The following is a 144179-nucleotide window of genomic DNA, read 5'->3' as shown; positions in this document are numbered from 1 at the left end:
ATATACCCTTTGTTGGCAATGACACAGGTCAAACGTTTTCTGTAAGTCTTCACAAGGTTTTCACACACTGTTGCTGGTATTTTGGCCCATTCCTCCATGCAGATCTCCTCTAGAGCAGTGATGTTTTGGGGCTGTCGCTGGGCAACACGGACTTTCAACTCCCTCCAAAGATTTTCTATGGCGTTGAGATCTGGAGACTGGCTAGGCCACTCCAGGACCTTGAAATGCTTCTTACGAAGCCACTCCTTCGTTGCCCGGGCGGTGTGTTTGGGATCATTGTCATGCTGAAAGACCCAGCCACGTTTCATCTTCAATGCCCTTGCTGATGGAAGGAGGTTTTCACTCAAAATCTCACGATACATGGCCCCATTCATTCTTTCCTTTACACAGATCAGTCGTCCTGGTCCCTTTGCAGAAAAACAGCCCCAAAGCATGATGTTTCCACCCCCATGCTTCACAGTAGGTATGGTGTTCTTTGGATGCAACTCAGCATAATTTGTCCTCCAAACACGACGAGTTGAGTTTTTACCAAAAATTTATATTTTGGTTTCATCTGACCATATGACACTCTCCCTATCCACTTCTGGATCATCCAAATGCACTCTAGCAAACTTCAGACGGGCCTGGACATGTACTGGCTTAAGCAGGGGGACACGTCTTGCACTGCAGGATTTGAGTCCCTGGCGGCGTAGTGTGTTACTGATGGTAGGCTTTGTTACTTTGGGGTCCCAGCTCTCTGCAGGTCATTCACTAGGTCCCCCCGTGTGGTTCTGGGATTTTTGCTCACCGTTCTTGTGATCATTTTGACCCCACGGGGTGAGATCTTGTGTGGAGCCCCAGATCGAGGGAGATTATCAGTGGTCTTGTATGTCTTCCATTTCCTAATAATTGCTCCCACAGTTGATTTCTTCAAACCAAGCTGCTTACCTATTGCAGATTCAGTCTTCCCAGCCTGGTGCAGGTCTACAATTTTGTTTCTGGTGTCCTTTGACAGCTCTTTGGTCTTGGCCATAGTGGAGTATGGAGTGTGACTGTCTGAGGTTGTGGACAGGTGTCTTTTATACTTATAACAAGTTAAAACAGGTGCCATTAATACAGGTAACGAGTGGAGGACAGATGAGCCTCTTAAAGAAGAAGTTACATGTCTGTGAGAGCCAGAAATCTTGCTTGTTTGTAGGTGACCAAATACTTATTTTCCACCATAATTTGCAAATAAATTCATTAAAATCCTACAATGTGATTTTCTGGATTCTTTTTCCTCAATTTTTCTGTCATAGTTGACGTGTACCTATGATGAGAATTACAGGCCTCTCTCATCTTTTTAAGTGGGAGAACTTGCACAATTGGTGGCTGACTAAATACTTTTTTCCCCACTGTACATCCCCTGCCGGCCATTCCCTCCCCTACCCTAGACGACGCTGGGCCAATTGTGCGCCGCCCCATGGGTCTCCCGGTCGCGGCCGGCTACGACAGAGCCTGGATTCGAACCAGGATCTCTAGTGGCCACTGCGCCACTCGGGAGACATAGATAGAAACTGTCTCTGAGTCTGTTGGCATCAGAACGCATGCCTCTGATACCGTCTGTCCGACGGTAAGGGAGTGAACAGTTCAAGGCTGGGGTGTGTGGGGTCCTTGATGATGCTCCGGGCCTTCCTCAGGCACCCTTTTGAGTAGATGTTCTGGATGGGTGGGAACACGGTCCCAGTGATGTACTGGGTCATCTTCATCATCTGCTGGAGGGCCTTGCGGTTGTGGAAGGAGCAATTCCCATACCAGACCATCAGGCAGCCGGTCAGGATGCTCTGGATGGTGCAGCGGTAGGATTTGGAGAGGACCCGGGGTGGAATGCCGAATTGCTTCAGCCGTCTTAGGAAGTAGAGACGCTGTTGCGCCCTCTTGACAAGAGTGGTGGAGTTGTTGGTCCATGACAAGTCCTCAGTAATGTGGGCGCCGAGGAACTTAAAACTGCTGACACTCTCTACTGCAGTTCCGTTGATGTGGATCGGGGCACGTTCCCTCCTCTGCTTCCTGAAGTCAACAATCAACTCCTTTGTTTTGCTGACATTGAGGGGGAGGTTGTTGTCCTGGTACTACAATGCCATTTCACTTACCTCCTCCCTATAGGCTGACTCGTTGTTGATGGTTATCAGGCCTACAACCGTGGTGTCGTCAGCAAACATGATGATGGAGTTGGTGTTGTGCAAAGTCCCGCAGTTGTGGGTGAACAGGGAGTACTGTAGTCAATGAACATCATTCTCACATAGGTGTTCCTCTTCTCCAGATGTGTTACAGCCGTGTGAATAGCGATGGAAATGGCATCTTCCGTGGATCTGTTGGAGCGTTAGGCAAATTGGAGGGGATCCAGTGTGCCTGGAATGCTGGCCTTGGTGTGAGCCATGACCAGCCTCTTGAAGCACTTCATGATGACCAGGTGAGTGTGACGGGGCGACAGTCATTTTGACAATGTTTTTGGCACTGGGACGATGGTCTCCTTGAAGCAGGTGGGGACTACAGCCTGGGTCAGGGACAAGTTGAAGATGTCCGAGAAGACGCCAGCCAGCTGGTCAGAACACAGTCTGAGAACGCGGCCAGGGCTGCCACCTGGCCCGGCAGCTATGTGAGTATTCATTCTTGAGAGTATTCGTCACATCATCCTCGGAGAGCGAAAGCACCTGGTTGTCCGGCCCAGCGAGAGTCTTCCTGGATGGTTCGGTATTGTCTGCCTCGAAGCTAGCATAGAATTTTTTTAACTCGTCTGGGAGGGAGGCTTCGGTGGGCACCACACAGATGGATTTGCCTTTGTAGTCTTTGATAGTCTTCAGTCCTTGCCACATGCGTCGCGAGTCTAAGTTGTCGAACACCAATTAAAGTTTGAGTCTGTATTGTCTTTTTGCATCCCAAATGGATTTTCAGAGCTCGTACCTGCTTGCCTTGTATGCCTCGCGGCCCACCAAGTCATCTGGGTTTGTTCTGCTGACCTTGAATTCTGCAGTACGGGCTCTAAGCATGGTACGGATATCTTCGTTCATCCAGGGTTTTTGGTTGGGGTATGTCTGGATTGTTATTGTGTGTAAAACATCATCAACACATTTCCTGATGAAGCCTGTGACTGACGGTGTATATTCCTCAATGTGGATGGATGAGTCCTGGGTGGATGAATCATTTAACATATTCCAATCAGTATTATCAAGCGATGAGGGAGGGAGAGGCCACGAGGCATGCTTCAATCAGGAAAAAGTCTGCTCATCTTGGCAGATAAATGTAACATGAAGGCTAGACAGAAGGGTAAAGGGGTCATTTATAATCGAAGTTGGCCCGTAAAGTGGCAGGACACATATATATGTAGAAGACTCATACACTAAGTGCTGCATTTGTCATCCCAATGTTTTGCTAACCTTATTGAGGCTGCTTGTTGTGAAGTAGGGGCCATGTGATTGTGGTAGCGTTGTAGCGTTGGTAGGTGAGATTCAGCGAGGAGACAAGAGGAGTTATCAGTAAACAGGACAAAGAACAAGGAAGCATGTTCTGCTGCAGCCTCTATTCTATGTCATGCTCTAAGGGGGAGACATGCACCGTTATGATGCCAAAGTGGAGCACAACTTTGCATACAATTAAGAAACTACAAAAGCCACAGATGCCAACCACAAACCATCTTAGCCAAATTGTTTTATTAAAATAGCTTGTTGTCTGGATCCATTGTGGCTGACTGCAATACTGCATCTGCAATATCTTCTAGAAGATAATACTGTGAGTGAGTAAGGGTGCATCCCAAATGGTACCCTATTCCTGCTCTGGTCAAAAGTAGTGCACTATATAGGGAATAGGGTGCCATTTGGGACAACTCCTAAGACTGCATGGCAACAGTTCAAGGTGCATGAAGCTAGCAGGGAATTAGCCATGTTGTATGTCCTCAGGATCAGCATTTATTAACACAACACAAAGCAGCTGGCTGGCTGTAATCACCTTGTCCTGGCCTTATTTATGACAGACTCAGTCACTAGCTGGAGGGGAAGGCTTACTCTCTGCTTCTCTGTCTGTGTCTGAAATGGCACCCGATTTTGACCAGAGCACAATGGGACCTGGTCAAAAGTAGTGCACTACATAGGGAATAGGGTGCTATTTCGAATGCAGACTGAGGAGTTACTTGCCACAGCGATAAAGTGAGGAAGTAAGGGTCCCTGGTTAGCTCTGAGATGGGAGGCGTTTAAACGTGTGGTGAACCCAAGACCAGTCATGTTATATTAGTGCCATACCACATGGCTATAGCCCCTCAATACCTTAGTTGTTTTCCTGACAGCACTGTGGTTCTCTCTTCAACAGAATGCACGTAAAATGTGCCCTACAGCTCTCGGCTCTGCTGGATGAATAGCATTATTGAGCGAAAGGGATGTTGGGTAATATAACACGGCTGGTTATGTTCCTCTAATGTAGGGCTGGGCAACCCTTTGGTCTAAATTGAATACTCTTATTGCCATTATTTGAATCAGGTGTGTTAGTGCTGGGCTGGAATAAATACCTGCACCCTGGGCTGACTGAGCTTAGTTTACATATTACATGAATGTAACACGCTTCACCTGGTGTTACTGACCTAAAGATACACATAGTGACATTACCTAACTACTATCTAACCACATTCCTAGGACTAGTGGTTCAGAATTATTCATCTTTGTTGCATCATGTCGGAGGTGGAACTGCATTAGAACTGTCAAATCCACAATGGCTCCCGGCGTTATACCTAAAGCGGACATTGCCATTGGTTGCACAGAGTCAAATTGAGAGAAGTCCCATGCAGCCTTGTTTACAAGTTTGAACACTGGAATGTGAGATATAATCCACACCTTGATTAGGCTGATAGAAATCCTCATTATTTCATTTAATTATTTTTTTATTTGAGAATCATTATTTCTACATAGCATACACTTTCTCGTTCTGAACTTCTGGGACGGTGTGGCTTCGTGACAATGATCACAAGAGCTGTTCACCGATTTGACATCTCCAACGCAGTTCCACCTCCGACACCGCCAAAACATCAGCTATGCGGGTGTCGGCTTTCGCCAGTTAACGCTTGATATGATTGAATCTAGGCCAAGATAAGAAGCTGTATGGCTATGGCTTATAGCCTGCATTCATGGACTGATTATCCATGTGTTTACTCTGGCATTGTGTAAAATGAAATGTGAGCTCATGCGTTACCAAAATGTTTTTCATTGACCTTCCCTGCTTAGCTGTGCCAAATGAATGGCCAAATAAATCAGGCCACTGGTTCACCCGGTGGCACAGCCGTTTAGAGGGACCAAGAGCTCAGCTCACTCCCTTACCTCATAGTTAATTTCCCTGTGTGACCTGGTCACGACACCTCAATAGATTTCTCTGGGTTTTTCTTCAACGTGATTAACTTTGCTCTTGATATGAATAGATGAATTTGCTCCCCCACCACATTAGCGAGGTTGTAAGAAGAATGAAAGAGAGCAGACAAGTCTGGTCTTGTGAGGTGGTGGATTGCTGAACTGGTGTCACTTCAAATGGAGACAAATGATTAGCTCTGCTAAAAGAGCACAGGGAGCTTTACCTCCAAGATGGTAAATTTACCACTCTAGAAATTCTGTATTCCAAAGTGTGTTCTGTGTGCCATTGTGCCTTGTCTAATCTGTGTTACATAGACATGTGTCCTACCACTGTCATCTGCAAGGTCATGTTACATCTCAACAGTGGACAAACACTAGGTGCAAGAGGATGTGGTCTTGTCTGTCAGTGGAAGGCACAGCACGGCTATACTGTAGAATAAGGATAGAGAGAGATTTCATGTTTCTAACACTGGCTCTGCAAAAATCAACATTGAGTCCTCAAAGATTATAAGGAGATTGGACAGTAGGAGAAGAATGAGTAATCTGTGCTACTTGCTTTACATTTTGACGAGATCACAGGGCTTATGTCTGCACAGAAAGCCCAGTGGAGACAGTGTGGAGACAGGGTATCAACCTTCAAGCTTTGTCCTTTTCCTTTTTTATTATATATATGTCACGCCTTGGCCTTGAGAGGCCGGTCATCTTTAGTTGGTTTGGTCAGGGCGTGAGAATCTATGCTAGAAATTCTATGTTTATGTTCTAGGTATTGTATTTCTATGTTTGGCCGGGTGTGATTCCCAATCAGAGACAGCTGTCGCTCGTTGTCTCTGATTGGGGATCATATTTAAGTAGCCTGTTTGCCTACCTTAGTTGTGGGATCTTGTTCCGTGTTAGGCTTGTATGTGTTTAGCTTGAGGACTTCACGTTACGTTGTTTATTGTTTTGTTGTATGTTTATTTGAGTTAAACAAACATGTACGCTTTTCACGCTGCACCTTGGTCTGACCCGTCTCTCAACGTCCGTGACAATATATGATATCTATTTGTTCCTTTTTTAATGTATTTTTTCAAACCAGTTACAAACATACACATACTAACAACAACTTGTAGACGCACACAAACAATGACTACATCTCATCGGCCCAGACACACATTCTCACACCCCCATCCCTAGTGCCTGCATTATTGTTTGCCATATGGCTTTAAATTGTACCAATTTGTTTTTCCTCGGTCACCCATGCTATTTCAATATTTCAATAATAAATCATTAGATTTTTCCATTGTGTTAATGATGGTGGATTGATTGATTTCCAGGTTTTTAGTATATGTTTTTTCAAGTTGAGTGATCAGAAGAGAATCGTGTATGTTTACATTGTAATACTTCTGACAGACAACTTTCTAGCTCTGCCCATAACCTTTTGAATTTATAGTATTCCCAGAATGCATGAATTATTGAGTCACTGTTAGTTTTACACTTAAGACATGACTGCCATTGTGCTGCAGAATTTGTGAATTTTGTCTCTTGTATAATACATTCTATACAATAGTTTATACAGGATTAAGCGTACATTTTCATTAACTGTAATTTTGATAGTTATGCTCCAACTTTCCTCCATCTTGTGCCAACATCGGTTCTTTTTTAATTCTTGATTCAAATAGCTATGTTTTTTTCGAAGAGATTTTCAGTTGGATATGCTCTCTGCAAGGTTTTGTATATCTTACCTATCATATGAACATCCTTTTCTGACTCAAATATGATTCCCTCAAGGTTCCTCTGATGTCCAAAAGCTTTCAAAGATGTTACTGAGTTCAAATCAAATCAAATCATATTGTATTTGTCACATGCGCCGAGTACAACAGGTATAGAACTTACAGTGAAGTGCTTACTTACAAGCCCTTAACCAAAAATGCAGTAAAAAAATAAAAAAGTGTTAAGAAAATATTTACTAAATAAACTGAAGTAAAAAATTAAAATGAAAAAAATAAGAAAATAGAAAAATAACTAATAATTGAAGAGCAACAATAAAATAACAGTAACGAGGCTATATACAGGGGGTACCGGTACAGAGCCATTGTGCGGGGGCACAGGTTAGTCAAGGTAAATTAGGTAATATGTACATGTAGGTAGAGGTAAAGTGACTATGCATGGATTAGATAATAAAAAGAGTCAATGCAAATAGCCACTTGATTAGCTGTTCAGGAGTCTTTGTGAATGTTGACCTGTTTAAAGTTCTTACTCACATCAGCTACGGAGAGCGTGATCACACAGTCGTCCGGAACAGCTGGTGCTCTCATGCATGCTTCAGTGTTGCTTGCCTCGAAGCTCGTCTGGTAGGCTTGTGTCACTGGGCAGCTCACGGCTGTGCTTCCCTTTGTAGTCCATAATAGTTTGCAAGCCCTGCGACATCCGACGAGCATCGAAGCCGGTGTAGTAGGATTCAATCTTTGTCCTGTATTGACGCTTTTCCTGCTTGATGGTTCGTCGGAGGGCATAGCGGGATTTCTTATAAGCGTCCGGGTTAGAGTCCCGCTCCTTGAAAGCGGCAGCTCTACCCGTTTTTAATGTCACATTGGTAGGATAGTCTTGATTGGAGCTAATCCAGTTCGTTATCCAATGAATGCACGTTGGCTAATAGGACTGACGGTAGAGGCGGGTTACCCACTCACTGTCGGAATCTTACAAGGCACCTGACCTACGACCCCTATATCTCAGTCTCTTCTTCATGCGAATGACGGGGATTTGGGCCTTGTCTGGTGTCTGAAGTAAATCCTTCGCGTCCGACTAGTTAAAGAAAAAATCTTCGTCCAGTACGAGGTGAGTAATCGCTGTTCTGATATCCAGAAGCTCTTTTTGGTCATAAGAGACGGTGGCAGAAACATTATGTACAAAATAAGTTACAAATAACTAGAAAATACACACACAATAGCACAATTGGTTAGGAGCCCATAAATTGGCAGCCATCTATTCCGGCGTCATTTTCAAGTTACAGTTCATATAAGGAAATCAGTCAATTGAAATAAATTCATTAGGCCCTAATCTATGGATTTCACAGTACAGATATGCATCTGTTGGTCACAGATACCTTTTAAAAAAGGTAGGGGCATGGATCAGAAAAGCAGTCATTATTTGGTGTTGCCACCATTTGCCTCATGCAGCGCGACACATCTCCTTCGCATAGACTTGATCAGGCTGTTGAGTGTGGCATGTGGGATGTTGTACCTCTTCTCCTCAATGGCTGTGCGAAGTTGCTGGATATTGGCGGGAACTGGAACATGTTGTTTTACACATCACTCCAGAGCATCCAAAACATGCTCAATGGGTGACATGTCTGGTGAGTATGCAGGCCATGGAAGAACTGGGACATTTTATTGGCAAAGGAGAAATGCTCACTAACAGGGATGTACACACATTTGTGCACAAAATCTGAGAGAAATAAACTTTTTGTGCAAATGAAAAATGTATGGGATCTTTTATTTCAGCCTCGAAACATGGGACCAACACTTTACTTGTTGCGTTTATATTTTTGTTCAGTGTATTTGAAACTATCTACATTGGTCAGTCCAAAATTGCTTTTGAACTATGCCTTTAGTTTTCCATGTAGACCAATTTATAGGTGAATTCTGAAAAGCTATCCATGGGTTGTGTTTTTAGGGAGTGATATTGGTTCTTGTAGAATACGTTTCATTTTCTTCCATATTGTTATAGTGTTCTTAACTATGAAGTTGTTAATGTTCTTAGCTTTATCCTTTGAAAATATACACATAAAAAATATTCTGGGGATGAGCATTGTTTTTTTCCACCAACAACACATCCCCAAAATTACGGCATATCTCATAGTCATCAACGTGACAGATAGAGTTGCAAGCATAGAGTGTCCTGTACAGACTTCAACTCATTCAGATGCATTCAACTTTCCAGCGTGATCCTTGATCAAAGCAGACAAAGGCTATTGCTGCCTCGAGGGTCTCTTATGCCCAGAGCATAAGAGGGAGAAGTGACCCTGAGCTGGCATACATGAGTGCCTCCATTCAATGGGATGAAATGGTCTGTGTGATCAGTGGTAAATGTCTAAACCAGCCCTAATGGTCGTGCTGTGAACCTGCTGGAACCCTGACGTTGATGTGCTGCATATTCGTGCGGATCTGCCTCCCACCATACGGACATATTAGCTCAGGCCGCTAATCCTCAACTCTATGCCTGATCTTTCAGGTTCACTGGAGCCCAGCTCGCATCAACAAGACATCAAAATGAATCTATATGTTAAGAAACTGCATGGCCCTGGGTAATTAATTAATTGCTAAGCAGCTTGAAGCTGTCAGTGAGTATGTTTGGTGTCATCAGGTTACTTAGTTATCCACTTTCCTCTAAGGATTACAGTAGGGACAACTGCTATAAATATTTTAAACTGATTCTAATTAAACTTGGGTGCATAGAGCGCTTGTGAGGACAATTGGATGAAATTGAATGCCCCACGTCGATTGATTCTGGGTCTCTGCATCAGTGGAGGCTGCCGAGGGGAGGACGGCTCATAATAATATCTGGAATGGAGCCAATGGAGTGATATCAACCACATGGAAACCACGTCTTTGATGTGTTTGATACCATTCCATTGACTCCATTCCAGACATTATTATGAGCCGTCCTCCCCTCAGCAGCCTCCACTGCTCTGCATGTACGGTCGTGGTCAAAAGTTTTGAGAGTGACACAAATATTAATTTTCACAAAGTCTGCTGCCTCAGTTTTTATGATGGCAATTTGCATATACTCCAGAATGTTATGAAGAGTGATCAGATGAATTGCAATGAATTGCAAAGTCCCTCTTTGTATATATGTATGTACAGTGAGGGAAAAAAGTATTTGAACCCCTGCTGATTTTGTAAGTTTGCCCACTGACAAAGAAATGATCAGTCTATAATTTTAATGGTAGGTTTATTTGAACAGTGAGAGACAGAATAACAACAAAATAATCCAGAAAAACGCATGTCAAAAATGTTATAAATTGATTTGCATATTAATGAGGGAAATAAGTATTTGAACCCCTCTCAATCAGAAAGATTTCTGGCTCCCAGGTGTCTTTTATACAGGTAACAAGCTGAGATTAGGAGCACACTCTTAAAGGGAGTGCTCCTAATCTCAGTTTGTTACCTATATAAAAGACACCTGTCCACAGAAGCAATCAATCAATCAGAATCCAAATTCTCCACCATGGCCAAGACCAAAGAGCTCTCCAAGGATGTCAGGGACAAGATTGTAGACCTACACAAGGCTGGAATGGGCTACAAGACCATCGCCAAACAGCTTGGTGAGAAGGTGACAACAGTTGGTGCGATTATTCGCAAATGGAAGAAACACAAAATAACTGTCAATCTCCCTCGGCCTGGGGCTCCATGCAAGATCTCACATCGTGGAGTTGCAATGATCATGAGAACGGTGAGGAATCAGCCCAGAACTACACGGGAGGATCTTGTCAATGATCTCAAGGCAGGTGGGACCATAGTCACCAAAAAAACAATTGGTAACACACTACGCCGTGAAGTACTGAAATCCTGCAGCGCCCGCAAGGTCCCCCTTCTCAAGAAAGCACATATACAGGGCCGTCTGAAGTTTGCCAATGAACATCTGAATGATTCAGAGGAGAACTGGGTGAAAGTGTTGTGGTCAGATGAGACCAAAATCGAGCTCTTTGGCATCAACTCAACTCGCCGTGTTTGGAGGAGGAGGAATGCTGCCTATGACCCAAGAACACCATCCCCACCATCAAACATGGAGGTGGAAACATTATGCTTTGGGGGAGTTTTTCTGCTAAGGGGACAGGACAACTTCACCGCATCAAAGGGACGATAGACAGGGCCATGTACCGTCAAATCTTGGGTGAGAACCTCCTTCCCTCAGCCAGGGCATTGAAAATGGGTCGTGGATGGGTATTCCAGCATGACAATGACCCAAAACACATGGCCAAGGCAACAAAGGAGTGGCTCAAGAAGAAGCACATTAAGACCTGGAGTGGCTTAGCCAGTCTCCAGACCTTAATCCCATAGAAAATATTTGGAGGGAGCTGAAGGTTCAAGTTGCCAAACGTCAGTCTCGAAACCTTAATGACTTGGAGAAGATCTGCAAAGAGGAGTGGAACACAATCCCTTCTGAGATGTGTGCAAACCTGGTGGCCAACTACAAGAAACGTCTGACCTCTGTGATTGCCAACAAGGGTTTTGCCACCAAGTTCTAAGTCATGTTTTGCAGAGGGGTCAAATACTTATTTCCCTCATTAAAATGAAAATCAATTTATAACATTTTTGACATGCGTTTTTCTGGATTTTTTTGTTGTTATTCTGTCTCTCACTGTTCAAATAAACATACCATTAAAATTATAGACTGATCATGTCTTTGTCAGTGGGCAAACGTACAAAATCAGCAGGGGATCAAATACTTTTTTCCCTCACTGTATTACATTGATGGAAGTTACAATCTATCTGAAATATTAAAGCTGATCTACCCCCTAAGAAAAAAAAAGAAAAAGTCCCTTTTTGCCATGAAAATGAACTTAATCCCCAAAAAACCATTTCCACTGCATTTCAGCCCTGCACAGTGAGGCGAAGACTTTTGGAGGATGGCCTGGTGTCAAGAAGGGCAGCGAGGAAGCCACTTCTCTCCAGGAAAAACATCAGGGACAGACTGATATTCTGCAAAACGTACAGGGATTGGACTGCTGAGGACTGGGGTAAAGTCATTTTCTCAGATGAATCCCCTTTCCGATTGTTTGGGGCATCCGGAAAAAAAGCTTGTCCGGAGAAGACAAGGTGAGCGCTACCATCAGTCCTGTGTCATGCTAACAGTAAAGCATCCTGAGACCATTCATGTGTGGGGTTGCTTCTCAGCCAAGGGAGTGGGCTCACTCACAATTTTGCCTAAGAACACAGCCATGAATAAAGAATGGTACCAACACATCCTCCGAGAGCAACTTCTCCCAACCATCCAAGAACAGTTTGGTGACGAACAATGCCTTTTCCAGCATGATGGAGCACCTTGCCATAAGGCAAAAGTGATAACTAAGTGGCTCGGGGAACAAAACATTGACATTTTGGGTCCATGGCCAGGAAACTCCCCAGACCTTAATCACATTGAAAACTTGTGGTCAATCGTCAAGAGGTGGGTGGACAAACAAAAACCCACAAATTCTGACAAACTCCAAGCATTGATTATGCAAGAATGGGCTGCCATCAGTCAGGATGTGTCCCAGATGATAATTGACAGCATGCCAGGGCGGATTGCAGAGGTCTTGAAAAAGAAGGGTCAACACTGCAAATATTGACTCTTTGCATAAACTTAATGTAATTGTCAATAAAATCCTTTCACACATATGGAATGCTTGTAATTATACTTCAGTATACCATAGTAACTTTTGACAAAAATATCTAAAAACACTGAAGCAGCAAACTTTGTGAAGACCAATACTTGTGTCATTCTCAAAACTTTTGACCACGACTGTATATTTATTTTACATTACATATTTCACTTAAATCAGATTTACTAAGTCATATACTGAAGTGTGGATTATTGGCCAAAAAAGTATAACTGCCATGAGCATACTGTTGGTCTGCAATAAACAGCATGCTGTTCTGATATAAACATGCAGCTGAGTTAATGAAGTAGAATCAATATGTCACCCTTAGACTCTCCTCACATTTACAACAATCACAGCTTCATGTGAGGATAAATCCCTGTATTTACCTTTAGGTTGGACAGACATTTAAAAAAGCCAAACCTATTACAAGAGAAAGCTGATCTTTCATTAATGTTGTTTCTTTATGTGCTATATTGGAGCACAATGACTCATGGCAGAGATTGTAATGGCATATCCTCTCACCTTCAAGAGAATAAAACCATTAAAAACGTGATGATAGGGAAGCAGCTGCTCCATGCAGTTCACCTTAATGTGCAGTTACAGTGCTGCCTCGGACAGGCATATCAAATAAGGCAACTCAGACACACCTGTGCTTACTTTCTAAGGGCCATCCACACCAGGGAAGATAACTGTAACAATAACTATAACGATAAATTATATATACCTATAAACATTGGCGAGCATCCACACCAGTAGACCTATTAAAAAGGTGGTAACACAGATCATTCAGTGCTTCAGGGTGTGTTCATTGTCATAGTGACAACCCAAATAATACTTCAATGTACATGTAGGCCTAATGAAAAATAATATAGAAACTCATATTTAAATGTAGCAATTCAACAACAAACGCTGTTTATCCTGCCATCTTTTACATTATGTCATTGACTCATGGCTCAAGTGGTTTGCAAGTGATTTCCATTTTTCTAATGATTGTCAATTCCTTTGGATCTCCTTTTTTTCGCTCTGCTCATCTCTGTCTGTCCTGTGCAACCCTTCGCAATGCATCAGTGCAACCCTTTGTTCATTTGGCCTAGGCCTATTTTACATTAAGCAAATTAGCAAGAGCAAGCCTGCTTCTTTCCACGAAAAAGCTATTAGGCCTAGTATTAAAAAAGGCACACAAAAAAAAAGGAAATATAGCTTTTGTAGCCTAGAGGAATAGTGGAGAGCAATGTTCCCAAGCTGCGCGCAGCTGCACCTCCTCCAGGACTGCTGTGCAGAAGAAATGCCAGGCTGGTCAGAGACGCAAGAGATTGAACTTCACTGAGTTTGCCCCATTAGTTTGCATTATATAGATCAACGTTTTTTCTGTGATTGAATCAACATTATATCAGCCCCTTTTCAGTGCAAAAAAAAACAAAACAAATCTAACTTTGCAAGACTGAGTCTGTGATTGTGTTGTAGGCAGAGCCAGAGCGCAAGAGAAGTAGAATTCTATTGGCGGGTTAGCCCACGAGCGGTCTTTCAATCACTCGCGAGTGAATGCGCTTTTCAGATCAGTTCAGATCAGAGCGCAGACGCGCGTGTGCACATTTGTTGATATTCTTTGCTAGTTAGCGAGGTATTAGACAAGTTATAGATAAGTATAGGTCAGCAATGGGCAGTGGTGTAAAGTACTTAAGTATACATACTTTAAATTACTACTTATGTCATTTTTTGGGGTATCTGCACTTTACTTTACTATTTATATTTTTGACTACTTTTACTTCACTACATTCGTTAAGAAAATATTGTACTTTTTACTCCATACATTTCCCTTGACACCCAAAAGTACTCCTTACATTTTGAATGCTAAGCAGGACAGGAAAATTGTCAAATTCACGCACTTATCAACCGAACATCCCTGGTTATCCCTACTGCCTAAGCACACATGCTTCATTTGTAAATTATGTCTGAATGTTGGAGTGTTCCCCTGGCTATCCATAAATAAATAAAAAACAAGAAAATGGTGCCATTTGATATAAGGAATTTGAAATGATTTATACTTTTACTTTTGATACATAAGTACACTATACTCTCCCGAATATTCTAGCTGTGCCACTAAACGCCAGGGTTGTGGGTTCGATTCCCACGGGGGGCCAGTATAAAAAATAAAATCAAAAAAATTATAATGTATGCACTCACTAACTGTAAGTCGCTCTGGATAAGAGCATCTGCTAAATGACTAAAATGTAAAACAGTTGCCAGGTTAATACTGTAATTTTGCTTCACAGAAGATATGCTGTAATGTTTTACAGTACTATTTTCCTTACTGTAAAGACATATTACAGCATCCTTGCTGTAAATTTACAGGGATGCTGTAAAGTTTTACGGTAAGGAAAATAATACTGTAAAGCAAAATTACAGTATTAAGCTGGCAACTGTGGTGCCAGGATAATGCAGTAAATTTAAAGTGAAATTCTACCAGAAATCTAAATGTAAGAAAAACAATACATGTGTTCATAAAATACATTTATTCAAATTGGTAACAACATTAAAAACGAATTAACAACATAATTGACAATAGAAGTAACAGGAAGTTAACACATAACCAAATAAGATAATCATTACAACACGAGTGTAAAAATTATATTGTGTGCCTGTGTGTGTGGGCTGTGGGGGAGAGAGAGACAAAGAGGGAGACGGTTACAATTGGGATTGGGTACAGTCCTAGATCTTCAGATTCAGAGCTTCGAGCTCCAACATGCAGGACTAATGAAATAAAACAATGAGAACGGTAATAAGAAAAATAGAAATAGTCCTATATACATAATAAAAACTGTAGCAGTGATTAATGAATAAATGTCCATTGGAGTGGACATTGACCATAGGGGGAGCAGCAGTGAGACTAAATGACCATTGAGTGGGTGTGGGGACCAAGTGAAATAAAACAATAAGGTAGTGGTGGCTATTCAACAGCCTGATGGCCAGGAGGTAGAAGTTATTGGCCAGTCTTCCAGTTTTCGCCATTAGTAAACGGGGAGAACAGACCATGGCTGAGGTCCCTGATGATCTTCTTGGCCTTCCTGCGACACCTGGTGTTGTAGGTGTCCTGGAGGGCAGGCAGTGTGCACCCAATGGTGCGTTCGGCTGCACGTATCACCCTATGAAGCGCCTTGCGGTCTGCGGCGGTGGAGTTGCCGTACCAGGCTGTGATGCAGCACGATCTATGAACAGGGGCAACTCTGTTTGGGGTAAGGGGGTCCAGAGGCGGTGAAACACACAACAGGACAGTTTGGGCTGGAGAACATCCAGGAGAGAGAAGTCAGCGCAGCATCAGGTGTTCCTCATGGGGCTCCATAACAAACATCCTCAATTCTGATTTGTCAGCTCTTCTCCCCCCTAGGACAAGCATATAAAAAGAAAGAATAGAATAAGAGATAGAAAGAGACAGAAAGCACCAGGGCTGTTACTCTGTGGGTAAAAAAACAAGAGACATAACAAGCTGGTGGCGTGTGTGTATGTGTACTTACCTCACTAGAGGTCTTCATTCAAACTCAGTGAGCTCTTGGAAGAATGGGGCAAGGTAGGGATTGAGAACAAACAGCTGGCTTCCTCTGGGCCACCTTTTCATGCACTTTGTTCCATCTTCAGGATTTATCATCTTGGGTTGATTCGAACCTACAGCAGATATCCAATATAGTTTATGAAATCAATTGAGGCATTGAACAAATACAAATAAGACAGCTAGATACACCTACTTCAAACGCTAGCAAACTACATCGCTATAGCCTACACAATATCACATATTATTTTACCTCACAACATTTTCCTTTCTAGCTGTGCCACCAAATGTTTGCATACTACTGGTAAAGTGAACAGGTTTAGCTAATACTGTAACATTATGGAACAATGTTTTTTAAATTAAACAAATGGTTAGCGGGAGAGGCTATATGGACACTCCTGGCCTACAAAACAATGATTTATGCCGCACAGATGAGATCCAAGTGAACCGAGTCACACAGGGTTGTGACAGCTAAGGAAGACACTCTGTCCCGGTGTTTTTTCCATTCATGCTCTCCCCATTGAGTAGAATATATCACGGTGACATCTAGATGGCTACCAATATTAGTTATTTTTTGCATAGGCTGCTATTATACTTTAAATACTGTATAATCCTAGGAGGGGAAAAAATGTGCCACGTTACTAGTTTCTGCCGCTGACACTGTGTTAGGCTACAGCTGACCAGTGGCACTGCACCTTAGATCGGCAGGCACCTCGATACAACATGATGCACTGGTCATTCGCATCAGCTTTAGCGGCTCACGAGTACGGCCCACAACGTGGTTTGTGTGTCAAATGTGGCCCGACAATCCGAAAACATTTGGGTCATCTTTTGAACTGCTAGAAACAAGCCATTTTCTCTGTAGTAATGGTGGAAACGTAGCGGTCACAAATCTGCGATCAGTGTATTCTCTATGGCACTCAGAGGCTGCGATACAGCCTATAATCACAATATTCTCTGGGTGATGTTTTTCTAGGTAGCACAGCTAGATATTTACGAGCAATTTAGAGCAGACCTATAATGGGTTTTGTTAAATTTGAGCTAGCTACCTAGTTATCAAACGTTAGCCAGCTATCTAATTAGGTTAGCTAAGGAAACATGCATTAATTCAACATTGGCTAGCAATAAATATAGTTATAAACAACGCAAGGTAGCTGCTGAAAATATTATTCCACTTCACAGCTGCTTCAAGAAGATATGTGCTAAAATAGTCTGAGCTTCATGTGTCTCACCCGACAGCATAACGTTGGCACCTGAAACAGGTCATTTGAATGTACAGTCGTGGTCAAACGTTTTGAGAATGACACAAGTATTGGTCTTCACAAAGTTCGCTGCTTCAGTGTTATGAGATTTTTTTGTCAGATGTTACTATGGTATACTGAAGTATAATTACAAGCATTCCATAAGTGTCAAAAGCTTTTATTGACAATTACATTATGCAAAGAGTCAATATTTGCAGTGTTGACCCTTCTTTTTCCAAGACCTCTGCAATCCGCCCTGGCATGCTGTCAATTAACTTCTGGGCCATATCCTGCCTGATGGCAGCCCATTCTTGCATAATCAATGCTTGGCGTTTGTCAGAATTTGTGGGGTTTTGATTGTCCACCCGCCTCTTGAGGATCGACCACAGGTTCTCTGTCAAGGGGTGCTGAAGGTGGGTGTGGTGCATGAATCAAGCGCAGGACGCAGAAGCTCAGTCCAAAAGACTTTAGTGCAATATTCACGTAGAAAATAAGCACAATAAGCCCGAAGGCGAAATAACGGCGCACACAGGCGTCAAACAAACGGCGCACTAACATGTGCGAAAAACCTCTCCAAAACACTGGAGGGAAGTACGTAGCTCCAACACAAAACAGAAGAGCAATCACACACAAAGACAAACACACACAACGAGAACTAAATAGGACACTAACGAGGACTAACAAGACACAGGTGTACAAAATCAAGACAAAACCAAACGAACATGAAACATAGATCGGTGGCAGCTAGTACTCCGGGGACGACGACTGCCGAAGCCTGCCCGAACCAGGAGGAGGAGTAGCCTCGGCCGAAACCGTGACAGTACCCCCCCCTTGACGCGCGGCTCCAGCCGTGCGCCGACCCCGGCCTCGGGGACGACCAGGAGGACGCGGAGCAGGGCGCGCGGGATGGTCCCGGTGGAACTCCGGCAGGAGAGATGGGTCTAGGATGTCCCTCCGCGGCACCCAGCACCACTCCTCCGGGCCGTACCCATCCCACTCCACGAGATACTGGAGACCCCCCATCCGGCGTCTTGAGTCCAAGATGGACCGAACGGTGTACGCCGGAGCCCCCTCGATGTCCAGTGGGGGCGGAGGAGTCTCCCCTATCTCATTGTCCTGGAGTGGACCAGCTACCACCGGCCTGAGAAGAGACACATGGAACGAGGGGTTAATATTCTTATACTCAACAGGTAGATGTAACCTATAACACACCTCGTTCAATCTTCTCAGGACTTTAAAGGGCCCGACAAACCACCGACCCAGCTTCCGGCAGGGCAGGCGGAGGGGTAGGTTTCTGGTAGAGAGCCAGACTCGATCTCCGGGTGCGTACACCGGCCCCTCACTGCGGTGGAGATCGGCGCTCGCCTTGTGACGAAGGACGGCCCGCTGCAGGTGGACGTGGGCAGCGTTCCACGTCTCTTCCGAGCGCCTCATCCAATCATCCACCGCAGGGGCCTCGATCTGGCTCTGCTGCCAAGGTGCCAGAACCGGCTGGTAACCTAACACACATTGGAAGGGGGTTAGGTTGGTAGAGGAGTGGCGGAGAGAGTTCTGGGCCATCTCGGCCCAGGGAATGTATCGTGCCCACTCCTCCGGCCGGCCCTGGCAATACGACCTCAGAAACCTACCCACATCCTGGTTGACACGTTCTACCTGCCCGTTACTCTCCGGGTGGTACCCTGAGGTAAGGCTAACCGAGACCCCCAACCGCTCTATGAACGCTCTCCAAACACGGGAGGTAAACTGGGGGCCTCGATCAGACACTATATCCTCGGGTACCCCGTAATGCCGGAAGACGTGGGTAAATAGGGCCTCAGCGGTCTGTAGGGCAGTAGGAAGACCCGACATAGGGAGAAGACGACAGGCCTTAGAGAACCGGTCCACAACGACCAGGATGGTGGTATTCCCCTGAGAAAGGGGAAGGTCTGTCACAAAATCCACGAGAGGTGGGACCATGGTCGTTGTGGAACGGGCAGGGGTTGTAACTTACCCCTGGGCAGATGTCGGTGCGCCTTACACTGGGCGCACACCGAGCAGGAGGAGACATAAACCCTCACATCCCTAGCCAAAGTGGGCCACCAGTATTTAGTGCTAAGGCAATGCACTGTCCGGCCAATACCCGGATGTCCAGAGGAGGGTGACGTGTGAGCCCAGTAAATGAGTCGATCCCGAATCTCGAGTGGAACGTACTTCCGACCCTCAGGACACTGTGGAGGGCTGGGGTCGGTACGCAACGCTCGCTCGATTTCGGCATCGACCTCCCACACCACCGGTGCCAAAAGGCAAGACTCCGGTAGTATGGGAGTAGGCTCAACGGACCTCTCCTCCGTGTCATACCGCCGGGACAGCGCATCTGCCTTACCATTCTGGGACCCAGGGATGTACGTGATTTTAAATACGAACCTGGTGAGAAACATACTCCATCGAGCCTGGCGGGGGTTCAGTCTCCTCGCTGCCCGGATGTACTCCAGGTTCCGATGGTCAGTCAAAATGAGGAAAGGGTGTTGAGCCCCCTCAAGCCAATGCCTCCACACCTTAAGGGCTTGAACTACAGCTAACAGCTCCCTGTCCCCAATGTCATAGTTACGCTCCGCCGGGCTGAGCTTTTTTGAGTAAAAAGCACAGGGGCGGAGTTTAGGTGGCGTGCCGGACCGTTGAGAGAGAACGGCCCCTATACCAGCCTCAGACGCGTCTACCTCAACCTGAAAGGGTAATGCGGGATCCGGATGCGCCAGCACCGGAGCCGACGTAAACAGGTCCTTCAGTCTCCTAAAGGCCCTGTCCGCATCAGCTGACCACTGCAGGCGCACCGGACCCCCTTTCAGAAGGGACGTGATGGGAGCTGCCACCTGTCCAAAACCCCGGATAAACCTCCGGTAGTAATTCGCAAAGCCCAAGAACTGCTGCACCTCTTTTACAGTGGTTGGAGTTTGCCAATTACGCACAGCGGACACACGATCCACCTCCATTCTCACCCCTGACGCGGACAACCGATAACCCAAAAAGGAGACCGACTCCTGGAAAAACAGACATTTCTCTGCCTTGACATATAGGTCGTGCTCCAACAGCCTCCTCAATACACGACGCACCAGGGTTATATGCTCGGCTCGGGTAGACGAGTACACCAGAATGTCATCAATGTACACGACCACCCCTTGTCCCTGCATATCCCGGAAAATGTCATCTACGAAGGATTGGAAGACTGATGGAGCATTCATCAACCCATATGGCATGACGAGATATTCGAAATGACCTGACGTGGTACTAAACGCTGTCTTCCATTCGTCGCCCTCCCTAATGCGCACCAAGTTATACGCGCTCCTGAGATCCAATTTTGTGAAAAACCGCGCTCCATGCAATGACTCTGTCATGGTCGCAATCAGAGGGAGTGGATAACTGTATTTCACAGTAATCTGATTGAGACCACGGTAATCAATGCACGGGCGCAACCCTCCATCTTTCTTCTTCACAAAAAAGAAGCTCGAGGAGGCGGGAGAAGTGGAGGGCCGAATGTATCCCTGTCTCAAAGATTCGGCTATGTAAGTCTCCATAGCTTTTCTCTCCTCTTGAGACAAAGGATACACGTGGCTCCGTGGGAGCGCTGCTCCTGCCTGGAGATCAATCGCACAATCCCCCTGTCTATGAGGAGGCAACTGTGTCGCCCTAGTTTTACTAAACACGAGAGCTAAATCCCCAAATTCAGGCGGAATGTGCAGTGCGGGCACTTGGTTTGGACTTTCCACCGAAGTCGCCCCCACGGAAACACCCAGACATCGCCCCTCGCACTGAGCAGACCACCCATCGAGAGCCCTCTGTTGCCACGAAATAGCAGGGTTATGGGTGCTTAACCAGGGAAATCCCAGCACCACTGGGTACGCAGGAGAGTCGATCAGATACAGCTGTATAGTCTCTTCATGACCCCCCTGCGCACACATCCTAAGTGGTGCTGTGATCTCCCTAATCAACCCCGACCCCAACGGGCGGCTATCTAAGGCATGAACGGGAAAAGGTTTGTCAACAGGTAGGAGAGGGATCCCTAAATCTAAACAAAACTTCCGATCAACAAAATTCCCAGCTGTGCCTGAATCTACTAGCGCCTTATGCTGGGAATGAGGTGCAACCAGTGGAAAACACACAGGTATACAAAAGTGCGCAACAGAAAGCTCTGGGTAAGTGGGACGTCTACTCACCTGGGAGCCCCCCCCAGTGCGTGGCCTGTTGTCTTCTCCCCCGGAGAACCCTCCCCAGCACCTGGCCGCAGTGTGCCCTCCACGACCGCACTTGGTGCAGGAGACAGGCCACCTCGGGCTCCTCCTCCTCCTTTCTCTAGCGCCGGCAACCCCGAGCTCCATAGGGCTCGGCTCGGAGGTGCCGGAGGGCGGAATGGACGGACCCCCCTTGGGACGTCCACGGGTGGCCAGCAGGGTGTCCAGACGGATGGACATATCGACCAACTGGTCGAAGGTGAGATGGGTATCCCTGCAGGCCAACTCACGTTGAACGTCCTCCCGTAGGCTACATCGAAAATGGTCGATGAGGGCCCGTTCATTCCACCCTGCGTCCGCCGCTAGAGTCCGGAACTCTAGAGCAAACGCCTGTGCGCTCCTCCTCCCCTGTCTCAGGTGGACTAGACGCTCCCCCGCCGCTTTGCCCTCAGGTGGATGGTCGAACACGGCCTTGAAGCGGCGGGAGAACTTGGCGTAGGAGATGGTGTTGGCGTCCATCTTCCTCCACTCGGCGTTAGCCAACTCCAACGCCTTGCCCGTGAGACAGGAGATGAGGGCAGAAACGCTCTCGTGTCCCGAGGGCACCGGGTGTACAGTGGCCAGGTAGAGCTCCACCTGCAGGAGGAACCCCTGACACCCGGCAGCTGTTCCGTCATACGCCCTCGGGAGCGAGAGCCGAATCCCCCTGGGTTCCGGACCTGGGACTGGTGGACCGGCCGATGGGGTTGGCAGGGTAGGTGGAGGTGTGGGTACCCCACTGGCCTCCCATCGGTGCAGGGTGTTGATGACGTCCTGTAGAGCGGTCCCCAGTTGTCGTATCTGGTCATCTTGGCCGCGAACATGCTCCTCGAGCGACTCAGGCGTAACTGCAGATCCTGCTGATTCCATTTTTGTGTGTGATTCTGTCAAGGGGTGCTGAAGGTGGGTGTGGTGCATGAATCAAGCGCAGGACGCAGAAGCTCAGTCCAAAAGACTTTAGTGCAATATTCACGTAGAAAATAAGCACAATAAGCCCGAAGGCGAAATAACGGCGCACACATGCGTCAAACAAACGGCGCACTAACATGTGCGAAAAACCTCTCCAAAACACTGGAGGGAAGTACGTAGCTCCAACACAAAACAGAAGAGCAATCACACACAAAGACAAACACACACAACGAGAACTAAATAGGACACTAACGAGGACTAACAAGACACAGGTGTACAACATCAAGACAAAACCAAACGAACATGAAACATAGATCGGTGGCAGCTAGTACTCCGGGGACGACGACCGCCGAAGCCTGCCCGAACCAGGAGGAGGAGCAGCCTCGGCCGAAACCGTGACATTCTCAATGGGATTAAGGTCTGGGGAATTTCCTGGCCATGGACCCAAAATGTTGATGTTTTGTTCCCCGAGCCACGTAGTTATCACTTTTGCCTTATGGCAAGGTGCTCCATCATGCTGGAAAAGGCATTGGTCATCACCAAACTGTTCTTGGATGGTTGGGAGAAGAAGCTCTCGGAGGATGTGTTGGTACCATTCTTTATTCATGGCTGTGTTCTTAGGCAAAATTGTGAGTGAGCCCACTCCCTTGGCTGAGAAGCAACCCCACACATGAATGGTCTCAGGATGCTTTACTGTTAGCATGACACAGGACTGATGGTAGCGCTCACTTTGTCTTCTCCGGACAAGGTGTTTTCCGGATGCCCCAAACATTCGGAAAGGGGATTCATCAGAGAAAATACCCCAGTCCTCAGCAGTCCAATCCCTGTACCTTTTGCAGAATATCAGCCTGTCCCTGATGTTTTTCCTGGAGAGAAGTGGCTTCTTTCCTGCACTTCTTGACACTAGGCCATCCTCCAAAAGTATTTGCCTCACCGTGCGTGCAGATGCACTCACACCTGCCTGCTGCCATTCCTGAGCAAGCTCTGCACTGGTGGTGCCCCGATCCCGCAGCTGAATCAACTTTAGGAGAAGGTCCTGGCGCTTGCTGGACTTTCTTGGGCGCCCTGACGCCTTCTTCACAACAATTGAACCTTGAAGTTCTTGATGATTCGATAAATGGTTGATTTTGGTGCAATCTTACTAGCAGCAATATCCTTGCCTGTGAAGTCCTTTTTGTGCAAAGCAATGATGACGGCATGTGTTTCCTTGCAGGTAACCATGGTTAACAGTGGAAGAACAATGATTTCAAGCACCACCCTCCTTTTAAAGCTTCCAGTCTGTTATTCTAATTCAATCAGCATGACAGAGTGATCTCCAGCCTTGTCCTCATCAACACTCTCACCTGTGTTAACGAGAGAATCACTGACATGTTGACACCTGTCCACAGAAGCAATCAATCAGATTCCAAACTCTCCACCATGGCCAAGACCAAAGAGCTCTCCAAGGATGTCAGGGAAAAGATTGTAGACCTACACAAGGCTGGAATGGGCTACAAGACCATCGCCAAGCAGCTTGGTGAGAAGGTGACAACAGTTGGTTCGATTATTCGCAAATGGAAGAAACACAAAATAACTGTCAATCTCCCTCGGCCTGGGGCTCCATGCAAGATCTCACCTCGTGGAGTTGCAATGATCATGAGAACGGTGAGGAATCAGCCCAGAACTACACGGGAGGATCTTGTCAATGATCTCAAGGCAGCTGGGACCCTAGTCACCAAGAAAACAATTGGTAACACACTACGCCGTGAAGGACTGAAATTCTGCAGCGCCCGCAAGGTCCCCCTGCTCAAAAAAGCACATATACAGGCCAGTCTGAAGTTTGCCAATGAACATCTGAATGATTCAGAGGAGAACTGGGTGAAAGTGTTGTGGTCAGATGAGACCAAAATGAAGCTCTTTGGCATCAACTCAACTCGCCGTGTTTGGAGGAGGAGGAATGCTGCCTATGACCCCAAGAACACCATCCCCACCGTCAAACATGGAGGTGGAAACATTATGCTTTGGGGGTGTTTTTCTGCTAAGGGGACAAGACAGCTACACCGCATCAAAGGGACGATGGACGGGGCCATGTACCGTCAAATCTTGGGTGAGAACCTCCTTCCCTCAGCCAGGGCATTGAAAATGGGTCATGGATGGGTATTCCTGCATGACAATGACCCAAAACACACGGCCAAGGCGACAAAGGAGTGGCTCAAGAAGAAGCACATTAAGGTCCTGGAGTGGCCTAGCCAGTCTCCAGACCTTAATCCCATAGAAAATCTGTGGAGGGAGCTGAAGGTTCGAGTTGCCAAGCGTCAGCCTCAAAACCTTAATGACGTGGAGAAGATCTGCAAAGAGGAGTGGGACAAAATCCCTCCTGAGATGTGTGCAAACCTGGTGGCCAACTACAAGAAACGTCTGACCTCTGTGATTGCCAACAAGGGTTTTGCCACAAGTACTAAGTCATGTTTTGCAGAGGGGTCAAATACTTATTTCCCTTATCAAAATGCAAATCAATTCATAACATGCGTTTTTCTGGATATTTTTGATGTTATTCTGTCTCTCACTGTTCAAATAAACCTACCATTAAAATTAGAGACTGATCATGTCTTTGTCAGTGGGCAAATGTACAAAATAAGCAGGGGATCAAATACTTTTTTCCCCTCACTGTAGCTACTATGTGTGCTGTTTTCCTAAGGGTCAAAACAGCAGAGAAAAAAGAAACCTTTAATTACTGATTGATGCCATTTTGTTGATGTGTTAAGGTTTACTTATCTTTTTGCTTGTTGAGTTATTATACATTGTGTGGTGGTCATCTGCATATTTATATATACATTTCTCATACTGGCCTCCCGTGGGAAACGAACCCACAACCCTGGCGTTGCTGTTATGATAATTAAAAAACTATTTCAGTGTCTCTGTGCGTAGTCAGAGATGTTTATTTATTGAGAATTCTGCCATCACAATTTCAGAGTCCATCTTTTATACTCCCACGTCATACAAAAATCCCTCCCCTCTTTAGGGGGGCTGTAGTTTTCCACTTTAAAACTGCTCTCCTGACCATCAGTTCACACACACACATACACATACACACACACACACACACACACACATGCATTCCTTAGTTATCGCTGTCCTCACAATATCCTGCACCATATTTCATACTCCTTAAAAAGCCTAACAGTTTCTCTCCTCCCTAAATTGGAAGGCCTCTTTATCTTGATTTCTCAGTTGTCTGTAGACAGTTCTCCTTGTCCTTTGTTGTCTGGTCTAACTCTTACTCACATTGCTAAATAGTAGCTCAATGTCATAGTCTTTACTGGTCCTACACTCACACATTCTAACACATTTCACACAGTTTCAGGGTGTAATAATTAGTCATTAATAATTATTCTATCAGTTGCAAGTGCCATGCTCTACCAACTGAGCTACAGGAGGCCATATATATATATATATATATATATATATATATATATGTAACACAATGCAATACATCTTTTTTTTTGTAAAGATCTCCAGTCTAGGCTGTAAACTGCAGTGAATAACCGCTAAAAAGCCCTTCCTTTTGAATGAATGTTTCATTACGAAATAATAATAGGCCTAATGTAGCCTAGGTCTGATTAGGCAACCATTTGGATCAGTAATGGGTATTTTCTCGACAGTTGACAAGGTCCAGAAAGGCACATGAGCAGGCCATTCATAGTGTGTATTTTGCCAGGATATGGGCGTTAAGAGATAGGCCTACCATCGGAGAATATTCTCTGTTTGTCGTGGAACATAATTCATGTGGCCACAAATATGCTCACACATGCCCAGTGTTACCTTTCCTGCCTCGCCTCCAGACCGTAGTCGGGACGGCTCAGGGGAGCCTTCACTTGCTAGCTCCAGGGCCAGAGCAATTTACGGATGCTCTGGGATAATTCCCACATTTGGGGATCTTATCCGCTGCTAATGACGAGTTAGTCTGGAATTTCACTGAAGTAGTTGACATTTATTAAACGTCTACACCATGTGAGGTAGTCTGTATGACAAAATAAAATAGTGAGCTAACGGAGCAAAAAGAGTGTGGCTCACAGTTCGGCTACCTCTCAGTCACGCAACAATTCCATCAAAATGAAAGTTAACTTACTAAGTTACCCATAATGCACTTTAGTGTTTTAAAGCTATACCCCTACTTTACCAACACTACCCCCACTACTCCCACTCTGGACGGTGATTAGACCTAACACCACTCCAACACTCATACAAAGGCACAACAACCAATGGTTTTCATTTCAGTTACATGGACATTAGACATGTAACCCCATTGGTCTCTTGAAAGTTTATTTATTTATTTCTTTTCAGTCCACAAAGTCCTCTGAACTTGGCCTGTTCAGAAATAACTGCACTTGACGGAGCAAATAGTCTATACAGTCCATAAACACAGTCAATATTCCCTAATTGCCCAAAAGCAAGTTGGTTTAAGAGGAGGCTACCTAGAGAAAGGAAGGCAAGCCAGTGGTTCCAGTGCCTAGCAGTACATTATGGAGCTTGCACATGTGAATGCAGGACCCCAATTTATCTCTTCTGAAAAAGGAAAAAGTTTAACACTTGCAACTTACAACAGCTGTTCTTTTTCAAGAATGTTACTTTCTGTTTACAAAAATACCTGGCTTTCTTCCCATACAAAATAACACAGTTTCCAAAACATAAAATGTCCCACATCTCAATGCACAGAATATAAAACGGTCACAATTTACAGTCCCACATACTTCAGTGTGTTTTGTTCTCTTGTTCTAGTTTTTACATATATATTATTAACAACAATAATGCAGCAATAAAGAAATGCATTATTTTTTTATATATATTTTTTATGTCCCAGAACAGTTTGTATGTTACAGTTCAGTTCAACATCTCAGTTCAAAATCAACACCCAATCACCTAATCTGTTAGGTGGTCTTTTGTTCCTCTTTGGCCTCCCTGTGGGTGTATGACCCAAGGCAAGGTGAGTAACAGTACATGCTTGGCCTTGTTGCATTATGCTACCCCCACTAGACTGAACTCCATCTGGTGTTGCAGACCCACGCACAAAAGAAGTGGTATCAGAAGCAAGCTCTGCGTTCTTCTCACTGCCATTGTCACTGTTTTGATCGTCCATGAACAGGTTGGGTAGATCCAGATCAGAGTCGTGGAGGCCTGCATCCAGATCAGGCAACAAGACGTCTGCAGGTTGCCACGCTTCGGCGTGTGTGAACACCCAGCTGTTGTCTAGAGTTGTGCGGGAGTTGTACGGCTTGAGTTTGTCTTGATGCACAACCTTCACCTTTGTTCTCCGACTCTTTTGGAACCGGTAAACCAAGTCGTCCAGCTGTCCCATTATGAAGTAAGGACTCTCATAGGATGGTAGGAACTTCCTAACTTTGTCCCGCACCCGCTTTGTTCCTTTAATTAAGTACCATACTGTGTCACCAACGTTGTAATGTGTCCCCACAACATTCTTGTCATACTGTTTTTTGGCACGCTCCACAGACTGACCCAGAGCTTCCCTTGCAATCTGGTGAGCAAGTTCCAATCTGTCTCATAGCTGTGGAGGGGTCTTGGCGTGATCAGGTGGCAAGCCAGCCACCAGATCGATGAGTTCTGTTACTTCTCTTCCAAGGAGCATCATGTTCGGAGTGAACCCTGTTGAGCTGTGCGTTGTTGCTCTATAGGCCATCACGGTGCATGGAATCATGAGATCCCAGTCCCAATGACAACGTTCTGTGGTGGTGGCTAAGATCTTCTGTAGAGTGGCATTAAATCTTTCGACTTGCCCGTCAGATTGCGGACTGAAAGGGGTTGTGCGAGGCATTTTGATTCCTAACAGTTCACACATTCTTTGGAAGACTTCAGACTTGAAGTTGGAGCCTTGGTCGCTGTGGAGTGTCTGTGGGGCTCCATAGCGAAACACCCATTCAGCTGTCAGTACTTCAGCCACTGTCATGGCTTAATCGTTGGGCAGAGGGTAGGTTCCACCCACTTTGTGAAATAGTCTTTAACCACGAATATGTAGTGATTGTAGCGTTCTCTCCTTCATGGGGCCCATGAGATCAATGGTGATCCCTCCATAGGTACTCCCATGCGGACAGTACCCATAGGTGCTTGGGGCTTCCTTGGAGGTCTGGCTTTAGCGGCACAGCTGGTACATGTACGACACCATAGGGTGACATCCATCTCATTCGGAACCAGTAGTATCTTGTCTGCAGCTGGGCAAGTTTGCGTTCCAGCCTTTTCGTGGTGGCGTCCTGGACGATGTATGACCTTGAAGTTATACTCCCCAAGCTTCTCAAGCCACCTCGTCAGTTGACCTTCTGGTTCCTTCAACCTTATGAGCCAGGCTGCTGTGGTCGGTGTGCACCATGAAGGGTCTTCCGAGCAGGTATTGACGGAAGTGTGTAGTGAACTCCACTACAGCCAGTAGCTTCCTCCGTGTGGTACAATAGTTTTGCTCATTGGAGGACAGCTGCCGGCTCCCATACGCTAGTACGCGTTCCTCACCATCCTGCATTTGGGAAAAGATGGCTCCAATGCCGAAGTTTCTGGGTTCTGTATCGAGGATGAGGTCGCCGCTGTCAAGTGGATAGCCCAAGATGGGCGTGGTGGTGAGTAGCTTCTTTAATTCTTTGAATGCCTCCTGGCACTCTGGCGTCCACTGGAAATGAGCATGCTTCTTTGTAAGCTCATGAAGGGACTTGGCTACAGCAGCAAAATCTTTGACAAATCGTCGGTAGTACAAAGCCAGGCCGACGAACTTCTGAAACGCAGGTAGGCTGGGGCCATTCTTGGACTTTCAGAACTTTCTGGTGATCTGTGGCGATGCCGTGTTCAGAAACGATGTGTCCAAGGTAGGTTAGCTGTCAGCGGAAGAGACAGCACTTGGAGGGTTTCAATTTCAGGTTGGCTTGGCGTAGCCGATCGAACACTTGGGCCAGGCGTTGGAGCATCTCAGTGGATGATGATGTCATCTAGATAAACTAGGCAGGTCTCCCATTGCATTCCATCCAGGACGTGGTCCGTTAGACGTTAAAACGTCGCTGGTGCATTGCAGAGCCCAACAGGCATCACATTCCACTCAAAGAGACCCTTCCTGCTGCAGAAATCGTCCGCCTTACGGGCCCTGGGAGTAAGCTCTACCTGCCAGTAGCCTGACGCTAAGTCCAAAGTGCTAAACCATTTGGCCGTCGACAGGGTATCTAGAGTGTCTTGGATACGAGGAAGAGGATATGCATCCTTAACAGTATGCTCATTTAGAGCCCTGTAGTCCACACATAGAAGGCATGTCTGGTCCTTTTTGCATACCATGACTATCGGTGATGCCCAGCTGCCGTGGCTTGGAGAGGCTTCTCCAGTTTCCATACTTTGCTGGATATGCTGGTCTGCTTTGAGCTGCTTTTCGAATGCCATCTGCCGCGGTTGCTGCTTCACAGGGGGCCCAGACAACGTCTGAATGTCATGCTGTACAAGACTAGTGCGACCAAGATCAGTGGGTCCAGTAGAGAAGACATCCCCATAGGCACTAAGGAGTTGAGCCAGCCCACAACGTTTGTCTGCACTTAGCGCAGTAGAGCTTTCCGTATACACCGACTGTAAGTGAACAGGAACCGCTGGGTAGATGAGACTAGTTTGTGGTGACATGGAAGAAATATCAGTGGGCTGAACAACATCTGCTGCCTGGAGGAAAGTTAACACTCACTGTGTGGGTACCAACCTGAATGGGCAGATGAACTTCTCCAAAGACTTTGACATTTACAGGACCAATGCCCTGCAAAGACTGCACAGTCGATAGCTGGAGTGGAGATTTAACGTCTGGGTGAATGGTGTCGTAACAGAGCCAAGGCAGCACATTTCTCCATGCCCCACTGTCCAAAAGAGCACATACCTCCATGTCGTACATTAGTAGGTGGATACACATTTCGGGACCTGTGCCCTTGACACTGAGAACAGCAGGTGTGCTTTGACTTTTGGTGGAATTGGGCGAGTCGGGGACTGCCCGCGGCTTAGCTGGCGTCCTTGGTGATGGACAGCTCCGTTTCATGTGTCCAAAGCCTTGGCAGTTGTGGCATCTGATTTCATTCCAATTTGTATTTTTGCACTCACCAGTCTTTGGTTTGTGTGGCTTGAAGCTGGACTTTTGAGGTTTCTGACTCCGCTCTACAGGTGGTGTCGTCCAACTCTCGCCTTCATCTTCGCTGTGGTCGATGCATTCCCGTAAGGTAGCTGCTCTGGCTCTCCGCTCTGTAGTTCGCACACCAGACTGCATTAGTTGAGTAACACTGTTAGCTGCTCGCTTGGTGGTTTCATACCTGTGGGCGACCTCGTAGGCTCGTGCCAATGTGCGTGGACGCTTCTCCAGTAGCTTCTGCACAATGCCGGTGTCTCACATGGCATTAGTGAAGACCTCCACACTGATGGAGTCCTGTTCTCCCTCAGAGCGATCTGCATACACAATGGACACTTTCTCATAAACGTCATCTCTCAATACATGCAGTGATTCACTTGGTTTGTGAACTCTCTGCCTCAACTCAATTGCAATGGCAGCTGCTTGCTCTGATGCTGGCCCGTATGCCAGGTCCACCTCCCCTACTATGCGTGAGTAGTCCCAATGGGAAGACCTAGGGTTCTTGTGGACCCCAGTCCTGCAGCGCCCACTAAACAGAATCTCAGCAGGACTGACATTGTCCTTTCTGACCAGTGATTAGCTCTAGCACAGCTCTCAAAGTGTTGTAAGAACTCTTTCAATGAGCCCGAACCATCAAACTGACCTGGTTGTAGTGTGAGGATCCTCTCCTTCTGAGTAGCGTATTCATCCTCACTGTCAGATGAGATATCATAATGTACACGCCAGGGCTGCCTGCTATGTGAACTGGGGCGAGACTGTTCGTTTTCATAACAGTACATTTCATTACCTTCAGTGGGCAGAGCATCACGCCGGATACATCCATGGCTGTCCTGCGACTGTGATTCGATTCCACTGTCACCCACATTTCAGTTTTTCACGAGACTTGAATGGATTCGTTTCTCTCCTTGGCCGTTGAGGAGACGTCTTTGACTCACGGCATGAGTCAGCCATATTAGCTGTGGCTGGCTGCATATTAGCTACATCTGAACTTGGCATAAATGGATTGTAGTTAGCATTTGCAACATCAAATTCGTTCATCCAGTTGGCAAATGAGATTTGTGATTGCATTTCTTCATTCACTGTATTTAGCGACATTAATGGGTTTGAGTAGCACATCGAATCCTCAGGCAAATTCTTTCTAGTAATAACAGATTTCCTGTGTGTAGCCGCTATTTCACAACTTTAGCTAGAATGTCAGCCACTACTCAGACAATGATGATTACATTTGTTAGCCGTTACCTCGTGAAAGGCCATTTCAATTTATTTGTATTTTTTTGTATTTCTCTTTAATATTCCGGTAGAATGTGAATAATTTACCGATGCGGCAGGATAAATCCCGGATGAGCCCCCAGTGTTACCTTTCCTGCTTCGCCTCCAGACCGTAGTCGGAACGGCTCAGGGGAGCCTTCACTTGCTAGCTCCAGGGCCAGAGCAATTTACGGATACTCTGGGGTAATTCCCACATTTGGGGATCTTATCCGCTGCTAATGACGAGTTAGTCTGGAATTTCACTGAAGTAGTTGACATTTATTAAACTTGTACACCATGTGAGGTAGTCTGTATGACAAAATAATAGTGGGTTAACGGAGCAAAAATTGCGTGGCTCACATTTCGGCTACCTCTCCGTCACAAAACAATTCCAAAAGTTAACTTACTACGTTACCCATAATGCACCTCAGTGTTTTAAAGCTATACCCCTACTTTACCAACACCAGTTAGTATTTCAGGTAAGCTTACCTTGCTTCAAAATAAAGCGTTTTTTGATTGGTTGTCAATGTTTTATCATCTGAGGGACAGGGAAAAAATTGCTCTGAAAGTGATCCAAACGATACATCCCATTATCATTCTTCACTCTTTTTGTAGTCATCGTTCTAGTGTGAATGCTCCTGTTCACATGAATGAAAACATTTTTTTTTTTATCATTATAAGTTACAGTTACGCTATATATGAATACTATATATAGAATACAGTATATACATACACTATAATTATACAAAAGTATGTGGACACCCCTTCAAATTAGTGGATTTGGCTATTTCAGCCACACCCGTTGCTGACAGGTGTACAAAATCAAGCACACAGCCATGCAATCTCCATAGACAAACATTGGCAGTAGAATGGCCTTACTGAATAGCTCAGTGACTTTCAACATGGCACCATCATAGGATGCCACCTTTCCAACAAGTCAGTTCATCACATTTCTGCCTTGCTAGAGCTGCCCCGGTCAACTGTAAGTGCTGTTATTGTGAAGTGGAAATGTCTAAGATGAACAACGGCTCAGCCGCGAAGTGGTAAGCCACACAAGCTCGAAGAACGGAACCACCGAGTACTGAAGCGTGTAGCGCGTACAAATCGTCTGTCCTCGGTTGCAACACTCACTACAGAGTTCCAAACTGCCTCTAGAAGCAACTTCAGCACAAGAACTGTTCGTCGGGAGCTTCATGAAATGGGTTTCCATGGCTGAGAAGCCGCACCCAAGCCTAAGATCACCATGCGCAATGCCAAGCGTCGGCTGAAGTGGTGTAAAGCTCACCGTCATTGGATTCTGGAGCAGTGGAAACACGTTCTCTGGAGTATGAATCATGCTTCACCATCTGGCAGTCCGACAGCTATATCTCGTTTAGGCGGATGCCAGGAGAACGCTACCAACCCGAATGCAGTTTGGTGGAGGGGGAATAATGGTTTGTCGAGATTGGTGTGGAAGAACTTGACTGTCCTGCACAGAGCCCTGACCTCAACCCCATCGAACACCTTTGGGATGAATTGGAACGCTGACTGCGGGCCTAATCACCCAACATCATTGCCTGACCTCAGTAATGCTCTTGTGGCTGAATGGAAGCAAGTCACCGCAGCAATGTTCCAACATCTAGTGGAAAGCCTTCCCAGAAGAGTGGAGGCTGTTATAGCAGCAAAGGGGGGACCAACTCCATATTAATGGCCAGGATTTTGGGATGAGATGTTTGACGAGCAGGTGTCCACATACTTTTGGTAATGCATTGTATCTTCCTTTGTGTGGACGGCCCTTTAACCCATTCATGTCAATGTACTATATCAGAATGTGCAACAGAACAAATTCTGTTTGGTGTAAATGCATTTGGTGTAAACATAATTAGTTCAAGTGTCTAGACAGGACACAATTACATTTTAAGTTTGTCATTATCTATCACACTTCCAGTGTTAATCAAAGTTGGTATTTTGAGAAAGTTTGAAAAACAATTATAAAAATGACTTCAGCATATGTATTTTGAAATACCTTTCAGAATTAAATTATTTAAAAGCATATAGTATTGTTATTTGACCTGTTCTAATATATGATTCAACTCATTGTCCGGTTTGTTAACTACAGCCATTTAGGTATTGTACTATATATATATTAAGTCTTTGGACACAAGGGGTTACTGTTATATATATACAGTGGGGAAAAAAGTTTTTAGTCAGCCACCAATTGTGCAAGTTCTCCCACTTAAAAAGATGAGAGAGGCCTGTAATTTTCATCATAGGTACATGTCAACTATGACAGACAAATTGAGCAAAAAAAATCCAGAAAATCACATTGTAGGATTTGTTATGAATTTATTTGCAAATTATGGTGGAAAATAAGTATTTGGTCACCTACAAACAAGCAAGATTTCTGGCTCTCACAGACCTGTAACTTCTTCTTTAAGAGGCTCCTCTGTCCTCCACTCGTTACCTGTATTAATGGCACCTGTTTGAACTTGTTATCAGTATAAAAGACACCTGTCCACAACCTCAAACAGTCACACTCCAAACTCCACTATGGCCAAGACCAAAGAGCTGTCAAAGGACACCAGAAACAAAATTGTAGACCTGCACCAGGCTGGGAAGACTGAATCTGCAATAGGTAAGCAGCTTGGTTTGAAGAAATCAACTGTGGGAGCAATTATTAGGAAATGGAAGACATACAAGACCACTGATAATCTCCCTCGATCTGGGGGTCCACGCAAGATCTCACCCCATGGGGTCAAAATTATCACAAGAACGGTGAGCAAAAATCCCAGAACCACACGGGGGGACCTAGTGAATGACCTGCAGAGAGCTGGGACCAAAGTAACAAAGCCTACCATCAGTAACACACTACGCCGCCAGGGACTCAAATCCTGCAGTGCCAGACGTGTCCCCCTGCTTAAGCCAGTACATGTCCAGGCCCGTCTGAAGTTTGCTAGAGTGCATTTGGATGATCCAGAAGAGGATTGGGAGAATGTCATATGGTCAGATGAAACCAAAATAGAACTTTTTGGTAAAAACTCAACTCGTCGTGTTTGGAGGACAAAGAATGCTGAGTTGCATCCAAAGAACACCATACCTACTGTGAAGCATGGGGGTGGAAACATCATGCTTTGGGGCTGTTTTTCTGCAAAGGGACCAGGACGACTGATCCGTGTAAAGGAAAGAATGAATGGGGCCATGTATCATGAGATTTTGAGTGAAAACCTCCTTCCATCAGCAAGGGCATTGAAGATGAAACGTGGCTGGGTTTTTCAGCATGACAATGATCCCAAACACACCGCCCGGGCAACGAAGGAGTGGCTTCGTAAGAAGCATTTCAAGGTCCTGGAGTGGCCTAGCCAGTCTCCAGATCTCAACCCCATAGAAAATCTTTGGAGGGAGTAGAAAGTCTGTGTTGCCCAGCGACAGCCCCAAAACATCACTGCTCTAGAGGAGATCTGCATGGAGGAATGGGCCAAAATACCAGCAACAGTGTGTGAAAACCTTGTGAAGACTTACAGAAAACGTTTGACCTGTGTCATTGCCAACAAAGGGTATATAACAAAGTATTGAGAAACTTTTGTTATTGACCAAATACTTATTTTCCACCATAATTTGCAAATAAATTCAATAAAAATCCTACAATGTGATTTTCTGTATTTTCTTTTCTCATTTTGTCTGTCATAGTTGACGTGTACCTATGATGAAAATTACAGGCCTCTCTCATCTTTTTAAGTGGGAGAACTTGCACAATTGGTGGCTGACTAAATACTTTTTTTCCCCACTGTATATATATATATATATATATATATATATATATATTTATATATATATATATATATATATATACATGTACACTGCTCAAAAAAAATTAAGGGAACACTAAAATAACATCCTAGATCTGAATGAATGAAATAATCTTATTAAATACTTTTTTCTTTACATAGTTGAATGTGCTGACAACAAAATCACACAAAAATTATCAATGGAAATCTAATTTATCAACCCATGGAGGTCTGGATTTGGAGTCACCCTCAAAATTAAAGTGGAAAACCACACTACAGGCTGATCCAACTTTGATGTAATGTCCTTATTACAAGTCAAAATGAGGCTCAGTAGTGTGTGTGGCCTCCATGTGCCTGTATGACCTCCCTCCAACGCCTGGGCATGCTCCTGATGAGGTGGCGGATGGTCTCCTGTGGGATCTCCTCCCAGACCTGGACTAAAGCATCCGCCAACTCCTGGACAGTCTGTGGTGCAACGTGGCGTTGGTGGATGGAGCGAGACATGATGTCCCAGATGTGCTCAATTGGATTCAGGTCTGGGGAACAGTTTGGCCAGTCCATAGCATCAATGCCTTCCTCTTGCAGGAACTGCTGACACACTCCAGCCACATGAGGTCTAGCATTGTCTTGCATTAGGAGGAACCCAGGGCCAACCGCACCAGCATATGGTCTCACAAGGGGTCTGAGGATCTCATCTCGGTACCTAATGGCAGTCAGGCTACCTCTGGCGAGCACATGGAGGGCTGTGCGGCCCCCCAAAGAAATGCCACCCCACACCATGACTGACCCACCGCCAAACCGGTCATGCTGGAGGATGTTGCAGGCAGCAGAACGTTCTCCACGGCGTCTCCAGACTCTGTCACGTCTGTCACATGTGCTCAGTGTGAACCTGCTTTCATCTGTGAAGAGCTCAGGGCGCCAGTGGCGAATTTGCCAATCTTGGTGTTCTCTGGCAAATGCCAAACGTCCTGCACGGTGTTGGGCTGTAAGCACAACCCCCACCTGTGGACGTCGGGCCCTCATACCACCCTCATGGAGTCTGTTTCTGACCGTTTGAGCAGATACATGCACATTTGTGGCCTGCTGGAGGTCATTTTGCAGGGCTCTTGCAGTGCTCCTTCTGCTCCTCCTTGCACAAAGGCGGAGGTAGCAGTCCTGCTGCTGGGTTGTTGCCCTCCTACGGCCTCCTCCATGTCTCCTGATGTACTGGCCTGTCTCCTGGTAGCGCCTCCATGCTCTGGACACTACGCTGACAGACACAGCAAACCTTCTTGCCACAGCTCGCATTGATGTGCCATCCTGGATGAGCTGCACTACCTGAGCCACTTGTGTGGGTTGTAGACTCCGTCTCATGCAACCACTAGAGTGAAAGCACCGCCAGCATTCAAAAGTGACCAAAACATCAGCCATGAAGCATAGGAACTGAGAAGTGGTCTGTGGTCACCACCTGCAAAACCAGTCCTTTATTGGGGGTGTCTTGCTAATTGCCTATAATTTCCACCTGTTGTCTATTCCATTTGCACAACAGCATGTGAAATGTATTGTCAATCAGTGTTGCTTCCTAAGTGGACAGTTTGATTTCACAGAAGTGTGATTGACTTGGAGTTACATTGTGTTGTTTAAGTGTTCCCTTAATTTTTTTTGAGCAGTGTATATATATATATATATATATATATATATATATATATATATATACAGTGGGGAAAAAACTATTTAGTCAGCCACCAATTGTGCAAGTTCTCCCACTTAAAAAGATGAGAGAGGCCTGTAATTTTCATCATAGGTACACGTCAACTATGACAGACAAAATGAGAAAAGAAAATACAGAAAATCACATTGTAGGATTTTTATTGAATTTATTTGCAAATTATGGTGGAAAATAAGTATTTGGTCAATAACAAAAGTTTCTCAATACTTTGTTATATACCCTTTGTTGGCAATGACACAGGTCAAACGTTTTCTGTAAGTCTTCACAAGGTTTTCACACACTGTTGCTGGTATTTTGGCCCATTCCTCCATGCAGATCTCCTCTAGAGCAGTGATGTTTTGGGGCTGTCGCTGGGCAACACAGACTTTCTACTCCCTCCAAAGATGTTCTATGGGGTTGAGATCTGGAGACTGGCTAGGCCACTCCAGGACCTTGAAATGCTTCTTACGAAGCCACTCCTTCGTTGCCCGGGCGGTGTGTTTGGGATCATTGTCATGCTGAAAGACCCAGCCACGTTTCATCTTCAATGCCCTTGCTGATGGAAGGAGGTTTTCAATCAAAATCTCACGATACATGGCCCCATTCATTCTTTCCTTTACACGGATCAGTCGTCCTGGTCCCTTTGCAGAAAAACAGCCCCAAAGCATGATGTTTCCACCCCCATGCTTCACAGTAGGTATGGTGTTCTTTGGATGCAACTCAGCATTCTTTGTCCTCCAAACACAACGAGTTGAGTTTTTACCAAAATGTTCTATTTTGGTTTCATCTGACCATATGACATTCTCCCAATCCTCTTCTGGATCATCCAAATGCACTCTAGCAAACTTCAGACGGGCCTGGACATGTACTGGCTTAAGCAGGGGGACACGTCTGGCACTGCAGGATTTGAGTCCCTGGCGGTGTAGTGTGTTACTGATGGTAGGCTTTGTTACTTTGGTCCCAGCTCTCTGCAGGTCATTCACTAGGTCCCCCCGTGTGGTTCTGGGATTTTTGCTCACCGTTCTTGTGATCATTTTGACCCCATGGGGTGAGATCTTGCGTGGAGCCCCAGATCGAGGGAGATTATCAGTGGTCTTGTATGTCTTCCATTTCCTAATAATTGCTCCCACAGTTGATTTCTTCAAACCAAGCTGCTTACCTATTGCAGATTCAGTCTTCCCAGCCTGGTGCAGGTCTACAATTTTGTTTCTGGTGTCCTTTGACAGCTCTTTGGTCTTGGCCATAGTGGAGTTTGGAGTGTGACTGTTTGAGGTTGTGGACAGGTGTCTTTTATACTGATAACAAGTTCAAACAGGTGCCAGTAATACAGGTAACGAGTGGAGGACAGAGGAGCCTCTTAAAGAAGAAGTTACAGGTCTGTGAGAGCCAGAAATCTTGCTTGTTTGTAGGTGACCAAATACTTATTTTCCTCCATAATTTGCAAATAAATTCATTAAAAATCCTACAATGTGATTTTCTGGATTTTTTTCCTTCAATTTGTCTGTCATAGTTGACATGTACCTATGATGAAAATTACAGGCCTCTCTCATCTTTTTAAGTGGGAGAACTTGCACAATTGGTGGCTGACTAAATACTTTTTTCCCCCACTGTATATATATATATATATATTAAAAAAAAGAATATATATATATATATATATATATATATATATATATATATATATATATATATATATATATATATATTGTTTTTTTTTTTTTTGGTATATAGATTGTCCGGACCAATATATATATATATATATATATATATATATATATATATATTAACAATATCTAAATCTACCCAATCTTTCTCACACACAAATACACACACACAACCCTGCAATACGGTAATGTCCTTGTAAAAGGATGCAAAAGCACCAACATGTGAAGTTCATAGAAGCATGTCAGATTGGGTGTCAAATTAAAGCCTTAAGAAAGTATTCATACCCCTTGACTTATTCCACATTCTGTTGTGTCACAGCCTGAATTCAAAATAGATGAAATATATTTTCTTTCTTACTCATCTCCACACAATACTCAATAATCACAAAGTGAAAACATGTTTTTAGAATTGTTGTATTCAATACATGTTAGAATCACCTTTGCCAGTGATGACAGTTGTGAATCTCTCTGGGTACGTCTCTAAGAGCTTTGCAAACCTAGATTGTACAATATTTGCCCATCATATTTTTCAGCATTCTTCAGGCTCTTTCAAATTTGTTGTTGATAATTTTCAAGTCTTACCATAGATTTTCAAGCAGACTTACAGTCCAGTCAAAAGTTTGAACGCACCTATCAGTCCAGGATTTTTCTTTACTTTTACTATTTTCTAGATTTCAGAATAATAGTGAAAACATTGAAATATGAAATAACATATGGAATCATGTAGTAACCAAAAAACTGTTAAACAAATCAAAATATATTTTAAATTTGAGATTCTTCAAATCACCACCCTTTGCCTTGATGACAGCTTTGCACATTCTTGGCATTCTCTCAACCAGCTTCATGAGTCAGGCTAGTCACCTGGAATGCATTTCAATTAACAGGTGTGGAATTTCTTTCCTTCTTAACGCGTTTGAGCCAGTCAGTTGTGTTTTGACAAGGTAGGGGGTGGGGGGGTATACAGAAGATAGCCCTATTTGGTAAAAGACCAAATCCATATTACGGCAAGAACAGCTCAAATAAGCAAAGAGAAACGACAGTCCATCATTACTTTAAGACATGAAGGTCAGTCAATACGGAACATTTCAAGAACTTTGCAAGTTTCTTCAAGTGCAGTCGCAAAAACCATCAAGCGCTATGATAAAATTGGCTCTCATGAGGACCGCCACAGGAATGGAAGACCCAGAGTTACCTCTGCTGCAGAAGATACGTTCATTAGAGTTACCAGCCTCAGAAATTGCAGCCCAAATAAATGCTTCACAGCGTTCAAGTAACAGACACATCTCAACATCAACTGTTCAGAAGGGACTGTGTGAATCAGGCCTTCTTGGTCGAATTGTGCAAAGACACCACTACTAAAGGACATCAATAAGAAGAAGAGACCTGCTTGGGTCAAGAAACACGAGCAATGAACATTAGACTGGTGGAAATTTGTCCTTTGATCTGGAGTCCGAATTTGAGATTTTTGGTTCCAACCGCCGTGTCTTTGTGAGATGCGGTGTGGGTGAACGGATGATCTCCGCATGTGTATTTCCCACCGTAAAGCATGGAGGAGGAGGTGATATGGTGTGGGGGTGCTTTGCTGGTGGCACTGTCTGTGATTTATTTAGAATTCAAGGCACACTTAACCAGCATGGCTACCACAGTATTCTGCAGCTATACGCCATCCCATCTGGTTTGGGCATAGTGGGACTATCATTTGTTTTTCAAAAGGACAATGACCCAACACACCTCCAGGCTGTGTAAGGGTTATTTTACCAAGAAGGAGAGTAATGGAGTGCTGCATCAGATGACCTGGCCTCCAGAATCCCCCGATCTCAACCCAATTGAGATGGTTTGGGATGAGTCAGACGGCAGAGTGAAGGAAAAGCAGCCAACAAGTGCTCAGCATATGTGGGAACTCCTTCAAGACTGTTGGAAAAACATTCCAGGTGAAGCTGGTTGAGAGAATGCCAAGAGTGTGCAAAGCTGTCATCAAGGCAAATGGTGGCTATTTGAACAATCTCAAATATAAAATATATTTTGATTTGTTTAACACTTTTTTGTTTACTACATGATTCCATGTGTTATTTCATAGTTTTGATGTCTTCACTATTATTCTACAATGTAGAAAATAGTAAAAATAAAGAAAAACCCTTGAATGAGTAGGTGTGCCAAACTTTTGACTGGTACTGTATATATTGTTCCATACAATCTATATTACAAAAATTATTAAGATCTGATCATTTGAACATGTATTCACAGGACTTGATTCATGAAATGTGTAAAAAAAACTGTTACCCCATGTGTAAGGTAAAGCATGACATCGGAAAGACAAGAGAGTCCATTTTTAGACAATGACACGCTCTGTTTGTTTACGTGTCAGTGTTGGATCACAGTCATTCCCGGCCTTAGATCCCAGAATGAATTCTCCAAAAGTCCCTGTGGGCACACCTTTAAAGCCACTGGGATCTGCTGCAGGCTATGAAGCCTCTCTGTCATCTCACTTTCTCATTACCCTTATCTCAACACAGGCGCTGCCATTCAACATGTTTGCCACTACATGTGCTGTATTGGATTATGCTGTGATTGACAGCTTGTAAAGAGTCGGGTGAAAGGTGAGGGGTTGCATGCATAACAGATAACAGAAACAAACACAACTAGTAACACGTGTGGTAGATGTGTGTACTTGAGAACACATCTAGTAATTCCTTGTGAAACGTATCCATACATAAAAACGTGCAATATTTTGGTTGGTTATTATCACACTGTATGTTTTTATGAGCATCTGGGTTAAACACTTAAATATGCACGCCCTATGAGGAGGGTAATTTACATTAGGCCTCAGCTCCCCTCATCTCATGGTGCCAACATTATCATTAAGAAAGTCTGTCAGCATTTGCACTGATGAGTAGAGACAATGATTATATATTTAATCAAATAAAAAGACATCACAATCCAATCCCATTTTCTTACTTAACAACTACAAAGACATTTATTCCATTGGATGCATATTCATATTTTATATGTGCCAGTTCCCACAACTAATACTGTGATACAGATTAGCATTTTGTCTGCTGATAAGGAATCCCACTGTAGCCTTGAGGTAAGTTCGCTAAAGAGTAATAAAACTAAATAAGCATGATTCTGACCTGTGTAAAGGGTACCTTTATTCCTAAACATATCATCAATGATATGCCTATCTAATCAAGCTTGGTGTCCTCAGATAACATTCAAAAAAGGATTGAAATAACAACCTCCCTCCCTTCCCAGGCAGTTAACATATGTCCCCATCACCTATCCCTCTGTGTGGGATATAAATAGACATTTGTTTAGCATATCAAAGAGAGCGGCTGGAGAAAGAGAAGAAGAAGAAAATGAACGTGACCCCCTGTACTCCAAGAGCAAATACTGTCACTCTGCTAAACACAAGACTTTCTGACGCAGCCTAGCTCTACCTGCCTACCTACAGAGAATTACCTTAGCACAGCAGCTGCACCACACACATCCCCTCAAGGCTCTGCTGCTGTTATTTCATACCCTGTTGAAGAGAAAAGATATGAACAAATGTTACTGCAACCAGAGGCGTCATGACTCATGCCCATTGGGGGCACAGGGGCATGTCCCCCCTCAGATTTGTCCTGTAAACTAAAAAATCTAATAATAATATTACTTTTATTATATGTAATACTACTAGCCACTTAGCAATTTTATGAAGTTGGCTCCAGCTATCCCAGATAGGTTCCCAATCTCCCAACCTCATAACTAGCTACCAAGAAGCAATTTCAGGCTACCAAGTTAAGAGTAACGAGCTTGTCTAAGTATCTTAGCTGGCATGCCTGCTGGCAAGGTTGGTAGACTTTAGAAAAGCAAGCAATAACTAAATGTACTGAATAATACTCACATCCCTTTCAATCTTTTACACAGACATTAGCAGAGCTGCAGAGAAGCATATTTAGTTTCATTAAAAAATAACCACCAGTCAGGAGGATACAGACAGCTCAAGAGGTATGCTTAGATAAGCAGAAAAATATACATATTTTTTACATTCAATTAAGCATAATGAATATGGCTCTAGATTGCAGGAAAAAGCTGTTTCATGTGTTTGAAAAATGCAAAATTATTTAATTTATGGACGGGGAGCATAGCCCACCTACGGCAGCCCCAAAGCCAACTTCATGTACTTTGTGCCTCCTCAGATTTTTGGGGTGCATGACGCCCCTGTCTGCAATAACAGACTACATGCCATGCCTCAACTCTTTTCTTTGATCAAAAATGGAAGACTTCAACAATGTGATGTTAAATAAATAAAGAGGTATTAAATACTCTCGATTTACGCAAAACAACTGGCATGCAAGCAATTACTTTCCTTCCACTGCTTGACAGTGTCAAATATATACAAGGCTATTTTTGGAGTAGTCTACTAATGCACTTGCATTATGTAGGCCTATAGCTGATGTAACTGAGTCTATAGGCTCCATAGACAATCCAGTTGTTTGGATTTGGCTTCATAATGATATCATAGCCTTTTGCACTTTATTTTTTTATTTTTTATAATTGTAGCATAGCCTACATTACAGTCAACATTCAGGAGTGTATACTGTACAGCAGGCACATGCACAGACGGAGCCCTAGGGGTGCTGGAGCACCTACCCTTTTGCCCTCCTATGAAAAAGTGCCCTTTTTTGTCTCTTTTTTTCTGTTGTAAGTTTAAATGCAACGAATTGCCTATCAAACTAGATAATTTCTCATGAACTCATTCATCTCACTCATCATCCACTACTGGAGTTATCTTGTGAAATGGCAAGAATACTTCATAAAAGGTTATCTATCAATGGAGCATCCCTCCCTTCATGTCCAATATGGAAGAACCCCTTGTTTCCCGCAGGTGGAAAGACACTGGCTAATATTACCTGGCAATGCCAAAACATCAGTCAGGTGGGGCAGGTTGTAAGGGAAGGAGATATTATACCGTTCCAAGAGCTGATTTAATAGTTTTGCCTGAAGTGTATTTCCTCAAAGGGTATTGATGTGGGATCTAAAAGTGATTTAGACAACAAACTGAGGGATGTTGCTATTGGGAAAGGAACGGTTTTCGCCCTATACAAGCTGGTGGGCCTCCCCAAATAGCAAAAGCCCTACTCAGTTACGTTGGGAGCAGGACATGGGTGTAGCCTATTTATCACAACAGCACAATGGGATGCAATATGGAAAAATATAACATCAATATCCAATTGTGTAAGATATATGATTTTTCAACTGAAGATCTTACACAGGGCATACATCACACCACACACGTAGAAAAGGATGGATCAAAGCCATTCAGACTTGTGTTAACGTGGCTGTGGTGAGGTCAGTACACTAATGCGTCTGTTCTGGATTGAGGTAGTTTATATGTTGAATGTATATATCCCACTGTGTCCTGTAGTGTGCCTACTAGGCAATAGGGTGGGTAATATCCAACTTAGAACCCTGCAACACATTGCTCTGGCCCACCTATCAGTCACATATTTATGAATTGGAAAGTGCTTAAACCTCACACCATAAAAGTTGAATGGAGGTGTTTTCCAGGCAGAGTTTTAATGATTGTTTACGCGTGCAGTTTTACAACAGGTCTGATTTAAAACGAGAAACATGCGTATGTATGGCATGCGCCAAGTTTATAAATCTCAATGTTTTTGTACGTGCACAGACTTTTCAGAAATGGTACTCAGAAACTTTGTGTGAAATTTACTCAACGTTATAAATAAGGCCCCTGGTGATTGTGGGTGTGCTCGCTTGCATGCCAGCTTGGGCTATCCAGTGGGGCTTGGTCCTTCCCGTCCTTGAAAAATTCCTTTGGGCTGGGGGCGGGGGCTTCGCCCTGCCGGCGGGGGCTTCGCCCTGCCGGCGGGGGCTTCGCCCTGCCGGCGGGGGCTTCGCCCTGCCGGCGGATTGGAGAAGTTGGAGTTGGCACTGATGATAGCATTTGTTTGTATTGAGACGTCTTAACTCAATTGTTTTGTGTAGAAAATAACCAACTATGGCTATGTTAAAAAAATAATGTTGGTAATAATTTGGCTAAATAATTTTAGGGGGCACCTGCCCCACCAAAGGTCTGTGCACGGCCCTGCTGTACTGTAGCCTATTGCTACCAGGCAAAAGATGATCTATTATATTGACAAGATGGTCGACTTACCGATCTAACAACGGACATATATGTTCGCAAAGGTGAAAGGCAGGCGGGAGGAGGCGAGATCAGGTGGGAACATTCTAGCCAATTATCTTTTGTAGAAAACATATCAATACACTCGTAACAACCTAAGCCATATGAAACTTATATTCAATCAAATAAGCCTCACCTATCAAAATAGCAATTCACTTTTATCTTTAACAAATTCTACACTCTCTCATTACCCCCATCCTTAATCTGCGCAGACAGATTTTGGGCGGGGGGTCGACCCTCTTGCGTCGCCTCTTCCTCTCTGACCAAGTTTGTAAAGTAGGTGAAAATTGCTTTCAACCAGATGAGGGCGCTACCTTTTATTTCAGCATGTGTGAGAAACAACTCCAACCATACAGTATCATCCTGCCCATGACTTGGGTTCACTCGCTCGCACAACCCATAACACATGTCCTCATGTCAAAACTAAAGGGGTGGGAAAAAATAGTATACATTTACATTTCTATTTTTTTTTTACAATAGCCTACTTTCACTGTCACTGTCATTCAGAATTTTCCAACTGTTTCTGCATTTATTGTTTCTCCTCATATTCTAAAAAAAATGAAAGCTTTTAGTGCTTTGTCACTGTGCCATTAAAATATAGGAGAGCTCTTTGCTTTTCACACATTTAGAGCTATTCACATTGTCTATTTGAACAAACAGGTGAAGTCTAGGCTACCATTGAGTGGTGTATATTCTTGGTGTCACATGAGGGAGTGCGGAAGTGCTCACCTGTTGTCTGAAAACTAAAATGTTTCGTTTCAAGGTCTGCAGTTCTCCGTTTGGTCTATGAGACCCCCTCTCCTCACCCATCTCTCGCTCTCTCTCCCTGCATCTCTCTTCACCCCCTCCCCTCCACCCCCATTCTCTCAGCATCTCTGCATTCTCTCCTCCCACAACTCGTGTGGGAAGCTCAATGCAGCTGTAAAGCAGCATACCTATGACACAGGCAGGGATAGTGGCTATTATAAGATCCACACACCCTCCTACCCACGTACCCGGATCCCTGATGACTGTTTTAACAGTAGTTTATTTTAATGCAGTTTCTTGATTTGGTGGAAGATTGCCCGCATCTGACTTAAGCTGAATGATTCATTTTCCGCGACAGTCGCTGTTCTCCTTTTTTTCTGAATATCACAGTGTGGTGTTTTTTCCCCTCCTTTTCTTTTCCTTGGAGTAAAGACTGACTGAGCCTCAGACATCACTGGTAGGTAGCTCTGTGAACTGCATGATTCGAAAAAATACGCGATTTAATATTTTTGGAGGTGAGTAAACCCGCGCATGATTGTTTCGGTTAATCGAGTGGGTAGCCTACTGCTGTTTCGTTTTTGCCTGAACTGTTCAGTCCAACTTGAGCGAGCATCTCTATGGACTGGGGGTGTTGGAGCAGCACAATTCGTTTCCTTCTCCTCTCTCATGAACTGGAGAGAATGCTGAAGTTGTTTTGCAGTCACTTCAGCTGCTCGCCTTCAGTCCCTGCTGTCTTCACGTAGAGGTGGGCACCTTGTCTTTAGTTCATTCCGAACTGAAATGCTTCATGGATATACAACAACCGTGGGGATGAACGAGAGAAATAATGTTTTAAACAAGTGGAGCCTGTCAAGAAGAGATGCTTAGACTGAAATCTGGGCTCACTGCGATACCGACGTCTGAATGGGAGCAACGCGTCTCAATGCCCCTCAAGAAACCACCTTTACAAACGCTTAAGGTAAGACCTCTGTCATTTTCTATACAGTGGTTAGAAAGCTTTAATATCCATTCTTTACATTGTTAATATTTTTTATTATATTATGGTTTGATCCGCCTGGGGCACAGGCTTCATGGGATGTTTTAGCCCACAATAGGGTGCAGTAGCCTATATATTTTCTTCTCTTTTTGTTGAATAACCTGGTATATGCCCACAAAATTGGCCCACTTGCTATATAAAATGATTTATTCCTCTGGTGATTTTATGTGTGGTAACATTATGGATCAGAAGGAGATGATGATTATAAAGCTGTTATGATTGGGCAATTATTATTAGTTTATTATTAGGTTATTATTATTAATAATATGAGAGAATGTACAATATTTTTCAGGCTACAATAGTACTTGGTGGCTGTATTGCTATGAAATGTGTTGATTTGCATACATTCATGTAGCCTGATGTGTAGACAAAGCATTACTAACATCAGCAGTAGGCTATTACCTACCCATTTATGAAATACTGTTTGTATGTATAGTACAAATTTGTGTTTTGATTGTTTGTTTGTTTGTTTTTCTCCCTCAAAGGTTACTAAATGTTTTTCTGGGGGATTTATAAAAGGCAAAATGCTGCTTCTAGTTCTTTTGGCCTTTTCCGTATCGAGTACGTTTTCTGACTTGGATTCTGACCTCTCAGCGGAGACTTGCAGCGCCTGTTCTTGCATGTCCATCGAGAATGTCCTCTATGTGAACTGTGAGAAAATAACTGTGTACAGACCTACCCAGCTGCTACCCCCGGTCTCTAGCCTCTATCATTTGAATTTCCAAAATAACCTATTGATCATCCTTTACCCCAATTCCTTTCTCAATTTCACACACGCAGTCTCTCTTCAACTGGGAAACAACAAACTACAGAACATCGAGGGAGGGGCCTTTTATGGCCTTAGTTCATTGAAACAGCTGCACTTAAATAACAATGAATTAAAAGTGCTCCGAGCTGACACTTTCTATGGGATCGAAAACTTGGAATACCTCCAGGCTGACTACAATTTGATCAAGTATATTGAAAAAGGATCCTTCAACAAATTGCATAGGCTGAAAGTTCTCATCCTGAATGACAATCTCGTCCAGATCCTTCCAGATAATATTTTTCGCTTTGCCTCCCTTACACATTTGGATATAAGAGGAAACAGGATTCAGAAGCTACCATATCTTGGAGTTTTGGAACACATTGGACGTATAGTGGAATTGCAGCTTGATGACAACCCATGGAATTGCACTTGTGATTTGTTACCCTTGAAAGCTTGGTTGGAGAACATGCCCTATAACATTTTTATTGGGGAGGCTATATGTGAAACCCCTAGTGACCTGTATGGACGCCTGTTGAAAGAAACAAACAAACCGGAACTGTGTCCCATGGGAACAGGTAGTGACTTTGACGTAAGGATGCCCCCTTCACAGCCAGATAATGGCGAAACAACATCTGACAATGCACCCACTACGATACCCCCCATAGCCACAAAAGCTCCCAAAACAACAAACCCATCTAAAATGTATGGTAACGGGATTGTTGGTTTACCTGGTTTGAATAAACATATTCCAATTATGTCCTATCAAACAAGAACCCCACCTCTCTCCTGCCCACAGCCTTGCACATGCAAAGCTCACCCCTCAGACTTTGGCATTGGTGTGAGTTGCCAAGAGAGGAGTATACACAATCTAGCAGAACTCATTCCCAAGCCACCAAATGCCAAGAAGCTGCACATGAGTGGTAATTATATCCGAGATATCAGTCCAGTTGATTTCCAAGGCTTTGAGGGTTTAGATTTATTACATTTGGGCAGCAATCAAATAGTCATAGTTCAAAAAGGTGTCTTTGCAAATCTGACCAACCTCCGTAGGCTTTATCTCAATGGGAACCAACTAGAGCAGCTGCATCCTGAGATGTTCCTTGGGCTCAGTAACCTCCAGTACTTATACTTGGAATACAATGCCATAAAAGAGGTGTTAGCAGAGACCTTTGACTCCATGCCAAATCTGCAGTTGTTGTATCTGAACAATAATGTGCTAAGGAGCCTCCCTGCCTATATCTTTGCTGGCGTTTCCTTGGCTAGGCTAAATCTTAAGAACAACCATTTCATGACTCTGCCTGTGAGTGGCGTCCTAGACCAGCTGAGGTCTCTCACTCAGATTGATCTGGAAGGCAATCCCTGGGAATGCTCCTGTGATTTAGTGGCTCTGAAACTTTGGCTGGAGAAGCTGAATGACGGAGTGGCTGCGAAGGAGATCAAATGCGCATCCCCAGTGCAGTTTTCCAATATAGAGTTAAGGCTGCTGAAAAATGAGATCCTATGTCCCAAACTCATAGCTAGGTCCCCTTTCATCCTGACCAGTGCTATTCCGGTAGTGACCTCCATGTCCCCAGCAGGGGTGGGCAAAGCCCCTCCGGCAGGTCCAGTTCCCCTATCCATCATGATCCTCAGTATCCTGGTTGTGCTCATCCTCACTGTGTTTGTTGCTTTCTGCCTCTTGGTGTTCGTGCTGAGGCGCAATAAGAAGCCAGCCGGACGCCAGGAAGGCATGGGAAATCAGGAGTGTGGCTCCATGCAACTCACGCTCAGAAGACACAACAAATCTAGCAAGAAGGATGACCTGGGAGGGGAGACGTTCATCCCCCAAACTATCGAGCATATGAGCAAAAGCCACACCTGTGGGATTAGAGACTCTGCGTCAGGCTTTAAGTTTGCTGACTCCCAGAGACAGAAAATAATCCTGCGCAACAGCACTGACCAAGACAATGACTCACTGGACCCCCGAAATAAGAGACTGAGCACCATTGACGAGCTGGATGAGTTCTTGCCGAGAGAATCCAACATGTTTATTCAAAACTTTTTAGACAGTAAAAGGGGGGATTTCAACAGTATAGGGGTGAGTGGGTTTGAGATCCGTTACCCAGAGAAACCACATGACAAAAAGATTAAAAAGTCACTAATAGGGGGAAACCATAGTAAGATAGTAGTGGAGCAAAGGAAAAATGAGTACTATGAACTTAAAGCAAAACTTCAAGGTACACCTGACTACCTTCAGGTTCTGGAGGAACAGACTCAAATGAGTAAAAAGTAGGCTATGTATCTCCCCCCCTTCCCCCAATGACAAAAGTGCCTTGTGGAAAACCTTACTGACCAATGGATAAACTGGACAGCTGGCTCCAGTCAGATAACAAGATTTCTTGGGAATCAGTGGCTCTCTTGCAAATACAGACTTTCCCCCTGATGTGGTGATGCCATTATAACATGTATGAATATCACATCATACCACAATACATCCTTAAGAGACAATTGTAGTAGTCTGCTGCTATTGTTTCTTCAACCAAATCATTGGGTCATGGAAACAATGTTGAGTGTTATTCATAGTGACCCTTCCGCAGTGTTTTTGTGGAAATATCCGATCAGTATTTTGGATGAAATAACTATCAGAAATTGTGACTTTGCAGTTCTCCTGGGAATATAACGTTGTTGGGATCCCCCATTTACAGACTCTTACCATCTGCCTGGATTAAAACAGATCACTGCTGGTCGCTGCTGGGGGCCCTGATGTCTTGTTTTCACTAAGGAAAGGCACTTACAAACCGAATAGCAGATTTGAAATGATTCCATTACTTGTGTGTGTAAAGAGCCATGTTAATAGTGTTTTAATGAAATGTGGTTCCTCTAGATATGTTTGGGTATGGCACATGTCGGGATTTTTTTTTAAGCCCAAGAAAAACTGCTGCTTGCCATGTAAGCGTAACTGGATTTATTTTGTGGGTCAACATTATTTGTATCTGTGGGACAGTTTGTAAATTACAACAGAAGACAAAACAACTATACCTATAAAAAAAAATGTTATAAATAAAAAACACTAATATATGATTGATGACCCCTGTCAACTGTCAATTGGTAGTGCATTTAACTACATTATTTATTTATTTTTCTATGCAGGATTATTTAAAGATTATTGGTACTATTTAAAAGTGAAATGGACATACATAAGCAATTCAGTCCCAGATCTCGAGACAAATTATTTATCAGTCTAAATCTTTCTGTTTTCTGAGTTTCTTCAAGAACTCTACTGATGACCTGAAAGAAAGGGGAATAGTGATGATGTTGCACGAACTGAGGTCTAATAGTATTTGAAGTTTAACAAATTCCTTATTCTTATATCCCACAGTATATTGTAAAAGGTTTGTTATTAACATTATGCAACCAAAATAAATGTGCGTTAAAGTGATACGATTCTGGATTGTTTGACTGTGTACCATGGGAATGGAATAGAAAGCAGAGAAAGGTAGTGTATGAGATACGTTCAATTTAACTTTGGAAGACAATTGTGTGGCTATGAATTTGCTTTATATACAGTTGAAGTCTGAAGTTTACATACACCTTAGCCAAATACATTTAAACTCAGTTTTTCACAATTCCTGATATTTAATCCTAATAAACAATTCCCTGTCTTAGGTCAGTTAGGATCACCACTTTATTTTAAGAATGTGAAATGTCAGAATAATAGTAGGGAGAATGATTTATTTCAGCTTTTATTTCTTTCATCACATTCCCAGTGGTCAGAAGTTTACATACACTCAAATAGTATTTGGTAGCATTGCCTTTAAATTGTTTAACTTGGGTCAAACGTTTCGGGTAGCCTTCCACAAGCTTCCCACAATAAGTTGGGTGAATTTTGGCCCATTCCTCCTGACAGATCTGGTATAACTGAGTCAGGTTTGTAGGCCTCCTTGCTTGCACACACTTTTTCAGTTCTGCCCACAAATGTTCTACAGGATTGAGGTCATGGCTTTATGATGGCTACTCCAATACCTTGACTTTGTTGTCCTTAAGCCATTTTGCCACAACTTTGGAAGCATGCTTGGGGTCATTGTCCATTTGGAAGACCCATTTGCGACCAAGCTTTAACTTCCTGACTGATGTCTTGAGATGTTGCTTCAATATATCCACATAATTTTCCTTCCTCATGATGCCATCTATTTTGTGAAGTGCACCAGTCCCTCCTGCAGCAAAGCACCCCCACAGCATGATGCTGCCACCCCAGTCCTTCACGGTTGGGATGGTGTTCGTCGGTTTGCAAGCAACCCCCTTTTTCCTCCAAACTTAACAATGGTCATTATAGCCAAACAGTTCTATTTTTGTTTCATCAGACCAGAGGACATTTCTCCAAAAAGTACGATCTTTGTCCCCATGTGCAGTTGCAAACCGTAGTCTGGCTTTTTTATGGCGGTTTTGGAGCAGTGGCTTCTTCCTTGCTGAGCGGCCTTTCAGGTTATGTCGACATAGGACTTGTTTTACTGTGGATATAGATACTTTTGTACCTGTTTCCTCCAGCATCTTCACAAGGTCCTTTGCTGTTGTTCTGGGATTGATTTGCACTTTACACACCAAAGTACATTCATCTCTAGGAGACAGAACGCGTCTCCTTCCTGAGCGGTATGTCCCATGGTGTTTATACTTGCGTTCTATTGTTTGTACAGATGAACGTGGTACCTTCAGGCGTTTGGAAATTGCTCCCACGGATGAACCAGACTTGTGGAGGTCTGCAATTATTTTTCTGAGGTCTTGGTTGATTTATTTTGATTTTCCCATGATGTCAAGCAAAGAGGCACTGAGTTTGAAGGTAGGCCTTGAAATACATCCACAGGTACACCTCCAATTGACTCAAATGATGTCAATTAGCCTATCAGAAGCTTCTAAAGCCATGACATCATTTTCTGGAATTTTCCAAGCTGTTTAAAGGCACAGTCAACTTAGTGTATGTAAACTTCTGACCCACTGGAATTGTGATTCAGTGATTTATAAGTGAAATAATCTTTCTGTAAACAATTGTTGGAAAAATTACTTGTGTCATGCACAAAGTAGATGTCCTAACCGACTTGCCAAAACTATAGTTTATTAACAAGAAATTTGTGGAGTGGTTGAAAAACGAGTTTTAATGACTCTAACCTAAGTGTATGTAAACTTCCGACTTCAACTGTAGCTAACTGACCTGGACAGAATCACATCAAACACCATGTGCAATATTAATATGCTCAATCATAATAGCTTAAATCTTTAATCTTATTTATTAGTTCAAGGTTATATTGTGGAGACAGTTTATGTTGTTATTTCAAATTATTTTATGCACTTTATTTTATCAAGTCCTTATTTAAAGTATTGTTAAGTTAATGAGTGTTTGAAATACAAATGAATATAATGTACCTTTAAATATATAATAAATACAATTTTCTATCAGACAGCAGAATACTGTATATTGGTTAGTTTTTATTGTATAAACCTGTTTAAGTCAAGGTATTAAAATCAGCACCTATTTGCACTGTTTTTATTTTCTTCAAGAAAATGTAATATTGTTTCCTCAGTCGTTTAAGTTGCTTTATAAATAAAGCCTTGAATGCTCATGAAGAAAACCTGAGAATAGTTGACAATTTGAACACAAAATCTGTTTTTAATACTGTGCGTCATGAATCTCAATTCAACAATCAACAGATACACATGAAAGTGAATACATATGATATAACCCCATCATCAATGCTGTGTGTTTTTTTTTTTTTATCATGTTACATTAGACTGATAAATGAATGTTTAGGGCATTATTCTTTCTTTTTGTTTTAAGGCCATTACAGTATTCCTTTATAGGGGAGGATAAATTAGTGAGTAAAAGAATGATATGGTGTCATAACCTTTGCAGATGTTCTGGTGCATATTTGGTGAGTCTGTCACCCCCACTCTTGTTCTATGATAAAACAGGGAGCAACGTTTTAAAGATGTGGGTGAGAACTAAACTACTGTTGGGATGTTTGTGAAGGGACAGGTCAAGTCAACTTGGCTTTTATACTCTGTAATATACTATATGCGCCTACAACAATGCACCTGATGCTATATGGATCTAGTGGTTATCGGCAGTGTCTACTTATTTCATTTGTTTATTTGTTAATTTTTTTTAATGCACTTTAATAGCCTTTCATGGTTGCACTCCTCCCACAAATAGATTTTTATGTCATTTTAGTTGACCCTTTGTCTGATATGGTCTTTTATGAATAAAGTGTTTCTTGCCAGTAAACATTTATGTTATTAATTTGTCATATTCACTTAGAGAGAAGTGGGTTCATGTACTGTACTGTAGTAGATGGCTGTCTCATCATTTTGCTTCCATTGTCTGGCGCATACTGCAGTGTGGGGCCATAGTCACTGCCTGTTGTTGCCTGTAGTCTGTTTCTGTTTTATTTTCTGTATTTTTGTATGAAATGTCTGTCTTACAAATAAGCCTTGCCAACATTGCAGATTTGAAATTGATAAGGGAATACTCAGGTTATACCTATGCCATAATTAATCTCGTTGAATGTTTGTGTATTTGGTCTGTTTATGTCATGTTGTCTTTTCTGGTTTACATTCTTACAATGGTGAACTCATTTGGTGAATACAAAATGTGAAACACCCCTTGGAATTTTTTATTTGTATTACTTCCAATCATCCTCAATATAGTTTTTCTGAAAAAGGTAACCTATATTGTAACATGCTAATCTGCTCTAAATGACTCATGAATGGGGCACTGTATGTTGATGTCGATTTCACATCATGTGATTGTGTGTGTTTACATTTGTGTGTGTGTGCCTGCATTTGCACTGTAACTGTATACCCATTGGCAGAGGCTAGATTTTTCATTGCATTTAGTTGTTGTACCAGATGTCTTTATTTTTTATAGTTGGCCGATTTATTTACCCACTTTGATCTAATGTGTTGCCTGGTCTGAATGTTGGCTACAAAAACTGCTGATAGAGATGACAAGGTTTAAATAACAGCTATAGTTAAGCCATTATACACTGAATGTACAAAACATTAGGAACACCTGCTCTTTCCATGACATAGACTGATCAGGTGAATCCAGGTGAAAGCTATGATCCCTTATTGATGTCACTTGTTAAATCCACTTCAATCAGTGTAGATGAAGGGGAGGAGACAGGTTAAAGAATAATTGTTAAGCCTTGAGACAATTGAGATATGGATTGTGTATTCAGAGGTTGAATGGGCAAGACAAAATAGTTAAGTGCCTTTGAACGGGGTATGGTAGTAGGTGCCAGGCGCACCGGTTTGTGTCAATGTGTATCAAGAATGTTCCACCACCCAAAGGACATCCAGCCAACTTTACACAACTGTGGGAAGCATTGGAATCAAGGATCCCTGTGGGCCAGTATCCCTGTGGAACGCTTTTCGACACCTTGTAGATTCCATTCCCTGACAAACTTAGGCTGTTCTGAACCATACCCCGTTCAAAGGCACTTAACTCTTTTGTCTTGCCCATTCACCCTCTGAATACACAATCCATGTCTCAATTGTCTCAAGTCTTAAAAATCCTTCTTTAACCTGTCTCCTCCCCTTCATCTACACTGATTGAAGTGGATTTAACAAGTGACATCAATAAGGGATCATAGCTTTCACCTGGATTCACCTGATCAGTCTATGTCATGGAAAGAGCAGGTGTTCCTAATGTTTGGTATACTCAGTGTATAATCCCTCAAATGCTGTTGCTTCCACCTCCTGCTTTTGTGACTTCATGTGTGAATATTGTTCCTTTGCATAGAAATGCATTGCTGTGTTTTGTCAAACCAATGATGGCATGTGAACTGCCTCAATATGGATTGGGTGTCCTGTGATGTAATATTCAGAGCACAATCTCTTACTCCATCAGTTTATCATGTGATTTTGTAGACCTTGAGATTTTCAAATGATTCTTTGATATGGGAGTTGCCTTTGTGATATAACATGCAGTAGAACAATTTGTACAAAGATATATGACATCTTTTGTTATGCATCCACGTCTTGTAATGCCCCAATAAACAGTTTTCTTGGCTCTTTATCGAGGCATATTACGTATGGTTGAACCCATCATCAGGGTTTACAAGATGATTTACATGTATGTATCCGTAGCATGTTTTATCCAGATAAGTTTGCTAACTTTGCTATGCGAGGGGTTGAACAATAAAGTGTGTCTGTATTTGCATTAGTAATCTGCTCAAAGTATGTGTGACTGTGCACGTGCATTCACCCCATTTATTGTAACGATTAAGCACCCTTTAGTTTCCCCAATCATATTCCTGACATCGCTTCTGGCTGGTACTGTTGTCTGGATTTGTTTGCCTTTGTTTGCATTTCTGTGACACAAACTCTTTGATTATGTTGTGGCTCTTGGAACAGATCATGTTTGGTTGTAAGGAGGGGGATTCATTTGAAGGGGTCAGCAGGCCCTAAATCTTAGTCACAGAATTTTTAAAAACGTCACTGAGTGATGTTAATATACACCCCTCTAGTCTCTTACCCTGTCCCTGAACTCTCAACTTTGCTGCACTGTCCTCCAACCCTGCCCCTCACCCTGCAAGCCAAGCCATTTCAAGCCTTTCTAAATGACGCCATGGAATGGCAATTCATTTATTCATGTATATTTGCTCTAGTCAATGTTACATGCTCATTAGGCAGCACACTTCCTGTGGGAGGCCCCGGGTGGTGCAGGAGTGCAGGGCTGCATGCACAAGCAGACACTGTGGCACTCAATGGATGCCTTTCCATTTCAACCTCAGAGCGATAAGGAGAGCCGAGCGCGAGCTGTGATTGGCAGATAACGGGGATGGATTAAATCTCAGGGTCTTTGCCGCTCCTGAATAATGTGGTCATTGGTTTGAAGAAAGAAAGGCAGAGCGAGGCATTACAGTATAGGGCTGTGTGCAGGGCTCGGAGAGCTGCAGAGAAAAGGCTTAATGATTACTTATCTGAGATTCCATAGCTTCTCAATGTCGAGACAAGTTTAACAATGGAGAATTGCCCATGGCTTGTGAATAAGTGTGCAGTTAGATTGGTAAAATGATTATGAAAATAATTGTATTGAGCAGTATTGAAATAAAGAGAGTTGTTTGTAACATAACATTGATCACTGCTTCTTCACATGCTCCACAGAGAGTTTGTATATGTTGCTATGGTGTTTTATGCCACTGCGTGCCCATGCTACTAATCATGTATTTGTGCCTGTAGTGGTGTGTGTTATGATTCTCCAGGGAGGTTGTTGAGCATAGAGAATGCATTAAAAATACTCTATGTACTGGACATTTTAAAGTGACCCATGTGGGAGGGTTGCTTTTACTTGTGTGTATGTTTGCTTTAAAACGTTGTCTGCCTTGAACTAAAAGGTAGTGCTCGCTCCCCTCCATTTTGCTGAGTAATGTTTTAGCATTTCTCAGTTGAACAGTTTTTAATATAACAAAATAAAAATCATCAATAAGTAATGTATATTGCATTTTAATTCTCAAAATTGAATTGTCAGACAGGGTTGCCATTCAGAACATGTTGTCATGATGTAAAACAGTCACTGTTTCACTCCCGAGACAGGTTTCAATCACAGGAGGATAAATTAAGATCAAATATACAAAACTAAGTACATAATCTGCCCCCATGCTTAGTTTAGTTACAAACAAACCATTTTTGTGCAACATTTTCGTCACGGACCTTGTCTCGCTCCCATTAGATTGCATAATGGATGTTTTACTTTATAAATGTTTAATATACGAGAATCCTCAGAGTGGGAGTTTGAACTCATAATAAGAAAAAAGGGGACAAAAATGTCTCTGTTGGCAGGCGTAAACAAACAACATCAGAAACAACATGAGCATCTTAAACTCCCTCTATGCAGGTGCAGGTGCAACAGTGACATGACAAGGATGTTATAGTGCTGTTATACAGGAAAGATTCTTGCTGTCTATCCTGGCTAGGAGGAGGACAGAGGGGGGATGCCAATGATGGTTTGATGTCTGACTAAAAGAGAAAAAAAGTACAAACATTATATTTTGACTGTGACAATCCCTCAAGTGTTGCATGTATTTCCACATAACCAAATCAATCAGCATATCAGTGCGTGCAGTTGAAGTCGGAAGTTTACATACACCTTAGCCAAATACATTTAAACTCAGTTTTTCACAATTCCTGATATTTAATCCTAATAAAAAATTCCCTGTCTTAGGTCAGTTAGGATCACCACTTTATTTTAAGAATGTGAAATGTCAGAATAATAGTAGAGAGAATGATTTATTTCAGCTTTTATTTCTTTCATCACATTCCCAGTGGGTCAGAAGTTTACATACACTCAATTAGTATTTGGTAGCATTGCCTTTAAATTGTTTAACTTGGGTCAAATATTTCGGGTAGCCTTCCACAAGCTTCCCACAATAAGTTGGGTGAATTTTGGCCCATTCCTCCTGACAGAGATGGTGTAACGGATTCAGGTTCACTCGCACACACTTTTTCAGTTCTGCCCACACATTTTCTATAGGATTGAGGTCAGGGCTTTGTGATGGCCACTCCAATACCTTGACTTTGTTGTCCTTAAGCCATTTTGCCACAACTTTGGAAGGATGCTTGGGGTCATTGTCCATTTGGAAGACCCATTTGCGACCAAGCTTTAACTTCCTGACTGATGTCTTGAGATGTTGCTTCAATATATCCACATAATGTTCCTTCCTCATGATGCCATCTATATTGTGAAGTGCACCAGTCCCTCCTGCAGCAAAGCACCCCCACAGCATGATGCTGCCACCCCCGTGCTTCACGGTTGGAATGGTGTTCTTCGGCTTGCAAGCCACACCCTTTTTCCTCCAAACATAATGATGGTGTTTATGGCCAAACAGTTATATTTTTTGTTTCATCAGACCAGAGGACATTTCTCCAAAAAGTACGATCTTTGTCCCCATGTGCAGTTGCAAACCGTAGTCTGGCTTTTTTATGGTGGTTTTGGAGCAGTGGCTTCTTCCTTGCTGAGCGGCCTTTCAGGTTATGTCGATATAGGACTCGTTTTACTGTGGATATAGATACTTTTGTACCTGTTTCCTCCAGCATCTTCACAAGGTCCTTTGCTGTTGTTCTGGGATTGATTTGCACTTTTCGCACCGAAGTACGTTCATCTCAAGGAGACAGAACGTGTCTCCTTCTTGAGCGGTATGACGGCTGCGTGGTCCTATGATGTTTATACTTGCGTACAATTGTTTGTACAGATGAACGTGGTACCTTCAGGCGTTTGGAAATTGCTTCCAAGGATGAACCAGACTTGTGGACGTCTACAATTCTTTTTCTGAGGTCTTGGCTGATTTCTTTTGATTTTCCCATGATATCAAGCAAAGAGGCACTGAGTTTGAAAGTAGGCCTTGAAATACATCCACAGGTACACCTCCAATTGACTCAAATGATGTCAATTAGCCTATCAGAATCTTCTAAAGCCAAGACATCATTTTCCAATTTGTTTAAAGGCACAGTCAACTTAGTGTATGTAAACTTCTGACCCACTGGAATTGTGAGACAGTGAATTATAAGTGAAATAATCTGTCTGTAAATGATTGTTGGAAAAATTACTTGCACAAAGTAGATGTCCTAACCGACTTGCCAAAACGATAGTTTGTTAACAAGACATTTGTGGAGTGGTTGAAAAACAAGTTTTAATGACTCCAACCTAAGTGTATGTAAACTTCCGACTTCAACTGTATATGTTGGCTGTGTTTATAGTGTGTTGAGAGTTTCCTAGCGTATGCATCACTTCACTTGCCCGGTGTCATTTGCTGGGAGAACAGGGCCTAGGGAATGTAGGGAGAGACACTTGTATAATGTAACTATTTTGTATTCTGAGCATGGCAGTATGTTTTAAGCCACCAAATGGTTTGGGTTGAGTTGTCTTGAAAAGTATATTGATTCATGCATGCATCCTGACAGAAGTTTTCCATGGCTAAATCCAAAATCCCCCTCAAATGAGTGGCAAATGAGTGACAAATTGACAGATTATCATACAAAATCCAGTAATACTGTCACTGTCTGACCCATTATATATCTCTGCATTGCTATATTATTTTCTCTATGCTCAAGAAAGCAACCTGACCTGATTTATGCTATTCCTACAGCAACCATCACTTTTATGCAACACAATCTCACACTCAATTCGTGCAAATATGTACAAAAAGTATTTCAGCAGATTTCGTGTTTTCCCACATGTATTTATAAATATAAAAATAAAGTGTTAACAACCCAATATTGTTAATCAACCAGGTTGTCACCGAAATACTTATAATATAATAGTATCTTTATGTATTTTTTTATTTTTATTAATGCCAATGCTGTTTTCTATGCTTGTTTTTGCTTAATACTTTGGGATATGTCGGATTTTATGAGGGTTGCCAGATTGGAGTAAAAAAGTTGTATTTGTCTTTTTTTTGTGCTGTTGATGAAGGTATTTGATTGAGGAATGGAGATAAATGAATTTCCCATCATGAAAATGTATCAATAAATGTGGGGAAACAGAAGACCTGCAAAAACAATATGTTTGGTTTAAATTCCCCTCGTGCAACTGCATGGTATTAGCAACTATAACAAGTCTGGACTATGATCAATTAAGCCATATCAATGCAGTTAAACAGGTTAATGTAAAATAATTAATTATGTTGGCTTACACTTATGGCACTTCCAAGGCCATTTCATGATGATTATTACGGTCGTGTCAATCATGTTATATACTTAGGCTATTGTAACAAGGCATATGCCAGCATTATAGGCCTACTGCCTCTGCCCGGAGGCCTACTAGGCTTTCATGGCAACGGTCGTTACAGCTCACTTTGCCCCATATGAGCCCTGGTTAGAGTCCCTGTTGCAGCTTTCACTTTTTTTCCACTACATTGGTGGCAGCGTTGAGATCACGTCTAGTTATGTGATCTAGTGGTGGGAAGCATTCTGTTTTTCAACATTGTGTTGGGTGTAAATACATTGATATATCTTGTGAACAATGGATAAGCAACAATGGGCGTGACGGATAGAAGTCGTCACTACAGGTGTGATCAAGCCTTACATCAAAGTTGCCTGAAGCTGAATGGAAAGTGCTATGCCCTGACCAGTTATTCAGAAGAAAACCCTCTGTTACTGTCTGATTTACATAAGTTAACTTACCAGTGTGGACCCAAAACAAACACATTCTACACATTTACAAACTACCTGTTTAAAGTGTTATTACAATCATGGTGTTCTTTTGTTACTGAAGCTTATATATTAAATTGTCTTACAATGATCCACATCATATGGGTAGACAATTAATGTAAGTGTGTTATGCAGTAAAACACAACTGTCCTTTTTTTAGGATGCAAACTAGTAATATGAATCACTGTTGATCCATCCTATTCTGATCTGATGAGATGGATGTATCATTATTATAGGGCTTTGAATCCCATAGCCGAATGGCTTCAGACTGAGCATTTCTCAATGGAAATTGCTGCTGACATTAAACATAGCTTAGAGTTAGGGTATTTAATTCATTTCAGACTCTCCTATGTCACTATTCCCAACATATTATACCCAATAGGATGTAAATAAACTCTTTTTAAAGTGATATAACTATTATCATTATTATAGGGCTGTGAAACCCATAGCCGAATGGCTTCAGACTGAGCATTTCTCACCATTTAATTACGAAGAGCAATTTCCGTTTTATAACAGGTAATGTCCATTTATTTACAGTAGTGTGTTGATTAATTATTGCTTTCTTCAGTGAAAATACAGAATATGTATAAAAATGCCAAATATACCAAAAGCTAAATCAAGCAGAGATTTATGACTATTTAACCATGTTAATCATTACTGAAACATGCAAACTACAAACATTTAACCAGTTAAAGATAACGAATACATGACAACTAGATACAAATATTTTATTACAAATAATTCACACAAAAGTTGAGTTGGCTATAACATGAGTACAAACAAAGTAAGTGTGTAGATGTTTGTGTCCGTGTGTGTGTATTATGGTGTGTATTATAATTTTCCATTATAAAAATATATCCCCATTCCCCAATCAAATACCTTCCTCAATACCAAAAAAAACCGAACAAAATCAGTATTTTTTCTCCAATCTGGCAACCCTCATTAAATTCGACATAGCCTTGTATAAAATGCAATATGAAAGAAATTGTGTAATGTTGGCCCCACGAAATATGAAATGCATTATGAAGAAATTGTGTAGGTCTAATGTTGCCTACACAAAAAATTGGCCTTTCTGACTACAAGTGCACCCGTATCCCAAAGTATTAAGTGAAAACAAGCATAGAAAAAAGTATTGGCAATAATAAAAATAAAAAAACAATGTAAGGCTACTATTATATTATAAATATGTATGTGTCAACCTGGTTGATTAACAATATTGGGTTGTTAACACATTTTTTTTTAAATATGAATAAATGTGGGACACAAAAAAAAGGCAGTGTAGAACACCATTGCCCATCATGCATTGCTCCAATAACTTTCCAAAAGATTGTTCCGAAGTTTGCCCCCCAAAAATGTATTTTCCTATGAATGAAGTTGCACCAAAATGTGTGTATTTTCCTACTAATTAAGTTGCACTAAAATGTGTGTCTTTTTACACTAATTAAGCCACACAAAACACACAAAAACGCACAAAATCTGCTTAAATACTTTTTGTACATATTTGTGCAAATTTTGTGTGAGATTGTGTTGTTTTCTGTGTGCTAAGTTTGGATTCAGTTAAAGCAGTTCCTATGATGATATGAAAGTTGAATATAGTACAAATAATATTGGGTTACCATTTTCTTTGAATAAAAACCACTGTATCATAATATTAGCAATTCAATACCGCTAGTTCCAGTAATTGTCTGTTCCCTGCAACCCTTTTATAATTAATCTAAAAGCAATACTGTATGTGCAGGAAAAAATATACAGGCCTGATTTGACAGATAAAGCCGGAAAAGGTGACAACCCTCTAATCAAAATAGTGACGCTTTGAGATAAACTCTAGCCCCTAGAACACTGCAGTTTATTATTTTCCTCTCAGGTGGATTCCCAAGCTCGCTGGTATTGCTCTTTGGAGGTCTTTTTTATTTGATCTGTCCTGCGCCCACAATTGCACAGAATGTAATTGTGCTTTTTTGGATTGAATTCTCACCCAGTGATTTCCCTCGGGAAAAGGAGAATATATCTTCAGAATAAAACAATGTGTTGTTACATTTCAATTTGAAATATATTAATAGATAATAAATGAACCCCAAGAAAAGGTGCAGCGCTTTCAGACATGTCTCAGGTCAATAGTATATAGGCATACCCAGTGGAGACACATTGTACAAAACCATAATGTGAATGTGATACAAATTTACCTCTTTTGTGTTGAAAATGTTTCATCCTTGAGGTGAATGATGATGCAATATGTACATTCAATGTCATTGTCTGACGGTGTTAATTATATATTTTCTGTATCCTACATCTGATAAGCATCACCATACATACTGTATGTGTGACCTCATGGCTGTGATGTATCTATAAGGTGGTGTGATAAAAACACCAGGCTGTCGTAATCTATTATCACTTGTGTCATAAAATGCACTGTTAACTGATGTAAACACACACATTTTCACCCATAGACATGTGCTGAATGATCTTCAGAGACTGATATTCCTAGGTATTGTTATGCATTCATGCGTTATAAACACACCCAGAATGTAAAGCCTACATTTTAATATGTAATACAATGTCAAGTTAATGTAAAGTTATTTGAACTAAATGGGCAAGGTTGTGTCTGGTTAGTGTCTGTCCTGCCCCGGCTGTAGTATCAGTGGGCCATCACTAACTGTAGTTTGCCACACTAAGACAACTTCATATGCCGCACACTGGAAACAGTCTCCTGGTAAATCAAGCTTTCTAATGTTGTCTCTCAAAACCCCATCCATTGTCTTTAACTTTTACATAAGTTAAAGACACCTCTTTCCATTCTGATGAGATAATTTCCTCTGACTCCTTAAGAGTCCCCAACAAACAAGTTGCACATGAATATTAAGGGGGCATAGTGTGTGTGTAACCTAGCTGTCAGAGGCGCATGCGCATGTTGACAAATGTTCTCGCTTCAGATTCTTCTTGGGATCCTGCAAGGAAATTAAACAGTCGAGCATCAGCCTTCAAGCCATATAGTTCATTTACTAGCCAACCTTGATTTCCTGTTGACAGTGTAATGGAATGTAGTGTAAATATTGCTCTTTTCGATTTATACAGTTTTAAAAGAGTTATTATGTCATGAATTGTAAGTGATTGTGCACATAATTATGTAACTGGTCTCCTTGAGGCTCTACAGATGTATGATCTTAATTTGAGCAAGTTTGCTACAGCAGGAAAATAATCCTGCAGCAACATGAAATGTGAATTATTATGTGGATTATAGTTAATGCACATTTTTGTAGGGTTTGATACAATTTTCATTAGGGTAAATGAAGTCTGACATTTCAAAGTGGAAATTACAAACTTTGCAGGAAAATTCTCAGCAACAAAATAGTGATTCAATTAAGATCCTACATCTGTGCCTGGAGCTACAATGTGTTGTTTGTTTTTCTAACCCATAACAACCTAGTTATATCTTCATTTCCTACATTTTCTCCTATAGCTTTGAATCTACGTAGAAGCATGCCATGTAAGAGTTGTGTATCAGACGTTTTGCTTCATAGCTGGATTTCTTCTTAGCTGCTTGTCGATTAACAGAGCACTGGCTGTGGGTACAAGGCCTCCTGTAGCTCAGTTGGTAGAGCATGGCGCTTGCAATGCCAGGGTTGTGGGTTCGTTCCCACGGGGGGCCAGTATAAAAATGTATGCACTCACTAACTATAAGTCACTCTGGATAAGAGCATCTGCTAAATGGTAAAAATGTAAATATTCCGTTTTTAAGCAGGTTCGTGAGTAAACTAAGGCTGATCATGAAGACATGGATTTTATTTACATGTAACACAATATTATTGTTATCATTGGATTCTTAAAAATCTTGTGTACCAGGGCTTCCGAGAAGACATTAGCCTGGACGAACGTTGTCTGACTGTATTATTATTTAATTAACCTCAAGCCGCCCTTGCTTGCCTTACTGTAACATCAACAATGCATGTCCCTCGTGAATGTCCTCAGGCTACAATCTGATAACGTTTTAAGGGAATGGACTCCTCCATTATCTCTATGTTCCTCATTTACTAGTTGTGCAGGGGCAGACAATGGCAATGCTACTCTACAGCAGCAACACCAGCAGGATAGCGTTGCAGTTTGATTATGAGGAACTGATCCCTTTTCATCCCTGAAGTTTGCCTTTTATTTGGACTCCTTTATTTCGGGTTGAGGGAAAGGGGGATCTATTATTAATAACATCTCCCCCTCTGGCAGGAGTCTTGCCCAGGTTTCACTGGGTGTGAATTATAGTCAATTGGTTGCATAATCAACCCCCACATTAATCATGAATGCCATTCCCCATGGCAACTCTTTCAAATAAATTAGTCATTTTTTTCCCTACATGACCAGGCTGGTGCATCTAATGTAGATGTATTAATGTCTCTTACTGGGCTCAGAGATAGGAATTCAAATTGACGGGTTGGTTGTTTAGCAACAAAACTGACACGTGCGCAACTATGGGGCAAAACAGACGGGGTTGGCTTAGATTGTTGACGACATGTAAACTATATTTATTCTCCAATGTTTATTAAAAACATAAATACATTTGCACAATGAGCACTTCTTGTCTCTCAAATACATTTTTACAGTTGTTCAGCCATCAACATACTGTTTTCCTGCACATCTAATGTGCTTCCTTGTGTCTATCGTCAGAATAAACACCAATCAACTGGGATTGCTGGCTGGACAGTCCTTTCTTTAAAAGCACAACGCAAGAGAGTTAAGATGTACGATCACATCTGTTACACTGGTGCCGTGATCCAGATTCTTGTCTTCATGGGACATCAGTTACAGCAGCATAAAGTGTAAGTCCCTCTCCGTGGCCTGAGAGTGTGTGAGAATGTTTTATGCTGCAGAACAATACCAGCAGAAGGACAGTGGTTCCTGTCACTCAGTTGTCCCAAACTGAGTCACTCTGCTGGGGACTGGGCACTGCTCTATCAGGGACGCGCTCTTTCTGTCCTCCTGCGCCTCACCACACATCATTCTATATTATATATCGCATTCCCTGCCTGGAGAGTGGAGACAGAGTAAAGTGCCTCTTAAACTGGTTCAAATGGGTCATTAGTTTAATCAGGGAAAAGCAGGAGAGTGACTCAGTCCATTAGGGGATGGCGTTTCTCCCTTTCTGTAACCGCAGCAGTCTGATTTGTGCTGTTCCAACAGAAAACGCTCTGTTTAGAACCCAGGATCCACTTCAAGCCAAACAGTCATCTGTAAATCCATTAAAAGCCATGATGACTAAATGAAAATGCTGATGCTCAGTTGGTAGAGCATGGCGCTTGCAACGCCAGGGTTGTGGGTTAGATTCCCATGGGGGGCCAGTATGAAAAATGTATGCACTCACTAACTGTAACTGCTAAATGACTAAAATGTAAAATGTAAATGTCTGGTGGATGCTTCAAGACCAGTTGGTATGTATGTTGTTGGATTTTGAGGGATGGGGTCTGTCTCTCTCTCTCTCTCTCTCTCTCTCTCTCTCTCTCTCTCTCTCTCTCTCTCTCTCTCTCTCTCTCTCTCTATCTCTCTCTCTCTCTCTCTCTCTCAGGGGACAGTGTTGTTATATAGCCTGTGGTAGTCTGTGGGGAGCTTAGGTAGAGGATGTTGATTAGGGTAGCAGTGGTAGAGCATGGTGCTCACTGCATGCTGAAATGTGATCACACTCCCAGGCAGGTGATGTTCATTTATCTGTTACTTGCTACTGTTATCAGGCCCTCAGAACACTGCAGGGCCTTCCCCTGATCCATCACTCTTCTCACTGTTAAATCCCTCCTCATTTAGTCTGATAATGTAGACTTGGCTGAAGGCATTTGCTTTTTGGTTTACCCTCCATTTTATCTGTTCTACTGTCAGATAACTCTTTAGTCAATCTGGAGTCCCTGTGGCTGCGTGTTTAGGGGACTAACCAGCTGGTCCCATACCAATGTGAGAACGGTAGATTATCAGTGAGTTTCTGTTTGTCTGTTTGTCTTTCCCTTTCTGCAAACATGCCGGTCCCTGTGGTTAGTGAGCCTGCCCTACTGCAATAAATGGACTCACCCAGCGACAATACCTCTTTTATAAAACACTACAATACAAATATATATTTTTCCACTAAACCTGCTATCACAGCACAGTCAGGGAGATCAGCAATATTTACAAACGGATAAGGGATGGATGTTTTTTGTCAACTTAAGCGGTTTAAGTTCCCACAGTGTGATATTTGCTAAGGAATCACACCTTGCAACACATGCCTCCTTGCCTTGCTCCTCCAGAAATAATTGCTTGCCCAAACCAGTGATGTCACAAGCTGTGCAAGATCCTTTCCAAGTACATAGGGAAACCTTTTTTTTCTTCCTTGTGCCATGAAGCTGCAAACATCAGCCAAAACAGAAACTTGAGGAATAAACTTTGTTCATGTTACCTCTACCATTGTGTCTCCTCTTTCCTTAAGCATGCACATTTCCACACAAAGTTTTTTCCCAGACGGTCCTCTAAATTCTAATGAGTACGAGGCGAGTGGGGACCCCCAGGCTTTCCAAACTCAGGATTGAAGGTTAATTATGCAGATTGTATTCATAAATCCATTCCCAGATCCTTGCATCTGATGGGACACAGATCAAGATTGCTGTCAGCCACAGATAAAGAGGCTGTTTGAAGTGTCTCAAAATGGTTCCTAATGTTTTCAACTTCCAATCAAAAGCACATCCTTCATATGTAACAAGCAACAGAAAGCTAACACTGAGTTTATTTGTGAACTAGAGCAACTCACATCAGCGGAGACATAATTGCAAATGATTACAAGGGACAGAGGATAATTCCATTCTCTGGTTGTGCATGTCTTGATATAGAAGAATGAGCCCCTGTTCTTAAATATTCATTCCAATGCTTGATGGTTATTAATCCAGATGTTAAACATAGTACAGATTGAATTATTTACACAGCTTGTGTACATTACTTTGTCAGTATGTGTTCCGTCAAGTTTAAAACCCTGGCGCTGTCTGTTTTCCTTTGACGAGCAGCAGTCAGTGACCAAAAAAATATTAAAATCAAGCCTAGTTCCCTCCAACAGCCTCATGCATGAAAAACAATTATATTAAAGTGACATCTCCCACAAATAATCCATGCAACTATGCAATTGAAGATCTTTTATGGTGAAAAGACAGGCCAATTAATTTTTTTTATTGCTCATACTTAATCATTTCTGCTTCTGTGTCATGAGACTGGGATTTGCTATAGGGAAAAATGAGCCAAATTGTATGCATACCCCTTCCCTAAATCACAGGTAGTTGAGTCCAAAGGAAAACTATCTGAACATGTTGAAGTATTAGACAATTACAGTTCCTTGCAAAAGTATTCATCCCCCTTGGCAGTTTTGCTATTTTGTTGCATTACAACCTGTAATTTAAATGGATCTTAATTTGGATTTCATGTAATGGACATACACAAAATAGTGCAAATTGGTGAAGTGAAATGAAAAAAATAACTTGTTTCCAAAAATTCTACAAAATAAATAATGGAAAAGTGGTGCGTGCATATATATTCACCCCCTTTGCTATGAAGCCCCTAAATAAGATCTGGTGCAACCAATTACCTTCAGAAGTCACATAATTAGTTAAATAAAGTCCACCTGTGTGCAATCTAAGTGTCACATGATATGTCACATGATCTCCGTATATATACACCTGTTCTGAATGGCCCCAGAGTCTCCAACACCACTAAGCAAGGGGCACCACCAAGCAAGCGGCACCATGAAGACCAAGGAGCTCTCCAAACAGGTCAGAGTTGTGGAGAAGTACAGATCAGGGTTGGGTTATAAAAAAATCAGAAACTTGAACATCCCACGGAGCACCATTAAATCCAATATTAAAAAATGGAAAGAATTTGGCACCAAAACAAACCTGCCAAGAGTGGGCCGCCCATCAAAACTCACGGACCAGGCAAGGAGGGCATTAATCAGAGAGGCAACAAAGACGCCAAAGATAACCCTGAAGGAGCTGCAAAGCTCCACAGCGGAGATGGGAGTATCTGTCCATAGGACCACTCTTTGCCATACACTCCACAGAGCTGGGCATTACGGAAGAGTGGCCAGAAAAAGCCATTGCTTAAAGAAAAAAAGAAGCAAACACATTTGGTGTTTGCCAAAAGGCATGTGGGAGACTCCCCAAACATATGGAAGAAGGTACTCTGGTCAGATATTGAATTGAGCTTTTTGGCCATCAAGGAAAACGCTATGTCTGGCGCAAACCCAACACCTCTCATCACCCCGAGAACACCATCCCCACAGTGAAGCATGGTGGTGGCAGCATCATGCTGTGGGGATGTTTTTCATCGACAGGGACTGGGAAACTGGTCAAAATTGAAGGAATGATGGATGGCGCTAAATACAGTGGCTTGTGAAAGTATTCACCCCCCTTGGCATTTTTCCCATTTTGTTGCCTTACAAACTGGAATTTAAATGGATTTTTTGGGGGTTTGTATCATTTGATTTACACAACATGCCTACCACTTTGAAGATGCAAAATATTTTTTATTGTGAAACAAACAAGAAATAAGACAAAAACACAGAAAACTTGAGCGTGCATAACTATTCACCCCCACAAATTCAATACTTTGTAGAGTCACATTTTGCAGCAATTACAGCTGCAAATCTCTTGGGGTATGTCTCTATAAGCTTGACACATCTAGCCACTGGGATTTTCGCCCGTTCATCAAGGCAAAACTGCTCCAGCTCCTTCAAGTTGGATGGGTTCCGCTGGTGTACGGCAATCGTTAACCGCTGGTGTGTGTGCAATAGCATGTCACGTACCACTTGTCGAAGGAGGAGGTCGTCGGGTAAGCTTGGCATCGGGTAAGCTTGGCTTTATACATAGCTTGGGCTTTGTCGAGTAAGGCTTAAACGATGTATTTGTCACGGTTTCGGCCGAGGCTGCCTCTCTCCCTTGTTCGGGCAGGCTTCGGCGTTCGTCGTCTCCGGAATTCTAGCTGCCACCGATAGATGTTTCATGTTCGTTTGCTTTTGTCTGTTTGTTTCTACACCTGTTTCTGTTTTGTAGTAATTAGTGTCCTATAAGTTTCTCGTTGTGTTTGTCTTGTGTTGTGTGTGATTGTTACCGTCAGTTTGTGTATTGCTCGGTTGAGCGTTAGTTCTCCACTGTTTGCTGGAGCTTACGTTGCACTTGTGTGTGCACTTATTCATTTTGTCGCACCTATTTGTGCGCATTGTCTTTTCGCCTTCGTGCGTATTTTGCTGTCAGGCTTATTTTGTCCTGTCGCCTGTGTTTAGGCAGTAATACAGCTTTTTGGAATATCAGTCTGCTTCCTGCGTTTGATTCCTACACAACACCTACAACACGACCTGACAGAATCACACACCACAGTATGGAATCAGCAGGAGCCGAAGCAGCACATACAAGACTGGAAGCCCAGGTTCGGGACCAGCAAGAGCAGCTCCTGCAGATGGGGGCCGCCCTGCAGGAGGTGATGACCACCATCCGAGGCTGGGGTCCGCCTCCACCGCCAGCCGCCCTGCCAGCATCATCGGCCAGCCCACCCAGTCCAGCGCCGGAACCTCGCGGAGTCCGACTATCTCTCCCGAGGTCCTACGACGGGACCGCAGCTGGGTGTCAGGGATTCCTGCTCCAGGTAGAGCTGTACCTGGCCACAGTACATCCGGCACCTTCAGGGCATGAGAGCGTGTCCGCCCTGATCTCCTGCCTGGCCGGTAAAGCGTTGGAGTGGGCCAACGCGGAGTGGAGGAAGATCGACGCCACGACGATTACGTACACCGAGTTCTCCCGCCGCTTTAGGGCGGTGTTCGACCATCCCCCGGAGGGGAAATCGGCGGGGGAGCGTCTGGTCTTCCTCAGGCAGGGGAGGAGGAGTGCCCAGGAATTCGCACTCGAATTCCGTACTCTAGCGGCAGATGCAGGGTGGAATGAGCGGGCCCTCGTCGATCTATACCGATGTAGCCTCAGAGAGGACGTCCGTCGGGAGCTGGCCTGTAGGGACACCAGTCTCACTTTCGACCAGCTGGTCGACATGTCAATCAGGTTAGATAACCTATTGGCTACCCGCGGACGTCCTGAGGGGGGTCCGTCCATTCCATCCTCCAGCGCATCCGAGCCGTGTCCTATGGAGCTCGGGGGCGCTGGCGCTAGAGATAGGAGGAGTCGGCAGAGTAGGGGGTCCATCCACTGCACCAACTGTGGTCGGGGAGGACACACCGCGGCTAGGTGCTGGGGATGGCCTCCTAGGGGAGATGACGACAGGTCCCGCACTGGGGATTCCCTCCAGGTGAGTAGGCGCCCCACTCACCCAGAGCTCACTGTTGCCCATTTTTGTATACCTGTCAGTTTTCCACAGGTAGCACCTCAATCCCAGCATAAGGCGCTGGTAGATTCAGGCGCGGCTGGGAATTTTATTGATATAAAGTTTTGTTTAAGGTTAGGGATTCCCCGTATTCCTGTTGACGTTCCTTTTTCCGTTCATGCCCTAGATAGTCGTCCGTTGGGTACGGGCTTGATCAGGGAGGTCACGGCGCCACTTAGGATGTGTGCGCAGGGGAGTCATCAGGAGATGATTCAGCTGTTCCTGATTGACTCTCCTGCGTATCCGGTGGTGCTGGGCCTACCTTGGTTGAGTACCCATAACCCCGCTATTTCGTGGCAGGAGAGGGCTCTGATGGAGTGGTCTGCTCAGTGTGTGGGTAGATGTTTGGGCGTTTCCGTAGGGGCTACCTCGGTGGAGAGTCCAAACCAGGTGCCCGCATTGCACATTCCACCTGAGTATGGGGATTTGGCTATTGCGTTTAGTAAGGCGAGGGCGACGCGGTTGCCACCCCATAGGCAGGGGGATTGTGCGATAGACCTTCAGGCAGGAGCTGCGCTCCCACGGAGTCATGTGTATCCTCTGTCTCAGGAGGAGAAGAAAGCTATGGAGATTTACATAGACGAATCACTGAGACAAGGATACATACGGCCGTCCACTTCCCCCGCGTCCTCGAGTTTCTTTTTCGTGAAGAAGAAGGATGGTGGTTTGCGTCCGTGCATCGATTACCGTGGTCTCAATCAGATTACGGTGAAGTATAGTTATCCACTCCCGCTGATTGCGACCATGACTGAGTCGTTGCATGGGGCGCGCTTCTTCACGAAATTAGATCTCAGGAGCGCGTACAACTTGGTGCGCATCAGGAGGGATGATGAATGGAAAACAGCCTTTAGTACCACCTCGGGCCATTACGAGTATCTAGTCATGCCATACGGGTTGATGAATGCTCCGTCGGTTTTCCAATCATTCGTGGATGAGATCTTCAGGGACATGCAGGGACAGGGAGTCGTTGTGTACATAGATGACATTCTCGTGTACTCACCTACCCGTGTCGAGCATGTGGCCCTGGTGCGTCGGGTGTTGCGGAGGCTGGTGGAGCACGACCTGTATGTGAAGGCAGAGAAGTGTCTGTTTTTCCAGGAGTCGATTTCCTTTTTGGGGTATCAGTTGTCAGCTTCAGGGGTGAAGATGGAGGTAGACCGAGTGTCAGCCGTGCGTAATTGGCAAACACCAACCACTGTGAAAGAGGTGCAGCAGTTTTTGGGGTTTGCGAATTACTACCGGAGGTTTATCCGGGGTTTTGGGCAGGTGGCAGCTCCCATCACGTCTCTCTTGAAGGGGGGCCCGGTGCGTCTGCAGTGGTCAGTCGAGGCGGACAGGGCGTTTGGGAGGCTGAAGGACCTGTTTACCTCGGCTCCGGTGCTGGCGCATCCGGATCCCTCTTTACCATTTCAGGTAGAGGTGGACGCGTCTGAGGCCGGTATTGGCGCCGTGCTTTCACAACGGTCAGGCGCGCCACCTAAACTCCGCCCCTGTGCCTTCTATTCCAAGAAGCTCAGTCCGGCGGAGCGAAATTATGACGTAGGGGACAGGGAGCTGTTAGCTGTGGTACAGGCCCTTAAGGTGTGGAGGCACTGGCTTGAGGGGGCTCAACACCCTTTCCTCATTTTGACGGACCACCGTAACCTGGAGTACATCCGGGCAGCGAGGAGGCTAAACCCTCGGCAGGCTAGATGGAGTATGTTTTTGACCCGTTTCTCTTTTAAGATCACCTACATCCCTGGGTCACAAAACGGTAAGGCAGATGCGCTGTCTCGGCGGTATGACGGGGAGGAGAGGTCCGTGGAGCCCACTCCCATACTGCCGGAGTCGTGTCTAGTGGCACCGGTGGTGTGGGAGCTCGATTCTGAGCTCGAGCGGGCATTACGCACCGACCCTAGTCCACCACAATGCCCTGAGGGCCGGAGGTATGTTCCGCTCGAGTGTCGGGATCGATTGATCTATTGGGCTCACACGTCACCCTCCTCTGGACACCCGGGTATCGGCCGGACAGTGCACTGTCTTAGTGCCAAATATTGGTGGCCCACGTTGGCCAGGGATGTGAGGGTTTATGTTTCCTCCTGCTCGGTGTGCGCCCAGTGTAAGGCGCCTAGACATCTGCCTAGGGGTAAGTTACTGCCCCTGCCCGTTCCACAACGACCATGGTCCCACCTCTCGGTGGATTTTATAACTGACCTTCCCCTCTCTCAAGGGAATACTACCATCCTGGTCGTTGTGGACCGGTTCTCTAAGGCCTGTCGTTTGCTCCCCATGCCGGGTCTTCCTACTGCCCTACAAACCGCCGAAGCACTATTCACCCATGTGTTCCGGCACTACGGGGTGCCCGAGGACATTGTGGCTGACCGAGGTCCCCAATTCACCTCCAGAGTCTGGAGAGCTTTTATGGAGCGGTTGGGGGTCTCGGTGAGCCTCACCTCGGGTTACCACCCGGAGAGTAATGGGCAGGTGGAACGCGTTAACCAGGATGTGGGTAGGTTTCTCAGAACATACTGCCGGGATCGGCCGGAGGAGTGGGCGAGATATGTGCCCTGGGCCGAGATGGCACAGAACTCTCTCCGCCACTCCTCCACCCAACTAACCCCTTTTCAGTGTGTTTTGGGGTACCAGCCGGTTCTGGCACCATGGCATGAGAGCCAGATCGAGGCCCCCGCTGTGGATGAGTGGGTGCGGCGCTCGGAGGAGACGTGGGACGCTGCACACGTCCATCTGCAGCGTGCCATACGTCGACAGAAGACGAGCGCCGACCTACACCGCAGTGAGGGGCCAGTGTACGCACCTGGAGATCGAGTCTGGCTCTCTGCCAGAAACCTGCCCCTCCGCCTGCCCTGTCGGAAGCTGGGTCGGCGGTTTGTAGGGCCATTTAAAGTCCTGAGAAGGTTGAACGAGGTATGTTATAGATTACAGTTACCAGTTGAGTATAAGTGTATTAACCCCTCGTTCCATGTGTCCCTTCTCAGGCCGGTGGTAGCAGGCCCACTCCAAGACCATGAGATCTTGGAGACCCCCCCGCCCCCGTTGGACATCGAGGGGGCACCGGCGTACACCGTGAGATCCATCTTGGATTCTAGACGTCGGAGAGGGGGTCTTCAGTATCTAGTGGAGTGGGAGGGGTACGGTCCGGAGGAGCGGTGCTGGGTGCCGAGGAGAGACATTTTGGACCCGTCGCTCCTGACGGAATTCCATCGGGGGTATCCGACGCGCCCTGCGCCGCGGCCTCCGGGTCGTCCCCAAGGCCGGAGTCGGCGCGCGTCTGGAGCCGCGCGTCAAGGGGGGGGTACTGTCACGGTTTCGGCCGAGGCTGCCTCTCTCCCTTGTTCGGGCAGGCTTCGGCGTTCGTCGTCTCCGGAATTCTAGCTGCCACCGATAGATGTTTCATGTTCGTTTGCTTTTGTCTGTTTGTTTCTACACCTGTTTCTGTTTTGTAGTAATTAGTGTCCTATAAGTTTCTCGTTGTGTTTGTCTTGTGTTGTGTGTGATTGTTACCGTCAGTTTGTGTATTGCTCGGTTGAGCGTTAGTTCTCCACTGTTTGCTGGAGCTTACGTTGCACTTGTGTGTGCACTTATTCATTTTGTCGCACCTATTTGTGCGCATTGTCTTTTCGCCTTCGTGCGTATTTTGCTGTCAGGCTTATTTTGTCCTGTCGCCTGTGTTTAGGCAGTAATACAGCTTTTTGGAATATCAGTCTGCTTCCTGCGTTTGATTCCTACACAACACCTACAACACGACCTGACAGTATTTAGATTGTAGTTAGGTATTGTAGGTAGTTATCGTGGGTTGTTGTATGTAATTATTGTAGGTTAGTATTGTATTCGGTGTAGCACGAAGCTAGCTAGCTAACCCACCACCTGGACTAGCTGGCGAGTAGCTATTAGCAACGGTATAGTTGTTTCACGCCTGAGAGTGCCTGTAATTACGCCAGCTGGCTGCCTACAATAATTACATACAATAATTGCCTACCATTCAGCTGTTTTCTAACCTCATTGTCTAAACCGTTAATGTTAGTTAGCAAGTGGCTACTGTGCTTGAAATGTAGCTAGCTTGTTGCTACCTGGATAGCTACTAGTAAACAATAGCTGGAACGACCGAGCGAACAGACGCGAACTGGCTGAGTCAATTCAGTGGCTAGCTTTGCACTTGGCTAGCTAACAGTAGCTGCTAGGGGTAAGTCATAACCTACATTTGTGTTTTTTTTTTCTTCATATTGATAGCCCGACTCGTTCAAGGAATTCGGGACATGGGTGACTAGTTAACGTTAGTTTGGCTCTCTCTGTGTGTTCGTGCCGTGAAAGGAGGGGTTCTTCTTTGTCTGAAAGCAATGGCTAGCTAGTTTGCTAACTATTCTAGCTAACTAACTGGCTGAATAAGTTGACAACAGACTCGCTCAAGCTGTCGGGACTAACCCACAACGTTAGACACGGACACGAACGATCTGCTTGCGTGTTGATACACTGGTGGTTTGTTGTGGCCGAGTATTGGCGCTAAACCGTGTTGTTGGAGTCCGGCATGCTAGCTGGCTGTGGCGTCTTATGACGAGGTGCCCGGACGATTTTCACGGAATAATACTGCACCTAGTTAGCTAGCTGAATAAACTAAGTTAGTCTATTCCTAGAAAACATTGAACCGCTGTAGTTTACAACAATTATAGTTTCTGAGGTGGAAGTTGGGAGAGTTATATTTGGGAGTTGTGGTGAGGGAGGCCCCGCTCTCTCCTTTCCCAGATGTTTAGTTCATTTCATTCCGATCTCCTCTGCATTATTGTAGCCATCTGCTGCAGCCTGTCAACTATGCCTCTGCCTATCCCTGTTCTCTCCTCTCCGCACAGGCTACACAAACGCCTCACACCGCGTGGCTGCTGCCTCTCTAACCTGGTGGTCCCTGCACGCGCCACCCATGTGGAGTTCCAGGTCTCAGGCAGCCTCTGGAACTGCCGTTCTGCTGCCAACAAGGCAGAGTTCATCTCAGCCTATGCTACCCTCCAGTCCCTCGACTTCTTGGCGCTGACGGAAACATGGATTACCACTGAAAACACTGCTACTCCTGCTGCTCTCTCCTCGTCTGACCATGTGTTCTTGCAAACCCCAAGAGCATCTGGTCAGCGGGGTGGTGGCACAGGAATCCTCAGCTCTCCCAAGTGGACATTCTCAATTTTTCCCCTGACCCATCTGTCTATCTCCTCATTTGAATTCCATGCTGTCACAGTCACTAGCCCATTTAAGCTTAATATCCTTGTCATCTATCGCCCTCCAGGTTCCCTTGGAGAGTTCATCAATGAGCTTGACGCCTTGATAAGTTCCTTTCCTGAGGATGGCTCACCCCTCACAGTTCTGGGGGATTTCAACCTCCCTAAGTCTACATTTGACTAATTTCTCTCTGCCTCCTTCTTTCCACTCCTCTCCTCTTTTGATCTCACCCTCTCACCGTCCCCCCCTACTCACAAGGCAGGCAATACGCTTGACCTCATCTTTACTAGATGCTGTTGTTCTACTAATCTCACTGCAACTCCCCTCCATGTCTCCGACCACTACTTTGCATCCTTTTCTCTCTCCCTCTCCTCCAACACTACTCACTCTGCCCCTACACAGATGGTAATGCGCGTCGCAACCTTCGCTCTCTCTCTCCCGCTACTCTCTCCTCTTCCATCCTATCATCTCTTCCCTCTGCTCAATCCTTCTCCCTCCAATCTCCTGATTCTGCCTCCTCAACCCTCCTCTCCTCCCTTTCTGCATCCTTTGACTCTCTATGTCCCCTATCCTCCCGGCCAGCTCGGTCCTCCCCTCCAGCTCTGTGGCTTGATGACTCATTGCGAGCTCACAGAACAGAGCTCCGGGCAGCTGAGCGGAAATGGAAGAAAACTAGACTCCCTGCGGACCTGGCATCTTTTCACTCCCTCCTCTCTACATTTTCTTCATCTGTTTCTGCTGCTAAGGCCACTTTCTACCACTCTAAATTCCAAGCATCTGCCTCTAACCCTAGGAGGCTCTTTGCCACATTATCCTCCCTGCTGAATCACCCCCCCCCCGTCCTCCCTCTCTGTGGATGACTTCGTCAACCATTTTGAAAAGAAGGTTGACGACATCCAATCCTTGTTTGTTAAGTCAAATGACACTGCTGGTCCTGCTCACACTGCCCTGACTTCTTTCTCCCCTCTCTCTCCAGATAAAATCTTGCGACTTGTGACGGCAGGCCGCCCAACAACCTGCCCGCTTGACCCTATCCCCTCCTCTCTTCTCCAGACCATCTCCGGTGACCTTCTCCCTTACCTCACCTCGCTGATCAACTCATCCTTGACCGCTGGCAATGTCCCTTCCGTCTTCAAGAGAGCGAGAGTTGCACCTCTTCTCAAAAAACCAACACTCGATCCCTCTGATGTCAACAACTACAGACCAGTATCCCTTCTTTCTTTTCTCTCCAAAACTATTGAGCGTGCCGTCTTTAGCCAACTCTCTTGCTATCTCTCTCAGAATGACCTTCTTGATCCAAACCAGTCAGGTTTCAAGACTGGTCATTCAACTGAGACTGCTCTTCTCTGTGTCACGGAGGCTCTCCGCACTGCTAAAGCTAACTCTCTCTCCTCTGCTCTTGTCCTTCTAGACCTGTCTGCTGCCTTTGATAGTGTGAACCATCAGATCCTCCTCTCCACCCTCTCCGAGCTGGTCATCTCCGGCGCGGCTCACTCTTGGATTGCGTCCTACCTGACCGGTCGTTCCTACCAAGTGGCGTGGCGAGAAGCTGTCTCCGCACCACGTGCTCTCACCACTGGTGTCCCCCAGGGCTCAGTTCTAGGCCCTCTCCTATTCTCGCTATACACCAAGTCACTTGGCTCTGTCATATCCTCACATGGCCTCTCCTATCATTGCTACGCTGATGACACACAACTAATCTTCTCCTTTCCCTCTTCTGATAACCAGGTGGCGAATCACATCTCTGCATGTCTGGCAGACATATCAGTATGGATGACGGATCACCACCTCAAGCTGAACCTTGGCAAGACGGAGCTGCTCTTCCTCCCGGGGAAGGACTGCCTGTTCCATGATCTCGCCATCACGGTTGACAACTCCGTTGTGTCCTCCTCCCAGAGTGCGAAGAGCCTTGGCGTGACCCTGGACAACACCCTGTCGTTCTCCGCTAACATCAAGGCGGTGACCCGATCCTGTAGGTTCATGCTCTACAACATTCGGAGAGTACGACCCTGCCTTACACAGGAAGCGGCACAGGTCCTAATCCAGGCACTGTCATCTCCCGTCTGGATTACTGCAACTCGCTGTTGGCTGGGCTCCCTGCCTGTGCCATTAAACCCTACAACTCATCCAGAATGCCACAGCCCGTCTGGTGTTCAACCTTCCCAAGTTCTCTCACGTCACCCCGCTCCTCCGCACACTCCACTGGCTTCCAGTTGAAGCTCGCATCTGCTACAAGACCATGGTGCTTGCCTACGGAGCTGTGAGGGGAACGGCACCTCCGTACCTTCAGGCTCTGATCAGTCCCTACACCCAAACGAGGGCATTGCGTTCATCCACCTCTGGCCTGCTGGCTCCCCTACCTCTGCGGAAGCATAGTTCCCGCTCAGCCCAGTCAAAACTGTTCGCTGCTCTGGCACACCAATGGTGGAACAAGCTCCCTCACGACGCCAGGACAGCGGAGTCACTCACCACCTTCCGGAGACATTTGAAACCACACCTCTTTAAGGAATACCTGGGATAGGATAAAGTAATCCTTCTCCCCCCCTTACCCCAACCCCCCCAAAAAAAAAAAAAAAAAAAAAACATTGTAAAGTGGTTATCCCACTGGCTATAAGGTGAATGCACCTATTTGTAAGTCGCTCTGGATAAGAGTGTCTGCTAAATGACGTATATGTAAATGTACATGTTAAGTCATACCACAGATTCTCAATTGGATTGAGGTCTGGGCTTTGACTAGGCCATTCCAAGACAATTAAATGTTTCCCCTTAAACCGCTCGAGTGTTGCTTCAGCAGTATGCATAGGGTCATTGTCCTGCTGGAAGGTGAACCTCCGTCCCAGTCTCAATTCTCTGGAAGACTGAAACACAGGTTTCCCTCAATAATTTCCCTGTATTTAGCGCCATCCATCATTCCTTCAATTCTGACCAGTTTCCTAGTCCCTGCCGATGGAAAAACATCCCCACAGCATGATGCATTTTGGTGAACAAAAAACGTGTTTGATTATTTTTTCTTTAAGCAATGGCTTTTTTCTGGCCATCCTTCCGTAAAGCCCAGCTCTGTGGAATGTACGGCTTAAAGTGGTCCTATGGACAGATACTCCAATCTTCGCTGTGGAGCTTTGCAGCTCCTTCAGGGTTATCTTTGGTCTCTTTGTTGCCTCTCTGATAAATGCCCTCCTTACCTGGTCCGTGAGTTTTGGTGGGCGGCCCTCTCTTGGCAGGTTTGTTGCGGTGCCATATTCTTTCCATTTTTTAATAATGTATTTAATGGTGCTCCGTGCAATGTTCAACGTTTCAGATATTTTTTTATAACCCAACCCTGATCTGTACTTCTCCACAACTTTGTCCCTGACCTGTTTGGAGAGCTCCTTGATCTTCATGGTGCTGCTTGCTTGGTGGTGCCCCTTGCTTAGTGGTGTTGCAGACTCTGGGGCCTTTCAGAACAGGTGTATATATACTGAGATCATGTGACACTTAGATTGCACACAGGTGGACTTTATTTAACTAATTATGTGACTTCTGAAGGTAATTGGATGCACCACTTTTCCGTTATTTATTTTTTAGCATTTTTTGAAATAAGTTATTTTTTTCATTTCACTTCACCAATTTGGACTATTTTGTGTATGTCCATTACATGAAATCCAAATAAAAATAAATTTAAATTACAGGTTGTAATGCAACAAAATAGAAAAAACACCAAGGGGGATGAATACTTTTGCAAGGCACTGTAGGTTTGGCAGATATAGTAAAAAGGTTGATTAAAACAATTGGAACTATTGTGCCTTCTGGACAAACTATTCAGACCCCTTGACTTTTTCCACATTTTTTTACGTTACAGCCTTATAAATTTTTTTATTAAATAAATACAAATCCTCAGCAATCTACATACATAACAGGTTTTTAGACATTTTTGCAATTGTATTAAAATTAATAAACAGAAATACCTTTTTTACATAAGCATTCAGACCCTTTGCTCTGAGACTCGAAATTGAGCTCAGTTGCATCCTGTTTCCATTGATCATCCTTGAGATGTTTCTACAACTTGATTGGAGTCCACCTGTGGTAAATTCAATTGATTGGAAATGATTTGGAAAGGCACACCTGTCTATTTAATGTCCCACAGTTGACAATGCATGTCAGAGCAAAAACCAAGCCATGAGGTCAAAGGAATTGTCCGTAGAGCTCTGAGACAGGATTGTGTCGAGGTACAGAACTGGGGAAGGGTACCAAAAAATGTCTGCGGAATTGAAGGTCCAAGAACTCAGTGGCCTCAATCATTCTTAAATGGAAGAAGTTTGGAACCACCAAGATGCTTCCTAGAGCTGGCCGCCCGGGCAAACTGAGCAATCGGGGGGGGAAGGGCTTTGGTCAGGGAGATGACTAAGAACCTGATGGTTACTCTGACAGAGCTCTAGAGTTCCTCTGTGGAGATGGGATAACCTTCCAGAAGGACAACCATCTCTGCAGCACTCAACCAATCAGAACTTTATGGTAGAGTGTCCAGACGGAAGCCATTCTTCAGTAAAAGGCACATGACAGCACGCTTGGAGTTTGTCAAAAGGCACCTAAAGACTCTCAGACCATGAGAAACAAGATTCTCTGGTCTGATGAAACCAAGATTTAACTCTTTGGCCTGAATGCCAAGCATCACGTCTGGAGGAAACCTTGCACCATCCCTATGGTGAAGCATGGTGGTGGCAGCATCATGCTGTGTGGACGTTTTTCAGTGGCAGGGACTGGGAGACTAGTCAGGATCGAGGGAAAGATGAACGGAGCAAAGTACAGAGAGATCCTTGATGAAAAACTGCTCCAGAGAGCTCAGAACCTCAGACTGGGGTGAAGGTTCACCTTCCAACAGTATAACGATCCTAAGCACACAGCCAAGACAACGCAGGAGTGGCTTCGGGTCAAGTCTCTGAATGTCCTTGAGTGACCCAGCCAGACCCCGGACATGAACCCGATCGAACATCTCTGGAGATACCTGAAAATAGCTGTGCAGCGATGCTCTCCATCCAACCTGACAGAGCTTGATAGGATCTGCAGAGAAGAATGGGAGATACTCCCCAAATACAGGTGTGCCAAGCTTGTTGCGTCATACCCAAGAAGACTCGAGGCTGTAATCGCTGCCAACGGTGCTTCAACAAAGTACTGAGTAAAGGGTCTGAATACTTATCTAAATGTGATATTTCAGTTGTTTATTTTTAATAAATTAGCAAAATATTCTAAAAACCAGTTTTTCCTTTGTCATTATGGTGTATTGTGTGTAGATTGATGAGGGGGGAAAACTGTTTAATCAATTGTAGAATAAGGCTGTAACGTAACAAAATGTGGAAAAAGTCAAGTGTCTGAATACTTTCCGAAGGCACTGCATTACTATTCGTCAATTACTTATTGTTTAATGTGAACCTTAACGACATAAATGAACATTGATAAAATGAACCTTGACAGATTTACAAAAGAAAATGCACAATCCAATAGATAGAATATGCAAATGTATCCTGATACAATCGGACACATTTTAAGAGCATCTCTCCCAGGTAACTAACCATGATGCAATGTTTGTGCAAATATATATACAAAAAAATCACTCATTTAGATTTTGGATTGTGTGCTTCTCAGCTTGAGGTAGGTACAGTGGGGAGAACAAGTATTTGATACACTGCCGATTTTGCAGGTTTTCCTACTTACAAAGCATGTAATTGAGGTCTGTAATTTTTATCATAGGTACAATTCAACTATGAGAGACGGAATCTAAAACAAAAATCCAGAAAATCACATTGTATGATTTTTAAATAATTAATTTGCATTTTATTGCATGACATAAGTATTTGATCACCTACCAACCAGTAAGAATTCCGGCTCTCACAGACCTGTTAGTTTTTCTTTAAGAAGCCCTCCTGTTCTCCACTCATTACCTGTATTAACTGCACCTGTTTGAACTCGTTCCTGTATAAAAGACACCTGTCCACACACTCAATCAAACAGACTCCAACCTCTCCACAATGGCCAAGACCAGAGTGCTGTGTAAGGACATCAGGGATACAATTGTAGACCTGCACAAGGCTGGGATGGGCTACAGGACAATAGGCAAGCAGCTTGGTGAGAAGGCAACAACTGTTGGCGCAATTATTACAAAATGGAAGAAGTTCAAGATGACGGTCAATCACCCTCGGTCTGGGGCTCCATGCAAGATCTCACCTCGTGGGGCATCAATGATCATGAGGAAGGTGAGGGATCAGCCCAGAACTACATGGCAGGACCTGGTCAATGACCTGAAGAGAGCTGGGACCACAGTCTCAAAGAAAACCATTAGTAACACACTATGCCGTCATGGATTAAAATCCTGCAGCGCACGCAAGGTCCACCTGCTCAAGCCAGCGCATGTCCAGGCCCGTCTGAAGTTTGCCAATGACCATCTGGATGATCCAGAGGAGGAATGGGAGAAGGTCATGTGGTCTGATGAGACAAAAATAGAGCTTTTTGGTCTAAACTCCACTCACCGTGTTTGGAGGAAGAAGAAGGATGAGTACAACCCCAAGAACACCATCCCAACCGTGAAGCATGGAGGTGGAATCATCATTCTTTGGGGATGCTTTTCTGCAAAGGGGACAGGACGACTGCACCGTATTGAGGGGAGGATGGATGGGGCCATGTATCGCGAGATCTTGGCCAACAACCTCCTTCCCTCAGTAAGAGCATTGAAGATGGGTCGTGGCTGGGTCTTCCAGCATGACAACGACCTGAAACACACAGCCAGGGCAACTAAGGAATGGCTCCGTAAGAAGCATCTCAAGGTCCTGGAGTGGCCTAGCCAGTCTCCAGACCTGAACCCAATAGAAAATATTTGGAGGGAGCTGAAAGTCCGTATTGGCCAGCGACTGCCCCGAAACCTGAAGGATCTGGAGAAGGTCTGTATGGAGGAGTGGGCCAAAATCCCTGCTGCAGTGTGTGCAAACCTGGTCAAGAACTACAGGAAACGTATGATCTCTGTAATTGCAAACAAAGGTTTCTGTACCAAATATTAAGTTCTGCTTTTCTGATGTATCAAATACTTATGTCATGCAATAAAATGCAAATTAATGACTTAAAAATCAAACAATGTGATTTTCTGGATTATTATTATTTATTTTTTTGATCCCGTCTCTCACAGTTGAAGTGTACCTATAATAAAAATGACAGACCTCTACATGCTTTGTAAGTAGGAAAACCTGCAAAATCGGCAGTGTATCAAATACTTGTTAATTGTTACTTGTAATTAAGAATTGTTCTCTGTTGTGATCCTTCACTGTACAGGCTTAATACCTTCCTACCTCCACACCCCTAATTGATCTGCAGAGTGACTGGGTATATTTCTGTTCGTTGCATCACTTGTGTTCCTTCCATCTGTCAGGAAATCAAGTATGATATTGTTCTTCCTTCATATTCATGCCATCACATGTAATAAATTATCACGTTGTAGGCGTTGTTGTGTTCGTTGGAAATCATGAGCAGAGAGAAGAAAGACAGCAGGCGGTAGGTAGGGTTGCGGGTGGCTGCGTGTGAAAGAGAAAGGATTGGTCATTAGCGTGCAATTATGATTGATTGTAGCACAACAATAACATATCATACTTTTTATGGACACTTCCCTGAATGCTTTGGGGATTTCATTAATCTCCCAATGCATTGGTGCTTCTGTGTTACTGGTGCTTTGTCAACTTAATTACATGTTATTATGATGAGATGTTTAACAACATTCCAGGAAATCGAGAAAATACCTTGAATATCTGGACCGTTGTTATGGGTTGCATGAAGAACAAATGACCTAATCAGGTTACATACAGTGTGTGTACAGTCAAGCCTTCAAGTAATTACATAGATATGTGTAGATATGCACCCCAATGAGAGCAATACATTTTGATCAATGTGTGGTCTATCTACCACATTATTATTAGACACTTTATTAAACAACTTAGAAAAAAGTTGTGACTTGTGTGGCACAAGTTTTCTCCTTATCCTTAGAGTTGTGAAGGAGGTAATGAAAACTGACCGCCGACTCGCACCACAAGCATTAATGATTCCTGTATTTGGCAGACACTACACCTCCGGCTTCCAAACTGTTTGGGGTAGGGTTTGATTTCAATATCATGCCACATCCAGTCTGTCACCAGAGCTCAGCTACTTTTGATGCTTGTGGAGAGAGGGAAATCAGCCTGAATTCATCAAAGGAGGGTGGCAGGGTCTTTGGGAGTTGCATAACCACAACCTACGTCCATTAACTGGGAAGTGTACTGAAGCCTCCTGGAAATGATATTGAGGACATGATGCTGAGCCGAGTGTTTTCTGGGCTAAACAAGTCAGAGACCTGTTCTTTTGAACATCTGACTGACTAGAGACTGTGATCGGACTTGATCTCCTCCATTGATGAACAGAGGAAACTTGGCTGTCACAACCTGTTATGTGATTTGTTGATCAAGATAGTCATTATTGGTGGTTTATTATTATAAACAATATATTAATTATTTATTGGAACGTATTTCAGCCTACAATAGCATGTGTCTTGCACTGAGAGGTAGTGATTGAGCGCACTGTGTGATGGCAGGTCATATCCCCTCCAATATGAAATGCCGATTTTTTTCATGTCTACAATCCTCACATTTTTTATTTTTATTTTATTTAATCTTTATTTAACTAGGCAAGTCAGTTAAGAAGAAATTCTTATTTACAATGACGGCCTACCACGGCAAAACCCGGATGACGCTGGGCCAATTGTGCGGCGCCCTATGGACTGAGCTGGTGCTTAAAGAACCGGAAGGAATAAGAAGGTATAACGCTCTATAAATGTTTTTGTAAAGCATGTTATTATTATATTTGGTTTATATTGCAATTATTTTTTACCTCATCTTGATGTCTCCATACATAAATTGTTCTAAACTTTGTGGCACTCTGTGGCCATTACATAGCAGTAATTGTTCTGTGGGTTGGGTTGGAAATAATTACATTCCATTTCTTCCTTTCCTGTGATTAGACAGATTTAGAGCAGCTGTAAAAACTATGACTTTGTGTGACGGCAGTCATAAATGATTTGGTCTTCAGAAGAAAATAAAAAATCCATGTGTAAAAAGTTTAACCACTCCATAAAAGTGTGCAGGTACTTTTGAATTTAACTAAAATAACCTTGTGACACATTATTTCCTTCGACGAATGTGAGGGACTTTTTCCTGTTCGCACAGGTGCAGGAAAATATTAATGTGTTATTGACAAAGGAGTATACTGTGCTACATAACCTTTGCCACTGACCGTTAACTAAGGCCGGGATACAACCCAATTGCGGTTGTAAAGTGCTGTAGACAGTGCATCTTTTAACGGTAATGTTCCTGTGTTCACGGAGATCACGTTCACGGTAAACCAGCCTGGCCTCAGAGTAATACTAAACATACTTTACATATTTCTGAGCTCCTCCAAGAAGTATGATACCTACTAATGGTCTAGTTACTTTAAACAGAAATGAAAGTAGGGAGGTTGGTCGGGGAGGATGGGTAGATGTAATCCGCAACAGTCTAACAATCGCAAGGTTGCGTGTTCGAGTCGCGTCTCGGACAACTGTAGCATTTTAGCTAACCCTTCCCCCCTTCCCCTTATTTTAAACTTAACCCAAGGCACAGAATAAATTAACCTAACTTTTGTCGTTTTAGTTCCCCTAACGTTTCACGTAAATTATCCTAATCTGTGTCCGTTAGTTCACCAAACCATCAATGTAAATTCTCCCTGTGACCACGTTGGGTAAACAATGCATATGCCAGCTCAATATGAAAATGACCTTTAAATGTCAAGGGCGCTACAACACAGGATTGGATTGAATCCCGGCCTAAATTAAGTACTACAGGGAAAAAACTGCAGATTGAAGGAGAATACCGGCATTTAAAAAATACTTCCTCTTCAACTTTCTCCCAGTGTCACAACAGTGTTTACTTTTAAATGTCCTTAGATTGGTTTAGACAGGGTTCATTTCAATAATTTTAGTCGACATTCATCTCAACACCCCAGAGATCTATCTGTCCCCAGATAGATCTCTGGGGACTTTCATGCTTGCTTGTTTCAATGGCACAAAGCTCATCGTCACTGCCATGGTTCACTCAGTGAGAGATGGGCATAGAGACAGGAGGTAATGTGTTTGGGGGGAAGAGAGGTTAGACAGGACGGATGGAAAGGGAAAGCAGTCCTTGACTCCTTATTCAGGCCTGTGACAAGAGTAAGCCAAGAAGACAGAATCGTTCCTCTTACTCTCGTGCCACCTTTCATCCAGCCAAGGATGAGCGGAAAGGAGTTGGGTATTTTGTGGAGCAGAGTGCTCTGCAGCATATTGATACCTGTCTCACTGTGGTGCCATCCAGGACCAAGAGGGCTGCCAGTAACACAAGGTGGCACCAAACAAAAGAGGGGATGAAGGGGGGTCATATCTACCACATAGTCTCTGTGTTGACATTATAATGGACCTACTCTGTCCAACTTGCTAACAGTCATCGATACAATAGCTAGAGAGTCAGAGAGCATCAAATAGGATAGAGTACAAGCTTGTACGAATGTTGACGGTGAGGAAATATAACCAATTTTAAAGTGGCACTCTAGTCTCCTTTTCACATCATTTAACACCTGATTTACATCTCAATAGGTCAGTGGAGTCTCCTCACAGGAAAAAGGAGAGGACTTTTTAGGTTAAACTATACTAAATATATTCACATTTCACCAATGTGAAAATTATGTCATGGCTTTAGAAGCTTCTGACAGGTTAATTGTCATCATTTGAGTCAATTGGAGGTGTGCCTGTGGATGTATTTCAAGGCCTACCTTCAAACTCAGTGCCTCTTTGCTTGACATCATGGGAAATCTAAAGAAATCAGCCAAGACCTCAGGAAAAAAATGGTAGACCTCCACAAGTCTGGTTCATCCTAGGGAGCAATTTCCAAACACCTGAAGGTACTGCGTTCATCTGTACAAACAATAGTATGCAAGTATAAACACCATGGGACCACACAGCCGTCATACCGCTCAGGAAGGAGATGCGTTCTGTCTCCTAGAGATGAACGTACTTTGGTGCGAAAAGTGCAAATCAATCCCAGAACAACAACAAAGGACCTTGTGAAGATGCTGGAGGAAACAGGTTCAAAAGTATCTATATCCACAGTAAAACGAGTCCTATATAGACATAACCTGAAAGGCCGCTCAGCAAGGAGAAGCCACTGCTCCAAAACCGCCATAAAAAAGCCGGACTACGGTTTGCAACTGCACATGGGGATAAAGATCGTACTGTTTGGAGAAATGTCCTCTGGTCTGATGAAACAAAATTAGAACTGTTTGGCCAAAATCACCATCGTTATGTTTGGAGGAAAAAGGGGGGCTTGCAAGCCGAAGAACACCATCCTAACCGTGAAGCACGAGGGTGGCATTATCATGCTGTGGGGGTGCTTTGCTGCAGGAGGGACTGGTGCACTTCACAAAATAGATGGCATCATGAGGAAGGAAAATTATGTGGATATATTGAAGCAACATCTCAAGACATCAGTCAGGAAGTTAAAGCTTGAATGGTCTTCCAAATGGACAATGATCCCAAGCATACTTCCAAAGTTGTTGCAAAATGGCTTAAGGACAACAAAGTCAATGTATTGGAGTGGCCATCACAAAGCCCTGACCTCAATCCTATAGAAAATGTGTGGGCAGAACTTAAAACGTTTTTCCGAGCATGGAGGCTTGCAAACCTGACTCAGTTACACCAGTTCTGTCAGGAGGAACGGGCCAAAATTCACCCAACTTATTGTGGGAAACTTGTGGAAGGCTACCCAAAACGTTTGACCCAAGTTAAACAATTAAAGGCAATGCTACCAAATACTAATTGAGTGTATGTAAACGTCTGACCCACTGGGAATGTGATGAAATAAATAAAAGCAGAAAATAAATAATTCTCTCTACTATTATTCTGACATTTCACATTCTTAAAATAAAGTGGTGATCCTAACTGACCTAAAACAGGGACTTTTTGCTAGGATTAAATGTCAGGAATTGAGTTTAAATGTATTTGGCTAAGGTGTATGTAAACTTACGACTTCAACTGTATATTCCAGATGTCGGTCAGCTAGCGCGCTAGGCCAAGGTGGAAAAATTGACAAAACTCCCGTATCCTACTTCACAGAGATAAAGTTGACAAAACAAAAAGGAAAACAGATGAGGTAACACACAATTAGAAATTGACATATAAATACATCCAAATATTTACGCCCATTAGTTGAAAGAGAGGAAGGTGATAATATCAAGAGTGAGGCCATAGCTTAAACGGTAAGCGTGAGGAATGTGCAATATTGTGCCATGCTTATAGGCTATATGGTAATAAGGCACATGGCTAATAGGAAAAAGGAGAAGAATCAAGACGCTATGCTGATACATTTGTATTTATTCCCACTATGCCCGTAGAATAGGAAACTAAATGAATTAGGTTATGCTTACTGGATTAAGTTAAACGAGCATTCAGGCCTTTCTGATTGAACTTTCGTAAATGACATTTCACTCGAGTACAGGCTTAAGTGAAGGAACAACAAAGACCGAATGCAATATAACATTTTATTAAATAGTTTGGTGAATGGCCTCGTCTCCGAGGGAAGATCCTCTTAGTCAGATGATGTGATGGCAGGAAGCCCTATGCAGGGCTGCAGGCATAAAACAAAGTTACTTACCAGGGAGAAGGGACGCAACGAAGCGACAATTGGATCTAAAGATTGAAAACAATAATGAATTAGATGTAAAAGAGATGCACGCAAGGAATAGAACAAAAGTGAGATTATCCATACATGCTAATATAATTAATAATAATAATATGCCATTTAGCAGATGCTTTTATCCAAAGTGACTTACAGTCATGTGTGCATAAATGTTTACGTATGGGTGGTCCCGGGGATTGAACCCACTACCCTGGTGTTACAAGCGCCATGCTCTACCAATTGAGCTACAGAGGGGGGAGAGGAACAGCACAACACATTAAAGAGGTTTTCCATCTGTTTTCCTTTTTGTTTTGTCAACTTTATCTCTGTGAAGTAGGAAACGGGAGTTTTGTCAATTTTTTCACCTTGCCTAGCGTGCTTTTCCACCTTGACCTGTTGCAACCGTGTAGCTCAGTTGGTAGAGCATGGCGCTTGCAATGCCAGGGTTGTGGGTTCGATTCCCACAGGGGACCAGTATGAAAAAATTTATGCACTCACTAACTGTAAGTCGCTCTGGATAAGAGTGTCTGCTAAATTACTAAAATGAAAGAAAATAAAAAAAGAGTAGGCCCGTGGGCTACACACCTGAAACCAAAAATAAAGCCTATACTGCAAATGTGCGCTAGATCCATGCTACATCAACATGACATGGTAAAAATAGACATAACCCCATGATGAGTGATTAAGATTGCCACCAGTAAGCGTTTAATTGAACTGTGAACTCTACACCATGTCTATCACAGGAGGCTGGTGAGGGGAGGACAGTTCATAATAATGGCTTGAATGGAATGGTATCAAACACGTTAACGATGTGTTTGATACCATTCCATTTACTCCGTTCCAGCCATTACTATGAGCCCGTCCTCCCCAATTAAGGTGCTACCAGTCACCTGTGACATCTATCCTATATATATGACAATAACATTTAATTTCATTGATTTGTGCAGGCACGAGACAGCATTTGCCCCAGTACTTTTCAATCTGGTGTGGTGCCGCCACACCGCTTTCAAACAGCATCACCGAACGTGTTTACCAGACATTCATTAGTTAAAGTCATAGAAAAACATTTTGCAACGGAAAATAAAGCAGGTGTTTCTTATTGGACATTAAGAAAGTTGACATAGTACCTACCCCAATTTCAGCCCGTTTTCCTCTGTTTTGTCTAGTAAATACAACCCTGTCCATGGGATTTCCAAACGCAGTCACCCAAAAGCTCGCTGCGACAGGTGGATTCACTGGTAAGTCACAGTGGTCGCCTAGCTACAGCCAACAGAGCCTCATCAACTCATCAACCACTGTTTGGTTACACCAGCACATTGTTGTTTGACTCTGCACTCTTTCTTTACTCACACTCCTCTCTGGTCTGTGGAATCTGACTTTGTGGCTGTGTTATCTAGTGGAAACCCTCCTCTCCTGCCTGCCTGGTTGCCTGCCTCATGAGAAACCAAAAACACATTTTTATGGAAAACAAGGTATGTGTTGATAGAAGCAGTTAATAGTCGTCCTCTTAAACTATCTAGAGTGATCCAATCTACAGCTAGTTAACAAAACTACTAACGTTAGCTTTAGAGTAGCCTAGCTAGCTAGGTTGATGCAATCATGCAGCCAGCATGCTGCTGCTACCCAAGGGATACTGAAGTTCCTGAAAAGGTTAGTCAGACAGTGTGTTAGTCCAGTAATGTTTGTTGGCATATTATTTTATTTCCACTGCTGGTGATTATTCACAAATGTTTGTGGCGCAAATTTCACCGTCTTAAAGGTAAAACATATACTAATTCCGCCACAGAGAAGTCTACACAGACAATATGAACACATGTGTCCAACCATAACAGATGAATGGCTAATGCATAAAGAGAGAATTGATGGATTCTAGCCAACCATAACTTTCACAAGTAAAGAGACAGGCAGCCATCATGACATCAGCCGTTTTTGACTAGCTAGTGCATAGTTACACCTATTGATATGAACTGGTAAGGCAGGTTTGGTTAGAATAGAGTGCAATAGAATAAGTGACATTCAATAAAATATACTTCATGAAAAGGGGGATATTATTTTAAATGAAAATGTTGAAAGTTGTTGATTTAATGATTGGATATATGGATTTTACAGGCAATCAATTCCTACAGTGAGCGCCAGGGAACCAACCTCTGGTGGGTCAGATGGAGACCAGGACAACAACACAAGGTTAGTGGTTTTATGACTTACACATAAAAAATAAACATTGTTACAAAGTCTACTGTGTATAGTGTTAAATGTTAACCTGCCTTGTTGCAAAGTCCCAGAAAGCCTCTCACCATTCCGCTCTCTCACCCCTCCTCTATTATTTAAATAGGGGGCGTGTATATTTGAGTTGAGTTGTGCAGTCGCATGCGACGTTTGTTGTCATCCTGCTGCTTGCTGAGTGAAGAAGCGAAGTTGTTAGCAGTGCCGTGGTGTGCAGTTCCAGGTGTGAGAAGTACAGCAAAGTCGAAAAGAGTGATATGTCATAGCTTGCCAGTATTGGACATTCCCAGATGCAAGCAATGGTTAGTTGCAATAAAAAATGTGAAGTACGACATAAATACACCTGTGTCACAGTACATCAACAGTCGCGTATATAGCCAGCAATTTTGACCAGAAGACTACAAAACTGATATGCAGTTCCATAAAAAACTCCAAGACAATGCAGTTCCATCCATATTTCCCTTTTCCACCAAACAACCTGTGTCATACGACCAAGCAATAGCGCAAAAGAAGAGAAGTCACAAAGTAAGAGAAGATGTTTTGTTACTAGTTATCTGTCTAGCTTGCTAATACTACCTAGCCATATAGCTAAAAAGCTAGCAAGTCCTCAGGCTACTAAAAAGCCATATGGTGTGTGCAAGTTATCAAAGCGTTACCTAAACTAGCCAAAATGTTCATAAAATGGAACACTGTTGTTTGGTCATTATGAATGGAGATATTTGAGATAAAACTAGTTGGCTAGCTAATTGTCTCGCTCTGTTTTCACCCTTAGTATTTGCAAAGTGTGACCACTGCCTCTACATCATTGCCAACAAAAGTAAGTAATGTTATGCAATCCATCACTACAGTTGCCTTTGATTTCTCTTGCTATGATTTGTACTGCTGGTCTCCTCAAGGACACACATCTTTATCACATGTATTTGCTATTTGTATTATAATATTATAATATTAAGTTGCCAATTAGCGCTTAGAGAATGTTTGATAGTAGAATAATCAAGCTAGTCTCTATTTATATTATTCAGTTGTCTTATGCACTGTATCCCACAGGACCAACCTGGACCCAGTTCAGCCCAGCCAATGACGTCAACACCCTCCAAAAGACCCTCCATAGACACCTGTGAGGAAGAGGCTCCAGACCCCCACAATACATGTTATAGGCCTGGAACAAGTTCAAGCTCGTCTTTAGACTCTGACAGTGAAGATGTACAGTAGCATGGGAAGAGTCAAAGATAATTGTCTATGAGACAAAACTTGTACAACTTTTCAAGCTCAGCCAGATCTGTGGCCAAGCAGTCTTGCACACAGACATCTATTATTTTGGGGCACAGTTGAGGGTGAAGTGGGATTGTATCCATGGACACTCAGGTACATGGACATCATGCCCTGATATAAGGGGTATGCCAGAGAGCAATTTCCTGCCTGCCACATCTCTTTTATTCACAGGGTGTGCACATACACAGCACTGGAGCAATGGTCAAGGCTTCTGAACCTGAACATGTTTGACAGGACCACATTCTACGAGATACAGAACACCTACCTGCACCCAGCAATAGTGGAGAAGTACAATTTCCAGAGGAACAAGGCTGTCCACCCAACAAGCACGAGATGAGGAGGACGAGCAAGAGAGAGACACGGAAGGTGTTATTGGGGTCCAGCTCTCAAACACACTGATAAGAGCAGTATTTCACCATCATCTGCTTGATGCTATTTATACAGTCCAAAAAACATTCCTTACCCCGGGAGACTTCAATAAATGACTATCCCGGGAAGTAAAGAAAAATAAGCACTCTGTCTGATAATTTATTTACAGGACAAACACGCAGCCTCCCTTTTTCTTCATATCCTGTGATAGTCGCCTATTGAAGTGTCCTGGGGTAAGGAATGTTTTTGGGGATTTCCAAGTTCCAAAGTCAAGCACCTGATTCCCTTTTTGTTTCAAGCTGGGCTGAAACTAACATTCTTTTTTTGCTAGTTATACAGAGTTGGATTGTGTACTGATCTACTTATTTTTTTTAAATCACTACAGAAAACCTGGAGACATTTCACAGTTCCCAGCTACGATATTCTCCAAAACGGCAGCATTTTGACTACACTGGCATGAAACAGTGGACACAGATTGCAGTACTCGACGACAACAAGAATAAGCAACAATGTTAGAATGCATTTCCATACCTCACCTATACTGTATTCTCACACAGAAACATGAATAGGTTTAATCTACATTGGACATCACTCAGACAATTCCCAATTGCCCTGCCCCTCCCTGTGCTAAGCCAATTATCTCACCTTTTGATATGCTTGGTTGCTGGATTGTTATTTTTACAGGACAGCCCAGGTTCTGCCAGGTGTTCTGCAAATGGTCCAAGCAGCGGGTTGTGAGGAAAGAATGTGAGCCAAAAACAAGCCACTTCCGTGAGACATTTGTCCGTCATGCTACAAAAACCTCACCTCACCCAAACCCACGCTCCCTCCAAACATTGACTGCCCAGAAACCCCACAAAGATCAGGCCATACAACAACACAAGTCCCGATAATCAAAGTGATTGTGTAGTGATTTAAATCATTGTATGGAAGGGCACACAATACACTTTCTTGTAGAATTGTGATGCAGCAAACGTTCACTAGCCTAATTGTTCAAACAATTTTGAAATGGTGTTCAAATCAAACAATGTTAAAAAACAAACACATTTATGCCTAATTGCTGTGTGGGTGCATTGTAGGACTCATCAAGGAAGTAGTAAGTAATGAATACAAAGCTTGTAACTATTGAAATGTAGTAAAGCTGACATGGAAAAGTTACAGAACATGTCAATTACATTTTACTACATTCTGTCTTATACTGTCAATTTTGGTGAAATTGTAGGAGTCAAACATGTGTTACGACATCGGCCAGTATTGAAATCTGACATGTATGATAGACGTTTTTGCATCTTCCTATTAAGTTCCAGAGTAATGAGAGCAGCTTTATCGCAATGCTACGTCATACCGGCCGTATTTCTGACTGTGTGAACGGCAAAAGCTCATGATTCACATGAAAACAATCGATAGAACATACGAGATTACATTCAAAATGGCTGAATCTTTCCTTTAATAAGTGCATTGACGACGTTGTCCCCACAGTGACCGTACGTACGTACCCCAACCAGAAGCCATTAATTATAGGCAACATCCACACTGAGCTGAAGGCTAGAGCTGCCACTTTCAAGGAGCAGGACAGTAATCCGGATGCTTATACGACCTCCGACGAGCCATTAAACAGGCAACACGTCAATACAAAACAAAGATTGAATCCTACTACACCGGCTCTGATGCTCAACGGATGTGCCAGGGCTTGAAAACTATAATGGATTACTAAGGGAAACCCATCCACGAGCTGCACAGTGACACTAGCCTACCAGACGAGCTAAATGCCTTCTATGCTCGCTTCGAGGCAAGCAACACTGAACGATGCATGAGAGCACCAGCTGTGATCTCGCACTCCATAGCCGATGTAAGACCTTTAAACAGGTTAACATTCATAAGGCCGCTGGGCCAGACAGAAGTATTCATCCCCCTTGGCGTTTTTCCTATTTTGTTCCATTACAACCTGTAATTTAAATGGATTTTTATTTGGATTTCATGTAATGGACATACACAAAATAGTCCAAATTGGTGAAGTGAAATAAAAAAAATAACTTGTTTCAAAGAATTCTAAAAAAAAAAAATAACAGAAAAGTGGTTCGTGCATATGTATTCACCCTCTTTGCTGTGGAGCCTCTAAATAAGATCTGGTGCAACCAATTCCCTTCAGAAGTCACATAATTAGTTAAATAAAGTCCACCTGTATGCAATCTAAGTGTCACATGATCTCAGTATATATACAGTGAGGGAAGAAAGTATTTGATCCCCTTCTGATTTTGTATGTTTGCCCACTGACAAAGAAATTATCAGTCTATAATTTTAATGGTAGGTTTATTTGAAACGCATGTCAAAAATGTTATAAATTGATTTGCATTTTAATGAGGGGAATAAGTATTTGACCCCCTCTCAATCAGAAAGATTTCTGGCTCCCAGGTGTCTTTTATACAGGTAACGAGCTGAGATTAGGAGCACACTCTTAAAGGGAGTGCTCCTAATCTCATCTTGTTACCTGTATAAAATACACCTGTCCACAGAAGCAATCAATCAATCAGATTCCAAACTATCCACCATAGCCAAGACCAAAGAGCTCTCCAAGGATGTCAGGGACAAGATTGTAGACCTACACATGGCTGAAATGGGCTACAAGACCATTGCCAAGCAGCTTGGTGAGAAGGTGACAAACACAAAATAACTTTCAATCTCCCTCGGCATGGGGCTTCATGCAAGATCTCACCTCGTGGAGTTGCAATGATCACGAGAACAGTGAGGAATCAGCTCAGAACTACACGGGAGGATCTTGTCAATGATCTCAAGGCAGCTGGGACCCTAGTCCCCAAGAAAACAATTGGTAACACACTACGCCGTGAAGGACTGAAATCCTGCAGCGCCCACAAGGTCCCCCTGCTCAAGAAAGCACATATACAGGCCCGTCTGAAGTTTGCCAATGAATATCTGAATGATTCAGAGGAGAACTGGGTGAAAGTGTTGTGGTCAGATGAGACCAAAACCGAGCTATTTGGCATCAACTCAACTCACCGTGTTTGGAGGAGGAGGAATGCTGCCTATGACCCCAAGAACACCATCCCCACCGTCAAACATGGAGGTGGAAACATTATGCTTTGGGGGTGTTTTTCTGCTAAGGGGACAGGAAAACTTCACCGCATCAAAGGGACGATGGACGGGGCCATGTACCGTCAAATCTTGGGTGAGAACCTCCTTCCCACAGCCAGGGCATTGAAAATGGGTCGTGGATGGGTATTCCAGCATGACAATGACCCAAAACACACGGCCAAGGCAACAAAGGAGTGGCTCAAGAAGAAGCACATTAAGGTCCTGGAGTGGCCTAGCCAGTCTCCAGACCTTAATCCCATAGAAAATCTGTGGAGGAAGCTGAAGGTTAGAGTTGCCAAACGTCAGCCTCAAAACCTTAATGACTTGGAGAAGATCTGCAAAGAGGAGTGGGACAAAATCCCTCCTGAGATGTGTGCAAACCTGGTGGCCAACTACAAGAAACGTCTGACCTCTGTGATTGCCAACATGGGTTTTGCCACCAAGTACTAAGTCATGTTTTGCAGAGGGGTCAAATACTTATTTCCCTCAATAAAATGCAAATCAATTCATAACATTTTTTAAATGCGTTTTTCAGGATTTTTTTGTTGTTATTCTGTCTCTCACTGTTCAAATAAACCTACCATTAACATTATAGGCTGATCATGTCTTTGTCAGTGGGCAAACGTACAAAATCAGCAGGGGATCAAATACTTTTTTCCCTCACTGTACACACCTGTTCTGAAAGGCCCCAGAGTCTGCAATACCACTAAGCAATGGGCACCACCAAGCAAGCGGCACCATGAAGTCCAAGGAGCTCTCCAAACAGGTCAGAGACAAAGCTGTGGAGAAGTACAGATCAGGGTTGGGTTATAAAAAAATATCTGAAACTTTGAACAATTGAAGGAATGATGGATGGCACTAAATACAGAGACATTCTTGAGGGAAACATTTCAGTCTTCCAGATATTTGAGACTGGGACAGAGGTTCACCTTCCAGCAGGACAATGACCCTAAGCATACTGCTAAAGTAACACTCGAGTGGGAAACATTTAAATGTCTTGGAATGGCCTAGTCAAATCCCAGACCTCAATCCAATTGAGAATCTGTGGTATGACTTAAAGATTGCTGTACACCATCGGAACCCATCCAACTTGAAGGAGCTGGTGTAGTTTTGCCTTGAAGAATGGGCAGAAATTCCAGTGGCTAGATGTGCCAAGCTTATCGAAACATACCCCAAGAGACTTGCAACTGTAATTGCTGCAAAAGGTGGCTCTACAAAATATTGACTTTTGGGGGGGGGTGAATAGTTATGCACGCTCAAGTTTTCTGTTTTTTAGTCTTATTTCTTGTTTGTTTCACAAGAAAAAATATTTTGCATCTTCAAAGTGGTAGGCATGTTGTGTAAATCAAATGATACAAACCACCCAAAAATCTATTTTAATTGCAGGTTGTAAGGCAACAATATAGGAAAAATGCCAAGGGGGGTGAGTACTTTTGCAAGCCACTGTAGTTTGCACTCTTTCCAGCTTCAGTTTGAAGTGATTGTCTTAGCTGTGTTGTTGGCTAGCTCCTCTGAACAACAGTGTCCTGACGAGTGAGCACATTTTCTATGCCAGGTGAAATCGCGCCTCGTTAGCTCATTGTTATGGATGTCTCCAAATAAATGTCACGAGAAAACAGCTTATTCAATGCAAATGCAAGTTAGCCGTAGTTGGTTAGCTAGCAAGCAAGGGATAATACCGTTGCCAGCCAGTATGGCAATGGAACATTTAGAATGAATGACTGGGTCACGTCCATAGATACAGAACAAAAAGATTGAATGATGGGTTGCGTCTCTGGCAACTGAACCAATAGAACGAACAACCAGCCGGCTTGGGTAATAACCCTAGATTTGAGTCGGGAATATATCTTGTGGAAGGATTAAATAGTATTAATCAAAATAACATTTTGAATGAAAGTATGTCAATCATTATTTGAATATGTTGGTAACTGATGGAGATTTTTTAGTGGACTATGAGATAAATTGGGTTAATGACGAACATAGAGTTAAAGTTCTTTGTTATAACCCGTTGTATAAAAGTGATAATGCCCTCGTCTTGGGCCTAACAATAACCGTGCCAATATATCCTCCAAACACCGGCTTCTCGGGCATTATCACTTAATTATTCACTGTGTATTTATTCCTCGTGTCACTATTTCAATTTTGTATCTTAACTGTGCATTGTTGGAAAAGGACCTGTAAGTAAGCATTTCACTGTTATTCTACACAGCATGTGACAAATACAATTTTATTTTATATTAATAATAACAAGGTTTGTGGTTGTTCGAAATTATTTGATCCACCTTAGGCCAGGAGTGTTTCCAATTCACATGACCCGACAAGAAAAACCATAGCCCTATAGTCATTGCACAGATGAAAATGAAAGCTATCTGTAATAATACTATTTTGTCATAGCCTACGAATAGGACACTGAGTTTTACCTGACCAGGTCATGAGATCAAGAAAAACTCCAGAGCCCAGAAAAGATATGTACAAATTTTGCCACACCACTTTTGAACATGTGGTGCCACCTCTGATAATAACTATGCCTATGCATTGCGTGCAGAGCTTAAGAATGATGTGACAATGAGATAAATATAGGCTAATCATGAATTATACTTTTGAACCACTACCAGTAGCCTCCGTATATGCACCCTTGTCCCTGCAGAGAATAGCTATATTTGGAAATACACTACATGACCAAAAGTATTTGGACACCTGCTCGTCGAACATCTCATTCCAAAATCATGAGCATTAATATGGAGTTGGTCCCCCCTTTGCTGCTATAACAGCTGAAACAGGAAAAGGGCCTTCCCCAAATTGTTGCCACAAAGTTGGAAGCACAGAATGGTCTAGAATGTCATTGTATGCTGTGGTGTTAAGATGTCCCATTACTGGAACTAAGGGGCCTAACCCGAACCATGAAAAACAGCCCAGACCATTATTCCTCCTCCACCAAACTTTACAGTTGGCACTATGCATTCTGGCAGGTAGCGTTCTCCTGACATCCACCAAACCCAGATTAATCTGTCAGACTGCCAGATGGTGAAGCGTGATTCAACACTCCAGAGAACACGTTTCCATTGCTCCAGAGTCCAAAGGCGGCGAGCTTTGCACCACTCCAGCCGACGCTTGGCATTGCGCATGGTGATCTTAGGCTTGTGTGCGGCTGCTCGGTCATGGAAACCCATTTCATGAAGCTCCCGACTAACAGTTATTGTGCTGATGTTGCTTCCAGAGGCAGTGTTGCAACCGAGGACAGATGCTTTTTACGAACAATGCTCTTCAGCACTCGGCGGCCCAGTTCGTGAGCTTGTTTGGCCTACTACTTCACGACTGAGCCGTTGTTGCTCCTAGATGTTTCCACTTCACAATAACAGCATTTACAGTTGACTGGGGCAGCTCTAGTAGGGCAGACATTTGACGAACTGACTTGTTGGAAAGGTGGCATCCTATGACGGTGCCATGTTGAAAGTCACTGAGCTCTTCAGTAAGGCCATTCTACTTCCAGTGTTTGTCTATGGAGACAGCTGTCAGCAACAGGTGTGGCTGAAATAGCCCAATCGACTAATTTGAAGGGGTGTCCACATAGTTTTGTATATAAAGTGTTACTCTGTGCTCTCCCTGCAAAATAAAGTTTATGACACAAGGCAACACATTGTTTAACAAACAGCCATAGTAACTATTCATGATATGGTTGTGTTGGGCATGAATAGCCTTCGAGAACCTTTATTTAACCAGGGGAAATAAACATTGAGACACTGGATATTTTTTGCAAGGGAGACCTGGCCAAGAAAGCAGCAGCAGTCAATACAACATGTTTAACATACAATATAAACAGCACAACAACATGTCATCAAGAGTTGATCTGGCCTACAGGAAGCATTTACACTCCTCCAGAGTTTTAAACTCACTAAGGGGCACTGGTACATCTAGTTGAAGCACACCTTGCAGACTATTCCATGCCTCTGCTGCACATTGGGAAAAGGCAGTCTTGCCTAACTCGGGAACGGCCCTGGGGACTTTAAGTAGCAACCACATAGTAGACTGTGTCTGGTAACTGCTAGTGGTGAAGGAGAGAGCAGGTTACTCACGTAGAGGAGGAGTTTACCCAGATGGGCTTTGTAGATAAACACATACAAATGTAGCTGTCTGCGCATGTAAAGCGATGTCCATCCCACCATTTGATACAAAGTGCAATGGTGGGTGAGCGACATGGCATTTGTAAAAAAACGCAAAGATGCATGATCATGTCTCTTTAAGAGGTTGCATGTAGCTAGGAGCTAGGAACACAAGCATTTCACTACACCGGCAATTACATCTGCTAAATACGTGTATGTGACCAATATAATGTGATTTGATGTATATAAAATAAGTCACCATAATCAATTACAGAAAGAAAACTGTCTTGAACAAGCTTCTTTCTATCCTGAAACGGGAAGCAAGCCTTGTTACGAAAATAATCTACATTAACTTTGTAACCAAATACTAAGGTATTTGTAGGATGACACCTTTTCAATGGGTGTGCCCCCTGAGATCAAAACGCTAACCTTCTCAGGATGAGAGCGTGCTCTGGTGAAGAACATTAATTTAGTTTTTTGAGCATTCAAGACTAGTTTGAGACCATATAGGGAGGTCTGCAGTGACTAAAAGTCAGTCTTGACCTCTTCAACAGCCTGAAACAGAGATGGAGAATTTGAGAAGATGACCGTATCATCTGCATACAGATGCAATGTATCTGCATACATATGCAATTTGGTTTATACCTCTAGTGATCTAAAGGAAGCTAGACTTGTGATTCTCAGCATAGACACATTGTGTTCTGTCTGCAAGATAATTTCTAAACAAATTGACAGCCCATTCACGAACACCAATGTTGCTGAGTCTGGCTAGCAACAACACGTGGTCAAGCTACAGTTATGGTGCTGTGCCCCAACCTAAAACCAGACTGAAAACCGCTCAGGATGTTATTTTTAAGTAAGCATTTCTTTAGTTGGGAGTTCACAATGGATTCAAAGACTTTGGCCAGGGTAGGGAGCTTGGAGACAGGGTGGTAGTTATATCTGAAGGGTCTCAACCCTTTAGTAGTTTGAGGACACAAGCTGATTTCCAGATTTGGGGTATAGAATTGGTCAAGAGATAGGGATCCAAGTTGTCTGGGACTGCAGACCATTTAGGGTCTATTGCTTTTAGAGCTTATAGACCTCAGCATAAGAAAAAGTCTCAAAGTTAAAAGGGTTGACATGAGGGCCACAGAGCTCACTGACCATTATCAAAAACTGAATCACCAGATATGAAGTGCTTGTAAAAGATCCCTACAATATCAGCTTTATCCTTCACTTCATTTGAATCCATCACTAAATGGTCAGGAAGGCCAGATGATACATTTGAACCCGACAAGGATTTATTTAGTTTCCAAAACTTGGTATGGTTGTTAAGGTTCTCTGTGACTGCTTTCAGAGAGAAATCTGATTTAGATTTCCTGATCAACCCCATACACTTGTTTCTTAGGGCTCGGAAGGAGGTCCAGTCAGCAGGTGCATTTGTAGGTCTAGCATTAGCCCAAGAAACATTGTTCTGTCTAATTAATTCTGACAATGTATCTGAAAACCAGGGATTGTCCCTTCCACTGATTCTACATTTCTTCACAGGGCCATGCTTATCACAAATGGACACAAATTTAATATAAAAAATAGTCCCAGGCAGAGTCAACATTGGGAATCAGACTTAATCTGTCAATATTATGGAACAGATCATGCAAGAACACTTGCTCATCAAATTGTCTAAATATTATGCATTTTGTTATGTAACGATATCTGTTTAAACTAGAGATATCTGTTTTTTGCATTGGATCAATCTACCACATCCGCCAGTGTCTCACTTCCGACACTGCAGTGAAATCTGGCAGAGCTTGAGCGGTGTTTGTCAGACCATGAGACATCCCTAAAATCGGTCTTCTCACGTAAACGTCTGTAGCGTCCGAACTGTTTGGGCTATTACTATTATGACCACTCTATGGAAACGGGAGATTATCACAACTTATTTTCTCCACGACCCCCACAAGTGTCACGGGACTCATCTGAAGGTAACCGGTACCAGTTTAAAAAAAGGAATGGAAGTATGAAGGTAGTTTTGTGCTTACCCAAAAAAGGGGTTAAATATGTGTAAAAAAAATATATATATATATACAGTGCTATGAAAAAGTATTTGCCCCCTTTCTAATTTTCTCTACTTTTGCATATTTGTGATACTGAATGTTATCAGATCTTCAACCAAAACCTAATATTAGATAAAGGGAACATAAGTGAACAAATAACACAACAATTACATATTTATTTCATAAACAAAGTTATGCAACACCCAATTCCCCTGTGTGAAAAAGTAATTGCCCCCTTACACTCAATAACTGGTTGTGCCACCTTTAGCTGCAATGACTCCAACCAATTGCTTCCTGTAGTTGTTGATCAGTCTCTCACGTCGCTGTGGAGGAATTTTGGCCCACTCTTCCATGCAGAACTGTTTTAACTCTGTGACGTGTGGGTTTTCAAGCAGGAACTGTTCGTTTCAAGTCCTGCCACAACATCTCAATTGGGATTAGGTCTGGACTTTGACTAGGCCATTCCAAAACTTCAAATGTGTTGCTTTTTAGCAATTTTCACGTAGACTTGATTGTGTGTTTTGGATCATTGTCTTGCTGCATGACCCAGCTGCGCTTCAGCTTCAGCTCACAGACGAATGGTCTGACATTCTCCTGTAGAATTCTCTGATACAGAGCAGAATTCATGGTTCCTTCTATTAAGGCAAGTCGTCCAGGTCCTGAGGCAGCAAAGCATCCCCAAACCAGCAGTGTTTGGTTTTCGCCAGGCATAATGGGACCCATCTCGTCCAAAAAGTTGACTCAAGTTTGCCAAAAAGCACCTGGATGATCATCAAAACTCTTGGAAGAACGTTCTATGGACAGATGATTCAAAAGTATAACTTTTTGGACGACATGGTTCCAGTAATGCCTGGCGAAAACCAAACTCTGCATTCCACAGTAAGAACATCATACCAAAGGTCAAGCATGGTGGTGGTGGTGTGATGGTTTGGGGATGCTTTGCTGCCTCAGGACCTGGACGACTTGCCTTAATAGAAGGAACCATGAATTCTGCTCTGTATCAGAGAATTCTACAGGAGAATGTCAGACCATCCGTCTGTGAGCTGAAGCTGAAGTGCAGCTGGGTCATGCAGCAAGACAATGATCCAAAACACACAATCAAGTCTACATGAAAATTGCTAAAAAGCAACACATTTGAAGTTTTGGAATGGCCTAGTCAAAGTCCAGACCTGGTCCTCTGTAGCTCAATTGGTAGAGCATGGCGCTTGTAATGCCAGGGTAGTGGGTTCGATCCCCGGGACCACCCATACGTGAAAATTTATGCACACATGACTGTAAGTCGCTTTGGATAAAAGCGTCTGCTAAATGGCATAATATTATTAATATATCCCAATTGAGATGTTGTGGCAGGACTTGAAACTAGCAGTTCATGCTTGAAAACCCACGTCACTGAGTTAAAGCTGTTCTGCATGGAAGAGTGGGCCACAATTCCTCCACAGCGACGTGAGAGACTGATCAACAACTACAGGAAGCATTTGGTTGGAGTCAGTGCAGCTAAAGGTGGCACAACCAGTTATTGAGTGTAAGGGGGCAATTACTTTTTCACACAGGGGAATTGGGTGTTGCATAACTTTGTTTATGAAATAAATGAAATAATTATGTAATTGTTGTGTTATTTGTTCACTTAAGTTCCCTTTATCTAATATTAGGTTTTGGTTGAAGATCTGATAACATTCAGTATCACAAAGTTTTTTTTTTTTTAAATCTCCTAGATTTAGATTTAGTTTCTTATGATTAATTTTTTGACTGTCCTTTTTGCCATTTATGAATGTGTTATTCAATGTGTTTCTATGGGCTTCAGTAGTAAAGGCCAAAATCAATATTTTATCAAATAATTGTTTAATATTTATGTTTTATACCTAAAGGTGTCCTAAAATGCTACCACAATCTGCGATGGAAAGGATACGCTGTAGCCCGGGATCAGAGGTTTTAAAGACGGCTGTTGCATATTCACAAGCCGCGATCCCGGTCACACCCAGGGTAGGGCAGCAAGAGGCTGATGAGGTTGACGCCTTTCCTTTGAAGGATAGTGGTCCTCAGGCTTGGAGACAGTATGGATCACCCCTCATAGCTGGAGCCATGCATCAATAGAGCCCATGGTGCCAAGGATGGACTGGATAGCCGCCAGCACCGGGTCGTTGGTCACAGCAGCGGCAAGTAGGCCCAAGTGGAGACGGTGGTGGAAGCCGCAGCGCCAGCAATGCAGCGGAGGAAGAACCAGCCTGATCGGAGAAGGACCAGTCTGTCTTGGAGTTTTCCCCCCTCGCTGGCGAAGCCGATTTCTGGAGCTTTTTCCTCCCTCTGGGAGAAACGACCTCTTCTCCCAAGAAAGGGATGCCGTTGTCTGGAGTTGCAGATGAGCCAAGAACATGAATAGTAGCCAGTTGCAAGAGCTCATGGCCGTGATTCCCAGAAGTTGAGTGTCGATAAATGGCCCACTTGCCTAATGGCAATTCTCTCACTTCTTCTTGGGGAAATCCTAGTTGTGGACGATTTACATGGATCACTTGGGAGTGCGTGTAGATCGATTGCTGGAACATGGGACATATCCTCTCCCTCAGGTGGCGAGAACGGCGTCTGACATGACTAACCAACACTGAAAAAGAGCGGCACCTGGTGGTCAGTGAACTCTGAGAAGTGCTGGTTTAAACTAGAGACAATCGCCCTGGGTGCCCGGACAGAGGGAAAATGACACCGCAGGAGACATAATCAAGTCACTCATTTATTGCCGCAAGCACACACACGGCATTGAATTGTAGTACTAGGGTTGATCATGGTGGAAGTGGAAGGGATAGTGGTAGTGGTTTTCTATGGATAAGAAACAGAAAGAAACACAGACTGTAATTACAGTTATTACTATACAATAGCAATGTATGCTACTATGCTAATGTATTAGCAGTGATGTACATATGGTGTTAGCAGGAGCAGTGCAATGGAACATCGCAGCAATGGTAAATGGCTATCATGCTAACGGTGCTAGCAATGCTAATAATGTAGTTAGGCAAGCTAAACACTATTTACCATGGTGAGTTAGAATGCTAATGATGCTAGCATGCTAACAAGGAAATAAACCAGAAACCGGAAGTAACTCCGGAAACCGGAAGTGACTGACTGCACCGACTATTTGAAGTCTTTTAGCGGTTTGGTCACATAGTATCCTATGCTATGGGGATACCAAATGGAAAGACTCCAACTCTAAGAGCATGAGATGGCATAGCACACAAGAGAGCCTGTAGTAGCGGTTTCCTATAAAGAACAAGTAATTGTAACACAATGATAACATTGTAACAACACTATAATACAGTCCAATAGCAAATGTTTTGGCTAATTATACCTATATAAACACTTAAAGAATGACAATGGTTGGCTGGAACAGGCCACCTACTTTGCATTGTGGCACTAGCACCACACCATGTTTGGAAAAAGTGTCCAGAGTTTGCAGTCCATTATGCAGTCTTCAACTACAGTGTAATCCACTTGACTGAAAGTATCCAAATCTCTCTTGGAAGAACTCTGCACTAAAGAACGGTAAGGGTGGAACTATGCTTTTATAGTCCCACCGCACTTGCCGATTGACCTGGGGCCAGGTGGGCTTGTGACTGACAGGTCGAGTTCCAATGAGAGGTCACTGGGGAGACATCCCCTAACATGTTCTTAGAGCAGAGTTCAGCCCATCTAAATTCTAGCAGGCCTTGAACCTCAAAATAATAAACAAGCCCTGACTAGAAGGAGGATTTTCTACAAACACAGAAGGCAATGATCATCGTTGGAAAACTGTTGCTGAAAAACAGCAAGTGCGAGAACAAGGGTAAATTGAGAGAGAGGAAGGTGATAATTGCAAGACTGAGCCCATAGCTTAAACGGCAAGCATGAGGAATGTGCATTATTGTGCTTATAGGCTATAACTGGGGTCTCCAAAAGGTAGATTGTGAGCTACCAGTACCTCGCAGCCCACTTACAGTGAGGGAAAAAAAGTATTTGATCCCCTGCTGATTTTGTACGTTTGCCCACTGACAAAGACATGATCAGTCTATAATTTTAATGGTAGCTTTATTTGAACAGAGAGAGACAGAATAAATAAAAAAATCCAGAAAAACGCATATATATTTTTTTATAAATTGATTTGCATTTTAATGAGGGAAATAAGTATTTGACCCCTCTGCAAAACATGACTGAGTACTTGGTGGCAAAACCCTTGTTGGCAATCACAGACGTCAGACGTTTCTTGTAGTTGGCCACCAGGTTTGCACACATCTCATGAGGGATTTTGTTCCACTCCTCTTTGCAGATCTTCTCCAAGTCATTAAGGTTTCGAGGCTGACGTTTGGCAACTCAAACCTTCAGCTCCCTCCACATATTTTCTATGGTATTAAGGTCTGGAGACTGGCTAGGCCACTCCAGGTCCTTAATGTGCTTCTTCTTGAGCCACTCCTTTGTTGCTTTGGCCGTATGTTTTGGGTCATTGTCATGCTGGAATACCCATCCACGACCCATTTTTAATGCCCTGGCTGAGGGAAGGAGGTTTTCACCCAAGATTTGACGGTACATGGCCCCGTCCATCGTCCCTTTGATGCGGTGAAGTTGTCCTGTCCCCTTAGCAGAAAAACACCCCCAAAGCATAATGTTTCCACCTCCATGTTTGACGGTGGGGATGGTGTTCTTGGGGTGATAGGCAGCATTCCTCCTCCTCCAAACACGGCGAGTTGAGTTGATGCCAAAGAGTTCGATTTCGGTTACCAATTGTTTTCTTGGTGACTATGGTCCCAGCTGCCTTGAGATCATTGACAAGATCCTCCCGTGTATTTCTGGGCTGATTCCTCACTGTTCTCATGATCATTGCAACTCCACGAGGTGAGATCTTGCATGGAGCCCCAGGCCGAGGGAGATTGACAGTTCTTTTGTGTTTCTTCCATTTGCGAATAATCGCACCAAGTGTTGTCACCTTCTCACCAAGCTGCTTGGCGATGGTCTTGTAGCCCATTCCAGCCTTGTGTAGGTCTACAATCTTGTCCTTGACATCCTTGGAGAGCTCTTTGGTCTTGGCCATGGTGGAGAGTTTGGAATCTGATTGATTGATTGCGTCTGTGGACAGGTGTCTTTTATACAGGTAACAAGCTGAGATTAGGAGCACTCCCTTTAAGAGTGTGCTCCTAATCTCAGCTCCTTACCTGTATAAAAGACACCTGGGAGCCAGAAATCTTTCTGATTGAGAGGGGGTCAAATACTTATTTCCCTCATTAAAATGCAAATCAATTTATAACATTTTTGACATGCGTTTTTCTGGATTTTTTTGTTGTTATTCTGTCTCTCACTGTTCAAATAAACCTACCATTAAAATTATAGACTGATCATTTCTTTGTCAGTGGGCAAACGTCCAAAATCAGCAGGGGATCAAATACTTTTTTCCCTCACTGTAAGAGTAGCTCGCAAAGAATTCTGAAAGTACATGCAATTTTCACATGTTCCACCACAAACTGTCATAAACGACTCTCACAAGTATCAGACACCGCAAGCTCCCAGCTAGTATCTAATCAATGCAACATTGACATTATCCCACCCTTGGTTAGCTTCTATTGGCTTAAAAAGACAAATCTAACACAATATCTGTCAATTAATATCCAGCAATATTGCCCCTGTATGTCTGTTTTGTGCGCGCGTTTGTCTATTACTCCATGTGTAGCCAGTTTATTTGATAACCGTCTTGTGGGTTGACAGAAATACTTTCCCCAAAGCCTTCTCAATTAGATGTTAACTGCAAAGTAGGCTTACCTGGCAGAAGTATATCATGAGTAAGTACTGTATATCATTTGTATCTATTATTTGTTATTTGCTAACTTTGCCATGAAATGAGCAGTAGCAGTACAGAACCATCCCTAGACCGCCACATTAGATGTCACATTCCTCACTCACTAGATGCGCAATTAAAGAGCCAGATGCACAATTAAAGTGGAATTACACCAACAAATCTACATTTGTTCATTTTCTTTCAGACCTAAAAACCTTGGTCTTCAAATGTGATTTAAGCATTGACAAAGACTAAAAACATCCAATTTCATTGTTTCTCTATGAACAATTGTAATTTGGGAGTGAAAAATAAAATAAAAAATTCTAAAACCAGGAAAAATTAAACTGAGAAAACATAATTTGGGAAAATATAAAACAGATTTTATAGGGCCTCCTTAGAGTTGCATATTAACCATTATTTTACTAGGTATATTGACAGAAATTGCATTACTTTCTCGTGTACACTAAGGTTGCAGGGGAGAGGAGAAGAGACGAATGTACAGTGGGGAAAAAAGTATTTAGTCAGCCACCAATTGTGCAAGTTCTCCCACTTAAAAAGATGAGAGAGGCCTGTAATTTTCATCATAGGTACACGTCAACTATGACAGACAAAATGAAAAGAAAAAATCCAGAAAATCACATTGTAGGATTTTTTATGAATTTATTTGCAAATTATGGTGAAAAATAACTATTTGGTCAATAACAAAAGTTTCTCGATACTTTGTTATATACCCTTTGTTGGCAATGACACAGGTCAAACGTTTTCTGTAAGTCTTCACAAGGTTTTCACACACTGTTTCTGTTTTTTTGGCCCATTCCTCCATGCAGATCTCCTCTAGAGCAGTGATGTGTTGGGGCTGTCGCTGGGCAACATGGACTTTCAACTCCCTCCAAAGATTTTCTATGGGGTTGAGATCTGGAGACTGGCTAGGCCAATCCAGGACCTTGAAATGCTTCTTACGAAGCCACTCCTTCGTTGCCCGGGCGGTGTGTTTGGGATCATTGTCATGCTGAAAGACCCAGCCACGTTTCATCTTCAATGCCCTTGCTGATGGAAGGAGGTTTTCACTCAAAATCTCACGATACATGGCCCCATTTATTGTTTCCTTTACACGGATCAGTCGTCCTGGTCCCTTTGCAGAAAAACAGCACCAAAGCATGATGTTTCCACCTCCATGCTTCTCAGTAGGTATAGTGTTCTTTGGATGCAACTCAGCATTCTTTGTTTTCCAAACACGACGAGTTGAGTTTTTACCAAAAAGTTCTATTTTGGTTTCATCTGACCCTATGACATTCTCCCAATCCTCTTCTGGATCATCCAAATGCACTCTAGCAAACTTCAGATGGGCCTGGACATGTACTGGCTTAAGCAGGGGGACACGTCTGGCACTGCAGGATTTGAGTCCCTGGCGGCGTAGTGTGTTACTGATGGTAGGCTTTGTTACTTTGGTCCCAGCTCTCTGCAGGTCATTCACTAGGATCCCCCTGTATGGTTCTGGGATTTTTGCTCACCGTTCTTGTGATCATTTTGACCCCACGGGGTGAGATCTTGCGTGGAGCCCCTGATCGAGGGAGATTATCAGTGGTCTTGTATGTCTTCCATTTCCTAATAATTTCTCCCACAGTTGATTTCTTCAAACCAAGCTGCTTACCTATTGCAGATTCAGTCTTCCCAGCCTGGTGCAGGTCTACAATTTTGTTTCTGGTGTCCTGCTCTTTGGTCTTGACCATAGTGGAGTTTGGAGTGTGACTGTTTGAGGTTGTGGACAGGTGTCTTTTATACTGATAACAAGTTCAAACAGGTGCCATTAATACAGGTAACGAGTGGAGGACAGAGGAGCCTCTTAAAGAAGAAGTTACAGGTCTGTGAGAGCCAGAAATCTTGCTTGTTTGTAGGTGACCAAATACTTATTTTCCACCATAATTTGCAAATAAATTCATTAAAAATCCTACAATGTGATTTTCTGGAAAAACAATTCTCAATTTGTCTGTCATAGTTGACGTGTACCTATGATGAAAATTACAGGCCTTTCTCATCTTTTTAAGTGGGATAACTTTCACAATTGGTGGCTGACTAAATACTTTTTTTCCCCACTGTATGTTTTGGTTGAGAACAGGGTTTTTTGTTTTTCGTAAGGAAATATGTAAGTTAAGGTTAAAATCTTATGAGTCTCCGTTGGTGAGAACGTTAATAATTGTTAACTATATATATGAGCCCCCTGGAAGGACGTTAAGGTTAAAATCTTATGAGTCTCTATAAAAAGAGAACGTTTAATAACTGTTAGAAGATTATGAGCCTAGAGGGAGGAGTTTCAAGAGTGTATAGAGATGTTTTGTAATGGATAAGAAAATAACTATAAATCTGCAGATTAGGATAAGTGAAGTTAAGAAACTTCAAAGTAGGATTTGTGTTCTATGTTTTGTGTTGGTTTGTGAGTTCTGTTAAGTGTTACTGTTTGTCTGTGTTGGGGAAATAACGGAGGGACAGCTGGTCTGTCTACTTTCTGTTGTTTAGCTTGGAGAGAGCTGCTTGGGAGCTCTTCTCACTCTGAAATCGCACTGGTGAATGAACTGCGCTTGTGTGGGATTTTATGAGTTTAGAGTTGCGTAGAGCAAATATGCCACTCCCCTGCCTGCACTGAGCTGCTGTGACATGCAGACAGAGAAGAAGGGGGAAACTTACACACGAATAAAGTATTCTGTTTGTTAAATCGGCTGTTGCTTAACGATGAAACTATTTGATTGAGATCTATTGAATTGATAAATGAGAGATATGTTGACGGATTAAAAATAAAGAAAATAAAATGTTATTGAGCTATTTATAATATTCCTGAGTTAAGCTGTTTGCTTATTTCTTAGCGCGAATGTGAACATGGGAATACATAAAATACTAAATTATTGTTTGTGTTCTTTGTTCTTCTGTCATATGAGAGACGAGAAGGAGGAGACAGAGAGAGAGAGAGAAGGTGCTGACGAGTGCGTCACGCGACAGGGTGTGCTGCAATGGATCCAGTCAAATTAAGGCCAGTACTGTTCTGTTTACAAAATGTACCTTCCCATACAGGATATTTTGTGTGCCTAGCATATTTCATGTTGTGACAATTTAACAGGGACTTGGCAACAGACTGATCAATTGATGTAATTAAGAATTGCATATTGGAGTTTTTTGTGCATGAGTTGGTTTGATTAGAGTTGTGTTGGAAATCCAGCACTGACATTATTCTGTAAAATTAAGGTAATTGGTTGCTTATTAAGCAATTGGTTTGTGAGTGCTGTAGTGTTGCTGGATTAGAGGTCTTTCTTTTTTGGATTGCTCTGAAGTTGACTACTTTCCTTTACTTTTCCTGATCGGATGTGGTAAGATTGCCACTAATTAATAATTTGGTAAAATAAATAAATTAATACAAATTAATTAATTAATACAAATATATATATATACATATATATATATAGATTATTTAATTAATTGATTAATTAATTAATTGATTAATTAATTGATTAATAAAAATAAATAATAAATAAATAAAAAAGGGAGGGAAATATAAGCTACATAGTCTAAAATAATAAAATAATTCACAATAAAGGAATATAGAAGAGTTGTTACAATGGGGAAAAAGGATATCAAAACTATGAAAGTAATTACTCCTGTTGATGTAGTAGAAAACAGTAATCCTCTAGTTAATGGTATTGCAAGGTTATCTGGAAAATTGAATAAACGTTGGCCTGACATTGAACAACCATGGCCAGTGGAAGGGACGCTTAACCCTGACGTCATCAACATAATGAAAGTGCTTCTGTCAATTTATAAGGCAGATCAAAAGAAGGGGAAAAAAAAGGGAACAACGTAAAGAAAAGAGACAAAGAGAGCTGGGTGTTCTTAAGCTGTTTAAAAATAAAAGACAAAAACTGATGAAAGATACCCACGATAAAAGAAACATAGGTATAGAGAAAATGGCAAAAGAGGTGAAGGTGACAGAAAAACTAATGGCAGAAGTCAATACACCTTTCTCACATACGGATTCAGCAAGACCCCCACCTTACGAGAAAGTAGTAGAGTTTAAGGACGTCTATCCTCAGCTTCCAACGATCATTCAGGAGGGTGATTATTGCATCAGAGATCAAGATGAATGAATAATAGAGAGAGGACAAGCAGAAATGACCATAAAGATGAATCCAAACTCCAAAAGTAAGAAGTAAACGAGATGTCTGGAAACTAAGGGTGGAGTGAGGTTCAGGAGGATGGAACTTGAAGATGATGATAATGATGATCAGAGTGATTCAGAAGAGATCATGGGTGGATATGACCCTGTGATCAGACGGAGGTTGGCCAGAGCGGAAAGAAGGGGTGATGGATGTTTGAAGGAGAAGGATACAAGATATTCGAGTTCTGATGAAAGTGAAGAAGAAGACAGTGATAAAGATTTGGAGATTAAAGGTCCTTCATATTCAAAAGGATTTTATTCTACAATGATTAGCAGAAAATAAATAGAAAGAGATATAGACCGATGTGTATCATGCCTGGATAAGGCGAATAATTTAGAAGAAGTAAGAGAACTGGAAGAACAACTCAAGAAGCTGAAGATACAGAAGAAAAAACTGCCGAGGATCCCAAGAATTGGAGGAGAAGTATACATTGAGGCCAAGGAAAGAGAGCACAATTAAGAAGATGATGCCAGTGATAATTCGAGGACAGAACCTAGAGTATAAGCCTTTGCAGAATACCGATATGTCAGATATGTTTGAGAAGCTGCCTAGTCTTCAAGATGGAGCATATCCTTGGATTTCAAAATTGGAAGAAATTACGGTGGGAACACAGTCTGCCATAGGAGACATTAAGAAACTTTTGCTAATCTCCTTGGGATTCCAGATATGGAAGACATTTTTCAGAGAGCTGGACTTAATAGATATGTGGGGACTGCGGTGAATGACCCTGAATTGTTGGCTGCAAGTAGAAATCGGCTGTGGAGAGCACTGAAAGATACATTTCCAACAAATGTGCATCCTGACAACATTCTGATTGACCCACTAGGACATCAAGAAAATCCGAGACCCTATGTGTCAAGAGTTCATCAAGTGTGGAGAAATATTACCGGAAATGATCCAGATGTGAGTCAAATTGAGCAGTCAATTTTGAGAGCTAAACTGCAGATGGGACTGCCCTCACCAGTAAGGAGCAAACTGGCAGAGGTGGTTGGACTTGGAAGCATGACAAAAGGTGTCTATACAGATCATATAGCCCATCAACTGGATCTGTACAGGAAAAAGGAACACAACCAGAAAGAACAGGACCAAGAAACTCTCAGAAAACTCAATCAAATACAACTGGTAGAGAATAAGAAGGAGAAGAAACAAGCTTTGGTTATGCAGAATCAGTGTGCACCAAATCAACAATCACTGCCACAGCTTCAACCGTACCAGTTCCAACCGCAATTGTACCAGCCACCAATAGCGGTACCAGTTGTTTCATATCCATAGACAGTCTCTGGACAGACACAGAATTGGAGAGGAAGAGGACGAGAAGGCTTAGAAAGATGAAGAGGAGGAAGATTTAAGCCATACTTCCAGCAATCATCAGAAGTGTGTTATAATTGTGGACAGGTTGGTCACTTTGGCCGTGAGTGTAATGGGCCAGGAGGAAACATCAGAGGGAATTTCAGAGGAAGATACAGGGGCCAGTCAAGATCATCTGGAGGACCGGTGAACCCCTATAGGGGCCAGGAGCAAGGATTCTAGGGGTGCCCAGAAGATCCGAAAGGGGGGTGTCAGCTGGTAGCATCAGGACCGGAAAAAGATCCTACAATTGAGGTGAAAATAAACAACCGACCATTGGAAGTGATGGCGGATAGCGGAGCTGCTTTTATCTGTGTTGGGCCTGAAGATGTTACACATCTCACTATGTCAAATCAACTAATTAGGACAGGGATTTGAGGGAGTGAAACAGCTGATTCCTCTTACGGAACCAATTGAGCTCTGCTATAAAAATCAGAATATTACAATACCCATACTGGTATCAGAACATACACCTATTGCATTGTTGGGAAGAGATGCATTGTGTAAGTTGAACTGTACAATAAAATGTACACCAGACGGCTGTCTGGTAGAAGTGCCAAAGGAAAAGGTTTACCAATTGTTGATGATGACAGAGATGGATTCTTCTCCAGTATTCTGGATTGGAAATCTCAGTGAAGATTTTTTGAAGCAGGCTAAGATATGGGAGACATTTATTATGCGAGGCTTCCGGAATATCCATTTCATTGTACGCTCAAGTATTTCAAGAATGCTGCCCAATCGAATTCAGAGGAATGGTTGAGTCATCAACCAAAGAAAGTTCAACTCAGCTCATGCTGCATAATTTTAGGACCACAAGGAGCAGCTATGAAGATAAACACAGACGATTATCTGGATAAAGAATTGGAGATTGAGAAGAGTGTGCCACATGTGACCTTGTTGGTTTCTGAAGGCTATGAGCAGAAGCAAATAGGAGAAATTATGACAGAAGCAGAGAAAGCTGTTTTCGTACCGATGAAAGAGAATTTGGCGATTTGGAGGAGTGAAGATCAGCAATTTCTCAAAATAATGATTTCGGCTCAAGGACAAGGAGAGCCACAAGCTGTACGGATGACACATTAATCTATTTGCTGTGAGAAGATGGATTCAGACCCTATGAAAGAGGAGATGTTGCAACAAGTTCAAGAATGTTTGTTGTCTTTGGAGAAACCATGAGGGGTTGATAGTAGCGCCTCTAGACCTATTAGGTCTGATGATTCAGGAAGCACATGGGTTAGCTAATGTTGCAAGGGGGGAGGTTAGGAGAAAGATCACAAAGGAGTATGGTTTTTGGGTACCATATTTGCTTGAACAGGTTGACTATGTCATAGGCAGGTGCACATTCTGTCTGAAAATTTATGTTTTCAGGGGTGTGACTGTTATTCTTGGTTACATTCCTACACCAAGAGGTGCATAGGATGTCCGAACTAAGCTAAAAGATGCTCAATCGGTTGCCAAGTTCTTGTGTAAAGAAGTCATAAGCAGGTGGGGACTACCCGATCGAATATCCTCAAATTAGTGGGAAGGAATTTGTGGATAAATCAGTGAAATGGTTTTTGAAAAAATGGGGAGAAAAAGTCAGACTAAAAAGTTAGGAAAACTAGAGTTGAAGTAAGTCTAGGACAGTCAGCTCAGCTTCCATGTAAGTGCACAAGAGAGAACAGTGGTGAAGGGAAATTTAGAGTTCAGGAGAAGTATATTACAGTAGCCACTCCAACAGTAAATAATACACATAGGACATCTGTCACTTTCCCACTGGAAATAATTAAGAGTGTTAATACATCAACTAAAGCAACTATTTTAACAGTAACTTTGAAAGAGATTAATGTTACGACGGCGATAACAAATTTAGGAAATGTGACACAGACACCAACAACAACTTTTCTGAAACTAAAGGATGTAGTAAGAGTGACTAAGAAGTTTGTGATATGGATGGAGAGTGCTGTGAATGGTAGTAAGGATAGTGTTGAAATATGAGAGCAGATGGTAGTAGAGAATGATGTAGATTCATCTGAAATAGTGCAGAATACAATCCTGGAGGTAAAATTTGATTTTGATGGAAGACAAGAAGATATATCTGATCAATACCGCTCATTAGGGAAGAGAGAAACTAAATGGAAGGCATATGGATTTGATTCTTCTGTTTTGCAAATTAAAGATGGATGGGCAGGTAGGAATCTATGGTTCCAGCAGTTAACTCATTCTGTAAGATCAGTGAGGAATCTTGAGGGTCCATGTCTGTTGAGAATTCCAGCACCAGGCACATGGGGTTCAATCTTAGAGACGGTGGGTCAACCTCTATCAAGTACGTGTCAATCTTATGCTTTATCATGGCTGTTGTATCAGCAACAATCATTAACAGATATAATAATGTCGTTGTCGAAGCATTTGTTTAGGCCTAGGTTTAAGTGTTCTTGGTTAAATGAATTACCCTATGTGAATTTGTTAGATCGGAAGGAAAATCAGTTAACAGCGATTCCTGAAGCATTGGAGGTGAAACCCGTGAGGGCTAAAAGCAGTTTTTGTTCAAATAAAACATATGATGGAAAGGGTATGTTTATGGGAATATTAGATTGTGATGATTATATGTTGACTTTGGGTAAGCATGAACGTAAGGTTAGTAATGAGAAATATAATGTAACTTTTTATGTTCCAGTTAGTAAGAAGAGCATGACTTTGATGGTGAAAGATCAGCTTTTGCCTGGTAATGTGACTATTGGGAATTTTAGAGATATTTGGTGGGTTTGTGGTGATAAAGCATATATATTCTTACCCTATGGATGGACAGGATGTTGTTACATGTCGACGTTGAAGCTTCCATATGAGGTTTTTACCATTAAAAGAGGGGAAGCACCGGAAACAGATAAATCTGATTCTAGGTTTGGAAAAGGGACGTGGTGAAATTTCATAGTCTGGAAGCCTACCATTGGAGGATAAGTCTAGGAGAGAAGTGGGGACTTGGACTTTTTCCATGGTATGGTGTAACATTTTTGGCAGATCACATTGATAATATTACCTATACTTTGCAGGGTTTTGCAAATGAAACGATAAGAGGGTTTAACCTTCTGTCAAATACTCAAAGAAGTCACAGACTGACGCTATTGAAACATGACATGGCTCTTGACTATATTTTAGCAAAACAAGGTGGCTTATGTTTGGCTATGAACTTAATGGGGGATGATTGTTATACGTTGATTCCCGATAGTTCCGATAGTATCACTAGTGTTATAGATGTATTGAAGAATATAAGGGATGCGTTTGGTAGATCTGAAGGAGCTGGATGGTCAGCGAAGGCTTGGTTGCAAGATCAGTTAGGCCCAGTGGGAGCAGTGATAGTTAAGATTTTAGTAGAAGCTCTTATAGCGCTGTGTGTGAAGTTTTGCTTTTGTACTTTGTTATTGACTTTTGTGAAGGCTATGATATTGAGATGGGTTGGGGTTGTGATGCCTGGAGAAAACACTCAGATGCCGTTGTTTTTTTAATTATTATTTTTGTTTTGTTTTTTCGGGGGGAATGGATCAGCTTAATATTGCAGATAGATTGTATCTTCTATCAATGTAATTGTCTGCATCACTTCCAATCCCCCATGTTTTTTAGTTTTTTATATATATATATACTCCCCTTTATTACTTTTCAACCCCACCATTCTTTCCCTACTTGGAGTAAATTAGTGAACAACAATGCCCAGGCCTCTACTTCCGGTCTATACTTACTATCTACACCTTATGGACAGAGTTAATTTTACAATAAATATATATATATATTATTTTTATTTTTGCTCCTGAACTTCTTCTACTCTCAACCTCTCCGATCATTTCCATGTCCATCCGGTTTGCTTCTATATGCCATATCTTTCTAACTGTGCTCTTTCCCAAAAGCTCCCAACATACAACCTATATACTTATTATGGACACAGTATGCTTACATTATTAGCTATCTTTGTTATTATTTGTTGTTATTTGTTATTAGTCCCATCCTTCAACTCTATTCAATACCTCCCATCTATCTCTTAACAACATCCATATAGGATTTCTATTTGCCATATATATTTCAACCGTACTGTGATGTTTTACAAAAGTTCTGAACCGTTCTATTCTCATTGCTTCTACAGATTGTGAATTAAAAATAAACATTTTTGCTAAAAGTATTATTATATTATTGATTGATTGACTATGACTTTTCAGATCACCCAGTAATGCCATCTGCAAGGTTAGTTCCAGGTAAATATTGCAATCCTTTAGCCATTCCTGGACCTGTGTCCAAAAACAAGCTACAAATGGACAGAACCAAAACAAATGATCTAATGATTCTGTCTCTTCACAGCAAAATCTGCAAAGCTTGGAAGATTGTATCCCCCATATAAATAACATTCTATTGGTAGCAAGAATTTTATATAATAATTTAAATTGAAAGATTCTAATTTTTGAATCCGGTGTCATTTTGCGTGTCAGTTCATAAACACTATGCCATGGGATCGGTACGTCAAAGATCTCTTCCCAACTACTTTGCAATCTATATGTGACGGCTGTCAATCCTTTGGTCCTTAAGTGAAACTGATATACTTTTTATTTATCACAGTTTTCCTTAACCAATTATGTTATTTAATGCAAGGCCGACAGACAAGTTCCTTACTTTCTCCCCCTTCCACTTTCCTCTTCCACTTTTGCTGCTAATTATTTGGTTGTAATTTTGGGTAGAGCAGACATTTCCATATGTTTTTGTTAGCTGCATGTGCGACATAACTCCACCAGTCCTACCGATGATATCATTTACGAAGATTATACCTTTTTTAAACATTCTGTCAAAAAATAAAGGTTTTTTATCAATTAGTATATTTGAATTTAACCACAATATGTGTTGCATTATTTGTTCTGTCGTTTCTGGAGGATTAAATTGAAATTGCAACCAACTGCCGTTGTTAACTGCTACTGATCTAGATGGAGATGAACAAGTGGGACTGGATGGAGTATTGATGGATAGATATCCATTTTGAATGTCCGATTATTTTTCACGTTTTTACATATTATTGTGATATTTAGTATTTTGTTATGAATCAAAGGGGGGAAATGGAATGTGATTCATTTTATATATAATTTTCATGTTATTGTTGATATTGATGTTTAATTTGCATGTGTTGTTTTGCAAAAGATACTGGTTGGTGTTTTCTTTTCTTCCAGAAGCATATGGGGGAATGTGTAGAGGGGATTCAAATACTCAACATGGAAATATGAATGGACTGGAGGAAGTGGAACAAGGAAGATGTGGAAATGTTCAGATTCCATCATCGACGTTTCATTGAAAGTCGACACTGCTGAGGAGATGCAGTGTAGTGGACTACATTCCAGTGTCTGCAATGATATATAGACATATTTGCATGTGTAATACATCATTTGTGTCATATTCTTTGTTGGGTACATGTGGGGATCTCAGATGTTTTTGTTTATTTTGTGGATGCTTAGGGATATTGGGTCTAGGAAGGGACAGAGAGAATCCACAGGAGGGTCCGATGGGTCGACAAGCCTGAATGTGGACATTTTTGATTGTATTTTGGTTTCTGAGGCTTTCATGTGTATTCAATTGTATCATAGTTTAAAATGCATTGATAAAGATTTATGAATTGCTCTGGAGTACTTAGGTGGTCGCCTGGGGCAGAGGGGCAATGAGAGAATTTTACTGTCTTGATTGATTGATGGATATTTGGAAAGAAAGCTGCCAGACAGGTTTTTCGCTCTCACACTCCATAAAGATTTGTTCATATTTCATAGAAATTAATTTACACTCCATAGAAAAATGTGTTCACTCTCCATAAAATGTGGTTTATTGCTAAAGTTACTCAATAAGATAAATTGTTATTTGTCATAATCCTATTATTTTTGTTTTCGAGACATAATTAGTCTCGAAGGGGGGAAATATGTAGTGTATGAACAGTTTATGACTTTGCTGCTGTTTGCCAATGGGGTGTTAGAGGAAGTTGACTCAGCTTCAGGAAGCATCTGGAGAGCATTACTATAGGGGGACCCTAAAACAGAGGAAGTCTGTTATGTGGCGTCCTGGGATTGGTCTGTAGGGGAAACCACCCATATCATGTTACAGATTATAAATACTATGGTTGGGACAAAGGACGGGGAGTAACAACATATTAGAGATTGGGTCGGTTGTTCTCCAGATGTCTGCAGGAGTCTGTAAATTGGCGCTGAAATCTTCGATGTAATAAACTATTATAATCGAGGACAGTGTCAGCGGATTCCTTGTCCTCACAGCATAATTAGCATCATTATTTAGATACCACAAGAGCATTGAAGATGGGTCGTGGCTGGGTCTTCCAGCATGACAATGACCTGAAACACACAGCCAGGGCAACTAAGGAGTGGCTCCGTAAGAAGCATCTCAAGGTCCTGGAGTGGCCTAGCCAGTCTCCAGACCTGAACCCAATAGAACATCTTTGGAGGGAGCTGAAAATCCGTATTGCCCAGCGACAGCTCCAAAACCTGAAGGATCTGAAGAAGGTCTGAATGGAGGAGTGGGCCAAAATCCCTGCTGGAGTGTGTGCAAACCTGGTCAAGACCTACAGGAAACGTATGATCACTGTAATTGCAAACAAAGGTTTCTGTACCAAATATTAAGTTATGCTTTTCTGATGTATCAAATACTTATGTCATGCAATAAAATGCAAATTAATTACTTAAAAATCATACAATGTGTTTTTCTGGATTTTTGTTTTAGATTCCGTCTCTCACAGTTGAAGTGTACCTATGATAAAAATTACAGACCTCTCCATGCTTTGTAAGTAGGAAAACCTACAAAATCGGCAGTGTATCAAATACTTGTTCTCCCCACTGTATATGCAAATAGACTATTGCCATATATGGATCTGTGCCATTTACTTTAAACTGGACTGTGTTTACAGCATTATCAGCTGTGAGTAGATGCACTTGTTTTGAGATCAAAGCGAGAGCTGCATGTAGCACATTTTGTTAATATCCTTTGCTAGTTAGTGAGTTATTAGCCCAGTTATAGATCATTTGTAGTCAGCAATAGGGTTGTGATTGATTCCTACAAGAGCACAAAACGTATACATTTCTAGACATCTCTGAAAAGCGAGTCAGGTGAATAACTTTTTTTTTGTCTTAAAGGGGCAGTGTTGTATTTTGGGACAGGCTTGAATAAGCTAAGTAGTCAATAAGCAGAGGGTAGTATAATTTTTCTGATTCTCTGTAATAATGGTATGGGAATAATAATGCATTTTACTTTGTGGAGTGGATTCTTGCATCAAACAACACATCAACATTTTCAGTCACTTCCTTGTCTGAAGGACAAGTGGATAAACAGGTTAATGTTAAATCCTGCATGTTTTTGTTTTTTAAGTCTCATGAAATGTAGGCCTACATTGAACACTACACATTGGATGCTACTGTAGGCTGCTATTTTCATATTAAAATGTTATGGGATGCATTTTCTCCATTGCTTTTGATGGTAGGCCACTCTGGTAGGCCTACATTATGATCAAATAGCCACAGTAGCCTACATGGCCACTGTTAAAACTGTAACTTAAAGCGGGTACAGCATCACTGTTCACAGTAAACGCACGCTGGAAATTGTACAGAATTTTCACAACGTTCAAGTTTGCGCTCAGCAGGCCTGAAATTTGCTCAGTGCTGAAAAATATTTGAGGGAACATTGGTGAGGAGGCCAGTGTCATAACTGGCCGTTTTTTCACAGTGCAAGTCTGGAACCACACTGATCAAAATTATGGCCCGACTGACTGTGGCTCAATTCAATAACAGTAGGCATTTTACAGAGAAAAGACATGGCCACAGCTGAGTATTTTATGTTTTATCTATGTAATTTGATAAAAATGTATATATTTTTAAACATGTTTATGATAAACAAATATTATTATCATATTAACCTCACTGACAGAGCTTTAAAGAGTTTGAGTAGCAATTATTTGGCAGGGAGAGGGGCCGTTATTTGGGTAAGGCCTTGCTATAATATACTTCAGCAATAAGGCCCAAGGGGGTGTGGTATATGGTCAATATTAGCAGAGTGCCTGGGTACAGCCCTTAGCCGTGGTATATTGGCCATATAACACAATCCCCCGATGTGCCTTATTGCTATTATGAACTGGTTACCAACTAAATTAAATTAAATTACAAATAAATGTTTTGTCATACCAGTGGTATACGGACTGATGTACCATGGATGTCAGCCAATCAGCATTCAGGGCTCGAGCCTCCCAGTTTTTAATACAGCATATAGTATACTATATTATACACTGAGTATACCAAACATTAGGAACACCTTCCTAATATTGAGTTGCATCCCCCCCTTTTGCCCTCAGAACAGCCTCAATTCGTCGGGGCATGGATCTACAAAGGGTCGAAAGCGTTCCACAGGGATGCTGGCCCATGTTGACTACAATGCTTCCCACAGTTGTGTCAAGTTGGCTGGATGTCCTTTGGGTGGTGGACCATTCTTAAAATACATGGGAAACTGTTGAGCTTGAAAAACCCAGTAGCGTTGAAGTTCTTGACACAAACCGGTGTGCCTGGCACCTTCTACCATACCCCATTCGAAGGCACTTAAATCTTCTGTCTTGCCCATTCACACTCTGAATGGCACACATACACAATCCATGTCTCAATTGTCTCAAGGCTTAAAAATCCTTATTTAACCTGTCTACTCCCCTTCATTTTCACTGATTGAAGTGGATTTAACAAGTGACATCAATAAGGGATCATAGCTTTCACCTGGATTCACCTGGTCAGTCTATGTCATGGAAAAAGCAGTGTTCTTAATGTAAACGCAGACGCGCTGTACATTATCTTGGAACTAATGGACGACGCATTAGGGACAATGCGGAGCAGAGGCATTTATCCTGCTTATAACACTGTTGCCAAAGAAAACATTGCTAAGGCACACATTTACCAATAGTCAATAGAAATTACATGTTATCATTGATATTTTCCTTTTGATAAGTAAATTCATACTTTTTCATCCTCCCACCAAAACTGGTAGTTAGTTCTGTCGGTCAGGTTGCTGCAGACGTGTTGAGACTTTTGGCTAATTCATATTCAATATAATTTAGTGATTAATTACTGGAATAATTAATTGATATGATTTATTTATACCTTCCAAATTAATCTATGAGGGAACCATTAAGGTATAGATAAATCCTTGAATGAACTCTATCAGTAGTTATCATTAACCGTTACACCATTAATCACTATATCACAATAGTCTAATCAACAGTCAGTTTACTGTATTCTCATTCTGAATAGTAATTAGCTCTGGAGCTGCAAAAATCCAGTCAGTCAATCGCAAATGACTTCAAGGCCACAAATAATTAATTAAAGGTTTTATTTACTAGAATGAGGTAGCTATAAAAGCTACGATATAAAGACAGGGTACAATGGGATACAACACAATTATTTATGTGAGAAGCTCCATAGGTCAATATGAATCAATATGAACATACTCAACTCAGGCGAATGCATCAAGACATTCACAGGAACTTTGAGAATATGATCTTATTCATTGAAAGAGAACATTTGAGGGGTTTACAATGACATAGGCTTTCACAACCGTGAAATATAGAGCACTTCACCAACCAGGATTAGACAATGGACTAGGCTACCCGTTAGCATCCGATGTGGACAGTGCCTGGACAGTATTGATCATTAGTTTGTAAATTAGACCTGCCGTCTTACAATACTCAATGACTTCCACCACTTTACACACGCAGTGCTACTTTCAGAGGAAATGAAGAATGCAAAAAGGTAAATTACTTGTATGTCGGTGTTGCCTGCCCAGTTGGATTCCGTTAATGGATGGAGCTGGGGAAAAGGATTGTTGTCCAAGTCTCTCTCGACAGTAGTCTTTAGGCCAGCAGGCCGGTGTTGCTCATGGCCGAAGGAGCGATACCCACTTCTTTCTCTCTCTCTCAGTTCTCAGTCTAGGAAAGTAAAGTCTATTAGAGCTTTTCATGCAGTGAATGCTTCCTCTGATCCCAGCCGGGATAGATCGTGAACTCATTCAGTTAGTCTTGAATGCAAACAGTGCTTTCCGCAAGATCACCTCTGGGACAACTGCATCTGTCTGAGTAAGATAGGAAAAGTCGATAGGTGTTTGGTTTCCTATGAGATGTAGGTCATTCGTTCAACTGGTGTGGCCACACCACGAAGAAACTTGATATGCCGTCTGTTAGGAAGTCCTGTAATTTATGGAGATACTCACAGAGGGCGGGCCGATTAGGCTGGACAGCGTGTCATGCGACCACCCCGTTCATTCTGAGAATTCAGCACAGTTATGTCCCTTGAGATAAATCTGAGATGTCCTCATAAGTGTCCACAGTATGTTTCTACTGTACAGAAAACAGTTCAACAGTCCCTAGGATGAGATACATAGCCTGTATGTTCTAAACATTCCTTGAGTAAAATTCATACATTCTATGTTACAGAAAATTCACATTATACCCCTTTTTAATGACATAGAAACATCAGAAGGAAAAATATCTCAGTATGCTTCAAGTTATACCAACATGTCATTAGTACTTCCGTTTTTTACATTGTTCAGAAACATGTTTAAATGTCACTGGCGCTATTGGCACTACTTTCCTTTGTTCCAAGGAGCATCGTAGCCTTCCTTTTCTTTCTTGGAATCCACATCACGGTGCCCGAAATTCTAGCTGGTAATTCCCAGTCACACATGCAGATCATAAGATGGTCTGTTGATTTGCAGTGTCTGTTCTCTGTTTTGTTGACCTCCTTCAGGGCCAACCAGAGTCGTAAAAAGGAGAAAGGGAAATTAGTCATTGTTCTTGTGATGGGGCACAGGGAACATCTGCTCCTTCATCATTCATAGCTTGAGGAAGGCGCTGTCAATAACAGAACACTTACTCTGGCCTTGAATGTGTTACATAGGGAATATCTGTGGTACATAGGAAATATCTGTTCTCCACCACCCACAACTGAGGGGCCTTTGTCAACAACAAAACTTTACATCTTTGCCTGGAGGGTGTGTGACCCTCCTCGTTATGGAGGACCAAAGCTCGATTCAAATTAAATGAATAAATAAATAAATGCACACATAATTCGATAAATACATGAATAAATAAATAAACTCAGCCAAAAAAGAAACGTCCCTTTTTCAGGACCCTGCCTTTCAAAGATAATTCATAAAAATCCAAATAACTTCACAGATCTTCATTGTAAAGGGTTTATACACTGTTTCCCATGGTTGTTCAATGAACCATAAACAATTAATGAACATGCACGTGTGGAACGGTTGTTAAGACACTAACAGCTTACAGACGGTAGGCAATTAAGGTCACAGTTATGGAAACTTAGGACACTAAAGAGGCCTTTCTACTGACTCTGAAAAACACCAAAAGAAAGATGCCCAGGGTCCCTGCTCATCTGCGTGAACGTGCCTTAGCCATGCTGCAAAGAGGCATGAGGACTGCAGATGTGGCAAGGGCAATAAATTGCAATGTCCGTACTGTGAGACGCCTAAGACAGCGCTACAGGGAGACAGGACGGACAGCTGATTGTCCTCGCAGTGGCAGACCACGTTTAACATCACATGCACAGGATCGGTACATCCAAACATCACACCTGCGGGACAGGTACAGGATGGCAACAACAACTGCCCGAGTTACACCAGGAACGCACAATCCCTCCATCAGTGCTCAGACTGTCCGCAATAGGCTGAGATAGGCTGGACTGAGGGCTTGTAGGCCTGTTGTAAGGCAGGTCCTCACTAGACATCACCGGCAACAACATCGCCTATGGGCACAAACCCACCGTCGCTGGACCAGACAGGACTGGCAAAAAGTGCTCTTCACTGACGGTGATGGTCGGATTCGCATTTATCGTCGAAGGAATGAGCGTTACACCGAGGCCTGTACTCTGGAGCGGGATCGATTTGGAGGAGGAGGGTCCGTCATGGTCTGGGGCGGTGTGTCACAACATCATCGGACTGAGCTTGTTGTCATTGCAGGCAATCTCAACGCTGTGCATTACAGGGAAGACATCCTCCTCCCTCTTGTGGTACCCTTCCTGCAGGCTCATCCTGACATGACCCTCCAGCATGACAATGACACCAGCCATACTGCTCACTCTGTGCGTGATTTCCTGCAAGACAGGAATGTCAGTGTTCTTCCATGGCCAGCAAAGAGCCCGGATCTCAATCCCATTGAGCACGTCTGGGAGCTGTTGGATCGGAGGGTGAGGGCTAGGGCCATTCCCCCCAGAAATGTCTGCGAACTTGCAGGTGCCTTGGTGGAAGAGTGGGGTAACATTTCACAGCAAGAACTGGCAAATCTGGTGCAGTCCATGAGAAGGAGATACATTGCAGTACTTAATGCAGCTGGTGGCCACACCAGATACTGATTGTTACTTTTGATTTTGACCCCCCCTTTGTTCAGGGACACATTATTCCATTTCTGTTAGTCACAGGTCTGTGGAACTTGTTCAGTTTATGTCTCAGTTGTTGAATCTTGTTATGTTCATGCAAATATTTACACATGTTAAGTTGACAATGAGAGGACGTTTCTTTTTGCTGAGTTTACATCATAAATTGATTAATGCCCACATAAATAGATAAATAAATGGGTGAATGATTGCACACATACATAGATAATTATTTAATTGTATTCAATGGAAACTGTGCTGTACTGAATGACTAATTGAAAAATGGGGAGGTGTTGGGTTGAACGGAGCAAACGTATCTGTCTGTTCAAGAATGTACAAGAATGTTTTGGGAAAATGTGGCCCCTGGTGTGGTGCCTAGTTGAAACTAAATCCTGCAGTACTTGCGGCACTCCAGGAACAGGGTTGCCTACCCCTGCTCTAGGGTCCTGTGGGGAAATAACTCCTGTGCAAGGTTTTGGGCAACAGCTTTCTTCCAGGGCCCATATTCACATACCATCCCAGAGTAGGGATAGTGATCTAGGATAACCTCCCCTTGTCAATGTAATTGTACTCGGTGTGAAGGCAAAACGTATCCTAAAATCAGAACTACTCTGAGATTCTTTGTGAATATGGGCCCTGGCCTGTCAGCATGCTGGCTGGTCAGCAATGCCACTCCATCTGAAATGCAATAAAAATATAAATAAGAATTAGCTCAGTAACTTAGTTAACTATCTAATGAAACACTAAATGTGGCCCCTAATCAGCCAAATTATATGAAAACAACACAGCCTAGTTGCAGTAAAATTAAGAGGGGCATTTTTCTTGCCAACTTTCAGTCACAAAAGCATATATAAACAGGCAGGGGAACTAAGTAGTTTGACAAAAACTGTTCAAATAGTTATTTTCTAGAAACCTAGCTAGAGTCCACTTAGTCAACTCTGTTGGTGGGGGTAAAATAACATTAGCTAGTTTTCCCCAGCAGTTTTAAGATAGCTAGCTAGTTAATGGCATTTTTATTAACTTTATCAATCAGATGAATAGCTAGCAAGTATATTAGTTCACCTATGTGTCCCTTGTAGCAGCTAGCTGACCTAAGTTGTTGATGCATGCGTCCACATGGAAAAGCAGGTCATCTGGAGATGCATTGTTTTCAGCAGCGGCCAGCACTGTATGTGTAGCTAACCACAATAAAGATTAGCCACAATAGTGGAATTTGCGGTTCGCCTACAAAATAAAGTTCCCGCATTGAAACGGACACAAGTAGTGGAATCATGCCATATTTCCACTAGTTAATGCACTAGATAATGCTTAACAAGTTTGGAATGTTGTTATATAAATTCAACAAAAGACAATAATTACTTAATTGGACAAAAAAAGGACAAATCAGTTGAAATCGTAATGTGGCTCTATTATACTTATATTTCACACAAATGTTACCGTTGTAGCTCATATTGCAGGACTTTGACTGTGGGAAATCACCCCCCCCCCCCCCCAGTCAGTTTATTATGGCGCTTGCAATGCCAGGGTTGTGGGTTCGATTCCCACGGCGGGCCAGTATGAAAAATGTATGCACTCACTAAACTGTAAGTTGCTCTGGATAAGAGCGTCTGCTAAATTACTAAAATGTAAAATGTTAATGTGATATAATTGGTTCTGACTCGCTACAGGCTGTCCGGCAAGAACAGTACATATGCTTCTTAGTCCAGGACTTTCATTTTCTTCTTCATCACCACAATACACTATAGTATTCACACTCACATACAGCAATCTTCAGTTTACATAGGATGGACTTGTGCTTCTGAAAGGTAAGAGCAAATATACAATGTTGTAAGCTATGCAATAGGAATATCTACACAGGAATGACAGGCATACCATCTATTCAGGGATATTCACATAACAGCATACACATTTACAGCAGTATACAGTATGTATCTCTCTGGAGAGAGAGAGAACTAATTACTTAGACAGGTGAGATGTATGTCCCTCTCTCTCAGGACTGGTGGAGATCTTATCTGATCATAAATCTTACTGCGCATGCGGGAGCGTCGAGGACTGTCTATGAAACATCTAGAATCTCTCCCATGGCTTAACAGAAGTGCAAACTCTGAAAACTCAGCGGTAAAGTGTGCATACAGGCTATAGGAATGAACCATCTCTAAACAATAATATCTACTGCAAAACACTCATGCATTCAATGCAATTTAGGCACTTATAAACGACATGCACATGGAGTTTCTGAAATATACAGAAGCTGAAGAAGTACAATACAGCTACAGCTACAGATGCAACAGTCAATCACCATAATGCAGCATTAAGCCTCACGACAATTAACCCCACAATTCACTTCTTGAATGCACACATAATATTCCTGGAAAAAACACAGTGATAACTGACACAAACATTTGTGTTCTGTGGGTGTCACTGAGTAGTCTGATACCTAATTTTATGCACCCAAGATCCATAGCTAAGGCTATACATTGCAATATGAATGTCCAATACGCAAAATAGACTGACTGGTAAGGTGATTTCCCACAGTCAAAGTCCTGCAATAGGAGCTACAACGCTAATATTTGGGTACACTGTTCACAGTTGTGTTCTCTGGGTGTCACTGAGTAGGCTGATACCCCATTTCATGGACCCAAGATCCATATGTAAGATTGTATATTGCAATATGAATGTTCAATCCACAGTAGGTTAACTGGTGAGCTAATGTGGCTAATTTCACACCGGTTTCAAAGTCCCGGAATCAGTGCTACAATGCTAATATGTGTGTAAACTTTTCACAGTTGTGTTCTGTGTGTTGTGTAAGTAGGCTGATACCTCATTTCATGGACCCAAGATCCATAGGTAAAGCTGTACATTGCAATATAAATGTTCAATACGCACAATAGGCTGAATAGCAAGGTGATTTCCCACATTGTTGAGTCCTGCAAGAGCTACGACGCTAATATTTGTGCAAACTCTTCACAGTTATGAACATTTCATGGACCCAAGATCCATAGACAATTCTGAAGTCTAACATCCAGAGTACGATTTCAACAGATTAAAATTCTTGGCGTCAAATTAACTAATTATTCTCTTTTGTTGAATTGATATAACAACAATTAAAACTTGCTATGCATTATCCAGTTCAAATATGGCATGATTCCACTATTTGTATCTGTTTGTAGCGGTTTCAATGCAGGACTTTTACTTTGATGGCAAACCGCAAGTTCTTCGCTTTGTGCACTGGGGCATTGTCATGCTGAAACAGGAAAGGGCCTTCCCCAAACTGTTGCCACAAAGTTGGAAGCACAGAATCGTCTAGAATGTAATTGTATGCTGTAGTGTTAAGATTTATCTTCACTGGAACTAAGGCGCCTAGCCCAAACCATGAAAAAAAGCCCAATACCATTATTCCTCCTCCACCAAACTTTACATTTGGGCAGGTAGCGTTCTCCTGGCATCCACCAAACCCAGATTCGTACGTCGGACTGCCAGATGGTGAAGCGTGATTTATCAATACAGGAACGCATTTCAACTGCCCCAGAGTCCAATGGAGGCAAGCTTTACACCACTCCAGCCAACACTTGGCATTGTGCATGGTGATCTTAGGCTTGTGTGTGGCTGCTTGGCCATGGAAACACATTTCATGAAGCTCCCAACGAACAGTTCTTGTGCTAACGTTGCTTCCAGAGGCAGTTTGGAACTCTGCAGTGAGTGTTGCACAGACGATTTTTACAAGCTACGTGCTTCAGCACTCGGCGGTACCGTTCTGTGAGCTTGTTTGGCCTACCACTTCCTGGCTGAGCCGTTATTGCTCCTAGACGTTTCCACTTCACAATAACAGCACTTACAGTTGATCGGGGCAGCTCTAGCAGGGCAGACATTTGATGAACTGACTTGTTAGAAAGGTGGCATCCTATGACAGTGTCACGTTGAAAGTCACTGAGCTCTTCAGTATGGCCATTCTACTGCCAATGTCTGTCTATGGAGATTGCATGGCTGTGTGCTCGATTTTATACACCTGTCAGCAACGGGTGTGGCCGAAATAGCCGAATCCACTAATTTGAAGGGATGTCCACATACTTTTGTATATATAGTGTATTATTCTGGACAGGGAAGTCATTTGACATTAATGGTCACTGCTCTTTAAAACATGCACTAATTCACTGTTTCTGCTGTATATATGGCAAAAGTAAGATAGCCCCTGGTTAGAGGTACCATAGCGTTGTCAATGCTGTGTTTCACAGCACAAATGTTATATAAAGTAGTTTAGTAGTGCTGCTGTATCTCCTTTCTCAGAGCAGAGTGGCTAATTCACATAAGTACCATCCACAGAGGAGTAGCCTAAAAATAAAGTCAGGAGATGGGCTTGATTGCAGTATTTGGGGCTATAATTAAGTACTCGGCTTGTACTTTTCACTTTAGTTTCAATAAGACAGGCGAGGGAATGTTTATCAAAACAAACATAGACTTTTAGTTGGCAATTATTATGAAATCCTGTATCATTTATTTATGTCTTCCTCTATTTATGGATAATTTAGTTAACCATTTTCATATTTGACAACATACTTGAAAACATTAGGGAGTGAGCACCACCAGTGCCTTCAGAAAGTATTCATACCTCTTGAATTATTCCACATTTTGTTGTGTTACAGCCTGAATTCAAAATGGATTAAAAAAAAAAACATTCTCACCCATCTACACACAATAATGACAAAGTGAAAACATGTTTGTAGAAATTTTAGCAAATGCATTGAAAATGATATATCTCAATAAATGTTAGAATCACCTGTGGCAGCGATTACAGCTGTGAGTCTTTTGGGGTAATGTATGTCTCTATGAGCTTTGCACACCTGGATTGTACAATATTTGCACATTATTCTTTAAAGAATTCTTCAAGCTCTGTCAAGTTTGTTGTTGATTATTGCTAGACAGCCATTTGCAAGTCTTATCATAGATTTTCATGCTGATTTAAGTCAAACTGTAACTAGGAACCACTCAGGAACATTCAATGTCGTCTTGGTAAGCAACTCCAGTGTATATTTGGCCTTGTGTTTTAGGTTATTGTCCTGCTGAAAGGTGAATTTGTCTCCCAGTGTGTCACGCCCTGGCTCTGGGGACTCTTTAATGTTGAGCCAGGGTGTGAGATTCTATGTTTAGTGTTCTAGGTTTCTGTTCTAGATCGTTGTTTTCTATGTTGGCCAGGGTCAGAGGCTGATTCTCGTTGTCTCTGATTGGGAACCATACTTAGGCAGCCTGTTTTGGACTTGTCATTTGTGGGATCTTGTTCCGGAGAGGTTTGTGTTTGTTAACCTTAGGACTTCACGTATCGTTTTGTTGTTTTGTTATGGTTATTTAAAGTACTCATTAAAAGATGTACGCCTATCACGCTGCGCCTTGGTCCGCTTATTATGACGACCGTGACAGAAGATCCCACCATAACAGGACCAAGCAGCGTGTCCAGGAGCAGACAGCCTGGACTTGGGAAGAGATCCTGGACGGGAAGGGATCCTGGACTTGGGAGGAAATCCAGGCCGGAATGGATCGCCATCCGTGGGAGGAGACTGTGGAGGCGCGCCATAGAGAGGAGCAGCGGCGCCAACTGTGCCGACGTCGGACACGCAAGAGGCAACCCCAATAATTTTTTTGGGGGGGGCACAAGGCTTGGACGACGGGGCAGCAGGAGGCAGCTACAGGGCGAATCTGCAGAATAAGAGAGGGGGCCACCAGGTTACGGGGGCTATTGGTCATGAGGGAGCAGGAGTTAGTTGGTCAGAGGGAGGAACTACTGGAGGCGATAAGGGAGAAGGAGAGTGTAGAGGCACGGCGAGAGGAACTGGTTAGGCAGCAGAGGGAGCGGAGGTTTATGAGGAAACCCAGTCCCGCTCCTCGCACCAAGCAAGTGGTGTGTGTCACCAGTCCGGTCCGGCCCGTTCCTGATCCCCGCACTAAGTTAGTGGTACGTGTTCCCAGTACGGCCCGACCCGTTCCTGCTTCCCGCACAAGGCCAGTGGTGTGTGTTCTAAATACGGTCCGGCCCGTTCCTGCTCCCCGCACTAAGTTAGTGGTGTGTGTTCCCAGTACGGCCCAACCCGTTCCTGATCCCCGCACTAAGTTAGGGGTGCGTGTTCCCAGTACGGCCCACCACGTTCCTGCTCCCCGCACCAAGTTAGTGGTGCGTGTTCCCAGTCCGGCCCGGCCCGTTCCTGCTCCCCGCACTAAGTTAGTGGTGCGTGTTCCCAGTACGGCCCAACCCGTTCCTGCTCCCCGCACTAAGTTAGTGGTGCGTGTTCCCAGTCCGGCCCGGCCCGTTCCTGCTCCCCGCACTAAGTTAGTGGTGCGTGTTCCCAGTACGGCCCAACCCGTTCCTGCTCCCCGCACTAAGTTAGTGGTGTGTGTTCCCTTTACGGCCCGGCCTGTTCCTGCCCCTCGCACCAAGCCTGTGGTGCGCTTCGCTGGCCCGGCCTGTTCCTGCCCCTCGCACCTAGCCAGTGGTGCGTGTCGCCAGCCCGGCCCGGCATGTTCCTGCCCCTCGCACCAAGCCTGGGGTGCGCGTCGCCAGCCTGGCCCGGCCTGTTCCTGCCCCTCACACCAAGCCTGTGTAGCGCGTCGCCAGCCCGGCCCGGCCTGTTCCTGCCCCTCGCACCAAGCCTGTGGTGCGCGTCGCCAGCCCGGCCCGGCCTGTTCCTGCTCCCCGCACCAAGCCAGTGGTGCGCGTCGCCAGCCCGGTCCGGCCCGTTCCTGCTCCCCGCACCAAGCCAGTGGTGCGCGTCGTCAGCCCGGTCCGGCCCATTCCTGCTCCCCGCACCAAGCCATTGGTGCGCGTTGCCAGCCCGGTCCGGCCGGTTCCTGCTCCCCGCACCAAGCCAGTGGTGCGCGTCGTCAGTCCGGCACAGCCCGTGCCTGTTCCACCGGTGCCTGGTCAGGTACCGGTCAGCTGCTCCACACCGGAGCCTAAGCAATCCGCTCCACCGATGTCCAGTCCAGCTCCAGCCAGCGGGACCAGACCAGGGGCGCTACGGGGGGGTAGCTAGAGAGTGGTGGTCACGCCCGGAGCCGGATCCGCCTCCGAGGTGGAATGCCCACCTGGCCCCTCCCCTGTTGGGTTTAGTTGCCGTGGTCGCAGTCCGCGCCTTTGGGGGGGGTACTGTCACGCCCTGGCTCTGGGGACTCTTTAATGTTGAGCCAGGGTGTGAGTTTCTATGTTTAGTGTTCTAGGATTCTGTTCTAGATCGTTGTTTTCTATGTTGGCCAGGGTGGTTCCCAATCAGAGGCAGCTGATTCACGTTGTCTCTGATTGGGAACCATACTTAGGCAGCCTGTTTTGCACTTGTCATTTGTGGGATCTTGTTCCGGAGAGGTTTGTGTTTGTTAACCTTAGGAGTTCACATATCGTTTTGTTGTTTTGTTGTATTTTTGAAAAGTACTCATTAAAAGATGTACGCCTATCACGCTGCTCCTTGGTCCGCTTATTATGACGACCGTGACACAGTGTCTGTTGGAAACCAAACTGAACAAGTTTTCCTCTAGGATTTTGCCTGTGGTCTTAGCTTTATTCCGTTTCTTTTTATCCTAAAAAACTCCCTAGTCCTTGCCGATGACAAGCATACCCATAACATGATGCATCCACCACTATGCTTGAAAATATGAATTGTGGTACTCAGTGATGTGTTGTGTTGGATTTGCCTCAAGCATAACACTTTGTATTCAGGACATAAAGTTAATTTCTTTGCCAAATTCTACTAAGCTAACATATGGAATTGTTTTAAGATGATCATATCATGGATCGTTTAGCTATTAGATTTTGAATTGTAGGACCCCAGTAGCTAAACATAAAAAACATATATTACAAAATTATTTGATAAAATGTTCATAGTTTTTTTAGCACATTTTTAACCCATTGATTTTGTTGCCACAAATATTAGTTAGCAGGTCACCTTCCATAGAGTGGTCATATTAGTTAGCAGGCCGAACTGTTCTTTTTCGTAAGAAAATATATTTTCAGGTTGTCTCCTGGTCTGACAAACAGCGCTGTAGCTCTGCCACTTTCCACTGCAGATGCGGAAGGCCGACATAGGCGGATGCGATGGATTGAGATGCAGCCCATGCAAAAAACGCATATCTCCAGCTTAAACTGACAGATATTGATGGGGATGTTTGTATTATGTTACTTAGATTGACACATGGGTTAAAGTCACCATTGGCCTCATGGTGAAATCCCTGAGCGGTTTCCTTCCTCTCCGGCAACTGAGTTAGGAAGGACACTTGTATCTTTGTAGTGACTAGGTGTATTGATACACCATCCAAAGTGTATTTAATAACTTCACCATGCTCAAAGGGATATTCAATGTCTGCTTTTTTAAATGTTCACCCATCCACCAATATGTTCCATTCTTTGCGAGGCATTGGAAAAGCTCGCTGGTCTTAATGGGTGAATGTGCGGTCCTCTGTAGCCCAGTTGGTAGAGCATGGTGCTTGCATCGCCAGGGTTGTGGGTTCGATTCCCGGGTCCACCCATGCGTAAAATGTATACACGTATGACTGTAATTTGTTTCGGATAAAAGTGTCTGCTAAATGGCATATATTATTTGAAATTCACTGCTCAACTGAGGAAACTTACAGATAATTGTATGTGTGGGGTACAGAGATTAGGTAGTCATTCAAAAATCATGGTAAACACTATTATTGCACACAGAGTGAGTCCATTCAAATTATTATGTGACTTGTTAAGCACATTATTACTCCTGAACTTATTTAGGCATGCCATAACAAAGGTGTTGAATACTTATTGACTCAAGACAATTCAGCTTTTCATTTTTTATTAATTTGTAAACATTTCTAAAACATAATTCCACTTTGACATTATGGGGTATTGTGTGTAAATAAATTACACAAAATCTCAATTTAATCTATTTTAAATTCAGGCTGTAACACAACAAAATGTGGAAAAGGTCAAGGGGTGTGAATACTTTCTGAAGGCACTGTATATGGTGTTATGTAATTTACTAGACGTCAAAGCTATTAAATGCACTGATGGCTTTTTTTGACTGTCACCGGTATAAGCCTGAGCCAATGAATGAGTAATGGGCTTAATGTGAGTGTAGTGCATTGGATATGCCTGCTCATAGACTCTCCTCAGCGCTATTGGCTTGGGTAAACACAGTGTTCAACCACTCCACTCTACCCTCCACATGAACAACATAGCAACATTGTGCAGTCATCTAGGTAGATGCAATTAACTGGAAATCTAGAAGAAACTCTTTAGATTTGAAGTAGCCTATGATCTATGCAGGCAGATGATAGTGTGTCGTGATTATGTACAATCACACAGGGGCACCTATCTCCATATCTTTCACTTTAACACCTGCACACACAGAGTCACATTCCACATACTCTATGGTTCATCAAGTGTATAAATGGCATCATCAGTGCGTATGGCTTTTTCCTGCAATCACAAAATGATCTTCAATTAGCTTAGAAATCCACATTTGCCTGTTGCATTCTTGAAAGTAATGAGAACAGAAATGTGAGGAACAATTAGATCCCATTGGTGACACTAGGAGCTGTCCTGTGACAGGTGGAGACATTTAAAACACTTTGAAAATGCCAACCAGGGGAGAAGAAAAACAAGATGAAGGCATCATAAAAGGTGAGCGATGGTTATTTTTTCTTCAAACATCTTCATCCCATTCTGCATGTGTTGTGAATTATCATAATGTGACGTATTTGCTTCAGATGCATTCTGATGGTTGAGAGGGGTGGGGTATGGGGAGGGTGGGGGGGGGGGGGGTAAGAGATCAAAGTGGGAGAGTTTATCTCTGAGCTTTGGGTGCACAAAAGACCCATCTGTCTCAATTAAAATATGCTGACTGCTTTAGACCAAGCCGGTCCTGAAATGCTCTGGGGAGTTTGTTTGTTTGTTTCATTGACCATATTTTACCCTCTTATTGACTTTATGTATTGTTTGTATCACTGTTTACCAGTCAAATACTTTAGCTGAGTTTGATTGAGCTTGGCTGGTACAATGGAACCTATGGAATAGTCCCCAATGTGCAAACCCTACCCATCTGGTCCTCCAGACAGGCTCAATCAAATGTTCAAAATAAAACAAATCGTATTTGAACCCATGTGTGTTGTTTACAGTATACAGTTTGTGTATCTGTTGCCTCTGGACACCCTTGGCAATTAGATGACTCATCTCAGGGGGTTTATCATGCACATTGTCTGAAATAAATAAATAAAACTGTAGCCACATGTACAGTGTAAAGAGGCAATCTGGCAAAGATAATATACTTGCATGCTTCATGAGAAAGCCTAACAGAGTGTAACAATATTCATGGTGCAGTAAAGTGATGGAGAGGGAAAGTGATTCAGAGAAGTAGACCAAATATATATAATTTTGGTACAGTAACAGCTTACGATATGAAGGGTAAATGCAGTTACCATGTTGCATTTTAAACAAGCATGTACCATGAAACAGTGTCATTGGTGAAAGATGCAACATTTTTCATGTGGGATAGCAGATACACTTTTTTTCCATTTTCAAAATATCTAAAAGGTTTCTGCATTTTAAAGGCAATACATTTTCTCTGTAGTAATTGCTTGGTTTATGTAATCATTTAGTTTTTGGTTGGTTTGGGATCTAACTGATGCGATAGCTAGCAGGGGTCAGGATTATGTAAAAGTAGGACTCAGGTGCAAGGATGGAGATGTTGCTTTGTGCTGCCAGACCACACGCAGGATTTTTACACCTCTGATATCATACAATCCAGAGGGGGAGGTAACACCGCAAAACTCTCTCTCGTAGTCAGATTTGGCAAACCTGATACATATTTTGTCAAATTGTGCATGCACCATGATGACTCTTTACTCCTTTTCTCTTGTAATGGGAGATGGTGAGAGGAGTGAGAGGCATGATCCAATCCGTTATGTGTGTGTTTGTGTGGGAGTGTTAGCATGGGAGTATTTGTTCACTGAAGTTTACCCTGCAGTGCCAGTGCCTGCCTGCAGGCTGCCTCCTCACTCACTGCTGGGGATAGATAATTAGGAGAGGAGAAAGTAACCAAAGAATGTCCTCACGTTTTAATTAGAGTAAGAAAAACAAATTGCCTCCTTTTCAGAAACATGAGAAACTCTGATAAGCACACTGACTGATTGCTGATGGAGTCACCGTTAGGGCTGTTGCGGTGACCGGCGGTCACGAGTCATGAAGGCAGTCAAATTCCACATGACCATTTAGTCACGGGTAATTAGGCTTCTCCAAGCTCTGATGCTGCTGCTGGTCATTAATAAAAGCATCCTCCATTTGCTATTTAAGTGCATATATGACATGTATTTTTTCGGTACAGGTGCATGAAAATGGTCCATTCTAAATCAAAACAAATGTCACACATAAATTATTTAAGATTAAATCAAGAATAGTCTGATGGGTGACAATATTAGCCTATCACTTGTGAATGATATATTATCACTTGTGAATGATGGCCAGCATAAGAAACAATGCCTTTTTTTTGCGACTTTTTCTAATCATAGTCGCACACCTCATGTAGCCTAGCCTATAGGCCTATATGTTTTAATAAGGTTTGTATCACAACTAAAGTGTCCAAATAACTTCTTAAAATTAAGTACATTAATCCGCTTTACAAGGGGTGTAGAGCCTAACTGGCATAAATAAGCAGCGTGTGAGTTTCAAGTTAGGGGAAGATAATTTTCACAATAAAAATGCACCTTTATAATAAAAGCATTACATGCATAATTACATTTGCGGTCACTTTTGATAATGGGGTTTTCCCTAATGGAACATTTGCGCTTATCGCCTACTACCATGTGCACATTGCTGCACTTATAATGTGAAGAAATAGCCTAATAATTTATCAACATTTTAAGATAAACGTTCTGATCTGTTGTGTCAGCCACATTGCATAAAAAAAGTTTTTTTGATGCTAGTGGTTGTATTAATTTGGGATCTATCGCATCCCACAACTGTCCTAGACTATGTTTGGAACATTTATTTCTCGCACAGAATATAATAGGTCGACTTTGTACTGTGGGGGATAGTAGATTGCTGTTCGTTAGGCCTACTCATCTTGTTGGCTGACGAAAAGTAAATGTGGAAAGCTCTTCCAATATCTTCAATATGCACCTCGGAATTGGATAAGGACACGCCCAGTTGCATCCCCAATGTGTCTGTCTTCACTTGTAGCCTGTAAGAAAGACCCAATCAGGTGACGGAGATCCATGTGAGTGAGAGGCGCATCGGATTGCACAGCACACTCAGGGAGAAGGGCACAACGCAGCACTCTGGGCCACAAAAGGGATGGATTTCTTTAAGGTGCATTACGGCCACAAAGGGAATGCTGCCATGAAAGTCAAGGCATTATCAGGTGCTTGTCAAATTGTGAATGAGAGACTATTGGAGTGTGTACAGCCTGCGCAAAAAACTAAGCAGAGCTCATGCCTTTTAAGCGACATTTTGCAAATCATCATTAGAGTCTCATCATGCAGCCTCACAATGTATTACAAATCAAAACATATAGCCCAACGTTTATAGAACAACTAAAGTTACGTGAATAACTCTAAATTAAGCATATGGAGTACCTATTTCTTTGTTTACCGCTCAACACAGAATAGCCGCATGTGCGCACTCCCTCAAATCGTTTGGAGAAAATATTTGATTCAGCTTTGTTCAATTGTATTCTTCATACTATTAAATTATATGAAATAATGCCACAGAATTATAAGCAAATCTTGTCTGCTAAATGAACTAGTATAGGCCACATCAGGACCTAACATTAGGACAACTCAGAGTATGCTATTCTTTTCTTCTGAAATAGACTACATTTTTTCCATATCATGCTTCTTTAGACCTGTCTAAAATAAATAATGGATTTACTGTGAAGGTGTAGGTTATATTACATTGATTTATTATACTTTTTTATTTTGTAGGCTATGTGTGGAAGCCAGGAGATGCTAAATGTGTTTATGTTAATTAACGTGGGCTCTGCACTGTACGGCATTCACCCCCGAAGCCATAGGCATCTCTTAGATTCTATGTTGGGAAAACTTTGGCTGTTTTCACATATAGTCCTCGTTAAAATAACCGATCTCAGTCCTCTTTAAAGTAAACTGGGGTAAAAAGAAAAGCAAAAGAACTCTGTTCTCTTTGTATTCACACTGCCCTTGCCTTTGAATGAGGATTTAACTTTTTTGCCAGTTCACGTCACCTATTTTGTGGTCCGAGTCCTCTTTGAATTCACATTGCTATGTTTAGAAAGGAACCAATATCTTTTTCCAACATTCACTCAATGCACTCTGGGTTTTTACAAGGTGCAGGACAAGCCATTCCATCAGAACACGTTATCGGACAGCTAGATATAACTAAGCTAATAGATTGCATTGTTAAAAGATGTGACATAATAATTTTAATCAGAAGATACTATTAACATGTAAAAAATATTGCTAACAGAATAAATAGCAGAATAAGAACTGCATATTAAATAATGCTTTTATTGAAAATGGTACACCCATTGTAGGCTACTGCCCCTTTAAGAGATATAATTTATTGTGTAGCCTATGTTGTGATTCTCACCAAATATGTTGTTGTCTTCTCACACTATTGAAACCCCACAATGGAATAAACAATTTATGAAGCTCTCTTAGCCTATAGATCAAATATTGCAAACAAATAATCTGAACTACAAACTCCACAAATGTTTTGGAATTTCTGTATATCCTTGACAATCGCTAATCAATATCCAAATATCCCAAAACACAGCATCATCTTCTCTCGTTTGTGGCACCAATGTGAGGGGTTATGGCAGGGGAAACGGTGTTGCAGTTGTCTAGTGTGTGTTGCGGGAATAATGACAAGCGCACCTAAGGAGATTTGTTTTCACATTGCCCTAAAAAAGGGAGCAGGACTGCGGAATTCAAGCGAACCGATCTCAGACCACCTCTCGAGATGGTCTCAGTTCGGTTAGCTTCTGGGGCTTTTTTGAGTGTTCTTTTTTGAGTGTTTTGAGTTCCTTTCAAGTGTTCACACTGAACAAAAAAATTAGCAAAACGCACTGAACGGGACCAAGTGTGGAAACACCCTTAAAGAGGACTATGTGAAAACACCCTTAGCTACAATCCAACAAACCTTTATGTAACAGAATTTCTTCAAATCACCTTTCTTCATGCCCCGGAGGAATTCGGGATAGGACAGAGAGTGATAAACACTATTCATCATAACCTTTCTGTCACGAATTCAGCCGAGGCTGCCCCTCCTCCTTGCTCGGGCAGGTTTCGGCGTTCGTTGTCACCGGCTTACTAGCCACTACCGCTCCATTTATCATCACTCCATTTGTCTTGTCTTGTCTTGTCTTGTCAATCACACACATCTGGTACTCATTCCCTCATTAGTCTGTGTATAAGTGTTCCCTCTGCCCCCTTGTCCTTTGTGAGTGATTGTTCGTTGTGAGAGTGAGTAGCTCGGTTGAGCTCTTTACTTGTATGGAACCAAGGTTGATTTTCCCTTGTGCTAGTTTCGTTCTGTTGCTATATGCGCTACATTATTGTACACTGAATAAACTCTTGATTTCGGTTTTTTACCTCCTGCGCCTGACTCCGTCATTCGCACCTCATCACACTGTCTTTCTTCTTCAACCGCCATGTCCATAAGTTTACCACTGAACATCAGAGGTGACTGTAAGTTTGGTCCTTGGCATTTCCAACAAAGCAGGATGACACATGTACCTCCAGGACCTCTGATCCATGGTTGCCAGGTGTCTCTATAACCCAGATTCAGGTCACAGAGGCCGCACACTATGATGATAAGGGTATTGTACTGTGCAGCCTTCATGCTGACTGACACAGGCAGACAGCCAGGCCAGTGAATAGGTGTGTGTGTTGTGTGTCTTGTCTGTGATTGCTTCCCCTCTGTCTCTCGCGCTCTCTCTCTGTGGTCTCTCTTAATCTCTCCCTGTGAGGCCATTTTATTTGGAGGCTTGGCTGTTATAGGCTGTTTCCCAGGGCTCTATGGCTCTGTCACAAAAGATTACACTGTGAAGGGACAGGCGGCCTGAAGGCCTTTCCCTGGTCCAAGCGGTCTAGCCACCCCTCTCTGATGAGCAGGGACAAAATGGAACGCTCTCTCTCAATGCCACTCACAACCCTTTATGCTCCATGGCTCACAGGCTGGATAGAGAGAGAGGAGAGTCCCTCACCTCTGCTGTTGGGGTACAACTCACAGGCATCTCTACAAGGCAACCACGTGGCCACATCTCTTTTGCCAGGGCTAGGGTCTCATGAGCTCTATGTTTCACATGCCCTGCAATGTTAGCAATGAGTACACTATAGATAAAAAAATAGTTTACATTGAAACATCTCCCAAATGATTTGAGACAGGAAAATACAGTATATACTTGTGTCTCTTGTATATGTACGCAATAATTTCAGGGGTAATGAAAATGTCTTAAAGCTTCTTAACTTAAATCTATAGTGATATATAAATCATGATGTATCAATCCATTTACCTTGAATATATCATCACTCCATATATTTCATATATCATCCCTTGTTAGCTTTATCCCCAAGTGTGAGCTTCACTTACACTGGTGAAGCTGCGATAATGGATGATGGATGAGTTAAACATGGATATCGGCCCTGTAATTTTGTGATACCCCTTAAATACACACAGAGAGAGGGACAGCCTACAAGGCTCACCTCCACCTCAGGAAATCTCATTTTCCTACTCTAATCTCTCCTCACATCAATCACCATGCTCCTTGCGTTGTGTTCGTTCATCATGTGTGTAATGACTCTTGGCTTAGTGAAACCTATTAGATGTTTAATTTCCCCTTGCAACTAAAGGGACCTACTTTTGAGTTTTTAGGTATCCTTGGCCATATTAATCTGCTTAACTTGAGGAATAGCCGTAAAACAAACTTTAATCAAAATAGGCTACCTTGAGGCCGCAACCTATTTCTACTAAGTTAGCGCTGTTGTATTCTACTAAGTTGTATTGCTTACAACTTAGTGGCGAAGCGGGAGGACCAATTCTCGAGGCCAATTCTTCCCATTTTCTCTTTAGGAGCAGACATTACGTTGAAACTCAAGCAAACTCTGCAGCAAAGACGTTGATGCAATCAAGTGCTTTACTTCGCATTCTTGCTAGGAGGCTATATGTTTTATGCCATAGATCCACAACTTCACCCCAGGCGATCAAACGGCTCACAACTCAAAGGCAGAGCAGAACTCTGGAGCCTCCTATGACTATTCTGTAGCTTGGTTCAGAGTTAACAGTGTTCCCCACAAACCTAAACCCGTGAGGGTGATCCTTTGCGGTTGGTGTCCAGACCCTGACCGCCCAGTGTTGTTTAGGTAAACACGACACAGGAGTGAACTCATTGGTCCAGCTCGTTTTTGGGCCACAAACATCAGAGAGTAATGAAGGACATTAACACACGGCATGCATGCTTTGCACTATTTCTCCTCGTTGACATGTTTCAGGGGAGGTCCGCCAAGTCATTGATTTTCAGTGGGGGAGTATCTCCTCTCAACATGGCAAAGGGCGAAACAGACATACAACAGTTAGCACAACCAATATCTATAAGCAGGAAGCTTGAAATACTTATTTCCAGCTATTTAATATTCATATCCGCTGATCAACTTCCATTAGCTGGCATTCCTACCCTCTTTGATATTTTGATTGTTAGAATAAAAAAAGACTCACAGATTTACACATGACTTGGGTCAATTAACATTTAGTATTTACTTCTTATCAAGTTAAAATTAAAGATTTGGGCACTCATAAGTGCCTAAATTGGAACGCAGTGGCTGTACAGTAACATGTTATAAATGACGTCAGAGCTCAGGCTCTGCGCTTCACATTGCTGTAAGTATTTTGATTGACAGCCGTTCTGAACTTGAGCAACTTTTGCAAATGTTTTGTTGTCTGAATGAGGGAAATTCTGTAAAATCCTGTAAATCCTGTAAAAATCAGGCTGTAATCGATTCTGAAATCAATTATGTAAAAATCAGGCTCTGTACTGTAAGGATTTTGATTGAAAGTCGTTCTGAAATTGAGCACCGCACGGGACAGGTTCCCCCATCCTTCCCGCTAATTGGCAACTTTTGCAAATGTTTTGTTGTCTGAGTGAAATTCTGTAAATTAAGAGGACTCAATGTAAGATAAAAGATGAGACGTTGAGGATTATAATAAATGCAGCTTTGATGTCATACAAGAAAGCCAAACATCCGTGAGTCCAAATGTGCATTTCACATTTCCATATCATAAAACTCATGTCATATACAGTGTCAACATTTATTATTACTATGTTTGATGTACAGTTACAAGATGACATGGCATCATACCCTGGGTTGTTCTGAACAGCCTATGTTTGTCTATTGTGAAGAAAATTCGCCACAGAACACGCACCTGAATGAACACACAACTCCTTTCAATGCACACCAAAATTACAATCTGTTTCTCTGAATTGCCTGATCGTATTTTGTAACTTAACTAGTCATGTTGGCAATAGAACAAGCTTGTAAATGATGCCCACCTGACCCAGATTGCGATTTACAGTTTAAGTCGGAAGTTTACATACACTTACGTTGGAGTCATTAAAGCTCGTTTTTCAACCACTCCACAAATTTCTTGTTATCAAACTATAGTTTTGGCAAGTCGGTTAGGACATCTACTTTGTGAATGACAAAAGTAATTTTTCCAACAATTGTTTACAGACAGATTATTTCACTGTATCACAATTCCAGTGGGTAAGAAGTTTACATACACTAAGTTGACTGTGCCTTTAAACAGCTTGGAAAATTCCAGAAAATGATGTCATGGCTTTAGAAGCTTCTGATAGGCAAATTGACATCATTTGAGTCAATTGGAGGTGTACTTGTGGATGTATTTCAAGGCCTACCTTCAAACTCAGTGCCTCTTTGGTTGACATCATGGGAAAATCAAAAGAAATCAGCCAATACCTCAGAAAAAGAATTGTAGACCTCCACAGGTCTGGTTCATCCTTGGGAGCAATTTCCAAACGCCTGAAGGTACCACGTTCATCTGTACAAACAATAGTACACAAGTATAAACACC

The 144179-nt window shown here is 42.9% G+C and overlaps 1 protein-coding gene across 1 annotated transcript; it reads left to right on the top strand.

Moving 5' to 3' along the window:
* Positions 1-46894: 46894 nt before the first annotated feature.
* Positions 46895-93104, top strand: LOC311107660 (SLIT and NTRK-like protein 4; the record flags this gene model as incomplete). Its single annotated transcript, XM_084150186.1, has 4 exons — positions 46895-46993; positions 47557-50080; positions 92543-92612; positions 92939-93104. The coding sequence occupies 4 exons, from the start codon at positions 46895-46897 to the stop codon at positions 93102-93104; spliced, it is 2859 nt and encodes a 952-aa protein (XP_084006312.1).
* Between the last annotated feature and the right edge of the window lie 51075 nt (positions 93105-144179).

This window comes from Coregonus lavaretus (assembly GCF_964263955.1).
Source record: "Coregonus lavaretus genome assembly, chromosome: 32".
NCBI lineage: Eukaryota > Metazoa > Chordata > Actinopteri > Salmoniformes > Salmonidae > Coregonus > Coregonus lavaretus.
Note: the sequence above shows the minus strand (reverse complement) of the source record. Positions and strands in the feature narration are given on the sequence as shown.